This window comes from Vidua macroura, chromosome 1, assembly GCF_024509145.1.
Source record: "Vidua macroura isolate BioBank_ID:100142 chromosome 1, ASM2450914v1, whole genome shotgun sequence".
NCBI lineage: Eukaryota > Metazoa > Chordata > Aves > Passeriformes > Viduidae > Vidua > Vidua macroura.
In genome coordinates, this window is record NC_071571.1 from 29,223,869 (window position 1) to 29,345,764 (window position 121,896).

The 121,896-nt window shown below is 36.9% G+C and overlaps 1 protein-coding gene across 1 annotated transcript; it reads right to left on the reverse strand.

Moving 5' to 3' along the window:
• Window positions 1–11,456: 11,456 nt before the first annotated feature.
• On the reverse strand, window positions 11,457–116,942 carry CRPPA (CDP-L-ribitol pyrophosphorylase A). Its single transcript, XM_053999562.1, has 10 exons — window positions 116,764–116,942; window positions 110,293–110,572; window positions 92,374–92,523; window positions 78,357–78,461; window positions 70,766–70,811; window positions 64,199–64,296; window positions 60,225–60,314; window positions 59,408–59,500; window positions 55,042–55,170; window positions 11,457–13,913 (listed from the first exon to the last, which is right to left on the reverse strand). The coding sequence occupies exons 1-10, from the start codon at window positions 116,922–116,924 to the stop codon at window positions 13,809–13,811; spliced, it is 1,257 nt and encodes a 418-aa protein (XP_053855537.1). The 5' UTR covers window positions 116,925–116,942; the 3' UTR covers window positions 11,457–13,808.
• Window positions 116,943–121,896: the final 4,954 nt, after the last annotated feature.

Here is a 121,896-nt window from a genome sequence, read left to right on the forward strand (position 1 = left end):
AACTGGGCAACACTTAAGGAGCTTGGATTGTTCCAAAGAGGAGAAATTGGTCAGTAATCAATACCTCTCTCAAACTATTTTATATATTTTTAGGGAATGGATTGAACCTCTTTTCCTGAGGAGAAAATGCACAGTTATTCACTGTATCAATGTCCTTCTAAATTACCTCCCCACAAGGACTCTCCTGAGACTTTTCAGGACTGCACAACAAGCTGTTTGTTGGTATCTTCTCCTTCTTCTTCTATACCATGAAAAGGAATATATTGCAGAGGAATCACAAGTAACAGAAGCCAGGCTAATAGAAGAATCAAATTAACACAGTCATGCCAGGCCTGTGTTGCAGGTGAGATGGTAAGATTTGCAGAAGGCAGTGCTTGTAAGTGCAAGCCCAGAGCAATGAGCAGGACGCTGATTTTTGAGGGGGATAGTGTTTACAATCTTCAGAAGCAGCACCTTGTAAAGTATGGCTGGACCGCTAGGATACTGTGGGGGATATCTAGGTATGTTTTTTTCCTACTTCCATTTATTTTTCTCATTTATGCAACCATTAAATGAAATGCTACCCTTTTTGGCCTTTCACACAGACAGCTGAGATTCCTCAGTTGCTTTCAATATGTCCTTGTATTAGCGTGGAGACCCATTGCACTCCATGAGCAATTTGTTTACCTGATTCCAGGTGGTCAAAACTGCCAACTTCAGGGGAGCTTCACTGGACTGTCCGTGACTGGATGTACAAGGAAGAGTTGCAATTTCAACAGCTGTTTTCTCTTTCTATGAGTAGCATACAGAAAGAGATCATTAAACCATATGCTGCTTTGCAGTTGCATCTGGAGTGAGCTCCTGATCTGCAATGCGGACACTATGGATTTTAGTTGGGGTACCTGTGAACCAAAATTAGTCTTGTTAGTTTCTTATGCAACACCTAGCTAAATCCTTTAAAACAGCTGGATTGTCACAGTCTTCCATAGAAGACAGCCAGTGAGCTATTATGGAGAGGGGTCACATTTTAAGGAAAGGTGGGGGCAGAGGCAGCAGCAATTCTTGATGGTGTGCTGCTGTCAAGAAGTGCAATTGCACTATCTCACTGTCAAGGCTAGGGGTAAATCAAGACTCAGAAATTGTGTCTCTCAGCAAAATAGGAACAGCTCTCCCTGTCTATTACACATTGTTTGCTGTCACGTATAAGCCTCTAATGAAGGTTTATAAAGTACTTGGGGACCTTCCCATGCAAAATGTTACATATGAGCCACTGAAAATTAATTTTTATTGTGTACTTGTTTAAGATAATGCTAACAGTAACTAGTGGAAAACTTTGATCTCTGTCTCAAATAAATCAGAATAATTGGAAAGAGCTGACTGGATAAAATACGTGAAATTGAAAAAAGCCTGTCTGAAAAGTGTGATGTGCTCACAGATAGAGAAAAGGAATCTGTCATTTATTAGCACTTGTATTTAATCTAATGAGAAAGATCAAGAATACAGCAAGCTGATACAGACTGAATATTGTCTAATATTGCTAACAGTCAGCACTTAAGTTGGATCAAGTATGTAAAAAGGTCTGGTATGTACAGGATATTCAAACATCTTACATGTTTTGTCTTTAGACAATTATGACATTGAGCAAAGGAGTCCAATTACTTGGAACTATGAATCTTCTCTGAGCTGGGATGAAGCACTTACTAACTACACCTCTAGCACAAGTGCCTAAAATAAATGGATGCAACAAACAGTGCAAAAGAATAAAGAGATCGATGAAAACTGAGAATAGCACTGACTGGCCCTGGCTTAAACACTGGACCTATAAATTAACTGGCGTGCAGGTGCAATTCTGAACGTGCCTTTGTGCATGTGCACGTACTTTCAGTGTCTGCCAGACAGAGATCACAGGGAGCTATTGCAGCCCCCTCAAACCCTGCTTGGCTCTGGCAGTTGTTGAGGAGCTGGTAATTGCTTTCCCAAACTACATACCAGGTGCAGGTCCCTTGGCTCTAGATTGTCATTCACAAAACTGCTCTGGACCCACTTGGGAAGAGCCCAAAGCTCCTGCACACACTATCATAAAAGAAAGAGGGCAAGTGAGAACCAGAGGATAAGTACTTTGGTATGGAACAGATATCTATCTTCAGCCTTTGCTGATTCTATCCTTAGCCATTAATATGTGATTGCATGACATTATTTTTAAGACAATGAATTATCACAAATGTAATTTTAAAAAATTCTGTGCAGGATTTGCTGAACAATATACTTTGTTCTTGTAAACTTTAATACAGCTTAAGTTTGATGGAGGTACATGTGAGCCTGGGACTAACTGACTATATCAGAGGGCAGAGATTTTAGGCTGTCCTTCCTTAGCTGGAAATCCACAACCTGAACCTTGGCACATGCCAGGAAGCTGCCCTTTCCCCCGCACACGCACATCCACTTCATAATATCATAAAATACTTTGCATTCGCTAAACCCATCGCCCAACCTTTATCACATACAGCACCTAAATCACAGCTAACAGGGTTAAGCTGCCGAGGCGTTCGGTGGGTGCAGAGCTGTGCTCAGCGCGCCGGGCTCGGAGCGCCCGCGGGAGCGCCGGGAGCCGCGGCCGCTGCCGCCCGCTCCCCATTCCTGGTGTTCGACTCCCCCTGCAGGGCGAGCCCTCCGCTCCCCGCCTGCTTCGGCCGGGTCTGCCCGACCCCTGCAGTCACCCACCCCTCACCGCCGCGCTGATCACGGGTTTCCCGCTGAAAAGGCTGTCAAGACCTGTACGTTTATCGCAGGAGCAGCCTTAATCTCATCATCGCTTACTTTCTCTCCTCTTGCTCAGTATTTTAGGGTTTCAGTCCATTTCTTTGTGGCTCTCAGGTGCTTCCAGAGACGTTATTTTCTCCGTCCCTCCCTTCCTGGTACAGCCCCCTTCTCCTGCACTGCTGCCTCCAACACACCTCTCTGTCATCTCTCTCACCACCACTCTGTAGCAAAGCTGAGGGACACAGATGATTTTTTTGTCCCTCCATGAGGTCTGACATTTGAATATTGTCAACCTATATGAAAGCCAGAAAATGGCATTTTCTTTTTTTTTTTTCTTTTTCTCATTATTATGAGTAGTGAGAGAAAAAGGAAATTTTGAAACATCTGAGTATTTTCAATCAAAGTAAAACAGTTTGGCATCCAAGTGCAGCTTGTTTCAAATGCTTTGTTTTGTTTGGGTTTTTTTTGTATTAAACTACATTTCCCTATAATAGTGTATTGCCCCATGGGAGGAATATTCTGCTGTTTAATGCCACATCTTGCCAATGGACTAGTCTTCCTGGCTGAACATCTTTCACAAAGACTCCAGAGTTGTCCAGCTTCCTTCCTGTGCCTGCAGCTTGCTTCAGTGCCTCAGAAGAAGAAGAAGAAGATGGTTATCCCTCTAGCACTTGGCAGAGGATGGCTGCAAGATGGGGATGAGAGCCTGATCTGCTCTCCTCCAAAGCCAGCATAGAAATACAGAAATGCTAGGCCATGGCTTTGGTGAATTGATTGAAGCCTATGTGTTTTAAATGAGCTAAAAACCCTGACTTATTCTGATTTGGTTCCAGAGATCACTTCAACTTAGTAGGCAACATGTTTTATTCCCAAAAAATTCATTCAGGTGGAATATTTCCAAGTGTTGTCTCCTCCTCATCCTACCAAATGTCAGCCTCAGCCCAAGGCAGAGAGCAGTCAGCAGTGAGGAGGGATGTGGCGATGTTGGGATGTTTCCTGCTGAGAGTCCCTGGGGAGAGCGTGGTCCTGAGCTCAGTCACCGTCCCCAAGCCTGTTAGGGGCTGAGCCAGCATCTAGATTGGGCTGAGGGTGCAATGTACCTGCAGCAAAGGCTGTGCAGAGATCAGGAAGAAGGCTGTGCCTGGAAATGAATGCCAAAGAGCTGCCTGTCCCCAGCCCTCTCCTCAGGTCCCCCAGCCAGCCCCACCTCTGTTTGTGATGGCACAGCCTGGGCTGGCAGGGTTACACACACCTGGGCCAGCCCTGCTCCCCTAGTGCTGCACACACAAGTTGGAAGTCCAGTCCTCTATTAAATGCTTTCAAAAAATACCAGTTCTTAACAGCATAGTGCCAATGGCTCTGTCCAAGAAGGATTTCAGCTCAAGTCACGGTGTGATAAACAACATAAACAGGGATGAGCATTCGTAAATCTATTGCACAACATCAAATGAGTCAAATGAGAAACATGGCTGAGTAAATTTAATACACTGATAAATTCTGTGGTCCAAGGTTCTTGCCTATATTTCAGGCACATGAATAATACCACCTATTATCTCTAGAGCCACTGAAAAATGAATGCAGACAAAACAAGATTTCCATGGTTCAACTGGTTAATCAAGGCTTCCCTAATACACAGAACTGTTTTCGGCACTTGAGTATCATCTCAGCAGTAATAAATTTTACAAGACAGCTCCTTCAAGCATTTATGGTTTTCAATTTACAAAATACTTCATAAATATGAATTCACTGTAAGAAATGCTGCTGTGAAGTAGCCATTATTTATATTGCATAGAGAGAGAGGTGGAAGTATAGTGAAGTTTACCAACCTGCTCATTTTCCCTGAGCAGGACTAGCACCCAGGAAACCAGATTCCTTGGTCTTTATTGAAACATGGGACCATGTGCACATACTCACTTTCTTCTTTAATGGGGAGAAAAGAGGGCAGCAAGACACAGTGGGGGCCTAAGGGGTCTCTGTGATCTGGCATTGGCCTCACCATTCTGGGGCTTCGTGTTTCCTCAAGCAGTGCCTGGGTTCCTGGCCTTCCCCAGCTTCCTTACATCATCTGTGTCCAGCCTCACTTCTTGGGTGCTTAATTTTGGCTGTGGAATTCCTTGGAGAACAGTCACTGTTTCTAAAGTGGCTGGCACATTAACGTCTCAGTGAAGATCAGGAACCCAAAGTGATGCATTCAGAGTATAGCAATATGTTAGTTTCTTCAGAGGTACTTTCGTTAGACAAGTGTCTGAGTTAAAATTTTGTTTCTACTAATGAACACAGCAGTGACAGTGAGAGCCATAGCACAGAGAGCTTGCAGTAGTTATCCTTTTTTCAATCACATATATAAAATATACCTGTTTGGACCTGTTCTAGTATATAGTGGAAGCCGATGCCAGAATCAGTAACCAGCAGTCACTCTTGAAAATGTCATTGGTATGAAAATTAGATATCTTTGATGTTTTAAATAGCACACCACCTTCTCAGCATTTCTGACTTTTGCATATTTTAATTCCTTTAATCATGATTAATATTATTACTGCCATTGTTATTGTTATTAATTCTTTCACCTAATTATATAATACTTATTCTTTCCTCCTCAAGAGTCCTATTCTAGATACTTCAGGACTGACATTTGGCACCATTTCTTCTGACCATTTCTTCTTTCATCCAATGAAATTTTTATGCAGTCTTGCACATTTCTCTTCAAATGTAAATAGAAGGGCTATGGTGCACTATTTCACAATTTTGTATGTCCAAAAGCTAGACATGTCTTTGAAATTAGTTGAATGTAATCAATCAATTGAAATAAGACACTTTTTCTCACCTGCTTTTATAACTGTTTTGGGTAGGATGAATCACTTCAAATGATTCTATGCAAAAATATGATCAACACTTTCTGAAAGCGATGCTAAAAATGTTACATGCAATGATGAGACTCACAGTTGCTTTTAAGTGGTTCATACAGTCATCTCTACATAACTTCTACCTGACAGCAAATATGCATGAAACTCCAGACCTGAGTGGAGATGGATGCCTGCATGTAGAGAAACCAACAAAGATCTCACATAGGAGGGCACCTCTGTTTACTTCTGCACTCTCTGCTCTTTGTGTGCAAGAGGCACCACTGTGAAAGCACAGGATCATCCGCATTATGTAATGCTTGTAAAATATGAGTGGATAATAAAAGTCTCAACCTAGCCTACAGGCAACCCAAAAAAAATTCCAACAGTGGTTACAGTTTTACAGTTTTCCTTAACCCTAGGTACTGAATTCTGCAACCAGGAAAAACAGACTTTGACTGCACAGACACAAAACAGAGTTTTAACTGCAGAGGGCATGAAAGAGCTACTGAAGAGCAGAGTGCTTTACTTCCAAGGCATTATTACCTGCAACATAATTTTATACAAGTTTATTTTTTTTCCACACTGAATATCTACAAGATGGCATTTTTGTTCCAAAAGATCCTCTGAGGATCCATCTGAATTCTTTCTTTTGGAAAAATAGAAACATAATAAAGAACATAAATTATTAGATTCATTCTGAAAGATATTTGTTTGTGATAATCATGGACTAGAAATCATTCTGTTATCCTCACTGAATCTAGTGGCTGTCTCTCCTCACTGGGATTTCTTTCCCATTTTACTTCACACTCAAAACGGGTTTTTTAATTTGCATACAAGATTGGTAGTGTAGGCTGTGCTTATATTCACCTGTTTCCCACTTACTGCCATTATGCCCAGCCAATCATTAATGCTCATTTCAGTCATGGATCACATCTATCACAGTGTAGTACAGATAATATTTTCCAGGTTTTTTTCTGATGCTTCTAAGATTGGCTTCTAAGATTGCCTGGCTTAAGATTCAAAAAAATAAAAAATAAAAAATAATAAAAAAAAAATAAAAAAGGAAAAGGAAAAGACCTGAGATTTTCACTAAAGTACAAAATAGAATTAAAAAAAACCACTTGAATATTCGTAATTTGAACACAGAATTGTTCAAATGCCCATTTTGTCTGTAATTTAGGGTTTTCCAGAAAGCTGAAACAGATCTTACTCAGTATGTGTTTTGAGAGGAATGGAAAAGGTCTGCAAAAACCACTATCAAAAAGTCAGCCTGAGGCAGATACCTGTTGGCAGGAGCCGTCCCAGACGATAACAAATGCTTTGCCATTCTCCACCCACACACCCTCATTAGCATGAATCCCCATTTTTCCATTAGCCCACATGCTAAGGGTGTTTTCCAGCCTCCTCTTGAAGGCAGTTGCATCTTTGTTTTTTTCACTTTATAGCTGACACCATGCCCAGGGTTTTTTCATCCCATCTTAACACCTTAGGTTATCACTGATGGGAGGGAATCTGAAAAGACTGAGAGAAAAATACTGGCCCTTCCTCTGCCATCAGCAGTATTTGTTGATAGTTAACTTGGGGAAGATTTCGGAAAAAATATTGACAGACACCAGCAGAGGGTGCATTGCTGCCACTGTAATGACCATTCTTATGCTGCAAGTAACCATAGGTAACCATGGTGCAGCAAAGCTTTGGACAAATCCTGCACATTCAAAGGCTGTGGAGCTGCCTACACAAAGGTGCACAATCAGAAGCAGGATTAAAGAAAAAAGTTAGTGAAGCCAGTTGCTTTAAAGATTAAGAAAAAACCAAACAACCAAGGAGAAGTAATGTGTATTTTCTGCTGTGCACTCAAGGCATTTTGCAGGTTTTCTTGAAATATCTATCATAAAAGTACTTTGATCTGCTGTAAGCAGCCACTCCCAGAAGGGGTGAGAGACACCTCGTTTCCTTCCTTCCTTTTCTTATCCTGACCTACCAGTCTGGAATGCAGTTCACCTCTGAGCATTTTCAGATTTATCATTTTCAGAGAGGTTTGCATGTCACAACACACAACCAGGCGTACTTTGCTGCTTGCAAAGACTGCACATGACAGCCAAAGAGAGGAGCCACATCCAGCACGTGACCCTCCCACACTTCACCCATGGATATACCCTTGTATATGTATATACCCATGTATGTACGCCCTTGACTGCCAAGGGGGCACGACAGTGTTAGAATAGCAAATACTCATCTTGCCCTCAACATAGGCAGGACCTGAAAGTGCAAAGTTAAGAAAACACTGCCCCACAGTTGAGTCACTGTTTAGGCAAATCCGTGATTCTACTGCTGCAGCCCTACACGCCTCCAGCACATCCCTTTGCAGCAGGAATCACAGTGTACCTTCTCCCCCAAAGGCATCCCACCTGGTGACTCTGCTGAGAGTGAGCCACGTTTTGCAGGGTTACTTTCCAGACAGGTAACACTTTTTCATCTTCCTTGTCTGAATTTCTACACAGCAGCACAACCCTAAATGCTAGCATACAGAAGAGAGGGACAAAATACAGTGTCCAAAGGAGGCCAAGTCTTTTTCTAGTCCTGCACAAAATCATCCTTTTAGGCTTATTGTGCTGTCATTGGATTCAGAGTGAGTACTCAAAGAGAGATGTTAAATTCTGAACTGCCCTTCAAAAGTGTTCCTATAACCCCACGTACCACAGGCCTGTGGGTGCTTAAGCTGGAGTCACAACTAAATTCCAAAACATAGTGGGCATTAATGAAGAGCATAATGTTCCCTACCAAATGGCAAGGGAGTTGAGCACAGCATAAATACACACTTAAAACTGCAGCACAATAAAAAAAATGATGATGATGATGATAATAATAATAATAATAATAATAATAATAATAATAATAATAATATTGAGCCCCTAGCTTAACCAATATGGTTATGTGTGAGTTAGCTGAAGATGGCTGGAGGGAGGAGATGCCAGGCATTCTTGAGTGCACTGCACGGACATTTCAGTCCCACTGACTTCAGTGGGGCTTCAGTGAGGCCATGCCTCTGCTGTGGAAAGGAGCTGCTTAACACAGCATTGTGGGGTTCCTTGCTTTTTGTCTCTGAGCAACTCCTGGCAAAACCACTGGTTACTAAGTGGAAACATACTTTTTCCAGTCACCAGGACTTTAAGCCATACGTGGATTTGGCTTTTTTTTCTTTCGCTTTTTGTTGTTGCTGCCATTCTGATAGATTTGCAAATCTGGCTCCTTGACTAGGTGCTGACTTTACGAACCCCAGTTTGGCTACTGAAGCAGGGGAAGGGGGGGGGTCTGGCCTTGGGGTGGATTATTCCCCCTCTGTGGGATGGGATGGCTCTGCTTACAGCTTGACTCCAGCTAATAGGCGGCACTCAGTGTCAGCCCAGCAGCTGCCATGCAGGAGGTCTGTCCCTCCGGGCAGCTGCTGCTCATCTGCCGGCAGCTGGCAGCGGAAGTGACATCTGTTTTCAGTCCCAGCTGTGAGCAGCACAGAGGTGCCAAAGCCCAAACGCCTCAGTTCTCGATCCAGGAGCGAGGAAGGGTTTCTGATGCCAGACCACGGCCTGGCTTGCAAGGGAAAGGAGGGGGGGATCATCCCTTTCGACGATGGTGGGCTGGGAGGAATGGAAAAAGAGTGACAAATGTGGAGAGAAAGAATAAGCAACAGAAGTAGGGGAAGGGATGGGAAAAGAGCACAGGAGAAAACAGGAACGGCTGAAATGAAAAGGAAATGAAATTTGAAGTGACCAGTCTGAGGCACAAAAACAAAAGGAAGGAGGCAGAGCAATGAAAGAGATGCAGAACTAACAACAAACAACTCCCCAAGAGAGACGTTTATCTAAAATGGCTGCTGAAGAGAGAAATGCCTTATTGAACTGCCATCTGAAGTGCTCCTGACCCTGAAAAGCATTCCTGCCTGCAGCCCTTCTGCCATTCAAGGGGTCTCCCCTGCAGGTTTTGCCATCTGGTGGAGCTCTGGTATATTCTCTCTTGCCTCCTTGCTTCTCTATGCTATTTAAATTCACATCACTTTTTCCTTGTCCAAGTCTCTTGCTCTCTCATTTATCTTTGTAACTGTGTTATAATTCAGTGTTGTGGCATTTTAACTGAATTATAATTTTAGATTCTGTGACAGGAATAGGTGCAGGATGAAGGACAAGATCCATTTCAATCTAAATATTGAAAGCATACTTTAACTAACCTTGGAATAAATATATTAAGAAATGCCACTTTGCTCCCCAGGTTGGTGTATGCAAGAGAAGTGACTTTATTCTATCATGAAAAGTATTTTCACAGTTGGGAAATTGTTTCCTCAGCACAGGTGCTGAAATTATGTTTTTTAGATCTCTAAGCTAATTGAGTATTCCTGGAAGAAATAATGAAGGAAAATGAATATTTAACAAGTGCTTTACAGCCCTGTCAGTCAAAATCAACCTACACTGGGAAAAAATGCGGTGTCAGTGACTGCTTCCTTTACTTGGTGCTTGCCAGAAGCACAAGAAAAACTGAATTCTGGTAAACAACTGGGCTGGGAAATGGGCTGAGGGAGACAGATGTCATAAAAAATTACCAGTCTGAAGTTGAAAGTGCAGGCACTGGGGCACAAAGACTTGAACCCATTTTCACACTTAGCCTTTGGTATCTCACTGTAGGCACCCAGAGCAGGGCATTCGTCATCGAACTGTGTGCCTTTACAAATTATTCAAAATCAGGTGCAAAATTGGAGTGAGTTGGGCAGGAATAATCTTGCTCCAAACTCTGGCACACAGGAACACTGTTAACATAAGCTAATTCTTGAACCCCTAAACCTTCCTCAACAGCAATGAAGGGATTGTCTGCACATTGGTGAATGGTTGATAAGATGAACTAGAACTTTTCAGATCAAAGTTATGTATGAAGAGGTAGGAGATAGAAAATAAAAAAAATTTTTGCAGGTCTCTAAGTGAATGTGCTCTTCTTCAGAAATAAAAGCCAAACAAAAATGGAATGACCTACAGACAGGAAAAGTTGCCGTATCTTCAGAAATTTCCAAGCATTAATTGGAAACTTTATGTCTTTGGAAGCTTCTCTTTGGATGGCACATAGAACAGCACTGTGGAGATGATGAGACTTTGGTGTCACACGGAAATACAAATTTGAATACACCAAAGGCTCCATGGCATCCAGAAGATTTTTGTTCTGCAGCCTACATTAATTATTAAGATGAGCTCAACCAATGTTGACTCTATTATGCCACTTATTACAATGCGTAACGTCTCACTTTCTTTCTCCTTGCTTTTTGGTATTGTTTTGGGATGTTGGGGTTTTTTGTTTATAATTGCCACCATCTTCTATCTTTTTCATTTCTTTCTTCTTCAGAGAACCATCAAGCCTTTTTTTTTTTTTTTTTTGTCAAGCTAGACTGTCTGAAAAGCTAAAGAAAAAAGACTGAATAGAAAATCTTCTACCTAACTGATTAAAGATGAAGTGTACAGATTTCAGATTTTGCATGAAGTGGTTTAGTTTCAGTATACAAATCTAATTCACTCAACTTTGCATTTTTGAAAAGCAAAAACTTTGCATTTTTGAAAAGCATTTCTTGGGCCACATTTTGTATTCTCTTTTCTGATGAACACTACCCAAGGAATACTAATTAGAGTGCTTAAGGAGTAAGGTAAGCAAGGCTGGCAGAGTCTGAGCTTCTATTTACTTTCTGTTATCTCTGTCCAAATGTTCAAAGCAATATGGGTGGTGACTGATTCACTAGTTAAATTCAAAACAGCATGTGTGTACAAAAGGCTGCCAAGTTTTTCATGTATACTGCTATTTGTGAGAAGCTATGCACAGACAAAAAACAATCAACCAGTTTCTTAATTTCATTTTATATCTTTATTCCCATTGTAAGTACTAACAATCACCCAAAAAACCATTTAAATTTGGTTTGGATACACAATAGCATTAATCACAGTCTAGTTTCTTTCTTTTTTTTTTTTTTTAACTGCAGTTTTAGCATTTTGTGATCTGTTTTAGTAGTTCTGTTGTTGGTGTATTTGCTTCCAGCAAAATGGACTTTCAGTGTTGTAGATTATTTTAAAAGATTGCTAAAGATTAAAAAGCCATAATGCAATGATTAACAGTACATTAATAAAGCTTATTATCTTCCATTTAGGATTAGTACTAAGTATATTGGATAACCCAAAACCTACTTTTTCTTGTGTATTGTCTGTTCTCCTTTCAAAATAAATCTATAAACAACTTTAATATATTTTTTTATTACAGCACTTCATTGCGGTATCATTTTTAATTGGATTGAAATCCTCTTAGGAGAATGAGGTAAGTAAAACCACCCTAAAAAATAAAAGCTCTGTTTAAGCAAATGATGTTGCATGCAAACCAATGTTAATGCAGTATCACAATGTATAAATTAGAGTGGATAGAAAACATCAAGGATTTTCTAAATTCACCTTCTTAGTATTTGGGGGAAACACATCACAGATTGCATTTTAGTCTTCAAGCAAACAAGAATAACAAAATACAGTTAAAGAGACATCTTTCATTATGTCTTTTAAAAGCCTGTGGGACAAATTCCTTCATAAAATTTATTAATGTAAAAGCACATTCAGAAAACTTATTTGTGAGAGCTGTCCTGTTAAATTTTGAATACCAGTAATAAATTCTTTAGTTCTTCACTATTTGTGTGCTCTGCATATGGACAGACATGAATATATGTATGAATAAAATATGCCTATTATATAGCCATACACAGAGCTAATATGAATGCTTATGTTGTACAATGTCAGAAAAGGACAAATTATTAATCAAAGCAGAGAAAAGAAAGAAGCAAAGAAGAAAGGAGATGATACACAAGAACTTTGTTAATTATCTTTGCTAGAACTTTGTTAGTTATCTATTACTTGAGTGTAGAAGAAAATGTCTGCTTTGGATATAGAACCGTCAGCTAACAACTCTTTATTTTATAATGAAGGAAGTTTGGGACCAAGATCAGCTTCTAAAAGAGATTTAAACCAGAGATATAAATAGTCATGTGAAGGGAAAGAGGAAAGGGACCAAACAGGGAGCTTGTTATCCTAAGTTTTGTCTGAGCACCAGAGGGAGTGGAACATGGTGGAAGTAAGGGGAGGGATGCTGTTTTTAAAGGGAAGCTGCTGAAAACTGACAAACTGAATCAGGGATTCACTGGACACTTCTGGTGGGGATAATTCTCCAAGACCTTATTCCAGCCATATCAAGTATGTAAGACACTAACCTAGCCCCTTCACAAATTGCAGGAGAGATAAAATTCCTGGGTCTGATGCATAGGGAAAGACATGTTTTCAGGGACACTGCTTGTATTGCTCTTAGTGTTTGTGATACCTGGAGACACTCCACATAATAATCATTCACCATTTCATCTTCCTGTCCCAATGGTCCACACCTGACTATCTTTGAGTTCATAATGCTTGCTCTCCTTGCTACTATTTGCTACATACATCAACCAGCAAGAGATGAGAATTGTATTCTTATACATGAATTAACAGACTCTTCCTATTTCAGTGGAGCTACAGGAGCTCTGAATGATGGCACATGGGCACGGGAAGAAGTGTAGCACCAAGGAGGCTACAGCCAGAGCATACTGCATCTGGAGAACTGGGGGTTAGCACCTCGTTGTATCCATGTGTATCTTTTCTTTGATTTTGAATGATCTCTTCATTCCACAGAGAACAGGTACCTGACCTTTCCAACACTTCCTGCAATATGCATTTCTCTTTATGTCAGGAAAGCTACAGTCTGTAAGGAACTCTACATTCACTAATAGGTATTACAGCAGCAATTTTTAAATAATTTCACATAAAGTAGACGAGCTGTGTTTTAGGATTAATTTATCTGAAATAGAACTTAAGTCATGCAGTCCTAGAGACACACACATAGTTAAAGACAATTCTGTATGTATGCGTTGGTGTCCTCTGTGATCAGTACCTTGAAAAACATTTCAGTATCATTCCTCACAGTATATACCCAGTGTATCTCAGAATTATTTGTATTTCCTTTTATACTTTATACATAATATTAGACTTGTATTTTAAATATCAAAAATATGCTATTAAATGATCTTAATAATAAATGGCATAAATCCAGAGTTTTCAACAAAGAATAAAATGACTTAAGACCTTTGGTGAACAGATGATGAAAACTAACATTTCCAAAAGCTACACATGATTCATGGTCTTATGCTACCAACAGCTGGCCAATAAGCTCTGGGTTTCTGTCCTTTATCAATGCCATGATAAGAGCAGCAGCAGAATTTACTGTCTCCTGAAGCAGCAAAGGGTCCTGGAACAAAAAGAAAAGGATAAATGAGGGAGTAGGGAAAACAATGTATTTACAAAAGTGGAAAAAGTAAATATTTAAAATCAAATTTCAATTATGCCAAGTTACCATATGATTACTGAAGAAACAAAGCTCTTTATTAGAAGAAGAACTTCTAAAACTTTTATTTTAAGGAACCGCAATTTCATGGTAGTAACCATTTTCTCCAGTCTCCTTGATGCAAAACTGCTAGAATTCCATCTACTCAGAGACCACCAAAACACTTGATTCTGTCATTGGCTTCCTAACAGAATTTTAAAATCTAAACGGCAGTAAAAATTTTGGGGTTGAAAACATGGAACAAAATACAGGATTTAATTGACTGGCATAGTTAAAGACCTGCAACTTTAAGCACCTAAGGAGTCCCATCTGTAGTCTACCAACTACTTGAATTTACAAAGGCATTTAAGCACTGGGATTTCAATGGTTTAGGCTGATTTTTATATCAAATAACTTCAAAAAGTAGTCTGGTTTTGATAGGCAAGTATAGAAACCAACACAGGAAACGGCAATAAAATGAGACATTGATTCTATGTTTCTAATTGAGCACTCCAGCTCACATTTGAAAGATTCTTTTGTCTAATTACCAAATTTTCTTAATTTTATGGACTGCAAAAGGTTGGCCTCTTACTACCAGTAAGATTTCCATTTGTGCACTGGGAAAATAGCAATAGATGTAGTCAGGCATGAAGACATCCCTGGAGCAAGAAATAGGAGAGAACAATTTCTGTGAAGCAACAGAGAAAAAGAAAGGTCTACAAAACTCTAGGGTAGGGGGAATCTACAAAGAGAAATCAAGAGCTGTCCTCCATAGCTATGATGGATAAAACAATAGGTTTTATCCATTTTTTTCCATGATGGAAGCAAAAGATAAGGACTAGTATACAATGGAAGAGCTTATTGGACAGATCAAGGAAACTCATCATGAGGGTGCTATAACATAAGACTCACATCCGTGTAAAATGTGATACATATAGAGCTTCCTGCCTGGGGTAGGAGGATGGAGCAGTTTGATTTCGCATCTTTTCCCCTCTTTTTCTAAGATGCTGCACAAAGGAAGAATTTGTAGAGAACACAAGAACACTTAAGAAATCTGGACTAATGAACAAAGAAGAAACTGTTTCCACAATTTATACAAAAAAACACAATATCAAAACTTGTTTTTTAATATATAAGGCAACTGCTGAAGGGACCTGCCTATTCAGCTAGCAAAGAGGGGAACTGGAGACTGAGAAGTTGCAGTTGAAGGAAAAACTGAAAGGGAAAAGGTGTCCCTGGAACATTCTGGAACAATGTGGAAACAGGTCCAGAGGAGAGCCACAAAAAATGATGAGACGGCTGGAGCACCTCTCCTATGACGGGCTAAAAGGGTTGGGCTTGTTCTGCTTGGAGAAGGGAAGACCCTGGGGTGACCTTATGGCAGCCTTTCAGCACTTAAAATGGGCCTCCAAGAAAGATGGGGTGAGACCTTTTAGTAGGGTCTATAGGGGCATGGTTTAAACTAAAATAGAGTCAATTCAGACTAGGTATAGAGAAGAAAGTTTTTATTATGTGCAGGTGAAACAATAGAACAGTTTTCTTAGAGAGGTGGTGGATGTTCCATCCCTCGAGATATTCAAGGTCAAGTTGGTCAGGGCTCTGAGCCATCTGATCTGGTTGAAGATGCCCCTGCTTACTGCAGGGGGGCTTGAGTAGTCAACTAACCTCTAAAGGACCCTTCCAAACCAAATTATTCTATGATTCTATGATAATGTTCTTATTAGCTTTTTTACTTATGTAAATGAAATTAAACATGCCAGAGAGGTAACTGGATTGAATTAGAAATAGCTACTTTATAATTGTTTTTTTTATCATTTCTGAAAAAATGATGTTTGTATTTGCCTAGAATTTTGTCTTAAATATCATCAAATTAGTAAATTACAATTTGTAACCTCGCAAAAGATTACACTCCTTAGAAATTCATGTTATATATTCCAATACGCAGTAAAATTATTTGTTAGAGTTCTAAAAAACCGTGGTAGAATAAAAATGCTCATGACATGTGCCTTGCTTGAGTGACACCTTTTCAGTTAAACAAGGAGTGAGGAAGTCTACTGAGGTCCTGCTCCTTCAGAACCTTTTGTCATGGACTAAGGGTGCAAAGGCAAACTCGGAATTCACTGCTCTGGCTCAGCGGGGCATTCAGTCCCTCATTTCCCATGGGTATAAACTGCTGGATAAAGCACAAGGAGAGCGGAAGTCATGCACACACCCACTCAGATGGCAAACACTGCAGTTGCTTTCAAAATCGAGCAATGCAATTCTTGCTATTCAGCAATGCCAAATCTCCTTGTGCCCTTCATCACCTTTTGTTCAGTTTATCTCAAAAAGCACTTCACAATTACAGACACTGTCTTCCAAATGGGCTTCCAGCCATATCTGAAGTTGGCTGGAGGTGTATAGTATTTTTTTTCCATTTCACAAAAAGAAATAAAATACACCTGGCCCAGAATGCACTTAATGTTTCTCCCAATAAATCTTTCCACATCCTCTGTTGGTTACTGGATTCAGTATACATTCCTTTGCAGTAATAAATTATTCAAGTTTCTGAACATAATAGGAAGCAAGAGAAAGAAATTTAACTTTCACAGGAGAGATTGAAAGTGACACCATAAGATTCTTTTAGACTGAAAAAAGCCTTTTCTAAAGCTAAATCTAAGGCTTTAGTGCTAATTTCCATTTTCTGAACAAAAGACATATAAAGAATTATGAGTAATATTTGGAAGGCAAGCAATGTGTACAGAAACCTGCATGCAGAAGTGGTCTAAAAACCACTGAAACTGACTGCTGAATTAAAATTGGTTCAAAAACAGAAACATAGTAAGTAAGCAGCACAAATTAGAACTGCAAGCTTTACAGTTACTTCACTTCTAATAATCCAGTTATTAATACTATCATTATAACTCTTCAGGCCCCTATAACTATTGGCCCCTGTGTAGGATTGGTCACTGTAAGTCTGTTTTTTTGAAAATAACCAGACTGGTTTTCTTTAAGGGAATATATATAATCTCATTTAGGATAACAAATGTAATAGAAAATATATTCTTATTCTAAATTCAGTTCCAGTTGATGATTTAACTATCTCATGAAGTACATACTGAGGATTTCAATAAGGCAATCCTTTAAAGTATTTATCATAGGGTTATTAATTTTAGATTTGTGCTAATGGTCCTTCCCAGTAACATTATCCCATTCTGATTTGAGGGTCACCCATTCACTGAAGAGTGTCCAGCACCTGGGCCCAGGAGCCAGCCTCTGAGTGCAGGAGAAATCAGTGACACAGATGTCAAGTACGTGCTGACTTTAACTTGCTTTACTCTCACAGCCACAGTCTCACTGGAAGGAGGTAGTAAATAACACAAAGAACTGGACTCCTTCAGGAATTTCAGTTTGTCTATCCTGTATCTTTCTGAGATTCAAGACTCACTCTTATGATAGGAATCATTATCATAGTATCTGATGGTCACAGCCTGGGCATAATTTAAAACTTTTGTTGATCATCTCTAGTCATTATCACAACAACTGCCCCCCCCCAAAAAAAAAAGGCCACCCCCCAAAAAACCCACCCAAAAAAACCCAGAAAAAAATGCAGCAACTGAAAGGTAAGACATTGTTCAACGTATAGGCATAACAATGACTGATGAAACAGCTAAACTATATCTCAGGTCTTTCTCTCTTCAAAATCCTGCTAAGACTTTATTTTATTTTAGGCCATTACTCTGCCTGTAAGCAGTTATTTTCAATGTGATTTGAACACCAGAAGTTTTTCTAAAGAATATTAAAAAGAAATAAAATTACAGGATTCAACAACAACCCAGGAAAGGAAAAAACTCCTGTGGGTCTTTATTAATTTAAAGTTAAACAAATATGCGAACACTTCAAGTCCCCTGACTATACCCTTAAAATACCCATGGTTTTGACACTGCAATGTTATTTCTGGCAACAGTACCGATTACAGCTGATAGTGCCTACAGGGAAGCTTCAATAAGGATGCCAGGACAAACTTAATCTACCACACCTAACTCCGTTGCACATACAGGCCTCCAAACTTCTTTTATATTCAATGGCATAGCACTAAATCTTTCAAAAATCTCATTATTAGTTGCAGGAAGTCAAATAATCAAGCAGAACCACGTCTTCACATGTTTAATTGCCTGACATGTTTGCCTGTATTGTAACCACGATAAAACCCAGGATGTCAGAACAGGAGGATCAATACAAATCCTCCTGCAGCCACAAGAGCTCTCACACGTTCCTGCCCACCCACTGCTTAGCACTGCAAAGCCCAGGCACAGAACTTCATCCGGCACACCAGGCACTGAGTGCACAGCCCTGCACACACTGGACTGAGCAAACAGGAATAGTTCTTTCCCTCATTAATGAAATCCTTAAAAAAGACTGTGACCTCTGAAGAAGACTTGGAGGCAGTAATGACTTTAATGGATCAATAACTGAAGTTCCACATGATCAACTGGTGTGCCATGAACTCCCCCCAACCATTGTGGTATTCACTGTCTATTTATTTCATCCAGTTGATTTAAATGATTCTCCTGTAAAAAGAAAAGCCAACCTCCCCCAAACATTTCTTGGCCATTAATAAATAGAAATTTTTATTGTTCAAACAGATTATTAACTACATTTATAAGCTAAAACCAAAACTTTTACCACTTTATATTTATGTAGTTTGGAAAAGAAAGCATTCAGAAACACTGCCAATGTTATAAACCATAAATCCACATAACAGCTCTTTGATTCCAAAATAAAATATCTACTTTGTCTATTATTAAATAGTAAAAATATTCCAATGTTACCATATTGTGTGATGGCTGTAAGTCATACTCAGAATTTATTTGATATAGAGTTTCTGACTGTAGGGGTTCTCTGGTCTGCAGACTAAGACTGGCAATGGCTACAGTGACAGAGTTAAAGTTGTGTTTGGAATATGTAATCTGATATTTTACAAATGTGCATTTATTTAAGAAACTGTGAAGATATCTGAATACTTACTGACATTTCCCTTATGATTCATTTCCTTGCTTCAATCTGTTTAGGATTTACTTTTTTTCCCCAAATGAAACTTCATATATATGCATTTCAATTTACAGTTTAAGAATAGTTTGAAAAACACACCTACCCTTTTCAGCTCAAAAAGAGAAAGCCTCTGCAGGTATTACATCTGTTTTTTACTGCCAAAAGAATAAAACTGCTGTGTTCCATTATTTACACTCTGTCTTGCTCTAATATTATTTGACATTCCATTAAATAAAGTTTGGTTGTTTTTTTTTTTAATTAATAGAAGAGTATAGTCCTGATTTTATGGCTGACAGAAAGCCTGAAAACAGGATTTAAAGACACTGCTAAACTTAGGCAATGTCAGTATTAACATGGTTATGTTTGCACCGGGAACAAAAAGAGGGCCGAAGCATGTGCTGGCATGCCGGCATGCTCCTGCCCTTGCTGTTCCATTGTAAGCCTGCTCCCTGGCACAGTTTTGGCTCCTGACAGCTAACATGTTTCCAGACAATGGCTGGGCATGGTTCAAGGGACAGCACTGGCCAAGGAATGCTCCCAAGGGACAGGCTGAATGAGGCCACCCTCTTTTGGGAAGCGAGAATGTAGCCATATGGAGATGAGGCATGCTGTGCCTTTTAGCCCTAGGACAAGAGAACCATCCCTGGCCTGTTTTACTTACCAGTATGGATACAGCCTATATACCACTGGGAAGTGACACTTGAGCCTTTCTGTCCCTACCAGATGCATCAAGAATACATAGAACCACAATCAAATAGTGTCTCCCAGACTGAGGCACAAATTCCATGTTGCTACCACATAGGCATGGTCATTAAAAAAATAAAAACTAACTACTCTGTAGACACCTTTCCCACTAAAACAGAGGAGAGAGGGATGAACCACACTACAAGACAGTAACTGTGCTGTACTGCACATTCTTGCCACCTTAGAGAAAAAGGCTGGAGCCAACAGAAGGAATTCGTGCCCACTGCTCCTTTTCACAGTGTGGATATGGGTGCACACCAGGTGCATCAGGAGACATGGGCAGAAAAGTGCTGATACAGTCTCTGTTCTGGGAAGCATCTTGCAAAGGACTATGTTGGCAGTACAAGAGGAGCTGCTGCTAATTTAAAACTCCACAGAATGCTGCAATTTATACTAAGGCTATACCAGATCTCTCCAAAACTCGCCTGACATCACATACTGAGTGTTGTATTTGCTGTCAGAGAAACTGAGTGGAGAATCTAGCCTCCAAAACCTCAACACTTGAAACTTTCTTCTTCAATTAATACTTTCAATTGAAACAGTTGCTCTGAAGAGGGACTGAGGTTCTTCCAGAAATCAACGATCTAACATGGTTTGTTGTTTAATGAGGAATTCATCAGTAGATTCACAAAGAAGCATTTTTTCCCCCTCAAGATATGTACTGGCATGCATCTACACATTAAAGCAACCTCCATTTCTGTAATAGTACAAATTAATCTGAGGTCTCCTTTCTTCTTAAAATGCTTCCACATCACATTTTTAATCCATGTGCCAAAGGATCTATTGATAAGTGTCATCTCATACACTATATCAATGCAACAATTTATCTCAATAAGATAGCTATGCAGATCATTCTAAAAGATAAGGAAAGTATTTCTCTGAATATTTTTAGGTTTTCTTTCAAGTAATACATAAGTAATTAAGGTAGCACTTGAGTTCAGCTAAGTAGCTGGGTTCAAAATTACTGGAGCAGGTTCATAATTGAACCTCTGTACACACAGCCTTCCTTTCTGAACAAAGAAAATGCAATCAATTTTTCTTTAGTGGATACTCCTCAAAATATAAATAATCTTGAAATCTATATACTGAGGATGCAATGAGGACTGAAAAAAAGTGAGTGGCACTGGAAGAACCAAGCTGTCACTGTGCTTTTGTAGTTTAGCAGACCACTTAATTAGTGAACTCTGATAGAGCTGAATTAACTCCCTGCAGTTAAATGGGCATACATTCATAATAATCAAGCCAAATCTGGGTGACTTGTACATAAATACATGAAACTGTACTGTAACTCTCTCTCATATTTTTGATCAGCCATGCTTCTTATAGTTTATACAAAGAAAATGGAGAGCCATCAACATTTAAAATGACTGTGTGAATCTACTGAGAACAAACAAATATTTAAAATCTTCTGAAGTCTGTGAGGATTAAGTCTCTAGTGCTTTTGCTTTTATCTTTTCAGGTAAGATTCACAGATTTAAACCTGAAGGTAAACATTAGTCTTTTGTTAAAAAAAAAAAATCCAACAAAACAGCACAAACAAATAAACAAACAAAAACTCAAATAGGATTCCTTTCTCTAGTATGATAAGAATCGACAGATTCACCCTAGATCAGCAGGCTTAAAACAGCTCCATTATCTACATATTCTACAGCATGTAGGTGACCAGGGTTCAGTTCCCTCCTTCAGTTCTCCAAATCTTTTTTCCCCCCATAAATAACACTGTGTGCTTGATCATGCTGAATGATCAATAAAAATTCCTGGACCAAAAAAATTCTGTGAAAAGCTTGTTATGAAGAACACTTTCAGTACATTCAACCACTGCATCTTGGGCAAGAGTTTTCATTCAGCACTTAACCACTATCTGATTGAAGCTCTTTACAAGAGTGAGTGTGCTAGCAGTGACAGCACAATGCCTGTGAATCATCTTGCCCACTAAGTTGCTCCAAAAGCTACCTAATGCTTGACCTAGCAGCAGTTCTGCCCTCTGTGTGGGACTGGTACAAAAGTACTGGCAGAAATAAGCCATTTAACAGATGTGGTCACCTGCAAAACTATATTATGTGTTTGAGGTTTCTTAGAGGTGGTCTCTTAATACAGTATGTTACCAAATAATTCTATAGGATGAAATATATTCATGGTGATATATGTTACTGTGCCACCTACAGGCTGTGAGGTGCCACTCTGGTAACTTGCGAAAAACACCATCAGGGTTTTTAAGCAGAAGGAAAAAATTATTCTTGTCATCAGTACAGGAAAGCTGAAGTGCTCCAGAGGCACAGGAACTTTGCTTTCTGCTCTGACAAACCTGCTCTCTGCGACCTGTTGAAAATGTAAGGTTTGTCTGAAGTCGACTGAAGCTGTAGCAAGTCATTCCTCTGTTTTCAGAAAGCTGTGGATCAATCTGATAGCACTAACAAATTCAAGTGGAAGTGGGATTTAAGCCTTCCACACAGCAGCAGCATATAGAATCACAGAATATCCTCAGCTAAAAGGGTCATTGAAGGCCACAAGGATCATTGAAGTCCCAACTCCTGGGCCTGCACAGGACAGCCCCAAAAATCCCTCCATGGGCCTGAGAACATTTTCCAAACACATTTTGAACTCTGCCAGGCTGCTTGGTGCTGTGACCACTTCCCCGAGGAGCCTGTTCCAAGTTCCCAACCACCCTTTGGGTGAACCTTTTCCTGATATGCAACCTAAACCTGACACAACTTCATGCCATTTCCTTGAGTCCTGTCACCAGTCACCAGAGAGAAGAGACGAGTGCCTGCTCTTGCACTTGCCCTTGTGAAGAAGTTATAACAGCATTCCCCTCAGAGTGTTCATGTGGTGGCTTCGCTGCTGTCTCTTCCACTGTGAGAGTCTATCAATACTTCGATGGGCTGCAGCATGAAGTTTTGCAGCTAGCCAGGAATACAGAGCAGACCCACCACAGAAAAAATGAGTTAACAGGTGCTGGTCTTCTGCAAAACATAACACCCTGATCACACAAATCATTTACAGACCACTTCTCCAGGCACCAAGCAAAGACAGAGCAGCTACGTATCCATATGACTGCATTTGACATGTGGGGCTAGTAGCAGAGCAAAAGCAGTTCAGCACAGTTTAGCTGGTTTTCTCCTATTACAGAGAAATGCAACACTTTCAAGCCCTGTTTCACTTGATGACTGTTGTTTTAGCCCTAGCTGGCAATGAGAAGGAAGGCAAAAATGAGTATGTAGAGAAGACAGAGAGATGTGATAGGGGAGCAAGTCAGAGGGGGGATAAGGACAAAACACAGAGTTAAAAGTTTAAATACACAACTATCTCAACCCTGAAAATATGAAAAACAAACCACTGCTAAAGATCAGGTGAGATTGTATCAATATCCAAGGCTCTGTCTGACAAGTAAACTGTCATATACCGCAGGTGAAATCAATAATTTTAAAAAATCTTCAAATAAGCACAGAAGACCTTTCTACCTGGTGAAATCTGGGGTCATCAGTGTAACTGTATTGCAAAAGAAAAAAATAAATTACAAAAAATTCCCAAAACCTACCTAATGGGAACAGAGGAAACAATACAGCACTTCTGCAATAAACTTATAGCACAAGCAAAAAGTAGATATTTAGGGTATATTAAACCCAGTATATTTCAATATTAGAGTCTTTTCCTTTCTATACCATATTGCATTGACAACATAGATTGGTTGTGTCACTTTTCAAGAAAAAAAAAATGAACACAGCAGTTCACAAACATCTAAGTTGATAATACTGTACAAAACATTAAATGCTTTCACTATCACAGGTTACAGAACTTTGCATACAAATGTGCTGCAACAGTTTCATATACTTTGTGGCATACAATTTGTGATTGTGACTATCAATGTTATATAAAAAGACTTGACAACTTTTAATTAGCGACTAACAAAATTGTAAGGTTTGTGGAAAGAATGAGTGATGCATCTGAATCTCCTGAGGGATGCTAAAAATCAGTACAGAAGAAATGTGAGCATTTTTTTTCCTTTTTTCCAGTCTAAAGCACATTTTTCTTCCCTTCTATAAGTGCTAACTTTATATGTAATATTAAGCATAATAGACATCCAGATCTCCAAAATAAGAAGAGGCATGTGTCCATTCAGTCATTAAAATCTTCATTATAGAACTCCTACAGACTGTGAATAATCTGAAATACAAGAACACGGCTGCAGTAACTAATTGATTGGAAACATTCCTTCTGATTACAGATATTTTATTTGAGATGTCTCAGAGGAAAAACCATATGGCCTTCTAAAAAACAACAACAACACAACAAAAATTCTCCTTTGGGGAAAGAAGTAAACAAAACCCAAGAGATACTGAGGGACAAAGTATGCGTAGACATGTGCTGGGCTATTGTTCACATCCAGCCTTGTGGCTTCCAAACTTTTAGGACGATAAAATCAGTTCAGTGGGGTAAACGCCACATTCCAATGTTGGTAACAGAAATACAAACCAAAGTAATGACAGTATTACAAGCCTGGTTACTTTGCAGTTGCAGAGACTGAATTTCAACTTTAAACTCTGTATTTTCCTGCAGGAGATCTAGTATGCAATTGGTTTTAAACTGTTGTCTCAACATTTCAAAAGCAGCTTTAAAGTGACTCAAATGTCAGTGTTTTGGGCAGCAAGACACAGTGAAAGGGAGTGGCTGTTCAGAAGCTCATTGTTAAGCGTTTGATATCACAGATTTCCCTAATTTGATACTCTTAATTGAATCTAGCTAGTTACATACAAAGTGGCTCTCAAGTTGCATCATCTGATTATTCTGTGAGGAGGGACTGATTGTAGAATAAAGCATAAAAACTTTGTGTATAAGTTACACACTGAAATATAAAAACATCTTTTAATCACATCCACAGAATGTCCATTCTATAGCTTTCATCTTATAACTCAGATTCTACTTCTCTGACCACATGTCTGCAATGTTAAGGTGTAGTTTATGTGCATCTGTCCTTTCCTGTCTACAAGCGAGCTCTACACCCTGCTGGAATGCAAAAATATAAATTCCTTGCAATTCAAGACTTTCATGTAAAGCCAAGCTAGTTTACATTTAACAAAAGAACACAAACTAAATGAAAAAAAAACTCAAACAAATAAACCCCAACAACAGTGAAAAAAACCAAGACAGACTAATGAAAAAGCATCCAGAAATGAGACTAAAATATTAAAAGGACATAAGGTGACATCTCTCCTTGGAGAGTAAGAGGAGAGGAATCAGCAGGGGTAAAACAAGTTACAACAGAATTTAGTAATAAGATTTATTCCCTTTGTCTCTCACACCAATATTAGGTTTTAGCACATCAATTTTGCAGTAATTCTGATTGTTCTCAGCATTCTTTTGCACAAAACACAAACTTGTTCCAGCTACAAAGCAGTCTTCACACAATGAATGTAATAAGCAGAAAAGGAACTTAAATTTCTTGCAAGCATGAATAATTCCATGAGCAAAGTACCTCTAAGCACAGGTATGCTCAAATATGCTCAAAACTGCTGTGAATAGAGAAAGTGCATTGTTTTCCTTCAGGTATTTTGCCTATACAATGTTCACCTACTCACTTAAGACTGGACAGTTTATTTGACCAGCACTCTAGGACATGAACTGAATGAATCCCTACTCAGAAGGCACAAGGAAATAATAATAACAACTTCTGAAAATGTTGATCCAAACTCTCAGTTTCTCTATTCTTTATTTCTTTGTCATCCTTAGTCCACAGTCTAAAGTCAGTGCAAATAGAGCGTCTGTCCTTCATAAAGTTTTCAGCTAAGCAATGGTGGGAGCATATGAATTTTGAATAATTAATCCTAGAGGAAGGATGAGTCTTAAAATCTAGTGTGAGCAAAGATTCAGAAAGCAGCAGTGAACAGTCTGCACCTAATCAAACAGATGGGGCAGGAAAGTATAAAAACACACTAGGAAACCACTGTGGTGAAGTGCTCTGTTTTCACTGAGTAGCCAAGAGGAATGGCAAACACCCGACACTGTTTCTTCCCATGGAAGTGTGGATGGAAGTAAAGCCATTTGATCCCTACAACTCCCTAAGAGGAGGATGTAGCCAAGTGGGGTCAGACTCTTCTCCCAGGCAACCAGTAACAGGACAAAGAAGAAATGGCCTCAAGTTGCATCAGGGAGGTTCAGGCTGGAAATGAGGAAACAATTTTTAACAATAGTTGAGCATTGGAACAGGCTATTCAGGGAAGTTAGGTAGAGTCACCATCCTTGGAAGTATTCAAAAAATTTGTAGATGTGGCACTTAGCAATACAATTTAGTGGGCACTCTGGTATTCTATCAAAGGTCGGACTTAATAATCTTGGAGGTCTTCTCCAACCTTAATGCTGGCTGTGATGGCTGTTCTGAGTCTCACCCCCACCTGATCATCCCTCCACTGTTAAATCAAATGGAGGAATCTCTCCTGCCACTAGCTACTGATTAAACCATGGCATAGCTGGAGGGTAAATAGCCAGTTTCCAAAAAAAACCCTTGAGTGAAGCCCAGTGATAGGAAGGCAGAAAAGAGCACATAACTTGCCTTGAAGCAAAACCATGGCAAACAGATAAAGCAGTTAGTAGCATTCCTCAGGGTTCACCAGTAAATCCTTATCCTTATCCAATTCAAAATGTATAATCCCTATAGTTGTAAGGGGACAGATGTGCTTGCTTTTAGATTGTAGTTTTCTCTTAGGCTATGAGGGTCCAGCTACATCACAAAGATAGAGCTCACAGATGTTCTTTTACATAAAAATCAGAGTTTGCCAAGACAGACTTTTCTCTCTTTCTGCTAACAAGTATCAGCCCAGATCATGTAACACAATATCCTGTCTATATACAAACAAAAGCACTCAAAATGAAAATATATCCAAGTGGTAAAATTTGTAAAATAACAAAAGAAATTGTGCTTTTAGAAGAAAGGCTACTTTAAAGCTTTAAAAATAAACAGAAAGAAATAGAATAAAAAATAATAAAAAATTAATAAGTCCTGTTTTAGCAGATGGATTAATTTTACTCTATAATTAAGATATTTTATTAAAAATAAGGCACATTAAATATTTTATTAGCTATGAACACATCTGTTTTTATGAGATTAGCATTCAGTGTTATGCCTATTCTTCAGGTGTGTTGTATCTTGAGTTGCATAACAGAAGAGACTAAGAGACTACAGCCTTTAACACTTTCAATTAAAATGTTACCAAAGTTTCCTTTCAAAAAACCTAAAACCATCTTGTGCCTACTTGCAACTTAAAGTATGTCTGTGACTGGCTGCACAAGTTTGGCTCTCCCTAGTACCTTCTGTACCAGGCATTTAAGAAACTATCTACAGAAGTCTCCAAGGGCATGATTAAACATATGTAAGAGTTTATCACATCACTGAGTCTTCACTTTAAAATGTGGGTCATCCAAATCAATGCTATTTTCACAGTGATGAATGACATTATTATTTTTCATATGAAAATGGCTTCCCATTTTTCCAAAATAGTAAGGTAGAAGAGATGATATTGTAGACTCTCTTGTAGACTGCCTGCAGGTGAAATGGTTTTGATTTTCACCTTTCCCTATAAAAATTGAATATTCATCTAAATTACTGTTGTCAGTATTTAGTAGTGATACGAGAATTATGACAATCATGAGACTTGTATAATTCACTTGTAAATGTCTAAAGCATTTTAAAATATGCTAATTTTGAACAATATTTAAAACAAACTGAAGAATAATTTAGAGGGTTTAAAATTGTTGGATTATTCTCTGAATATAACAGTCAAAAATGAAAGCAAACAGAACACTAAGTAGCCTCCACTCTCATAGCAAAAACCTTGTTAGCATCTAACCATTACAGATCCTGGACGTAACACTGCTGAGGAATTTTAAACTGATTTTAAAAAGTCAATACTTTTTTTTTTTTTTAATAGAAACTGTTTAACAATAACAACATTTATGTTTAAGGGAAATGTAGTGGCTTCATTTTGTGGAGTTCTGGTCTTGGTATCCACAGTTACCATGGAAATAATACTCATGAAAAGGTCAGTTAGTCAAGTGGGAACACTGGATGGCACAGATATGAATCCCAGCACTCACCATGTGAGCTCAGTTATGAGAGCCTGCAAAGTTATTATGTCATAGATTTGTTTGGTAAAAAAGGAAAGGAATGTAGCTCTGTTTAAGCCTTATCCAGAATTAAAAACCAGTTCTGCTGTTAAAATAATTTAGGTGTTAATTCCAGCTAGAAAGCACAACTTTTACTTTTTCTCTTACTTTGACTCACTTTTTTTTTTTTTTCCTTCCAGCTTCAGTATTTGCTTCCAGATTCACAGCTGCATTTAGAAGTGCATGTATCTTTTTACATGGGCACTGATTTCACATTGTTCATCTCCTCAGCCTGTATCGATTAGATAAATGTGTGGTTTGGCTTTTCATGGACATGCTTTAAAAGTTTCCTCTGGACAAAAGAAGTAATCTCTGACTCCATTTCCACTAAATCCTCTCTTGATTCAATATCTCTTTTGTCTTCAACAAACTGTATTCCCTTGTGCCCGCTCTTGGCCTCAGCTTTTACCCTGTGTGTTCTGCTTCCATAAATCTGCTGCCTATTCAGTCAGCAGAATTATGTCTGCAGCAGTACAGATGTGCCACAGCTTCTTCTCTTGACACTCCAACTTGTCCTCAGTCACAATGCCCACTTCACTATAACTGCTAAGATTATCTTTCCATTACTTACTTGAAGCATACCTGGTAAGAACTTTAACTTTTGCTGCTTAAAACCCTTTTATATGCTCAAAGTGAGATACTATTCTCCCAGTCAAACAAATCTAACAGCAACATGTTCCCTTCAAGGTCCATTAGGAAAACACAGGCTGTCTTTTGCTTGAGGTTGTCTGCGGACATGTTCCAGTCCAAAGATGGGACTTAAAAATCCTTTCTAGGTTACTGTATTTTGATTATTTCCCGCTGGTTTCTGTATACCCTTTCCCATAACCAGATCAGACATTAGCAGAAAGGATTTCCTGAACTGTTTAGCCTAATCTTCACTTAAAAAATATTCTTGTGTCCATGCTTCAGTGATTTACTCTTCTTATAACACTGATGATGTAGCAACATTTTTACAGTATATAAGCTAGACAATATTATAGAAACATGTAGTATAAAAAACTGCCTGTCTTCCACTTCCCTGAATTTTTTTTTCAAATATTTGCTCTCTTATCAATATTCTGGACAATATAAGCAATGAGTTCCATAATCTACACTTTCAAGACACTTTTCTCGATTTTAGAGAAAATCATTAAGTCCAAACTCACTCCTGAAATCTTTTAAAGGTGCAATTCATATAGATGCCAAGAATATTATTCTTATTGAGAGTAAATTATCTGATTTATTCTTCCTTTTAATTTTTTCAATATACTTTTATAGGATTCTAATACTAGGATGGAAATTTGAAGTGTAAATTTTAATTTTTGTGTATTTCGTCATGACCAATCTCAAAGCTTTATGGATATACACTAGAATTAATTTGTTTGAACAAATTTAAAAATAAATGATGTTGTACAAAATGGCAGTAAATATCAGTTAGGGGCATTATAATTTTGCAATAACATTTAAAATTATTAATCAGAAAATCTCTAAACATCAAGCTAAATATCAGAAAAAACATATTTTAAAATTCAGAGAGTAATAAACTGTAATTATGACAAAAATCATCTTTGCCAAAACATTTCTAGATTCATTCCACCTCATTAGGATGCATTTAGAGAAGCAATAAATTTTAAAAGCATTGTATATGAATCCTTGTTTCTGCAACTACCATCATATTAAGTAAATAAATCACAGAATCATCAAGGTTGCAAGAGACCTTCAAGACCAACAAGTCCAACCATCAGCCCAGCAACACCAGAATCACCCCTAAGCCAAATCCCCCAAGTGCTACATCCGGACACCTCTTGAACACTTCCAGAGAGTGTGACTCCACCATCTCCCTGGGCAACTTATTCCAATGCCTGACTGCTCTTTCAGTGAAACATTTTCTTTTCTAATATTTAAATATATTGCAATTATATTCATATTCTGCAGTCAGTAAATAACAGGAGCTCTAAAGCCAAATCAGTAACTAGAAGAAATCCTTTATTGTACTTATTTGATAACGTTCTGAGAAAACTGCCATGGACCCCAGACAATTTTCTGTGTCCTTGTGTTGGCCACTGTGATGTTATATTCTGCGTTGACTTTGGTATGTGCTTAAAGGAACCAATAGTGTATTTACACAATAGTTAATACATAAACTGTAATAAGTTATGACAAGCATTGTATTTCAAGACAATTATAATTTGCCTCTAGTAGATTTATAAGGCATGGGACTAAATACCTATTGAGTTTTACCACCCAAGAAGTACTGTTTTGGACTGAAATGCCTGGATTATATTACTGATATAAAATGGAAAATAAACATCAAAATAAGGAAGCAAGCAATAGACTGATTTGTGAATGCTGTCATTGCATACCAGCTCCAGGACATTAATTTTATCAAGAAGACTGAAGCTATTTATAACAGCAATTGCAATCAGTTACTTTTCAGTTTCTTAAAGTCTTTGGCAAAGAGAAATACAGTTCAGATGAAAAGAACTAGAAAAGTCTGATAAGTAGCATTACAAAGCAGAACTATTGCATGATTATGAGATTCTGCCTGCACCCCGTGTTTACAGTGCATGCAATAATATGATCTGATTTGATAACATAGAATCTGAAAATATTTTTTTTAAGTTCAGATATACAGAATAGCGCTCATTCGTGACCAAACAGTCCAAATTCGAGAAGCTTAGTTGCATGCATTCTTTAAAAAAGACAGTCCATGAATCCTTGCATTTAAGTTAGGTAATTTAGACTGCTGTGTCACTTGCAATTGTACTTAAGGTTTGTAACTTGCAGAATCTTCTAAAGTTAATTTTGGAATCAGTTCCTTCTCTTGAAAGAGCTGCAAAAACTTTAAAATCATCACAAGTCACCAGAATAGATTAGTTAGCTACTGCCCAGGTTGCCAGTCCCACCTTATGCAGAGAGACACGTCCAAGATTCAACATCAACAGATCATCAAGACTTGGTTTAATTTATTTCATTGGATGAAACCACGTCCCAGCAGAGGCTGTTGGCAATAACAAACTCCCTCAGCCTTACAGTGGGTAGATATGTGCTTTCTGATATCACACATAACAAACACCATTTACTTCAGGTGCAATAACTGAGGATGGCTTCTGGCCAGTGCATTGCAAGGTTCTGATGGCATCCCAAGAACAGCAACTTTCTTGGAAAGGTGTGAAAATGTCTGATATGAATTGCTCATTTGTCACAATTATATCCACAGTGTACTTAATCTGGGATTCTAAATCTTATTGGTTTTAAGACATAGCATTATTGACAGTTATCTGTACCTCAGATATAGTTTAAATTATTCTTGATAAAACATGTAAAATGCATACTATAAAAAAATTTCAACTACATCTTCAAATGCCAGCTCTCAGAAGGAGAAATCAGCATGAACAATGTGTTCACCCAAAGTACATTTTGTTCACCATTTCTGCTACCTGTCTATTGTTTTCTCTCTTTGGCAAATTCTGCTTTTCAGCTGTGGCCTCAGACATCACATGAAAAGTAAAGAATGAAAACCAGAAGGTGGAACACTATTGTGAAGCTTAAATGAGCAAACTATAGAATTCCGTTACATAAATAAAAGTAAAAGCAGGAATCAGATTTCAAATACAATGTTAAAAAGGTGAGAAATCTGGCTTGTATATGAGTTTTTAAAATATCCTTCTATATAACATAAACAGTTCTGAGTGCTTACAGGGATGAAAGAGGGATGTAGCTACAAAAACTTCCTTTAAATTCGGACAGCCAGATTGACACAATCCACAAGAAAGTCAGAATTACGAAACTACGCAGTGGGAGAACAGCTTTTAACATAGCTAGTACAATTCACTGCTACATCAGATGAGAGAATTCAAAATTATATCAGAATTAGACACAGATTCACAGAAAAATTTCATTATTTTCAATAAATCTTGGACAGAAAAAGGGTGTGTGAGTTCAGAAATATAACCTTCAAAATCCAAGGATACCTGCAAGTCAAGTAGTTGATGTGTTTGGCACTATGCTCCTGATATATTCTGCTTTTAGAAGAGCCAAAATGCTAAAACACAAGCATTTGTGTTTTAGGTCGCTAAACCTAAAATCTACTAAAATTCTCTATATTAAGTTGTCTGACTTACTCTACTCTAACATTACCTGTAATAAAGTGGATGGCTAAATCAAGAAGCTTGTTCCCCTCACGCCCCTTCAAAGATATAAATGAGCCTCTCCTTTCCTACACAGTGATTCAGATCAGGAGCCTAACACCCACAATTTATTTAGATATCATAGCTGGATGTAATAATCAAATAATCCATAATATGAAAAAAAAAATATTTTCTCTTTTTAAGATTCCATAGAGATCTTTGTATTTGTTAGAAAATCTCAACTAGCAGAGAAAAATTCTTGTGTGGAAGAGGGGCATTTAAAAAACATCTATTCTAAAGGCAAACATACTCTGATATATATAAGCAGTAAAACACCGAACTAAATCCCACAGATTCTTATTTTTCATAAATGCTGCCCTTTGTCTGTTGTGATAGCTTATGAAATTATTACTTGAATAGTCACTGAAAATAAAAGCTATATATTGTAAAAAGTGTTGTTTCATCATAGAAATGTATGTAATTCTGTGCCTGCATTAGCTGTCAGTCATGAACTGAAAATTACAATAGAACTTGGTAGAATTAAATTCCTATAAATTATATCTAAGAGGAGGTTGGAGTTTGTTTAAATTGTACTTCAAAGCAGTTGCTATAGCTCCTTATTCAAACATCCTTGTAATTTTCTGCCTGCCTTTCTCTTGCAGGTTTATTTCCAATTTCCCATTTACTGAGTGTCTGTGTAAAAGTTCTAGAGGTTAAGTAACAGGTATATTCTTAAAAACCTGTGATTGTCTGTCGTCAATTTAATTAATTTGCTCAGAATCTTTGTATATAATGGAAACATAAGGAGATTCAGATTCCAGGCATCTTGATTCCATAGTTCAGTGTAGCAAAGAAGGTTCTACAATGCAAAGCATTAAGTTCAAATATACAGTGGTTTAGTTTACATTAAAAAATAAGAATTCTTAAAATAATGTATTTTTACAATTATACTGTGTTGTGTTATTTTTGCAACTTTTGTAAACTGTACGTAGAAGATTTTGAAACTGAAAACACTGATCTAGATATTTATATCTAGTAAGAATTCAGCAGAATTTGAAATATCCCAATATCAGGATGAAGACAAAACAAATTTAAAATCTTTAAAATGGAAGAAGTTTCCATTCTTCCTTGTGGTCAGCAAAAAGAGTAGCTCTGCACATTAGAAATCTCCATTTGCAGTATTTACTACACCTGTCCCCCAGTTTAAGGTAAACCAATTAAACATGAACATTTAAGGGTCCTAACACCTAACTGAGCATAATTGAGTTGAGAAGTTCCATAAGCTTCAGTGAGGGTCAACCTAATATCAATCTCATTTGCATTTGCTAAATGCCCAGATTTATTAAAAAAATGACAGAGCATATCAGAAAAATGAAATATGCCTGCCAGATACTGTTGCTTAATTCATGGAAAGTATACAGTGAAGCAACAGATAAGACACCTACTGTATGTAACTCACAGACACTGCCAGTTCACCTAAAAGTTCATTTTAACAAATGAACAAAGGAGGTCTAAAAATGTCCGCTGCATTATCTGTAACTGCATGAGATTATTGAGTCTATTCCCAAGCCATACCTATCACACCCACTGAGGCAAAGACAATTGCTAAAAAAAAAAATATTTTCTAGTTCAATCTGCTCAACCCCTGCTACCAATCAGTATTCAACAGTGCATGTCCAAGTTGCCTGAAGTCAAGTTTTCAAATTGGAAGCAAACACACTGGAGGAAAGAAACTCGACTCTTCCTGTGCCATACCGCGTTTCCCCATACTTTCAAGTTTGAATCATTTCTCAGGAAGTATTTTTCACATCCCTTGTGAAGTCCAGTTCAATCTGTGCCTTAGCTTTCCTGATCCCATCCTTACACATCCAAACGACATTCCTCTACACTGCCAAGGTTACTTGTCCTTGCTTCCACTGGCTATGTATTTCTTTCCTACTTGTCAGTTTAAAATCCTTGCTCAGATCTCAAGACATCCCTTCCAACCAGGAAAACATTCCTGACAGTGCTGTAATGGCATCAACCTGTAGGTATAACTGTCAACATTTACCAGCACATGAAGCAAAACTGGGGGCAAAACACCAATACAAAAGCACAATCTACTTTATTATCCTTCTTTCTAAGCAGCGCTGTTCTCAGCTATATAACACATCTCAACGCACCAGTGAAATCACTGCACACATATATCCTCACTGCTCTCTTAACATACCTCTTGGAATTATCTACTTCTTTTATAATTTTAGAATGTTATTTTGCATAGAGGTGTTTGCTCTTACATGTCATATCAAACACAGTCCTGCTTGCTTAAGTTGGAGCATGTGTTTCAGCAAAACATTCAATCAACAGCAACAAAGTTTAAATGGCATTTATGTAGAAGGTGCTTAACAATCACCTTATCTGCTTGTTACTAGGTTATTATTGATGCTGGCCTGTGTCTACAAGAGTGTGGCCAGCAGGACCATTCCATCCACCTGTACTGGTGAGACACTGGTGAGGCCAGTGGTGAGGTTCTGGGCCCCTCACTAAAAGACATTGAGGTGCTGAATTGTGTCCAGAGAACGGAGCTGGTGAAAGGTCTGGAGCACAGGTCCTATGAGGAGCAGCTGAGGATGTTCAGCCTGGAGAAAAGGAGGCTCTACAACTGCCTGAAAGGAGCTGTAGAGGTGGAGGTCAGCCTTTTCTCTCAGGCAACCAGTGACAGGATAAGAGGAAATGCTGTACCAAGGGAGGTTCAGGCTGGACATCACGAAGAATTTCTTCACAGGGAGGGTTGTCAGGCATTGGAAAAGGTTGCCCAGGGAGGTGGTGGAGTCACCATCCCTGAAAGTCTTCAAGAATCTGCTGGTTGTGGCACCTAGTCCCATGATCTAGTTGACAAGGTGGTGTTGGATCACAGGTTGGATTCAAGGATCTTGGAGGTCTTTTCCAAACTGAATGATTCTGTGACTATTCACAGGCAAGCCCTACAATTGTTCGTCAAACCAGCAAGTCACCAGCTGCCTTGTATATGTTGTGAGATAGAAATTTACACTTAAAAGGAAAACACATTCTGAACTCTGTGCATTAGAGTTGACAAGCAGACTGTATAAAACTGTACAAAGTTGCTATGTTAATACCAGCTGGCTTTAAATGTCCCTGCACACTGTGACAAAATGCTTTTTTGTTAAGTGCATTCCCACCACTTCAAATTTTAAAACGTTCTCTAGTTAATGACCAAAATACTACTGAGCAATAACAATGCTTATTATTTTCACACTTTTTTCATCTTCAGTCTATCAAAATAAATTGCCATGAATAAAGCAGACGATGAAGACTGTTCCTACAAATTCAAGATCCTCATGCACATAATTTTTTTGTAAATTGGGAATTGAACTTCACGAAGCATTTCCCATCACAGTTTGCTTTGCACTCAATTTTAGACACACAGTACCTTCACTATCTGCATTGTCTTCCTCATAACCAAGCACAATCCTGAATATCCACATTGCAACTCAGGTCTGTGTAGTCTGCTCATCTCTCTGTAAAAGCATATGAAAAGCACTGAAATGGAGCCACCAGCTCCACTTAGGATCATGCTGCTCTTGGGTAGACTGCAGAATGATTCAGATTACCACATATACCCAGTGGAGAGTGTTCACTGAACTTTGGGGTATGTCAGGAAGAATTTCTGATTATTAATATTTGAGAAATACTACCTGCTGGAGCCAGCCTGCTCAGAATAGTCTCGTCTGATGAGGGACATGAACAAAATAACACCTGGAAGTCTTTTATATCACCCACCCCTGTTAAAAAAAAAAAAAAAAAGCTATTGTCTGACTTGATGATTCACTGTTATAACTTTTCTAGTAACTGTCAACTTTCTGATGCCAATTATTTAAATATCAAAATAATATATTTGCCTGAAGCAATAAAAAGCAATAAAATAAGAGTTGGCAGTTATTACTTACATTATAAAAATCTTGATTCAAAGAGTTCATCCAATTAGTAAAAGAATAAATTGCATTGTGTACCTTTTAGCTAAAGTGTTTAATGCTGTTTTCATTTAGATTGTGTTTGTGTTCAAGTCCAATAACAGTGAGTGAGAGTGACAGGGATCCATTTTGTGGATCCTGCATCTGGCACAGGATCCCTTGGAAGAGTCACAGAACATCTGTTCAAGCACCAGATGCTCTTAAGGCAGACAGACAACTTGTATGAGGGGCATGGAGGGTAAAAGGTCAGTCAGATGGGTGTCTCACTGGGCTGGAAGAGGTCTCCTCCCAAGCACAGCCTCTATACCAGCTGCATCCAGGCTTTTTGGGTTTGACTTGAGCCAAACACCCATTCCAAACCACTTAAGTTCCCTACCAGTAGCTGAAAACATAGGAACTGAGTGGATACTTCTGGAGAGGGGTGGGAAAATAAGGGAAATGAACATAATTTAGAGTAAATAATAAAAGTAACAGGCAATTCTGTTACTGAAGGGAGTAAGGGACATGGACTATTTGATTATAAAAAGGATGCTGCTGCTGCATGTGAAAGGAAAAGAGAATTTCCTGTACTGAGAAGATAAAAGGAGAAGGGATGATTGCCTGGCAAGACAGCAATGCAAGCAGCTGTTGTAGGGAGAGGAGAGTTGCTGCTACTTTCCACTGCAGAAAGGACAGAAAACTGAAGCCCAGGTCAATATTTTAACCCAAAGAGCCCAGGAAAAGAGTATCTCCTGGAGTTTCCTAAATTCATCTGTCTTCACCAGGTAGACTAGCACAGTAAGAGCAGACCAATGCAATGATGCTGCTGAGGACCTTCTAATTACACAATATACATTTTGTGGATTTTTACTTCAGTCTAGTTCAAATCTGAGTCCCAGATCAAGTGTTTTCACTCCAGCAATTCCAAGGATAGTTATCCCACAAATCTTTGGTTTCCAAAGAGCAGATATATCAGATGGATACTCAGTGAAGCACTTCATCATCCTTTTGTCTGTCAGACATGGCAACACCTGGTGGCAGAAGCAATGACATGCATCTCCTTTATGAGCCTCATATATGGAGTCAGCCCTTTCTGTTCGTCTTTGTTTCTGCTTTGAGTCTTCCTGTCCTTAGTTACACTAAAGTGCCACCATAAAGCCATCAGGAGTTCCCTCCCTCTCCTACTCTTCCATCTGTAGTAGATACTCCATGAGAATACCCCAGATGAACAGACTTCATGGAGCCACTTGAGTCTGAGGAAAGAATGTTTTCTAGGAGTCTCTAGCACCACTGCTGCTTTGACTCTAGTCTGGTACCAGCTGGAGGCACCAGAATCTCTGGATGAGACTGCATCATCTGGGACACGGATAAAGCATACAGCATATGCAGAACTTCAAGATGCAGAGGCTTACAGTCAAAGCCTTCTGCTATGAGTTGGCATTGTGATTTCACCATGCTCATAATAAATTTCAGGTGTCTATAATTTTTTTTCAGTCACAGTAGGCAAAGATATAATCAAGACTGCTGGAGGCACTTTTCAAACCATATTTTTTGAAGGTGTATACAGAACTCTATATAGAGAACATCTTTCCTCACATGAAGCAGTATGATATGATCAAGTCTTGAACCTAGAGATGTTCACATTACTCATGAAAACTCTGGTGGAACTGGTACTGGCGGGACAGTGACCACTGACAGAGATGTCAACAGCAAAGACTATGAGGTTTTATTAGTCTATAGTATGAGCAGAGTATTTTAGTAGTATATTTCACATGGAGCAATACAATATAGTATGGTTCCACAGAGGTTCCCTTTGTTATACTAGTGCTACAACTTAACAAAAAACAAAAAACAAACAAACAAAAAAAGAGGCAAAACACCATTAACATACTTAATATTTATCAGCTATGCTAAGATACTACAACACTAATACCAGAGGATTACTTTGGGAAGATCCACCTGGGGCTGCTCCTTCTATACTGCTCAAGTATTGACACAGCCTGAAAACATTTTTAATCTGACAACCTAAAGCAGCAATGAATAACTAAAAGGCTTCTCCAAAGCCTGTTCTGGTAAATCACAGTATAAAACTAGAATTTTACAGTTAAAATGTCCAGAAAGTATCTACAAGTCTTATGGGAGAAGTTTCTTATTCTTGCAAGTTTAGCAAATCTGTGTATTTATTTTGGGGGTTAAATTTTACTTTGCAATTCCAAAGGAATAAAGGGCCCTGCCACTGCTTTATGTCACTTTTATAATCTTACTTTAAAATGCTATCATCACTAATAATAAACTTTCCATTGTCTTTCAAAGTGAAAGTTTTATTTTGCTAATGTTAATTTTTATAGCATTATCAACCAGTCTTCAAGAACAGTGGGGTTTTGGGTTTGTTTTTTTTTTTTCAATAGGATATACCAGCATCACTGCAGAGCTCAGTTAATTGACACTGAAATTATTTTTCCCTCAGCATCTCAGACAATAATTGGGTCTCTATTGAACATCTTCATCAGTCATTAAGGAAAGCTTTTTAACATGCATATGGAGGGAAATATGATGAGTAGTCTAGCATAATTTTTTTCATAATTGAGTAGTTGTTATGAATTCCATTTTTGTAAATAGAAACATAAAATGAGGAAATTTACACAACCTTCCTGTCCAAACTCTTGCTCCTGAGCTACCCACAATCATGATATTGAAAAACTGAAGTACCATTACTATGTCAACATGGACCATAACATTAACACAACCCTGCTTCTCACAAACCAGACATGCAGACAAACCCTCCATTCTCCTCGAACTCACAGGTTCCAGGCTTCTACCCAGCCTACTTTAAATTCAGCTTCCTTGAATATAATTAACTAAACCCCACATTGTTTATAAACATATATAAATACTAGAATGAGGTATCAAAATAAATTCTGAAATACTGCATAATTAATTTGCATGCCACTTATTTTAAAATAAGTGTTTTTCTTAAACACTATAATTGTGGACTATCAAAGCAATGAAATAAATCAAAATTTTACAAGGTAAAAAAACAGGCAAAACAAAACAGAAACCAAACCCCCACTATTCAGCCTTAAAGCTCAGAGTGAAGTAGAATCTTTTCTCTATTCCAAGCTTATGATGGAGAATTCCTCACCACTTTTTCTTTCTCTCAAATCTGATCCTGTATGTTCATTCCTCCCAGATCTTCTTACAAAAGATGACAGAGACACTGAGATCTGTATCTCCAGATCTGGCCAGACACAGCATTCCCTAGAATGTGTTCCCCCACACAGAGCATAGCATCAGTGGTCGTGTCATCAATCACAGATGCAGAGAAATGAATATAAATGTGCTTATTTCTAAACCTGATAGCTTGTTCATACTTGAAAAGAGATAAATCACTCCACAAGTATCTCATAAATAACGTTCACTTACAATGAAAGCATTAATAATTGCAATAGTATGTATGAAGATCTACGCAGAAGGCTATTCACCTATCACAGGGTGTGGAAAGAAAAAACTAATAGCATGAACAGTTCAAAAACTCTGAGACACAATGGACTTAAAAGACATAAAATGCTGTGGGGAGGAAAATGTGGAGTCACACAAGAAACTTGTGAAGTAAAGCTGTGAATCCATACGCATTCCACTCCTCCGCAGATACTGGCCTGGGGCTACTATACGTCTGAAAGAGGGTGTCTGTGTGGAGATTTACGAATTAACTGCACTTCATTTTCAAAAACTGCTATTCATCATCACATGGTGTTTTCAACAAGGGCAGTTGAGCTAAAATGCTTCAGCTGAAGCCACTAAGTATTTGCTAACTTGATACTGATGTCAATTCCAGGGTGGAGAAAAGCACAGAAATTAAGGATTGTGGTACTCCAATTTCACATGAATTTTGCAGAGAACACTATTTTCTGACTTTTACAACTCCTTGCTGCTACTTGAATTTTTGCTACAGCTCACTCTGCCTCTTTGCTTACACTAAAAACATTGCATCCTAGTTTCTTCTCTACCAAAAGATGCTGATAATCTCTAGAAAGTGAGAAAGATGGAATAGCAAGAACATGATCTGCATCACTGGTACTTTTATTTATATCTGACTGATTGAGCAAAAAAGAACAGTTTTGTAGTTGCTCCCACTTTAGCACTTTAGCCTTCTCTATGCCGTGATGAACAGATACTGTTCATCAATACAATACCTTGCCATGTTTCAATATAGGGCACATTTCTAACTCCTGGTAGTTTGTACTGCATTTGTAACATCCTGCATGGATGAGCATGTTTAGGAACGTATTGGTTTAAAATAAACATTAGAAACTTGAGTAATAAATATATAATCATCATCTGGATAAAGATGCCTAAAATCCTACTGCCTCTGACTATAATTATAGTAATAAAAGTATTGTTGACTGATGAAGAGATGTACTATTTATGCTGCAGGGATTGCAAAGCAGCACTTTTTTTATACTGAGTTAAAAATCCAGTCTGCATTATAAAACTTCATTGGTATATAAAATAATTACTCATTGGTACATAAAATAACTCACCTCTTGACTGCAGTGATTAATACTTCTGGCTTTCTCCTCCTGTATTATCTTTTTACTATGATCTATATTATTGCCATGATAATAAACACATCAATTCAAGACAATATTTGGTCTTTACTGGATAAAACATGTTTATGTAAAATGTATGCTCATTGTCCTAAATCACATCTTTAAGATATCTTCATATGTAGTGAAATATTGTCTCAGTAGATTAGAGCAAATATTTCCAAACATGCCTACAAAGCACAACCCTCAGAAACCTCTTATCTTATTTTAATATCATATCTTTAATCTTATTTTGCTCACTATATCCCTAGAGTGAATATTAAAAAGAAGACCTATTTTACAGTTGCCAAGTGGGGATACATCATCTGAACTGCAAATTTAAATTTAAATGCTTTAGATCTTCTAGAAAGATTAAAAACGTAAGTGGTATTTTCATCTATATTTATGAAGTACGTATTGATAGAGTTTCCAAATTCTGTCAGTAGGAGTGGAAGAGCCTTCCCTCATTCAGAGATGATGTGGTTTTTCCTGTTCTCAGTGGAAGAGTTGTGGACCATGGGCTACATTCAATTGAGCCAGCTTATAATTGATTTTACATTAGATGCCTTTTTGAGAAAATAGAGAGGAAATAAACAGTTCACTGTATCAGTTTTTAATTTTAAAATACAAAGGTTAACACAAGTGTCAGAACTCAAATAATTAAGGAATTTCTCTGCAGACTATTTCAGGATATTTTTGCATAAAGCATTTTAATAGCATATGATTATTCACTTTTCATCCCACAAGACCCATTGGGAACAGCACTAACAAGTGTGGCAAACTACCAAGACTGGTAAAATGATCATGGACTCCACTGTCTACTCCACCCATGCCATAAAAAGCCAAGTTCATTGCTGCTGCCCTGCTCCCAGTCTTTTTTATTTCTCTCTCCTGCCATGTTCCCTCCTGTCTTGCCTTTTTCCTCCCCCCTCCAATAAAATGTCTCTTTACCCCTTATTCTCTCTTCTTGACAAGAGGTACCCAAGCTGAGGGTAGTTAGGAATACATGAAAACCGTGTTGCAACTAAAACACATTGTACACCACCACCAAATAGAAGCAATGAGCTGCAGTGTGTTCCCTGGGGGAAAAAAAAAAAAAAAAAAAAGGGAAAAAATGCCAAAGCCTGTGTGAGGTCTGTTCAAAGTCTTTTGGAAAAGGGCAGCCATAAAGAAAGCTGAAACCCATGGACAATAATCCATGATGAACACAGAGGAATGTCTGCAAATTTCACAGCTGTAGCTTTCACTAGCATCAACAGTGTATGTACAAGAGAGAAGGTTTATAGAGCTGAATCACTTGGCTAAATCTGGATTAATCATCAAATCATATAATATCCTCAGTTGGAAGGGTCCAGACAAGGTTCACTGAGTCCAAATCACAGGACAACCCCCAAAATTACATCATGTGCTTGAAAGCATTGTCTCACAAGCAAAGAGTAAAAAATGTTCCTAATATTATGTTGGCTCTCCCTATCAGGATGCAGCTTACCTTCCTCAGCAAAGAAAAGTGGGAAAGAACAATTTAAAATTAAATTTAATTAATTTACTTAGCTTCCAATCCCACCTTGGCTTATTGCTCAGACTGGACAGAATCTCCAGTAGCAGGAACTCTATCAAGGATCCCTGTGAAGGGACAGAAGCTAGGACACTATAGTGGCTGCATAGAAGGAGGTGTTCATCAGATACATAAGAAAGTATACCTAATGCATATACAGCCAAGATATTGCTCACTTTTCACAAAGCATAATGTTAGGATAGGCTATAAGTATTTTTAAGTAAGTGAACAAATCACATAGCTCAAAACACACTGCATAGAGTAAACCCACCTTCATCTGCTAAGAAAACTATACAAATAATAACATTCCTTTCTTAACTAGAGAACCACCTCTATGCATAGCCGAGAGTTTTTCCAAATGTTACCAAAAAAAAGGCATTCTATTTTTAAGAGGAAAGCTTTTGTTCAGCTTTACATTCATCTTGTACTTAACATGATTACCAAATAAAGTCAAATCCTACAGATAACATGAATTTAGAGAAAACTCAGTTTATAAGGATATCAAGTTACAGTGCTTTCTAAAGCTTGTAGAAATAATAGTCATGCTGCTATGGATGATAAAATCACAGAAACAAGAAGAGCCATTGGACTAATGGCTAATACCACAGAAGTGTACTAGCTTAACCCAATACCAAAGTACACAATCATAGGATCCCAGCATGGTTTGGGTGGGAGGCACCTCCAGAGGTCATCCAATCCAACCCCCCTGCAATGAGTCAGGACGTCTTCAACTAGATCAGATTGCTCAGAGCCCTGTCCAACCTGACTGTGAACGATTCGGGGTTCTGGGCAACCTGTGCCAGTGTTTTATCACCCCCAATGAAAAAAACTTTTTTATTTAATCTAAAAAAACTCTCCTTCAGTTAAAAACCATTAAAGTTTCTAGTGCTTCTCTGTAATAACATCACTTTTGCCTGTACACTTGAATGTCTGCATTCTTTGGCTGTAAAACATCAGCAAGGAGACATAGTTGCTACATTATCAGGATACAGAGGGCTTTTTCTGCAAAACACTTGCCCTAGGATTAAAATTAAACTTGTTCCTGCACTTCAGTATGGAAACAATGTCAAGAGCCATGTGCAAAACCATTCCATTTCATACTAAACTGATGCTGCCTCAAATGATTTGGCAATGTTTTAGGGTGGACACAGAGTATGATTCCCATTTTTGCACAATTTGGTGCAAGCTTATGCTATACATTAGTACTCCAAGGTCCTCTGACCAATATTCCCATCCCAAGTGAATCTGATCCTTCACATCCTTAATTATACTGGCAAGTACTCTTTTAAACACAGCTGTACTGCTTCTAGCAAAATGGAATATTGATACAGAATCTTTGGGGAAAAAAAAGCCAAAGCCAATCCTTGATAGTTTCACCAATGCTTCACGGTTTTTAAGAAAAACTTCTTGTTTTAAAATAAGTTTCCCACTCTCTTTTTCTGTAAAGAAAAAGTTATCTTAGCTCTGCCCTGTTGTAGCACTTTAGCACATGTCAGTTTGTGGTGGTCTTTGATTTGAGGCAAGAATGAACATTATTTTCAAACGGCAACATGAAGGGGACGTTTTCAAAAGGCAACACATTCTTGACTTACAAAAAAAAAAAAAGAAGTGTTACTGTGATTTGAGTAGTTGCTTTTCAATAATAACCCTGAACATTTCTATACGTCTCTGTGTTCAAAAGGATGTTGCTCATGTCCCCCTTAACCAAGAATATGTAGGTGGTAATTAGGCATGGAGCCAGTGAGTCTCCAAGCAGTTTCTCTTAATGCTGTAATATCAATTAGTACTAAATATGCCCTTGTCAAATAGGAGAGAATGGCCTAATTCATACCGTAAAGAATTAGAAAAGAAAAAATATACAGAGTTAATTACATAACAATGTTTGCCAAGCAATGAATAGCTGAAAGAGATGGGTATATAAGACAAACACGTTTCAGATGAGCTTTATCAAGTCACGTAGGCAAGATTGATAAAGTTACTAAAACCAATACAGAAGGAAGGCAAAGAAAACAATGTCTGCTTAAAGGAATAATCTTGTATGTAGAATGAAGAAGTTGGATGATGATTTTTTCTGTCACTTAATTCCTATTTTTCTATACATGAAGAAAAAGCAACATTATTAGCCACTCGTTCAGCACTGACGTTGAAATCCATCTCTTTTAGAAACATACCAGTTTCAAGCTCTTACAGACATGGCTACAAGGAGTTGCTGGTGCATGAAACCACACTGGCCCTTCCACTAGAAACACAAACCCTGTTAACAACAAAAGCAGCAGTACAGCTGACAAAACAGCCAACCTACCTTTGCTATTGCTGTGACTGACACACAACCTGTCTATGAAAACTTTCAACGGCTGTTTTCTTACACCACTACATTTCATCCTCACTCTCACTCTTGGGATGAACTATTTCAGCAAAGACATTATATTGTTTAGGGTAGAAAGAGAGGATTTTTCCAATTCATGCCTGAAAAAAGTGATGCGGCAAGGTAACTTGTAGCAAAACTTCCATCAGTCAGATAAGGAGTTAAGGAAGATGAGGAAATCATCTCTGTTCACTAGGCCAACTATTCAGTAAGCTCTTGAAAGATCATAATTAACATTTGTTGGATGATTCTAGGCTGTAAAATGCAGTAAAATTTTCTCTATCATGAGGGGTAAAAACCTAAACAAACTGCAAACAAGCTTTAGTAGAATGTTAAAAAGCTAAGAGGCTACATCTATAGATAACTGTAACCTTGTCCAAAATTTCTATTTATTGCAAAATTTATGTAAAATCTAAAAAATCAACATGCCAATAAGAGCTACTAGTAAGTTAATCAACAAAATTTTACATCAACTGGATGTAGATGCATGGTTAGTAACAGCTAACTACTTAAAATTGGGTTTGGAGTAAACTTTAGGAAGTAGAATTTTGACATACAAACAAACATGATTAATGGAACTTCAGAGTGCAGTAAATCACCCCAAAACATTTTGAAGCTCTATAAACAAAGCAGATTCATCTTCTCTCCAAAAGATTTAGAAACAGTACATGCAGAAAACATATACTTGCATAAAAAATAACTCTTCACTTCAGAGGAAAAGGCACATGCTGTTCCTTTTGACACCATCACCTATTTTCGTTTATGAACTCTGTGAGCTCGTAAACATAGTTATGCCATAATTCCATGGAAGAATCTCTGTGCCTTGAACATAGCAAGAATAAAGCACATTTTGAGGACAAAAATCAAAAGCTTAACTATGGAACTGGTATCTGACCTAGTTAAAGGAAAGTTCTGAACCCATTTTACTTCATTTTGAATAATGAAAGACCTCACAGGAAAAACATCTGAAATTGCACAGTTCTGGGAGCAAGTGGCCATAAAAGTTGGTGTGTAGTGAGCCTTACAAAGCATACTTCATTATACTGCTGCTGTTTAAGTAGAAATCACACATTATCTCCATCTTTCCTACAATTTGCTACAATTTTGCCTACAAAATTCAACACCTGGTCTGCTCAATTTAAGCACAGAACACTCGAATTAAATAAACAAAGGAAAAACACTTGAGCTCATAGCTGCATAAGAATGGAAAGACTGAGTCAAGGAAAAAGTTGAAGGCAGAGGTTCTGCCAAAAATGTGCATTCATGCTGCTGCCAGTACCACACAGGTTGAATAAAAATCAAATGTAAACAATCCTCTTTTTTAAAAGATTCTGCTGGGTAGAAACTTCAAAGTGCGAAACAGTTATAAATCAAGGTGATTTATATAAGTACATTGCAAAGTAATGGGCCATGATGCTCAATAGAAAATATGACCTCTGACCTGGTGGGAAAGTACACTGTAAGGCTTGCAATATGGTTAAAATATTAGTTAGGAGGATGAATAAAAATTGGCTTAGGAAAGCAGCTCCTCAAAGAATGCTTTAAAATCAAATTTAATGAGTTCAGACTGAAAATGCTGGAAAATCTATAATGGTGACTTTTATTCAATCCAAGTATTTGGCTGGAAAATAACTTCCAGGATATACTTCACAACAAAGTAGTGATGAACATCACTACCCAGTGGAGGTTTCCTATGATCTTTCTATGACTTCTGTTAAGCCTCAATCCATGCATTTCCATGTCTTAAGAGAACAGTTTAATCTAACTTCAAACGCTCTGCATCTCATAGTCTTGAGATATGAACATATTTTCATATTCAGATGTTCCAAAACATATTTAGATGAAAGCCAGCTGAAATGTTTAGAAACTTAACTTTGGTGAGATGAAGTTGCCATGAGATTTGCTCCTGTTATCTTTGAATGTTAAAAAAACAAATAGCCCTCAGGAACCACAAGCCAGCACCAGAATGCATTGTGATTGTTCTGGCCTTATCACTAATGAAGAGAAGCACCAGGTTCCTAGCGGTATGCATCGTCTCTAGTTTAAAAATTGCCTTAGCAGGCACAACAGCCTGGTAATAATTTCCAATTTAAACCAAGAAAATTCTGAAAATATACAGGAACTATAGAAGAGAAAGGTGTAACTCTGTACCAGAAAATTTAACAAACAATTAAATACTCAATAGTAATAGCAGAGAGCAAGTTAAGATGACGATAAAGTCAACATGTCTTTGTTTTTAAGTTTGAATGTGCATTCTCACTGTATTTCTTCAAAGGAGTGGGTGATTGAATTTACTGGGATTTCCAAAACTTTCATCAAAATTCCTCCCTAAAGGTTTTTAAGAAAACTAAGGTTCCAGGGCATAAGACAGAAGACCTGCCAGGGATAAATCCTTCCCCAAAGGCTAAGTAGAGTGGGTAGGAGAAAATGCTTAGTCCTCAGAACAGAATCCACATTGTTCAGGTGGAATTTGTTATAGGATCTATGTTGTTCAACACATTCATAAAATAATTGGAAAAAATAGTAAGGAATAATATGAGTTTCCTTATATACTAAGCCCATTAGGGTAACGGCTGACTGGCATGGAACCCAGGAATGCAAAACAATTAATCTGTATTTCAGATTGTAAACTATGAGGTCTCAGCAGACCAGAAGCAAGCCCCAGTGCTTAGGACACTACTTTGCTCTCTTTCTTTGTTTTCCAGTCTATGTAGCTGTTCATTAGGGGACACAGTGGAGGCTAAAAGTTTACATGGCTCTCAGAAGACAAGAGCATGGAACAGAAACTCATCAGGGCTAATACTTCCACAGAAAACCTCTCTGGCTCAGGAAATACTTAAGTTAGCAATTACTGAGTGTAAGGAGAAAATTTAGGGGTGTCATATATGCCTGCCCTGACCTGATTCTCTCCTGGGGATTTCCTTACAGCTACTGTTGGACACAAGACAATGATCTAGATAAACTTCTGATCTGGTCCATTATGGCCATCTTTGATGCTGACATATTGCAGCATAATAAATCCTACTGCAGCGAAACCCAAACCTGGGATGTATCAGGACAGATATTTCCAGAGAAGATGGGTGACAAATCTGAAATAGGTCCAAGTGCACAAAGCAGCTACTAGGATAGACAGGGTATCACTGGGATCTGATGGCTGTGCACACTGGAGCATTTTTCATTCTTGACATTATTGGGCCTTTGCCATGTGTAATATCACATTTTTAAATACTTCAGCACTGGGTATGATCCATAATGGATGACTTTCACTGAACAATCGGACACAAGCAACAAATAAGACTTGGGGCTTAGCGTCTCAAATACATACAGAAACCCCAACCACAGGTCTTCCACCCTTCTAAAGAAATATCTCGAAGTTAGCCTGAGGCTGGATTACTTGACTCCTGCTAGTATATAGCAGGAGAGGATGAAAGAGGAAATTAATACTCCCAATTTAGATTTGATGGTTACTGCCTCTCTCTGCTGCACAAATTTTAGGAATTACCATACTGTAAGAGTCTGCAGAATAGTTACAGCCAGTAAAATGTACAGTTTGAAGGGAATTTTTGTGTTTAAATGGCTGAAGAAGTTGCTAAACCTTTCTGATCCAATATAGTGATGAAAATGTGCTACAACCTTTGCTTACTTTTGCTATAAAACTAAACTTTGCATTGAAACTGGAAAAAGTTATCTGAAGAATTTCAGCCATATTTTTGATTGAAAAAGTGCACTCAAAATATAAAAGCTCATTAGGAAACTAACACAACAGCAAGCTGTTAACATTTTCAAAATGCCTCTTAAGCTCACAGAACAATTTTAGAAAGCTTCTTTGTTACTGTTGTTTCATGTAATCAGAGCTAAGCCAGAAAAAAACAGAAGTATTCTGTACTATAGGTGTTTTCGTTACCTGCTAAATGAAGCCTCTGGGGGACAGCATGGAAGCCAAGTGAGAAGATTAATTTTGGATGTCCAACTTAGACAGTAAAAGAGTATAAATATTGCTTTAAGTGAAGAATTGCAGCACTAACAACTCAAAAGTGCAACTGCCCTTAAACAGATGCAATGGACTTCAGAGGTTTCTGTCAGGCAAGCTAGCAATGGAAAGAAAAGTTAAAAGCCATTTGTTTGCAAACAAAATTTTGTGTCAAGGTCCTTTCATCTTAAATGTTTATGTTTCCATTAAGAGATAAGAGGTCAACATCAAAGATTTAATAAGAAATAAAAATCAGAATAACTCATACTATCAGATTTGAAGATGAAACTCAGATTTGATACTCATAGTATTTGTTTTTGCAAATGGTTCCAATTCAATGTTTATTTCCTATTACAATAATGTATCCAGAATAATTAAAACCGACATACTTTTCTAAGTTCCTATATTGTATATCACATATTTTCCTTTTCACTTGAGAGTCTGGTAGTTCACCTTAAATCTACTTGCTCCCCAAACTTCTTCATACTAAGAAGCTATTTTTAGAGGAATATGTAGTATACAATTAAAATATCCACAAAAGAAACAACTGGCAACCTTTACTGAATAACACTGTCAGAATGGCTGAACTGAGGTAAAAGAGCAAGGATGTTTAAAGGCCATTTTATGAAGTCATGACTTTTAGGATATGTCTACATGCCTTAATCACTTTGGCTGACAAGTTGATGGAAGAACTCTGATTTCTCCAATTATAAGTTCAATAGCTGAAACAAGTCTAAAAAGGTCATGTGTAAAAGGCATAAAATATTAACCTCAGTTTTCTGTGCAGCTTGTTAAACTCCCAGAACTTCTAATAGCAGAGACAAATTGAGTAACTTTCTGACCTTTCTGTGATAAAAACCTACAGTTATTTAATGAAAGCCCTAAAGGTTACCAATTATTTTTCTTAAAAGCCCATCTTCCTCAGACTAGGAATTTAGTACTGCATTGAGAAATTAGTTTGTGGAAAGCTTCATTTGAGTGCTTTTAGAAGAGTTGCAAATCTGGAGGAAAATCCACTGTTTTGTTAGCTGTTTTGGCTAGAAGAAGAGGGAGACTTGAGCGAAAACAAGAGAACAACAGAGAAAGGTGTCAAGAGAAAAAGAGCAAGAAAATAAAAGAGCATGTATGCATGTATTCAAGAATAAACAATCCCAATAAAAGAATAACAATCCCAATTTTTTGATCAGTATTATCCAGTATCAAGCTTCAGGATATCTACTAAAAAGAGCAGCCAAGTAGCTGTTCTTCCCACAGTGTCACGCACCAGAGTGTTGCAAGCAAACATGAGGTTGCAAAGTTCTGTGTTTATGACCTTTCCTGAATCCAAGCCCAAATGTTCCCCAACATTTTGGTAAAATTACAACTAATACATTTCTTAATTGACTAATGTTCCAGAGACATGCTCTTTTTTAATTTCTTGACATCCTCTGAATGGTACAAAATAGATGCAAAAGGCTAGTTTGATCAAATAGATTTCAGTTCAAAATACAAAGCCATGTTTGTAAATATTTTGCATCGTGTCAGTTCTACTTATTGCAAAATATGCATTCATGACTGATTGCGGGTAGTACTAATAATTAAGGATAAAATGTGTAAAGCCTCCATAAATATCAATTTCTGGTTTTACTGGTGAATGACTGGCTATGAGTTTGTATTAAGAAAGCTACAGATTCTGATTTTTATGAGCCTATCCATATAGAAAGTTTCAGATTGATTTGGTTTTCCCCTTTGTCCTAAACTCTGTGGAAACAAGACCACACTGGCTCATCACATAATTTGCACAATTTTCCTTGATGAAAGAGTGAATAGTCCACAGGATCAGGAAATTTAAAAGTTCAACTTCTACCTCTTGAAAATACTAAATAGTAATTACTTGGCCTTAAGGATTTCTAGGAATAAATGTAAGTTTCCATATTCATTACAATCTATTATGTCATTGCAACTGAAATTTTAAAAAATGTCATTTTAAGACAATGAGGTCTCCAGGCAGCATCCCAATCATTTTAATCAGATTGCAATCATTTGACCAATTCTATGCTGATTATTAAGTGAATTGAGAAGCATGCTGGGGTCATGTAGAGCAGAAGCTATTTGTTTTTAATGAGTTTCCAAAGTTTTATTTTGTGATTTTATTTAATTTGCCCTCCAGGCTCATTATCTCACTACTGGTTGCCAAACCACCTTCTACTTTGTGGATTATCCCATTGAGGGGTGTGTTCCCTCTTTTGAGAAACATTGCCTTAATGTTTACCCATACTACTATTTTAAGGGATCTTTGATGAAAAAGAAATCATAAATGTTTACCTTTGGGGTTTACCGAGACAGACATAAAACACTTCTAGCACACTAAATATTTCTTGAGCCATCAACCACACTGCAGATGGGCCTCTTGTCTTCAAAAAATCTTTAAGGCTACAGTAAGTGTTCAGTATGTTTGCATAAGAAATCACCCACAGTTCAGGCTCCTTTTAGTTTCAAGTAGCTTCATAGCAATTATTCTATTGCATCATTTGTCTCTTTTTAGTGTAGGTACTGTGATTTTTCTGGTTGTCAGGGAATAGTTCCTTTATCTTAACCAAATAGAAGTTTCAGAGGTAAAAGTATTTGGGCCCACCGTACCCTAGGCAAGGCTTAGCACATATTTGCTGCTCTGGCACAACATTCTGCCAGTGCTTCTCTGAAGTAGAATTATTTTAAATTAATACACTTCTATAACCAAGATATATTAATGTTACTTTCTTTTTTTAAAGCTTTCATAGTGGTTTACTATGTCCATCCAAATGTGTTTTATTTTGGATGATTACTGTTCCTTTTTAATCCCTCCAAACAGTAACAAAGTCTTTACTGAAACTTACACACCAAGATTTTATTTCTGTAACCATTGCAAGCTGTTGAATTTGAACTCCCATGCTAGGAAATGCTTTTTATATTCTCTTTTGATTGTTTTATTGATTATTTTTTGTAATTCAGTCATAAGACTGTTATTACTATTAATATTAATATTTTTACAGGGAGAAGAGCAGTAAATAAAGAAATTTTTTTAACATTACTGCCGTGTTCAAGTATAACCCCATTAATTACCTAGCACATGTTTAAAGATAATAATGTGTGTGTGTGTGTGTGTGTGTGTGTGTGTGATCAATGCCCAATTTCAGTATTATTCCATTGCTCAGAACATAGAACAACAATGTGCAGCTGAGGTATCTTCCCAAATCTTGAGCCTCCAATGATATAAATCAGTAGTTTTGATATATATCCATCCCTGCATGGATGCAATGGTTTGACATTAGCTTTAACATTCTTTGGGTTTTTAGCAGTTCTTAAGTCTCCTTCTAAGTACAACTTTGTTTATTTAAGAATAGTTTGGCTTCTTTTTATAGGTTTTCCTCCTAATATTCAGAATTTGCTTTTCTCCATTACATCCTATTGACCTGATTATTAAAACAAAGATTCTAATATATAATACCTTGCCAGTCATCGCTATTTTCAAGATGAACTTTTCATTAAATTAAGGAGTTGGAATTTTACTAACATTTTCATCAACACTTGCCAGTAATATCATCCATAAAAAAATGGATCTTTCTCCTTATTTTTAATTCACCTTGCTTATCAGCTATTTCCTTCAAATTATCTGAAAAATGGTCAAAAACTAATTCCCTAAGTTCAGACTCAGATACTGAATACTCTTTGGCCCTTCACATTTTGAATGTGCAAATCACTTCTAACTTTGCAGAACTGTTTTAGAAAAAAAAAAAATCGTAAGTGCAGTTTAAATTAACTGTATTTTCAGGATGCAAACTAGAGATTTTATGAAGTGGATCTGTATATCAATATCAGTAATGTGGTATCCTATGCATGATGTTTATAAGACAAATAACTATTTGTGTACAAGGGACTTGTTATAGGCAAATGAAAGGTAAAAAGCAAGTCATTTACACAGCACATGAAAGCCTTTTCCTTTAATTCTCCTGATTAGTTATTTGATGTATCAAATAGTCATCTTGGTGTATCAAAAATACTTGATATCTTTTTCTAAATACCAAACAAAGACTGCATTTAAGAAGTGAAAATAAAGGCTCATACTTTTTCTTAGGACTTCACACTTCTTCAATACAATGAAAACATAACTCCATGGTTCTACAAGCATTTAATTTCCACTTCCAAAACATAAAAAATGGCATATTTTCAAAATTTATTTACTTAAACAAACTTGCTTTTCTAATGCAAAATCCAAAAGCCTGCCCCCATTTTCTTTAATATCAACGTATCCTTACATCCACTTAATCATATCAACCACTTAATCTACTTAATCTACTACTTAATCATATCTACATCAACCCTATTAAACATAACATAATTTCACCTGAACATTACCGTGGCCATGTCTCAAATTCCCTTTTTTTAAATTAGGAAATGTGTACCTATCAACTGTCTGTGTCTGGTAGTGAAGATATAAACCTGTCATCTAGAGGAAAGCTCCATGAAGTAACCTGTCATCACTCTTTCTCTGAAATAAACTATAGCTTTCTGGGACTTCTAGAAAGCATCTAGTGACAGAAGTTATTGCAATAATAGGCTATCCTGCATTAGCACAGGTGCTTTTTTGTGTTTCTACTTCTTCGGGACTTCCCATCATGCCTATATGAAATCCATTCCTCAAGCATGGAACTCATCTACAGGTTCATCTATTAATGGCTTATACTAGAAGTAAAATACCTTGGTGACTCTCAAATCATGCTTTGGACTTAAGATTAAAAAAAAAAAAAAAAAAGAAACTGTTTTAAAGATGTTTTTTCATGTAAAAAATTGCTTTTGTTCACAGTCTCTTAGTCCCACCCAGACCAACAATAAATTTGGGGCTATGTAATTTCTAGAGCCATACAATAAGTCTTTCTATAGGTCTTTACATTGAAGCAATTATGTTCTAGATAGATCTGCAATCAAAAGTAAATTTGATATGTATATCACATATATACAAATGATGTATACAACCTGTTCTTTTGTTATCGATCAAAGTAGACAGCAGGAGCTCAAGACTATATTCCTCTCTCTGTGAGCAGGGACATGTTTTAAAGCCATTTTAAAACAAGACAGCTAGAAATAGTTTACTTACTTTGTGAACTGTTTTACTCTATATACAAGACTTTCTGCATGCTAATAAGTGATGATTCTCCCTGCAATGATCTTACATAATGATTCTAGCTTTGTATTTTCAAATAATGGAGGCAGCAGTCTGCTGCAATCCTCTTATCACCACAGATCAAGAATTCCCACTCAGATCTCAACTGCTCTTATATGTGCCCATTAATATTAAAATGTCTTGTTGCCATGCACATCAAAATCCACTGAAGATTATAAAATATTTTTCTTTCTTCCTGTCAGCTTTACTAACTGTTGCTATCCACATATGTCTATTTGATTCACTTGCATATAAAATCATATACACACAATGAAGTCTAAACAGCAAAAACTGCAGTTAGACCTCAGCAATCTTTGAAGCATTACATTTTACCATGATACGGTGACTCTTAGAGCTATATTTCAATAGTTATTCAAATTATTTTTACCAAAAGAAGCCAGAATTCAGCCTGAAAAAATGGGGTTTGATAGCAGCAGAAAGAAAACTGAACAGTTGTATGTCCATCAGTGTTTTACAAACAAGAGATGAACTAATGACATATAATAGCAACGTTCATATTGTGTTAGCATTAAAAGTCTATAAAAGTCTATAATCTATATCAGCTTATGAGCTGATAGGTATTGATACTCACAGCTCTTAATAAAGCAATAGAATTTGATGGGGAAAATCAAGTGCCTTTGGTATACCAGAAAAAGATTTAAAACTAAAGCCACATTTAATCAATTATATATAAACTCAAACACATAATTAAAAAAAAAGGCAGTTAAAATTAATTAATAAAAAGCAGTTAAGATTACATTTATTCTTCTTTATTAAAATCTCTAGCATACTTCTTCCTTCACTGTTTGCTGAGTTAAAAAGCTGAAAAACTATATCTGCACTGGAGGCAAGGCAGCCTACTCTTCTGGTTGACAGAACATGTTTCCCAGGCAAATGGTTTATTTTTAAATAGCTTTTGTGAGTACAAAGTATGTTGGAGTGCTAACTCTTTTTGCCTCCAGCCGAGGCAATTTGCTGCTATTACAGACACTGTTTCAACACCTATATGCCATGCCCTTCCTGTCACCTGAGTACCAAACTCTGTTTTGATGAGGGACATAAAATACTGCAGAACCACTGATTGAATGTACTTTCACTACTTTTCTCTTTTTCTAATGCTGAAAAAAAGCAATTTCCTAAGCAGAAAAGCAAAAATGGTCCTGGTGTTTTCATGCATTTCTAAAAAATGTTTACCATTTATTCCTCTCTAATCAAAAAGCTTACATTTTTGTTCATAACTACAGGCTTGTCTGAATTTTGAACAAGAACAGGCAAGAATCTTCCCAAAAAATCCTTTTCATGTCATATTTATTTCCCTTTGATTTTGTTTTAAATGAAGATTCTATCATTAATCATATAAATTGCAAAAGAAGATAATTTGCACACGGAAAGATAATTACATACCTTATATTGGATAAGGAGACCATAAACTAAAATGTTTTTCTTTTTAGTTTCTCTTGCAAATTTCTTGATCATAGTTAGGTCTTCTATCCCAATGCTGAAAGAATTATTTTCTGGAATATCCAAGTGCACCTGCAAAAGAACAGATGAGGAAAAAACAAATCCACTTTTTCCATAGTGTGCCATTTTAGACTGATGGTTTTTAGTATCTCATTTTTATGTGTTAAGCACACATAAAAATAAAGACTCAAACAGACTTTTCTTAGACAACTTCTATTTACTACTGAATTCCACTACTTACACATTTAGGGACATGAAAAATATTTTTTTCAAAGCAGAAGAAACCAATATGCCAGAACATGTCACGCATCTTAAAAATATTCAATTGAATTTGAAAACAAACAACATTTTTTATAAGCTCTAGACTAACTTTCACAGAAGTTTTTTTTTGTTTGTTTGTGTTTTTTACTATAGAATACTATATTCTATAGTATATAGAATATAGTGTATGTATATAGTATACACTATATTCTATAGTATATATTCTATAGTATTCTATAGAATATTATATTCTATTCCTATATATAGGACTATAGAATACACGTGTCTTTCATAAGCATCTTGAAGGTTTTCAAGACAGAACTAAATTCTTTAAAGTTTAATTGGAAATTTACTATCCTTTCAGTATAGCATATTAGTTGCCTTAATAGGGTTAATCTCAAGATAATACTTCAAGTTTAAAAAGCAGAAACTACCTCAAAAGAAGGTAGGGATATGACTATCCTGAGCCCTTGGGCAGGGAAAGGCAGGTTTCATGCTGCACAAACATGGCAGGTCTCATGCTGCAGTCCATGGCAGGACCTGAACTGAGTTGAAGTGTTTGGACAACACTCTCAGGCACATGGTGTGATTTTTGAGGTGTCCTGTGCAGGGCCAGGAATTGGACTTGATGATTCTGATGGGTGCCTTCTAACCTGGCACATTCTACGATTTTCTGCATTCTCTCTTGGGTATCCTGTGCAGGGCCAAGAGTTGGACTCAATTATCATTGTGGGTCCCTTCCAATTCAGAATAGTCTGTACTTCTGTAACTGGTATTTCCAGGGAGGTATCAACTAGCTCAATTCTTTCCCAAGTCTTATATATTCCACATTTTAATCAATTTCCCTTACAAAACTTCTATTAGCTGTAAAAATCAAAATGAAGTATGATGATTTGTACATTAAAGGTTTCAGTGCCTATTAGTAGCAAAAATACCTTTATTCCTAAAAGGAAAATTATTTCAAGTTCTCTTTGTACTTTATGTTCCATTTATACTGACAGAAAATAGGTCCTCACTCATTTTCCCTTGCAACACTTTTTTAAAAAAAGCTGTTTATTGCCTAAATGCATACTTACCAGAAGGCAAGCTCTTGTCTTCTACTACACAAGCAGAGATTAATTTTCACACACACTCATTATTTTATTTTCTACCCAAAACAAGACTAAGGACTACTCATCTACAGCTATTTACAAGAAATTATAAAACATTATTTTGAGACAACTTAACCTAGCTCCCCTTTACCATTAACCTCTTTTACAGCTTTGAAAAGAGATTTTTCTCAAACTAACTTTGGTACTGAAATGCAAATAATTGCAACTACAGAGCTGAAGTACTAGCATTTCTTTCTTTCTAACCTTAAACAAAGCAACAACATAAAAATCAAATCCATTCCTACCATTTACAAACATGAAAATGTATTGGTCAAAAAAGCAATGTCAGTTTAAGAATATGATTTGTCAGGTTACAGCATACTTGAAGATACTGCCTTGATGCAAACAAATAATTGCCTCAAGTTTACCTCTGTGATGCCTATTTCTCCTGTAACATGAATCTTCCCTTTTGTTCAGATACAGTAATCCAATTGCTGCTTCAGCTTACAGATGCCATGAAACAATCCAATCAGGCACCAGGATAATGGATAGACTTTGAATCTCTGGCAACTGATAGGTGGGAATATGGAAAAAAGTCATTGTGTCCAGTGAAAGCTCATCCTTTTACTGGATCAATGCTCACTGGGCTGGTTAAACAGAGAGTCTGGCACAATAATAACACCTGTCATTTTTACAATTAAAGAAGATGACTACTGGAAGGGGAAAAAACCCCCTTTTTTTTCTTAATTATCATGTTATTATGAAAATTGCTTTTGTCATGAAATCAAAGAATGAACAAGAACTTTCCAATTACCCAAATCCAGTTGCATTAGAATGCTCCTAATTATGAGTTTAGAATGGAAGCAGTTAGCTGCTCTCTCCATTTATTCTTTCAAGTTTTACTTTTGAGAGCAGAAAAACATTTCCCTTATAGCTGGTGCCTAAGACCTCTGCATTTAAGTGTCATCATACTGCTTAAAATTCTAATTCAGATTTGTCTGAAAAATATTAATATGTCCTTTTACATTGAAAGAAAGTATTATAGGATTTTTCACAAACAATTCATTCAGTTAGTATGTTTAAAAAGTATATATATAGGAAAGAATAAAGTTGAGGAAAACCTCACTCATAAGCCTTAGAGAAGAGCACACTCAACAATGAATTTAATTAAAGACTGCTGAAGGAAGTTTCTGTCCCCCATACCATCTGTAATGAGTTTTAGAGATCAGAAGTTTAAAGGACTTCAATACTTCCCAGTGATTAATACGAGACAATGATTTGTTAAGCTAATTCTTTTCACTTAAAACATACCTTCCAGATCTTCTTTTCTTCCTTTCTCATATTTCTAAAAGACAGTGTGGTACATCCACCAGATGCCCAAGTGCAATTAGGCAACATAATTTTAACAAATGCATTTCTATCAGTGTTTTAAATATTAGCATCTTTTTCTACCTAGTTATGAGATTTTCTTCCACTGTCTAATTCTTGGAAATTTCAAGTAGTTGTCAGAAACAACTGATAGATCTGGAATAGAGGGATTAAATGTATTATTTTCTCCTACAGCTATTTTAAAAGGAGTCCACCTAAATAATTTGTGCATGCTTCAGGCCGTTCAAGCAAATACACTTTCATTAAAAATCGTTCTGGGTTCTACAATGACTTCAAGACCTAGTATCTCAGGGGCAAAACCCAAGTTTCAAGGGGAGATTGTGTAAGAATTACTTGCCCTTCTATTTCTTAGGAGATACCAAGACCAGAATATTTATAGCTTCAACTATTAAACCAAAGTTTTCACATTCCTAGCATCGCACTCAAAAAAGTATTCAATTGGAAGTCCAGATTGGAAAGTGCTACCAATTGGGCAAAATAAGCAAGCTTTTGACACCTTAGCATTTGTTAGTTGATAAACAATTACAACTTTATCTTCACACTCAAAATTCAACACAGACAGAAATGGTTTTTTTTATATTCTATAAAGGACTAATGAAAACATCTTCAGTCGAAAAAAGGGTATTTTGCACTTCCAGTGGCCTTGTAAATGACCAACAGAATTGGAGGCATGTGGCTGCTCTCATTATGAAAGGTAGAAGTAATTTATCTTTGAAAATTCAGTAAAATAAAGTTTTACCCTGAAGTTCCCCAGAAACAGGGTCAAGAAAAAAAGGTGGTCTAGAAACAAAGTGCTAAACATTGATGTTCATAGAATCACAGTAACTCACTCCATGAGAACAGCATATAGTAGGTGAAGATATAATAGGTTAGGCTGTACAGAAGGATCTGGACAGGCGGATACATGGGCTGAGGCCAAGGGTATAAAGCTTGAGAGGGCAAAGTGCCAGGTCCTGAACTTGGGTCACAACAACCATATCCAGCACCACAGGCTGGGGCAGAGTGGCTGGAAAGGTGCCCAGTGGAAAAGGACCTGGGGCTGCTGGTTGGCAGTGGCTGAGCAGGAGCCAGTGTGCACTCAGGTGGCCAAGCAGGCCAATGGTGTCCTGGCCTGTTTTAAAAACAGCGCAGCCATCGAGACCACACACACATAGCAAAAAGTAAAGATAAAAGTAAAGTAATTCTGTTTCAACTGAGCATTCAAGCATAGCTCATGCTTTGCAGCATCCCCAGCAGAGATAGAGCACAACTGCAAGGCAGGAGTTAGCGGTTCAGTACAACCAGCCTGCCATAATGAGCCTTTCACAGAAATATATAACTAATAAACTGTCATTTTCTAGTGTCAGTTTGTTTCCTGACAGCATGCAGTACATTTGTTGAAGTGAAAATTAGTTTCTTTGGAGACCAATTTACAGTTTGAATTTACAATTTTATTCTGAGTTAGCAGCAGTGTAAACCTAGTCTAACTTAAAAAATATTTATATTACATATTATTTATATTTATATTAAATAATAATTTAAAATAATTAATGAGATGCTTTCTACGGTAACTTACAGGAGTTACCTACCAAAATAAGGACAACCGGACATAAGAGAGGAATATTTGATTTTTCCAACATATTCACTAGTTCCTGGGTTTCTTGAATGGCCCACCTTTCATCCTAAATAAAAATAAATGTTGAGAATTACTGAAAACAACATTTATTTCATAAAAATGGAAATTTGAAGAACTGTTGTTTACCAAAAAAAGGAAGATATATCATTTTTTTTGTTTGGGGGGGTTGATTAGCTGATTGTTTTTAATATACTTTTATGGTATTTTCTGGTAAAGTTATAGATGCTTGAAAAAGAATGATATTAATAATACTAATAGCCCTTTATATACATATATATAAAAACAAACAAACAAGATTAAGGGTCTTGATTGGTCTCGGATATGGTTCATCTAAAACCAACCTTTGCCCATACATGGACCCAAATACAGATCACATGGCATGCACATGTCCAGAATGGGAAACACTAATTTAGACTACAGCAATGAATGCACAGTTAGATGACTTCACGTATCATAGGTCTCTCCTTAAAATAATTCACTTCAATACAACAGTTAAGAAAGGTATTTTTAAACTACTTCAGATTTTATCCCTCTTGTTCAAGAATTCATGGCTGGTTAACAACAGAGTGACAAAAGTGTGGAACCAGAGGAGAATGGACAGACCAGTATCTCAAAGGTTGAGTTTGGTGCACATCAGAAACACCAAACATCAGAATGGACACAGTACGTGAGGACAAAAATAACGAACTTATTACTCAAATACTTAACTATTATTTACCATTACTAGTAAGTTAAAGTGTAAAATAAAAGCACAAATCCTCACTACTTACATTTACACAAACAAAATTGTAGCACTGTCCTGAAATGATGTTTTGTAGACAGCTATCATTCTTGCTTAGAGACATTGAAATAGCTTCAACCTGATTAGACAAAAAAAGAAAAAAGTCAAAAATTCTAATTCAGCCTTAAGTATCTGCTAAAGCTTCCACCACTGTAGCAGAGGTTGATTTAAATTTAAATGATTTAAAACTGGCAATTATTATTTCTGCTACAAAAACTGAAAATTGCTCAAAATTTTGGGGCACTCAAAGGTGAAGCATGGAGCCCTACATATGTTGAAGTATACTGCTCAGGGTAGGCATTCCAGAAATAAGTCCTGGAAACATCAGACATGAGCGCTGCTGCCTGGGTTAGGATTTTCAACTGTTTTGAGAGATAAAAACACTGTCCATAAAATGAGCTAATGATTTTAGACCTCTAATTCTGAGAAAACCTCTACAATACTCACATATATACATTTTGTCTTCATGAAGTATAAAATAAAATAAGTATGCATAAAAGACCAGGTGCACTGGTATTCCAGGATTCTGCCCAGAACAAGAGTACAAGACTCATGTAGAGTTTCTCCTTGAAATAATTTCCTCAACAAGTATTTTAAAGTACTTTCTTAGGCACAGACATACGTATTTTGCAACCTTTAACACAAGCTAAGTAACTATCTTATCTCAGTTAAAATAAAAAGTAGATTCTACTACATAATCAGCTTCGATATTGCCTTAAGTAAAACAGTAAACCAGATAGTAGATGGTGAATCTGTTCCCTAAGAGAAGATAACACTTTGAAGCAAATAAAAAAATCTTGAAATTCAGGAGAAAAAAATCTTCATGTTGCTTCTATTAAATCAACAAATCCCATTGTTCCACAGTACAACTGAGCTTTATTTCTTCCCAAAACACATGTTAAGTATCATAGCAAGCAACAGAAGTAATACACTGCTGTGCTCCCATAAAATGCCACTTAATCTCCAATCAAAAAAAAAGTGCCAAATACAACATGTAAAAGGGCTTTAGAGTGTTATTTAAAGCTGTATTTGTTAATTTTTGTAATAATCAGGGGCTAACTTGTTTGCAAAGGAAAGTGGTCTGAAACCAAGAAGTTGATAGTGATAGTCTAAAAATTTTAGAAACATTTTGGGGTCAAAATTTAATAGCATAGCCACAAATAGCTGACATTTAATATTTTAAGATTAAAAAAAAAAGTCACAGAAGGTATTAATTACTTAAAAATACTTGGAAAATGCAACACTCCAGGGCTCATCTGGCTTGAACCTCTGAAGATGCAAAAGCAGAAATCCCTGGTACCTTTACAACCTTGCACATACTTCGATGAACATGAGCCTACTGCAAGCCAGTGTCTTTTCAGAAGGCATTTGGAACATGATCCAAGAGAGAAGGCCTACTTTTATTCTTTGCTTTGAGGTAGTACAATATATGATGCTTAAGCACTGCTGAACATTTAAAAATTCCTTTAGTGTATCATTTGATTTAACTTCAACAATTTTATTAAGTAACACACTAGCATTTTTTGACCACCATATTATCCAGCAAAAATGAAATTGAAATTTTCTGTTGGAAAAGTAAGCACAACTGCCTAGGTAGAAGCTTCAATAAATCATCAATTAACTAAAATTAATTCTTATTCTATTTGCCATTTAATATCCTATGCAATAATACTTTTTTCAAATTATAATTAATATAAATCAATGTTTTCAACTACATTAGAGAGCAAAAATTACCTAAAAATACCACCTTGGTAAAAAGTGATTCTCACATAATGTTTCAGTGTTTAAATAAAAAGGAGTATATGGATTTGCTTAATTACTTCTGGTCCTAGTAAAAACTGATATTCTTTAATTTTTTTTAGTTACCAGATCCCCTTTACTGAATTTTCAACTTTATGCAACATCCACTTCCATAAAGTCAAAATCAAATACCAGAACATTTGGAACCTGCAAATTTATTTAAATTATATCAGAATTTAAAATCACAATTAACACCAATGCAGCAGATGGACAATATAATCATTAAGAAACTGGTGATTTTCTACTAGTGAAATGCTAGTTCTTTTTCTATTTGAAAGCAATCAAATATTTTTACATCCTACTCATGGATAATTATCCAGTCACAAAAATGACACACAACTTCAACCAGTTGATTCCATTTCATGTGACAGCAGCACTTTGTCACTAAAGAAATAGGAGTACACGTTTTCCAGTCACAGAAGAAAATACCTTCACTCCCATTTAGGTTTGTTTGCTTCAAAGAAAGGGCTAAACAACAAATTTAAGGAAAAACTCAAGTTACATCTTTCACGTCTTTAACAAAACATTCATTCATTAGTCATACTGTTTAAAGTAACACTGACTAAAGTACTATTAAAGTACTTCATAAGAAACAGCTGTAGCCTTAAAAATTTTTAGAAATTATTTTCTTTATCTTATTAGTTCAATTTTTAGGTCTTTTTTCCCCCTGCTATTAATATTATCATGTTATTAGAGTATTTCTCAGAAATCCTTCTAAGAAAATTTCTTTTTAATTATTCTTTAAGGACATATGTAGAAATTAACAAATATCCCACAAATAAATATGGTTGCTACTGAAAACTGGAATGTCAAAAGTATCTAAAATGTTAAAATACTGGTACCAGATAATATGTACTCAACAGAATGATTCCCACTTGGTCACTTATTTAGATCAATTACCTTCCAATTATCCCTTTGAAAAGGCCCAGCTTTCAATGCAGTACATCTACTTTGCTTAAAATAATTATTTTGCACAAAATCAAATCTCTCTCGCAAAAGGTACTGTGCTTCATTGGAGAACAAATAGGCTTGTGCATATATTCTTCCTAAGGCTAGAAATTCTGTATATTGGTAAGCTTAAAAATTAACTCAGAGATTTTATTGTTTAAAAGCATAGGGATAAGTGATGTACTACTACTAACAGCAGCAGAGTTCACACAGAGATAAAAAAGAGATGTAGCAATGCATGTGGTGTCAGTGAAATGGAGACCCCATCAAGTCTGCTAATTTTTTTTGCATTTAGATGTAGACAATTAATAGATAAAAAGTATGATTCCACGCTAAATACAGTTCTTTCCAAACAAAAACTTTCAGTTCAATGTCAAATGACATTTCCAGATATGAGACAGCAATACAGGTTGATAGGGAAACATATCCTTCTAATAATTAACACACCATGCAGAAGATCGACAGACATGAATAAAGCCATTGCAGAAGTAACATTATGCAAATCAGAAAACCTGTATTTTTGAACAGTTATTCCCTGTCTGTTTCTCTGGGCAACAGGAACATGTGATATCATCACATAAGATATAATTAAGAATCACCCCAACACCAGTATCAAATGTTAATCACCTTTGGGAAAATGGAAATATGATAGCTCTATTAGAAAGAATAATGAAAAAGGAAAAGATAGTTAAATGTCAGTAGAACATTCCATCAATACCCTAAAGCAAAGGCTCCTATGAGCATTCACTGTGAGGGAAATGTACCCCTATTGCTCCACAGAAAGGCTCATTAATTCAATTTTGCACTCACAGCTCTGCAGGAAAACAACCTACTCTTTAATTGGTTCATACGCCAAGTCAGACTTCAAAGTAACAAAAGCATTTCCTCTGTAACATATTTGTAACAATTTGGGCTTACTGAATTAATAAAATCTAACGAAAATTGCCTCACTGTTGTCTGGATTCAATTTCTCCTCTAATCTAATATGGACATTTTAAGTGTATCTTTAAGATCCCCCTCTACAGCACAACTGGGAAGAAGATGCTTCTTTCTTGGTAACTTCCACACCTGATGTTAATCCCTTGTGATAAATACTGCAGTGACATAGGAAGTCTCAGTTTCTGTTTTCACATTATTTAGACCATTTCTTAGGAGTAGTGGCAACCAGAAACATTAAATTAATCAGACAGTTGAGAGCCATAGAGTTCCACTTACTTTTATTTGGCTTTTCAGCGATTCAGGAAGGAGAAAACCTACTTGTGCAAGAGTTTCCTTCACATTGGTGATAACACAAATGTGTTGTGATAGGTTGTCTGTGACCAAGAAAAAAACCTTAGATTTCATGCAATAATAAATCAATCCAAATTACTAATCTGCTAAACATTATCTTCAATCCACATATTGTTGCTTCTTGAGATAATATTTTCAACAGCTGTAAATTTAAAGGCTACAAAGTATGATTAATGTAACTACACAATTTATATAATATACATCTCGAAATTCAAATTATATTTTATATCATTTTGTACAACATGAAATCATTACATATGGTCTGTCCCCAAAGCCCATTTAAATTTATTAACAGATATTTGTTCAGGTCCACATTGACACTAGATGACAATCAAGAAAACTTCTTGAAAATTTCATCCCTCTTATCACTTCAACAGATAACTAAATGCATTGTCAGTAATAGTGAGTAAATAAAGGGGGGAAAAAAAAAAAAAACAGGAAATACTAAAAACTTGCCAAAAAAATTATTAATGATACTGCTTAAGGAGACAGCAGATGTAACTGTTCACGTCAATAACAAAGAAGTTGCAAAGTTGTGACAAAGATCTTGGCCTGGGCACTTCCTAGATCTTTTACTAGGGGCAAAATACAGTATTTTGTTGCTATCACGAACAACAGTTTCAAGTTATTGCCTGATCTGGCAATCTGGAAATACTGGCTTCCACAAAGCCAGTATTTCAGAAAATTAGTAATTTCTCTTGTTACTGACTTCAGATTTTAGATTCAGTGAACATTTTCCTTTTTTTAAGCCAATCAATAGAAATTCAAGTCTGAAATTCTCAAGTCTATTTCAGGCCTTTATCCTTTAGATGCTGAATTAACACACAGAACAAAACACAAGATTTCCAAGCCATTCCATAAGCAACTAGAAATTTCATACATGTAAAGTCTAATTATTTTTAAAGCAGACTTCAATGAAACTCCAGAGACAGAAATATACCAAACACCACCACAAAATAAATTAGGAGTGAAAGACAAGAAAAATTACAAAAATATGGGCTAACTGGTCTTCAAACAAGTCTGGATATAAACAATATGTATTTGTTGCATATGGAAAGTTATTTCTATAATTACATACCACACAATAAGTTCAATCAAATGCATAACCTCAGTAGTGCAGAAACACCTCACTTTCTATTGTAAACTCACAGACTTCTTTATAAAAATAAAGACCTGATATTTAATTTTAAAGCTGCTGTAGAGTTAACATTATTGGAAAGTGACTTGTGATTTTTAAGCAATTTTCTGTGACCAGGAAAAGTGATTTAACCACTAAGAATTCCAAAAGATAATTAGAATGATTTTTTCAATCATGGATATTTACTATGTCCAATATTTATAATGTGACAACAAAAATACTGGTGGCAACTGAGTTTGTATTAAGTTAGCAAGAAGAGGAGGGAGGAAGAAAGGGAGAGAACAATAAACATCTGCTTATAAACCATCACAACCAGATGGAAGTGAGAATTAAAAAAATGCATGGCCAGTTCTCACAGGATTAGAAATCAGAGGATACCACAACTGTGGGAGAAATTATCTTCCCATAGATTCACTGGGCAAAAAAAATATACTGAACATACATCACAGTTGGCTTCTACTTAATAGAGAATAACTTTACAATCTGAAAAATGGGAAACCATATTGAATTAATTTCTTATCAGCAGAAAGAAACTAATGGGTAGATTGAAATCAGAGCAAGAGCCACTTGAATTTAGTACTGTACACAAAGTGCAGATACAAAATTGATATACATAATAAACCAGACTAGCATATCAGATTTCAAGAACTCAGACTCTATTGAACTAAGTAATTTAATGAAGAAGGTCAGATTGGAGCTATTACAAAAATTCACATGTGGAAGAAGGCTGTGGAATCCAAAAAGGCACCATAACTTAGGCTCAAACAGTTCTTTTTAAAAAGATGTCTGTAATCAACAGCAAGTGTCAGAAGTATTCTCGCAAAAGACTGCTCAAAGGCTGCAGCTATAAAAACCCATCTCACTACTCTCTCCAGCCCTCTTAGATCTCTAATTTCCTGTAATATAAACGAGAAAGGAGAGGCAATTACAAAAAAGCAACTAAGATTTGCAGGCTGAGTTTAATAAAGAAGAGAGAAAAAACAATGAAGTGCGGATAACTATTTTTTATCCAGAGAAGAAACAAAATGTTACAAGGGGAAAGTATGTTAATAAAGTAGGAGAACCTTAAAGTAATGATAATACACACATTGAAAAGATGCTGCATGCTTTTAAATGATCAAGGAAATGAGTAAAGGAAGTCTGGGAAATCATCTTTTATAAAGTCATCATAGTAAAGCAACAGCTGTGTTCTAGTTGAGGTTGGAAACTCAACTGCCCTTTAAATCCAAACTATTTCAAGTTGTCAAAAAAGATCCGTATGTTAATTTAGACTGCACCTTTGTTGCATTGTAGGAAGGAAGACTGAGTGGAGCTTTTCTCCCCAAGACTGCCTGTGTCCCACTTCTGCTACGATGATGGAGCTCTGTCACTCAGTGTAGTCACGCTGAACCCAGCTTCCTTCCAGCTGTACCTGATAATGGAGTAGCGTTCCCTATTTTCATTTGATCCCTTCCAACACTTTGCACATACACTCAGAGTATATTTTTTGCATTAAATAAAATATAGTAAATTTTGCACTATCAAATTTAAAACTTAAATTTCCCTATCAGGAGTCCTCTTCATTAAAGCTAAATTTAATGCAAGGTTTCAGAATTTATTCAATTAAACCTATTTTTTACTACATCAGAAAACCTAATTTTCAATTTTTTCACACCCTCCTTTGATATGCTGAAAGCATATATGCTGAAAGCTTTAGATCACATTATTATGCAGCAACACCTGCCACAGTCTTTATCCTGGGATCATACTCAATTATAAATTAAAATGTGTTCATGTTTATGGAACTACCATAGTTAGATGATGTATTAAGTGTACTCTAATGGAAGACTTAGAAGTTTACTTGAAGAGCATGCCACAAACAAGCAGCAATTAAAATAATACTTTGTTTGAATAAAGATAATAAATATCATATCCTAGAGAATTAATACCATAAGAAAAAAATGTATCTGAATGGCAAATTGGTTTTAGCCTACAGACATAATTTTTTTTCTCTTAATTGCACATATATGTGTGTACATACACTTGTTTTTGGAAACATGCTTGTACTACACCATTCTTAGTCAGCTATTACAATTCCTATTATTTTGGAAGCACATCGTAATCATCGAAATGCTTTTGAAGTTTGCATGAGTTCCAAGTAGTAAATTAATTCATCAGAAATCCATTTGCACTTTCTACATAGCAATGGCTTGACTGGTCTGGAAATTCAGTATAGTTTCCTCTGACATCTTTAGAAACATCTGTGTTATGAGATGCTATTACTGTAAACCTAAGAAAAATTAAATAAATACTGCCAAGCATTCATTCATGTTCAACAGAATAGTTGAAATTGTTATTTGAATAATATAGGTAACCAAAAATATCTAACAATCTTTTTTTGTTGTTTACTCATTCCCCATGTCTCTGTAGCCACAAAAACTATAAATCAAACTTGACACTGACCCTACCAATATTAGTACAGAGGAAAGAAAGGAACACTTTGTCGTTCGCAAGAAAAGGGGGCTGTTTTCACCTGACAGTAACTATTCCAAGGAGTATTCCCCACCTGCCAGCCTATTTCTTTGGCTCAGACCTGAGAACAGCCATTTGTTCATGAGCATGCTCATGAAAATGCAGCCTACCTCACATAAGATCTCTGTTCTTTGCTAAACAAGGCTTATCTCAATTTTTATTTTTATAAAAAGTCACATGGTTTCTTCACAGAACATAAGTCATAACATGTAGCTCCCAACAGCCATAAATAGATTGAAGGCATTAAAATATTTTTCTCATCACTTGCAAAAATCATCATTTTATTTATATCAACAGATACTTCTTTAGCCAAATGTGAGGGCAAATTATCCAGTCTGCAAATGCATGCTCTTATGAAAAAGTAATTTATAAAGTAAGGCCCTTGAGAAAAGAAAAATGAGAAGGAGGAGGACAGAGAGTTAAACTGTAAGTTACAAACTTCTGAGAAGCACCATTTAAAGTTTACATGTTGGAACTAGAGTTCAAAGTTATCTACCTTGAGGGCAGTAATCCTAATGGAATTTTTTTAGGATGTTTTGTATTAGCCTGATCTTAACAACATTTCTAGATGAGTCACCCTTATTGTAAGACAGTGTTTTCTTACTTCAAGACTATTAAAAATAGGTGTGTACCACCTTGTCTGCACACTCTACAAGTTAATACCTGCTTAACTAAAGAAAAGCATTAAATTGGCTTTTTATAAAAGTTATAAAATATTTGAGGAAGTCAGGAAACTAAAAAGAAATGTTTTAAGAAAACAGTCTCACAAGAAAAATAACTCATTAGTCTATTTACAACAGTGAAATGTTTCTTTGTGTTGACTTAAATAAGAATGATATACATGCATATAAATATCTAAGGTAAAACAAATGCATGCAGGGATGTATGTTTTTCTTACTTCCACCTGATTAAAGTTTAGCAAGGGAGAATTTGTTGAATTCCTGAAGAAAACCAAAAGGTTTGATCACTAATAAACTGCAGATGACATAAAATTTGGAATTGTAGTCAGAAAATTAAATGTGTACACTCAGAAGTCCTTCATCACTACTGAATTCATCCAGAGATAAAATGTATATCCAGCACAGTAAATGAGTAACTTAATAATAAACAAATCAGCTGTGAAGACTGAAACAGCAGTGGGGAGCAGTGTGAGGCCAGAGCCCTTAGTACCCAGCACCCTCCCAACCCATGCATTCAGCTTCTAGGACATCTCTAGTGGACCTTGACAGCATGCAAGGTGGCATTTAGAGAGCTGGTATCTTGCAACTCTACTTGACAGTCACGTAGGACTTTCCCCTGAAGCACTCTACATGGCACAAGAAGTGATAAGCAAGACCACATCACTTACAAGAGCATGTAGTGATAGGGCAAGTGGGAATGACTTCAAACTAAGATTAGATTAGATTCAGATTAGATATTAGGAAGAAATTCTTTACTGTGAGGGTGGTGAGGCACTGGAACAGGTTGATCAGAGATGTGGATGACCCATTCCTGGAAGTGTTCAAGGCCAAGTTGAATGGGGCTCTGAGCAACCCAATCTAGTGAAAGGTGCTCCTGCTGATGGCCATGGGCTTGGAACTAGATGGTCTTTAAGGTCCTTTCCAACCCAGGCCATTCTATGATTCCACGATTCTACAATATAGCACCATGTAGTGTGTTCTGAACTCTCAAGAAAAGCAGACACTGTGATATAGTCAATTACCCAGCTTCTAGGAAAGGCCTAACTGAGCATGCCTAGGCTTGTAGGATGGTTGCCATTCTCTAAGGTGACCTGTCTTTGAAGGTTTCCCAGAACTACAGCACAATACAGCAGAACACAGCTAATAAGATTTCTTCTGTAAAACTACAACCATAAGCCAAAATTATGCCATACAGGGGTACAACAGGATGATGCTCCAAAGGACAAAAATATATTCTCCCCCTAAATATGTTTTAAGTGTGGAATGAACTGTGCATTAATCATCTGCCTAGTATTAATTTACATGGTTCAACTGTCCACTACCAAAATAATTCATGCTATAGCCACCTGAAGGTCTGAGATTTTACGCCTTTTGAAGGGCACAAAATAGATAAGGCACAACTTTCAAACTGCTATCTTGGAGGACTAACAGCGCCGACTCAAAACCCCATTAAAGATAATTAATGATGTAAGATAACTCTGTTATGCAGTGGCCTAATTTGCTATGAAGCATTCATTATACTATTCATTATACTTGCATAATGAGCAAAGAACACGTACAGCTTCTGCTTCCTGAACTCATGCAATGCAGCAAGAAGGAAATCTAAACTTCAACAATCTTAAAGTACAGATTTTCATAGAGACCACCTTAATAAGACTACTGTGGTAACTGAAGCAGATATATTGCACGCTGCCACAGCAAAGGGACATTACACAAGTAAAGGGATTCGCCTGATTGACTACCATGAAGGTCTTCATTTTTACTTTAAACTACACAAGCTTTTTATTATAAGCAATAGCTGAAAAAGTTTGTACTGGCTTTAAGGAAAAAAAATGTGGTGACGTTATATATATATTTGCATATATATGTGTGCATGTATACATATACAAAGAAAAAAAATGTTTATTCTTTATAAGGCCCTTCAAAATTAATCTCTATTTGACTGTAATATACATAGTTTTTTAAAAAGTTCTGTATTCTGAGAGAAGTAAATAAAGATAAATATGCTAATAAAAGATTCCAGTAAACAAGCTAAAACAACTTGCCTAAGCATATTTTATCCATTATATAACTTTTCTTAAAGACATTTCAAACTATCACACACAAAATCCTTAATTAGAATGAGGAACATGCAAGCTGACAGTCACAAGGACAAACACGTACCCTTAATGATTGATTCAGCTGCATACAGATCCCGCTTGTAGGTCACCTAAAGGACAGACAAGGCTCATGAGATTTAACACAGCAGGAAGGAATGTAAAACCAATAAAACAATGCCCTGAAGCCAATTCTTTACATTTTAAACACCATAAACAAGTGATATTGTCAATTTCTTAATTCTGGTAAAATATCACGAGCAATTTATGAGAACAGAGGTTGCAGAAACTACTGGAGACTTGAGAAAACACCTTTTCCAAACACTTAGATCTGCTTAGAACTCATTTGAAATCTAGAAGTATTTTCAATCCTTTGAAAAATCATGAAAACATGATAATGCCTCTATTTTTTTCACTCTACTGCAAATAGATTAATTTTTAACAGGACTTGGGAACATAAAATTGACAGCCAGTGAGAAACCTTATTATTGCTTTTACTAATATAGGTGCAATTTTTCAGTAGTACAATACCATTACAATTAATGAGAGTCCAATTAACCAGTGGGAGCCAGTGAGACTACAAGTAAACAGTGTGAGCTTTCAGAGAATAAATAAACATCAAATTCTTCTTGAAGATATTAATTAGATTAAGTTAGATGAACAATAAGATGCTGAATATTTACTTGGTACTTGCAAAACAAAATAACAGAAAATTAAAGTCAGCATCTACCCAGGATATTAACAGTCTTTACTAGCAATGTCTTCACAATGACAAGTAGTGACTTGAAATGACATGAGTCTTAAATATTTGCATTTGTTTTTACCGTAAATTCATTTTATGCTAGATAAAATTTTACTGGACTTTCTGAATTTCTTTTCTCTTGAGTCTGAAGAAATTTTTTCTTTCATTTTGAAATGAACTGAACAGAAGTCCAAAAGCTTTAGTGCTGCAAGGTAAATCTTACAGTAGGACACCACTAACAGTATCAGCATCTTAGTCTCCATATAAGTGATTCCTTATTTTAACATAAGTATTCCTGTAACCGTTTTCCTTTCAATCTCCTAAATTAAGCTCTGTATTATCGTCAGACACAGATGAATAACATCTCATGATTTTCCCAATGCATTATATTCTTTTTAAATGAAAAACTAACTTCCTTCCCTACAGTTTATCCTGCAGGAGAAGCAGCCAGAGAATTAATCTACACTGATAAATCTTTGGAGTCTGACTTTACAGTATACAGACATTTACATTTCTACTTATTGTTGGGAAGAATCAGTATTGAAATTAGATTTAGGGATAGAGTGAGCAATTGAGTGACTGATTTTGCTGCAAAGTTTCTTTCTATTCACCAGATTCTAGAGGGCCTTTATATTGAACTTTCATTAAAGTGTTACAGATTATAATCTCAAAACCTTGCAAGAAACAAGACTAAAGTCTGTTGGAAATGGTCTCACACCCTAATATTTACAGTCCCTTTGAGGTGCAAAAGTATTTTTAAACAGTCTGATCTAAAAAAATGGTAGGTGCAGTCTTCAAGAAAACAACACAGGAGAATAAAAATTTAAGAATAGACCTTTAAAAAAATCTCTACTGAAATTCTGAGACAGACATCAGTAAATGATTTGTTTTCTAGAGAAATAAATCAACGAAGACCATTTTACATGCTTCATTTGTAATTCTTTGATAATTTTTGATCCTATAATATAATTTCAGATACAAGCTCATATAAGTTTTGTGAAAATTGCTAAGTTCACAGAAAAATCCTTCCAGATACCATCTGCAACAATCACATACCAGTCAAGGAGGGAGAGTTTCTCTACACCTCTTTCAATTTGACTAAGGTGCTAAATTTAATTCCATGAATGTTCCCTATTTATAACAGTTGCACAGAGCTTGAGCCCAAATTTGTCCATTGCATTCTAGAGGCATTTGTAATACCAGAACATCCCTTTTCTAATTTCATGCTCCTGTTTCTCTACCTATGGCTGACGTACGATGTCGTAGTATAAGAGGGGAAAAACGTCATTAAACTGAAATGCAGTACATTTGTGTATGTGTGTGATCATATCCTTGTTGTATTTGAGGGTAAAGAGTTGTATTTTTGCATTTAATGTACATTTTTGTAAGTCTGAACTATTCATCAAACTAAATCAGTTTGAAGAAGACATTTAAACATCATGTGGAAGTCATTTTGGGGAATAACTTCTAAAACACATCTTCCTAGGTAGTGAAAACTAGTAGTCTGACAATTAATAAAAAAATGCACACAGGAAAACAAACTCATCTGATGATTTTTGAGGCTTTATTAGAAGCACAATAGAATGTTTATTATACAGAAAAGTAGAGATGCTTAATAAGTAAGACCCAAACACAGTTTAAACTTCCTATCCTCTGTGATGCCTACACCACATTCAAAGTCACTGTCATCCAAGAACAATCCACGAAATATGACCTATACTTCATTTGTTTTTAAAATCAGTTCTTCATATTTGGCTGCAGTGAAAAGCATATTCTTCCTTCAAAATATTTTCTAAATAATCCTTATAAATAGGTTACTTTTGATCAATTATATTTTTATTTACGGATCCTTAAATCTTTGTCTGCAAACTTTATCAGACAATTGTTAAATACCTTAGAGACAATAACAGTTTCTGCAGAAACTGGTGAGAATTATCTTTTGAAATATATCAATTATCTAATTTTTCATCTATTTAATAAGAACTAGTACAATTAGAGTCATCCTATTTTTAATTAAGATGTCATGTAGTAACAAGTCAAACTTCTGCCAGTGGTATGTTATATCAGCATTACCATCTTTATCAGCCAAGATTATAGTCTTGTAATAAAGTCTGAAGTCAATTTCACAAAATAAGTAAATACCATGTTGGCTGACATTAATTACTTTAATCCCATGACTGTTTATTGATCAAGTTTTGCCTGTAGCAGTGCACCCTTTTGTTTTGTTGATCAATATCAAACTCACAGGCTTACAATTACTCAAATTCTCATTTTTTCATGTGAAAATATTAATTTTCATTTTGTCTGCTTGAACATCCAGTGATCCAAGATTTTCAGGATGCTATTGCTACAATCCAGAATATCACTAGGCCAAATATTAAAACTCAACACAAATACCTCATATTCACAAAACATGAAAACATGACCTGCTTATAGCAAAGGCAGAACAGTCCTACTTATTAAACATCTCTACTTTTCTGTATAATAAACAATCTATTGTGACCTTAATAAAGCCTCAAAAATCAGCAGACTAGTTTGTTTTTCTGTGTTCCTTTTTTTGTTAATTGTCAGACTACTAGTTTTCACTACCTAGGAAGATGTGTTTTAGAAGTTATTCCCCAAAATTATTTCCATGTGATGTTTAAAAGTCTTCTTCAAACTGATTTAGTTTGATGGATGGTTCAAACTTACAAAAATGTACATTAAATGCAAAATTACAACTCTTTACCCTCAAATACAACAAGGATATGATCACACACATACACAAATGTACGGCATTTCAGTTTAATGAAGTTTTTCCCCTCTTATACTACGACATCGTACAGAGCTCCTTTGTATGTCATAGTTTTGTAGGATTACAAAATAATCTGTTGCTTTTTAAAAATAGTGAGAAATTTTCACTCTGTCAATATTGTCTATAAATCTGTCTCAATTTTTAAAAAGTTATTATACTGATTTATTTATCTCCAATACACACACAATCACACACATTGTTAGTTAATTTTTAGACTATTTAGAATATTTAAAGTAATTTTACTTCCAAGGTATCAAACACAGAGAAACTGAAAATGTGGTGTTGATAGAGACTATGTTTCTTTTTTTTGCCATCCTTATCCAAAATATCTTATAAATAGCTATATAATAACTATCTTTAAAAGAAAACTTATGAATATTTATAACACTAAAGTAATATTAATTACTTTTTGTTTTCACTACAAAAATTATTTTAATTTTGTAATTTGTTCCCAGAAAATAAAAAAAATTATCTCCTGCTTCAGCTCCAACAATGACTTTGAAATGTTCCCCTTCCTAATGTACAAGTGCTCAGGTAGAATAATTAGTGTTAATTCAAGAAGATAATATATAAACACACACAACATTTTCCCACAGCTTTGAGTCATTTAATGTTATGTAGGTTGTGTACCTCATGCATAAACTGACTTCTTACAAATATCTGATCTGCTCCTTAAAGATTCAAGGTCCACATAGGATGAAACTGGTTTATTAATACTCAAACTATTAATTGACTGCAGTCCTTCTGCTATGCATCCTCTGAAACATCAACTGAGCAATGATTATTTATTTCAGTTCTTATTTATCTGGATGGAATATCTCTTTGCCTTGTGTTGAAAATATAAGACTGGAGCCATTGAGAGAATATTAGTCCTTGGCATATGAAATTTCATTTAGCTCAGCATTAAAAACCTAGCAGAAAATAATAACAATATATTACAAATTATGGTATTATGACAGCTAAGGAAAGAAAATTGTGTTTCTGAGAGCTGATTGGTAACAACAATAGTTCCAAATCATTTTGTAAGCAAGCACCACTTGAGAAAACTGGTAGTCTTCTGCACATCATGAAACTGCAGAGAGAGCACGACTGTTCTTTAATGGTACTGCTCCAAGTCACCTGCCAAACACCTTTGTACAGAGTGACCAACACCAGGTGCTATTCAAGAAGAGCTGTATTGCTCTGTAGGCTCTAAACTGAAATTAGTATTTCCTGCAGAAACAATGTAATATTTTACAGACCTTGTCATTTTTATGCCTTCCACTTTTAATGTCTTTTCAAGCCACAGAAGACATCAACAGCTTTTAGCTACAAAATTAGACAGGGCACAGGATGTGAGAAGGTATTTCAATGGCCTGGCACCAGCATCTTTGTGTTTATGTAAAATATTCACTGCTCTGCACTGCCTGCAGCACAGTGTCTGCACATAAATGGGTGCTCTTGCTACTGTCACACTCTGCACAACACTGTCAACACTGAGACTGTGCTGGGTTGACCTTGGATAGAAACCAGGTGCCCACCAAAACTGCTCTGTCATTCCCCTCTTCAAGTGGATAGGGGAGAGAAAATATAACAAAAGTCTCATGGGTCAAGGATATGAGAGGGAGGGAGAGATCATACAAACCAGACTCAACTCAGGGAAATTAGTTTAATTTATTACCAATCAAATCAGAGTAGGATAACGAGAAATAAAACCAGATATTAAAACTTCTTCACACCACCCCTCCCTTTTTCCCAGTCTCAACTCGATTCCCAATTTTCCCCACCTCCTCCCCTCCACTGGCACTTGGGGATGGGAAATGGGGGTTGCAGTCAGTTTATCACACAATGTCTCTGCTGCTCTTTCCTCCATAGGGAGAGGACTTCCCTTCCCACATGTTATCATTTTCCAAATGTTTATAGGCCTCTTTAAAGTCCAGTGCTACTGCAGTGGGTCCCACATGCTACAAAGCTAACAGCATCAGGATTTTGTTTCATAAACAGTGTTGGAGTGAGACTGACAACAAGTCCCTTTTAGAACAGAGATGTGCACAAGTTCAAGTCCAAATGAAACTGGGGACTGGTTACTAGTGCTATTCCTTGGGGCCTGATACTGGGGACAATACTAATATCTTTATTAACAACCTGAAAAAGGGGAAATACCCTCAGAAAACTAGTAGATGATAAGAAATTAACAAGTATTCATTCAATATGGTCAAGGGTCCAACAGTAACTTAGAAGAATCCCGAAAGACTGAAGAGAAACTTTGTAGTCTATAACAAACATAAATACAGAATCCTGCATCTGGGACAGAACTACCCTGGGCAGCAGCAGCCCATGTTGATGCTAAAATAGAGAAAACAGCTTTAGAGAAGGACCTTCTGGACAAGCTGAGCATGAGTCAGCAGTGGGGAGCAGTGGAGAAAAGGAATCCAATAGTATCAGTACGGAAGTTGTGCTTATTATAGGTAATATAGGGATTATTCCCCTGTATTTGGCCCTTCAGAGAACACTCCACAGTATTGTTTTTAGCTTTGGGCTCCCCAGTATAACACAAAGAGGAACAGGAGGAAGCCAGTAGAGGGCTGCCAAGATATTGTGAGAGAACTTGGCTTGCTCAGCCCAAATTACAGAAAATGGAAGTTGGGGAAGGGTTAATTAATGGCCATAGTGAAGAATAAATTGGACTTTTCTTGCAGAGCTTTCTGTTGCCCTTTCTTCTTTTCCCAGTGAAAGAGGGAGTAAGGGAAATGTTGATGAAATATTCTGAAAAAAGTCCCCATACAAGGTGATATTCATTAGAATTGTCTTCCCCAGAGAGCCTGTGAAATCTCCCTTCTTGGAGATATTCAAAATGTAGCTGGACAAGGCCCTGCACTGCCTAATATAACTAACCTGGTCCCACTTTCAGCAAGGTGTAGGGCCAGATGACATCTATCTATTTCATTCAGACTCATTATTCTGTCAGTCTAAGATACATTCTAAGCTACAATACTGCTGGACATCAGTATTATCTGCAGATAACAAAGAACCAGGTGAACACTATAATGAGCTAAATGAGCATTAGTGGTGTATTTTGCTACCCTTCACATAAGTACCATGCTTTGCAATGCAGACAATGAAACCATCCCAAAAATTGTGTTATGTAAATATGCATGATATAATCTGTCCCTCAGAAGACTAAATAGGAAAACAGACCATATGCTGTTTCAGAAAGATTATATGTCCCCATCAAGATATCAAAAGAAGTTCTGTATGCAACCAATGCACAAGTAAATTTTGCTGTTAAATTGCACAGGAAACTTGCACTGCAGATTCAGGAAATTGCCTTTGCTTTTTATGAAAGATTTGAAGATTTATGGTTATACTATTAGAAATAATGTCTCATTGGAGGAAATTTACTGTCAATGACAGATGCAGTGATTTGAGCTGCTTCCAGCTCCTTCAGTGTGGTAATGAATAAAATAAAATAAAATATAAAAAACTTTTCAATTGCTTGACACAACAGCTACTAAAAATGAATAATGTCCCACCATCCAAATCAACGATACGCAATACTTTGAAGTAGAAGGGACATATGCTTTGGTATCTGTACACACAGCTGCTTTGTCATTCATCAGGAATCTACCAGATTACCAGACAAGTTAAATGATGTTTAAAAAAAAATTAAAGATTTTTTGAAGAGGTCTTAAATATTACAGTGTTACTGAATGTAATGAACTACTCTAAAAATCAAATTGTTGATAGCCAGGTATTTGGCATGAGAAAAAAAAAAAAAGGAAAAGTGGAGGGAAAGAGACAAACGATATAGAAATAGCAGGGAAAAGCTCATATTATAAAAGAAAATTCTTCATTTTGGAGATTACAGATTTATAGTTTTACAGATTCTCAGGACATTCAAATACCTAGATGTTTTTCCTATTTACAGGAAAATGCTGTCTTCATTGATTATCTCAAGTAACACCTGCCCAAGTCTCTCTACAATAATGAGCTCTAAAAAGAGCTCAGACAAAACCAATTCTGAAAAATGAAATAGAAAAGCCTAAATTGCAATTGAAAACACATCTGAATTTTTATGGTAATATGCAAATGTTATTAATTTTAGATTATATATATAGAACTAGATATTATTATTGTCTTTACCTTCCAGAGGTCAGCTGTTCCTTCAACAAGTTTGGCATTTGTTTTACAGTATTTCAGAGCCAGATGCAAACATTCAGTTCCATAATCCAGGTCATAGTCTGTACACTGTAGAAATTAAAAAAGAAAAAAATATCCTAAATTAGTCTTAGATACTTCTAAGCAATAACACATTTTCTTTCATTAATGAAACCTTACATCTCAATAGTCCTATCCATAGTAATACATCTGTATTAGGCACACAGGTTCAGCATGGATCAGAAATAAAACCGTTCCAAGAAGCTTATGCCAAATTGTGGCTATTCAGCAAAGTCCTACAGAAGTAAATAAACACATTATAAGAACAGATTAATTCAGTTAGATGCTGCAAGTATCTTGCTAAACCTTTACATTGTTAAATAAATGAATGAGACGTTAGCTGTATAAAAAAATTCTTGATGGAGTTGAGAGATGCCTCACCCATAGACACCACTGACCTTCCAGTGGCAAACTTTCAGAGCACGGAAACAATTTAATAGATGTAGAAATATGACTCTTCAAATGCTGTTTTGGTTATTGCAGCATCAAAAAAGGGATGGTAGGAACTAAGAACTTCTGTATTCTTTATGTGATTTCCCTCCATCTTTTTCTCCAGTTATCTGCATAGAAAATAGCAGTTCCATGCTGCTTCATGATCCTTACAGATAAAAAAAAAAAAAAACAAACCCACACACCAAACAAAGGTTTATCTACCTTTTAGTCATCTAGAAAAGATATTAATCTCTTAGCACACCCTTCCCAAGCAGTTTGGCTTCCTATTGATACTGATTATAAGAACCTCGTTAATGAAAAACTGAGTAGGGAGAAGAATCTTCTGAGCCAAAACACAGGCAGAAAAGCAGGAACTGGGAGCTCTCCAGTCAGGACTACCTCAAGATGAATTAGCCTAAGATAAGAAAGTTCTACTCTATTTTCATATTGCTAAATTACCAGTCCATCCAGAAACACAAATTCCATGTAACAAGGATAACTTAAGATAGCATCTTTTATTAAAAAATTTAGGAATTTGAGAAGATCCCAGGCTGGCTAGCACACTGTCCACTCTCTATTTCAGAGTGAATTGTCAACAATAAGTAAGAAAGAAAAAGGCAATAATATTTTCTTACTTTCCCAGAATGCTCCCTTTGCCTCATATAAAGCCATTATTCTGGTTTCAGAAATCCCTATAATAAAAAGTCCCTGAGGGACACACTGAACCAGAAGTGACTGCCTTAACAGCACTCAGTGAATTACAGGAAAACTAAATTTACCCAATTATTTTTTGAATAGCAGCATTTTTTAGCAACTACAGCAGGGAGTATCTCATTCATCACTCTTTTCATCACATGCTCTGTTATTCTGACAGAAAAACCACCTTCTCAACCCTTCAAAATACTCAACCGCATTTCTTCTCACATCTTTCCACAGATAAAGAGATCAATATCTATTCATGGGTGGAAACTACTTCAAAACTTTAATCAACCATTTTGCCCTCCATTTATCTATACTTCCCTATGAATTTTATCATAATATCCTTCTACAAACCTGCTCATTTCGCCCTCATCTCTACTATGCAGAAAAAAATATGCACACCTCCACTTCCTGTTTTAAATTGTTTATGAACAAAATAATTGCAGAGGTCTCAGCACAGACCATCATGAAACTCCAACTGCAGAGGTCTCAGTACAGACCATCATGAAACTCCAGTGGTGATTTACTGCAATGAAAACTGGTCAGGCACTTGACCTTGTTTCTTATCTTCTAACAAATAATCTGCTCTGGTAAGTCCTTTCTCTTATCCCAAATCTTTAAGTTTCTTTCCAGTGTCTTCAGTAAAAGCTTTTGTGAAATATCTTATTAATGCACTTAGGTTGTTATCACCTCAATCAACCTCAAACAAGATTCCAGTGAAGTCCTTAAAGAATGGAAATTAGCTCTGCAATACATAAGCTTTCCTTTACAAACAATTCCCCTATGTCAAATTTAATCATGTGTCTACAAAATCACGTTTCAAAGATACTGTACTCTGTAATTTCCAGTGCCCTCCAGGATTCAAGAAATCAAAATTGTCAAGCATGTAAAAATTTCAGTGGATTAAAGAACCAAAAGAGAGTACTGCAATACAACCTGCCATTTTTTTAATTAACTTCCTGAAGTTTATTAAAACAGATGAAGAAAATTTTTAGTTTCTATTCCTGTTTTATAATGTATCAGTGAAATTCAAGGGATTCATTGGCATTACACATCTGAATTGCAATGCTCATACACACAGACATCCTAGAAAAAAACATAGCTATCACTTTTATGTTATTTAAATCAGTGAATTCTGTCATTTTAGTTTGACAGACAACTTAGAAAAGTACTTTAAATGTTATTGTTCTTTACAGTTTTTTAGCTTGAGTTACAAAACAAAATGGACACAAGAACATAGAGTAACTTAAAAAGGAAAGGATTTCAAAAAAACACTTTGGAACATTTTTATATTAAGCAGAAATTTAAACAAACAGGATACAAAAAAGGGCAATAAAGAAGATAAAGGAATAGGGAACTCTATCTCAAAAATACATAAAAATGCAGTGAGCCCTCACGTAAAGAAGTACAGAGATAAAGTGCCAGTAAAAACAGAAATGGCCTAGTAACTTTCAATTCCAAATATTTATTACCAAATGTTTCCTTCTTTCATTTTGTTTTACAGGAAAATTTTCTGGTAGAACACAAACAATTTTCCACTAATGTGAATAACATACAGATGGAAAACACCCATATATTTTTATTTTTGCTTCAGAATGGAAGAGAAAAATCCAGAAATAAAGTTAGCTGTGAAAGAATTTACTTTAAAATATAACATTTTAAAATATATGGGTAATTGATGCAACTAGGAAAAGACTAAGCAATTCCAACATTTTAGCAAGGTATTAATTACAGAAAATTAGTAGGGAGTGGAGAAGTTCCATAAATGGGCTAAGGCATCTTGAGAGTATTGCTTGCTTCAAGGGATGAAATATGACACAAAGCAAAGTAATAATTAAAAACATATTTCACTAACACTTGTATATCATGACATTTACCACTCTAATTATCTGTAATTGTTTCAACCTAAACATATTGTCACAGTGTACTGTTCTCCAAGTCTGATACACTGATGTCAGAGGAGAACAATGAAATGAAGTAGCAGCACAAGGCCAGCTTTTTATATACCATCTCATGCTAAACACCTTCACATGTGAAATTTTAAATCCATATTTAAAAGGCAGAATTCTAAAGCTTCTATATTGCCCTAAGTAATTCAGTTAACAAATTAAGCATTATTAGAGAGCACCTATAAAAAAAAGTCCTGCATCAGGCACAGCATCGCCAGCCAGTCAAGGGCAGGGATTGTCCTGTTCTGCTCTGCACTGGGGCAGCCTCACCTCGAGTGCTGGAGGCAGCATTAGGGCGTCTCAATAGAAAAAAGACACAAAACTCTTAAGGAGTGTCCAAAGGAGGGCAACAAAGACGCTGAAGGGCCTTGAGAGGGAGTCATATGAGGAGTGGCTGAAGTCACTTGTCTGTTGAGCCTGGAGAAGAGGAGTCTGAGGGGAGATCTCATTGCAAGTACAACTTCCTTACATGAGGAAGCAGAGGGGCAGACACTGATCTCTTCTTTGTGGTGATCAGTGACAAGACCCAAAGGAATGGCCTGAAGCTCTATCAGTGGAGGTTTACATTGGACAGTAGGAAGTGGTTCTTCATCCAGAGGGAAGGAGCAGGGTCCCCAAGGAAGTGATCCAGCACCAAGCCTGGCAGAGTTCAAGAAACATTTGGACACTGCTTTTAGGTGGTGGGACTACTGGGAATGTCCTCTGCAGGGCCAGGAGTTGGATTCAGTGATCCTTATAGTCCCTTCCAACTCAGGATATTCTATGATTCTACAAGAATTCCAGAATATTTGTGAAGAAAATTCTTAGTGACCCAGGTATACAACCATTCTCAATCTAAGTCTTCTATATGTAATTCAGTGTACATCTAGATTCAATTAACAATACAAAAATGTGTTTAAAACTCTTATTCTTTCTAGAACCCCTTTATTACTGAAAGCCTTTTTAACATAAGTTTGACAATGTACAGTTAACTGAACTTGACACGCACACATAGCTTTGTGAAACAATAGACATAGTTTAAGTTTCAGACCACAAATTTGAAATTATGGAAACAGCTGGAAATATTGGCACAGAACATATCCACAAAAGAAAGAAAACATAATAGTTTAGCTATTTAAATGACACAGAAGGAAATATGTTACTTAAAAATGCTTTTATATTTTTGAATATTCAAAGGCATTCTAATACATAGTTTTGTGGACACTTTTTTGTGGGTAGCTTTTTGTTTATTTTCCAAGAGTGGATGTTTGAATAAAGCGCTACAAGTGGAACAAGATACAGACTTTAGCATTTCACAAAGTCTTCTTCCTCTTCCCCCCCCAAATTTGTTTGAACACATTTTGAAAAATACTACTACTTCCTAAAATGCAAGGCGTAACAATAGAATAAGAGGTTAGAGAAAAGAGCAGCTATGCAGCCTGTGTCTCTCTGGTATTTACTAATAGTCCATATGCTTACTTCTTTCCAATAAAATACTTTGAACACTAATTTACTGTATCTTTATATGGGAATTGGCAACCCTACAACAGAACCATCAAAGACTAAAAAAAAAGGTTCAATACAGGACTGTTATTTGCTTATATTTTCATCATTCCTTAGCTCATAATGACACAAAACAATATCCTTTTATGCATGAACTGAAAGAAAATTTTCAGATATGCTCCTTTACACAGGTATCTTTAAAGCCTGTGTAGAGCCAACATTTACACTTCTGTAACCCTTGACTGTGTAATCTTTAGCACTTTTTCCACTGTCAACAGCATCTCCATCTTATCCTCCCATGTAAATCCATTCACTAACAATATCAGAACACTTGCACTTAAAATGCATAACTAATCAACAATAGCAGAGCTTTAGGATTTTTCCAGATCCTGGCAAATCAAGTTTCCACTGCTGAAGTGCCAGAGTACATCATGAACATTCAGCATCAGGAACATTTTACTGAGTTAAGAAAAGAAGTAGGCACAAGCTCTCACTGAACCTGAATTGGCCTATTTTTATCATATTTCATAAAGATATTTTTTGCCACGCACATTACCACTGAAACCAAAAAAATGCTGAATCCAACAGTGGATTTGCAGCAAGCACTCAGCCTACATCAATAAGCCACAGCTAAATGAGAGACAGCAAAAGCAGCAAACAGAAGGAGGAAACATGAATGAGGAAACACTGAGATCAACATAAAACCAGATTACCTCATCTCTGAAACTATTTTTACTGTAGTTAATTATTAAAACTGTTGGGACAAACGTCCAGATGCAGTAGTAGTGAAGAGAACAAAGACACAGCAATTTACTCCCTAACAGAATTTTGCAAACCTGTTTTTATACAGACCTGTATCTATATCCCAAAACCAGTAACTGCAAGTGCCTTTTCCATACATGTCATGATTTCCTGGCAATCTGCCATTAGACCCCAAACACTTCCTGATTGCTCATTGCAATATTCTGGTACTTATGTTGCTTCCAAGTACACTAAATACATACACTCATATTTTAGTTGCAACATGAAGAAATAAGAAAATTGCAATAATCTATGTGACAAGAGTAGTAGTCAAAACACTCTGTTAGGACTCATTGTTTACACTTTTTAAATTATCTTGCAAATTGGAAAAATACTTGGGAAAGAATTATTTGGACAAGACAAAGGAAAAATCTTGCCCTAATGCAGAAAATACAGAATATTTAGATTATTCTAAGAATATTTGAAGAAATGATTGTTCACATTTTTCCAATAAAGAGATTTCTAAATACATCACGTTATAAAATTAAGAAACCAACAGATAATTTAATCAAGGTTGGAAGCAAAGGTGATCCAAATTCAGGCCAAGCTAAAATGCATTTTTAAATTTTAATTTTTTTTAAGATTATTCACTCTTGTAACAATTTACTTCAGAAAAATCACTTCTTGAATTATGCAAGATCATAAATGGTCCTTTTCATTGCCTTTCAATATAACAAACTGTCAATAACAAGAGATTAAAACCTCTAGCTTCACTACTTTGTCTTCTTTGTTACTATCTCAGAACAAGCAGCAGATGACAATTTAGGTGTGTGGTCTCCCATACAAGGGGTACCAGAATCTTCACTCAGTATTCAGCATTTTCTGAGCCTGTGCCAAACAGGTGATTCTCATGGATACAGGACACTTACCAGGGTAAATCCAGTAACACAATAGTATTCTCATAATCCAATCTAACTTCCAACTTGAATATTTGCATTGTGGCTCCTTAACAAACACCTTCCAAATTATATCTGAAGACAAAATGCCTTTTCACTGCTATAGAGATGCCAAATTTCACCCATGGAGTAGAAGCTTTGCACCACTGCAGCAAATAGTTCCAAGAGCTAATATGTGAATTTGCAAAGTTCTTTGAGATCCTACAGGATGAGGAGTAACATAAAATGGAAGTAATTATCCCATTAGCAAAAACTCTTTTTTTTTTTCTTGTGTAAGGCATTAGAATCTCTCCAAACATTCTTGTGGCAGAATTTAATTAGGGCAAGGTGGGGATTCAGACAATATTCTGGCTCTACCATTGCGCCAAAGAACTAATCAAGTACAGAGCTATCTAAACTAGCATAGTTTCCTCCAGACCACCAATCTAGCTTCACTTTTTGAATAAAAGGAAGCATTACTAACAAAATTTCTCTTAGCACATTTACCCTGAAAAGTATTCTTTAGAATTGGGTAGGCTTTAAGGATAGGAAAAATTATTTATTCCTCCCTGCTCCTCAGGGCAAAGTTGCCAGGGTAAAAAGATGCCAGATGAAATAACATATCTCTTTGGAAAATATCTCAGAGCTACAACCTGCAGAATATACAAATTAGGATATTCATTTAGGTGAGGTTGGCAGCACTGTAGTTAAACAACAGTCTGCATGCATTAGCCTGACAATGAATGGAGAAAGGCAGAACCTCTGCAAAACTGCCTTATTAAAAAATTAGCGCCGTAGCAATTTTGCATCAAAACAAGAAAAAATTACCAGCTTTTGGCCTGCATTAAATGGAACAGAACTCAGGTTCTACTGAAGTTCCAAATAAATATTTTTTTTTAAATGTGACTAAAATAAGTCATAAAATCAAAGCTGAAATGGACCGCAACAATGAAAGGTGCTGTTAATAATGTGAAATTTCTCATGTAAGAAGAAATAGGTTATCTTCTAACATTTAGGAGTACACAGATTTCATTGTCAAACCATCATATCTAAAATCCTAATGACTATGAAAAATCAGAAAGGCTTCCTTTTGTTAGATTATTTCATATGCTTAGATTGTACATTGAAAAAGTCACAGATATTTGCCATCTTTATACAAGTAGTACACCAATAATTAAAACTAGGGCTGGGAATTTCAAAAAACTATTTAGCTGAGTATCCAGCTTACTTGGACCAACCAAGTAGGCAGTTATACTAAAACTGTAATTACCTGTTATATAGGCAGATGGAAGGATGCTGCCTTTAGGACTCCATACAAAGAAGAGCATTGGTTTGTAGTACTATCTTCATACAAATCATACAATAAGATTAGTATTAGTCTAGCCAGCTCTTGCCTAATTCACAATTCACTTATTGATTCAGTATTTCAAAATACCTTTAATGAGAAGGAAGAATACCTATAGACACATGTACAATAACATTGCGACATGGCATATATTTATAAGACCTGAACATATAAGTATAAACTACAAAAATAAAGTGAGTTACCAGAGCCTGGGGATGTGGAAAAGGAAGTGGATGAACACACAGAGCATACAGAAACTGCAAAATCCATTTGAATAAGAATTAGGTTAAATGATCATCCTTACAACACAACACACTTAATAAAAGATTCCTGAAGCTTTTTTTAAAAAAGACAAAGGCCAAGAAACAACTCAGTACAACTTATAATAAACCATATATATTTTATGCACTATTAGTCATATGTTTCAAACAATGGTGATCTCTTTTTCAGTGCTTTTACACTACAAAAATGAACAGCTCTGACCCATACCACTAACTCAGGATGGAATAGAATCAGACAAAAATTTATCCCCAGCTGAATGCTTACAGAAGATAAAATATTAAGTTGGTCAACCTTGGTGACAACCTACATGCCTTGATATACACAAAGTTTCATGTTTGGTGAACGTTAAAAATAAAGATTGAGGTGCCTTGAAGATTCAGATATCTTTAGTCTTGGCAAGGGGATGAGCAGTGGTTTTTTCAGGATTCCAGCACTAGAATTAAATACCCAAATTCTGTCTCACTTATATCTTGATCCTTCAGTCCTTTTTCTGAATCTGACCCTTTCTCCCAAAGTTGCCAAGGTTTTAGTCAACAATTTGTCTACTATCGTTCATCTAATCGCTTGTTGCTCATGGCAATAATAATTTGACAGACATTGATGCTTTTAACAAAGAACGAAGCCACAGCAAAATCCCCAAATCAGTCTAGACATTTTGCCTCGAAGGACTTTGCCTGACCTATGCCAAAATATTGTTAAACTGCTACAGCTGACTGCACTTCCCTGCTACAGAGGATACTAAAATGCTTCACACATGTTTGAAAAAGAATCCCAGTAATTTTGTGCCCTTTCAAAAAGTACTTCAGAAGTTTACAAAATCCACATGGAATACACTCCCTATCATTTACATACAGAAAAAACAATACTTTGAGCAAATACTTTTAAAATGGCCTTAACAATCGCCAACTTCCTTTCTTAGTCTGGCAAGATCTTCCCTGAAGAAGATTCCCCATTTTTAGGGTTTGTTAGAGGAGAACCATTTTAGGATTTCCTTTTCTTCTCCTAATGACCAGGTTGGACAGTTCACAGACTATCTCTTCCCCATCTCCACCCAATCTGTGGACATCTTGCAATGATTTTTTTGGGGAGTGGAAGAACATCTGCCTCCCAGAATTCAGCATCAAAGTATGTGAATGATTCTCTCTGACACACTATTGTTTTGTATCTTGTCATTACTATGTTTATATACAGCTGTTCTCTCCTATGCAGGCAGATGTTGTAATGGCCCATAAGTAAATGCAATTGCTTAATATTCAGAGTGGTTAATGTTGGCTATGAAAAGATACACTAATTTAGTGTAGTCCCAAAAAGTACCAATCTCTACATATTTTCTTCACAGATTAGACAGAATCCCTAAGATCACACTGATCTGTGTGGATAGCTGTAAGGAGTTTACAGACATGAATCAGAGAAATGTCTCTAAACATGTTGAAGCTCATTCTCCTTAAATGAGTATTCCTACTTCCTGTTCCTATTTTTTTTACATCAGCTTCATTGTTCTGATTAGCTAAATATAAACTTCCATGCTCTGCATAAAGTCTACTATCAACAGATGATTAAACTAACCATATATGTAATACAAACACCCCACCTTCCCCAGAAAGTGTGTCATTCTTGCAATAAATTTCCACAGATACAGCAGATCTTGAGGAAATTGTAAGATAATGTATAAATGATCAGGAGGAAAAAAAAAAGTGCATTTTTAAAATAAGATTATTAAAAAGCTATCCCTTAATTTTGAATTGGTGATCAGACTTTGCCATAACACTCACATATGAAGGATTCCTCCAGAATAGCATTCTAACATTCTAATTTTTCAGCTGTTTGTAGCTATTCCCTCTCACAAGGTTCTTGGCTTCCCTGGACTGATGGCAATGGTGAGCAACTCTCTGGTATTCCCCACATTCATGCTGACAGCCCCTTAACCATTGTATCATCTTACCAGGGCTGTTTGTTCACATATCTGACATAGAAGCTGGTCAGAATCTCCTACTACCACTCCTCTTCTCCTTCCATTTTTGGTTGTTTCTCTTCCAGATCATGAAAGAGTAAAGCTTTTTAAATGATCCTGTTACCTTTCTTGCTTTAGCAGATATATTTCAAGTGCTCAATGCTTTGAGTATTTCTGCCTTTATATATTGTGGTTGCATTACTTTGTACAGAACACATGACAGGACACAACAAGATGCTTTGTGTTAAAGACAAAAAAACCCCATTGAGATCTTTGTGCATTTCACAATATGTCAAAAACTAGTATTACAAAAGCAGTCTCAGCTTACTCAGATTAAAGGAAAATTGTAGTCTACCTGACTTCCTGATACTCTTATTGTTTTAAAAGGTACTGCTCCAGGGAACACTTGACTTCTGGTAAGTGAAGTCTTTCCCCCACTCACCTCCTCCCAGGCTTGCAGGATCATACTCCACATTTGTCCCTTTTTAAATTAAGAAGTGGAACAGAAACATGAAACTACCTTAAGCAAAAATGAACAAATCTGGTCTGAGGAATGCTATATTTGCTTTATATGCAATTTATATGCTTTATATTCTATCTTTGGAAAGGATGGATTTTCAATTAACACTTAAACTTTCCTGATTTTCCTTGGGATTGATAAAAATAGAAAAGAAACAGGTATTTTTAAAGATCAAGAATTTGTTATTAACATAATAAAATAAAAATAATTTTTAAAAATTCAATTGGCTGATTTTGTCCCAGATAGTTCAGAATTGAAGTAAATAATGGATTCTGCCATTTTTTACAACTTTTCCAGAGGTTTTACTAGTTATTAGAGAGTTGTATCTTTGGTTTTAAATTTTTTAATTTTTCCATTTACTGTGGTTCATTACACTGTGCAGGAAAAGAGAGCTCACAAATTAGGACATACTAGAACTATGAGTAGTGATGCAACATCACATTTATCCCCTTAACAAATTTATACGTCCTTTTACCTAAAATCCCAAGGAAAACCCCTGGCTAACATAAAGCCTCCCACCAGCAAGACCCTGATGCAATAAATACAGTTCTTTCTCCCCTTGCAGTTGCTTGCATTGGTCACTTGTCTACCCTGAGCCAGATACACATTGTACAAATAAAATCTGTAACTTTTATAAATTTTATAAATCTTAGAAAATGCATAAATTTGAAAGTTAACAGTAATGAAGTCAGAAGTCTTGACATCATAACAGTTAAATCAGAAAGTAATATATATCTGAATAAAGATCTGTTTGGAATACATGTTTTAGGCAACAGGGAAGATGTAAGACCAAAAACTAAATTAAACGCATCACAATGAAATGCAGATGAACAATCTGGCTGAATTCCTCAAAATCTGTCCTGGATTTTTGGCGCCAAATGTAAAGGGGATTCCCTGTAGTACACATATATTTTAAGATACTATTGTAAATCAATCTTTGATATTTGTATATAAAATTAATTAGAGGAGATTCAACAGGGCATGTTTTTTTTTCCCAAAGCATTACTATCCTTTTTTTTATTTAATCTAGAAATGGAAAATGTTTTCTAAGGAAATTACTTAATTTGGTAAAGATCATAGAAATACATTTTTTCATATATTAATAATGTTAATACCTTACTCTGTTCTAGTTCTAGATAAATCTAAAACAGCAATCAAAGGAGAAGGACCTCTAGTCTGCTCTTCCCAGATTGCTACCAGACAAAAAGAGACAAAAAAGAAAAAGACTGCTGATAGCAAGCCTGTAAGGGTCAGATAAACTTACCCTTAACTGAATTTCACAACTTTGTGGTAAATATATTTAGAGATCTTACATTCACAAACACATCTGGAAGTCAACACTCTAAACCTATCTACTCACATCCGATGGTGCATTTACATAGAGATGGAGTTTGAAAGCAGTATTCCACATTACCCACTGTGGAACTGAAAAGCCTGTGTTACTCGAAGCACTAATTCAAATGGATGGTTTCTTTCCAAGGAATGCATGTTTGACTGTTGTTTTTCCCCACACTGTTGTTCCATAAAGGTCACAACTGTATAAAATACACAGGCATGGGATCATGATCCCAGGCAGAGTCAGCCAAAACAAATTCCATTCCCAGCTTCATGAATGACTTGCAACATGAGTAACAAAATTCTTTTCTCTTCTTTGTCCATCTGTACAATGGTACTTACCTTCACCAGGCAATGGGAATTGATTATGGATATGTTAATATTTAGAAAGCATCATAAGCTGCATCCATTCCTACAAAAATCTGTCCTACAGTAGCTTGACTAGGTTTTTCAGGACAACGATTATCTGTCTTTTTTTATTTGTTTGTACAGTTCCCAGAACAATAGGGTCTTAATCCTTGACTTGGACAGCTAGACACCATTGAAACATAAATTATTAGGAAACAATATGAGTTGAGAGATTTTAGCAAAGTGTTATACTTCCCAAGGGTCCAGGCACAGAGCATTAAAATGACCAGAATTTAGCCAAAGCAAAGGAAACTGGGGACAAGAAACCATAGCCTTGGTTGCTTCTAACAACTTTGGTGGCTTGCTCTTGAAAGAGCAGGGATACAAAAAAGAAGACTGATGGAATGCATATGTGAGAAAAAAACTCTATTCAGACGAGCATAGGAACTGCAAATATAGTTGTCTTTTGAGTGAGGCATTTAGGACAAGAGCTGTTTATGTATTTGCCAGCTCTACTGTATTTCCAAATTATAAGCAAACACAGTAGAAAAAGTACGAGGTTGTTTGGGGGGTTGAGGGGAAGGTGGTTGCAAGAAACAGCACATAAACATGAAATTTGCCAAAAGAGACACACATCAAAAAGGGTTGTATAACCAACAGTAACAGTTGTCTCTTGAGATGTGTTCTTATGAACATAGAGGATACATTTCTTATGAGTATACCCACTACATTCAAGGCAGAATGTCAGAAGTATCAGCTCTGTGTCATACACTAAGAACAACCCCCGGCCTCCTATCAGAAGCAAAAAGGTTGAAGCTAGTCCAATCACTTGAGTTGCTCTTCATTTTGGATAGTCCTTCATCTTCAGCATTTAATATCTTCAAGTATCAAGCATAAAATATATGACACAGAATTTGTGCCAACATTTCTAAGGAGAACAATTACTGAACAATTAAGTAATAGCTCTTCATTGCCTGTCCTCACATTATTCTGTTGTTAGTGACTTCTAAGCTTTGTACTCTCTGAAAGTGAGTATCAGAAACTTGGGCTTGTTTAGAATTGAAAGACTGATGGGAAGCATGACTGTCAGCATGAACATGAAAACTAATTCCTTCCAAGTGACAAATGAAGAAATGCTCTGCTTCCAGTCAGTCTGGAAGATACCTGGACAGGCAATTTCCACAAGGTGATGAATGAAAAGGAAGTAGTGCTGAGACGAAAGGCTGGAATCTTTCCAGTAAACTGTGAATGCAGGGTGGGGCAAAGGAAAGCAGTCTTCAGGGCAAATTAAGGCAAAAGAGTCAGTGTTTAATAAATGACCCACAATTTTAACTTTCCTGAATAAAGTTAATTTCAAAGCGATATATTAGGAAAAAATGAAAAATTACAACAGAGACGAGTAAACATTCTTTTCAGCCACTAATCAAAGTATGTATAATACACATGCAACAAGAAACAGAATAAACATTTAACTAGATGTAGCAAGTTAAATTATCTCAGTATTTTAGAACAGCCTGTATCCCACTAAATTACTATAAAATGTCATTATTACACTGTGCATCCAAAACTCTATGATACCCTCAGTCAACAATACATACTTTATACAGACACCTAACTTGAAACATATAAACGCATTCATTTAAGTAATTTATTTAATGCACAATAAAAAAAAGCAAAATTATCTTTCCAGCCATTTTGACCTATCACCCCCTCTCGTATTTAAAAGTTAATGAATCAAAAAATTGAATAAATTAGAATGATAAGCCTTTTTTAAAAGACTCAGAAGTATTATGCATACAGTTTGATGTAATCTGAAACAGGTGCTGAAGCTCTATTCTTGAAAGAAAAGAAATAAAGTTATCTTTTTTTTCTTTTTAACTGAAGTAAATGGAAAAAAGGTCTTAGAAAGTTTTAATATCTTACCTGTTGGTATGCTTCATAGATTATATCAAACAAGAAAGCCTGAGGCATTTCACTCGCTCTGTACCTGGCACGTTCCAGTGAGTGGTCCAAGCAGCCATCAGCAGCAGAGGCAATAACAGTAGAAACTAAAGGACGAATTGCTCCTGCTGCCTGTGGAACAAGACATAACGAGAGACCTAAACATTATCAATATTATTTTATATCACAAAGCTTTAGTCAAAAAATCTTGAAAATTATTTTTTTTTCCTTTATCTTTTCTATTCTTCATAATCCGTAAATCATACTACTTAGCCTGTACGAGACTTTCAAGATTAATGGAGCAATGGAAGATTGTATAAGAACACTTCAATGGACAATTTAGCAAAAAAAAGAAAGAAATCTTAAGTCCTTCATAAACATCTACTGCAAATACATGTACGGATCTAAGATGTTCATTCTTCAGACTTTCTTCTTTATACATTGTAGGCTGTTTCTGTGAGGACAGGTCTAGACCTATTCAGATAGCAAACAGCAGCAGACACATTGGAGAAGTCTTGACAATCCACAACACCGTTTGCTCTCCCAGATCTCAATTTGATCTAAACAGATTTGAATGGATCAGAACTAAGCTACAAGGAAAGTTTCAGAAAATTGAGCTTGTTCCTCTGTGTTGAATTCACCCTGTGAAATACTGAGTAACCACACTTACCAGTGAAATCAGAGGGAACACAGCAGATGCATCTGAAAGTACTCAATATCCAGCAACACTGCTGCAGAACAGATATTTAAATGCCTATATTTCAGTTTTAGTTTTGCTTAGGTTTGAAACCAATTAAACATATACCTTTGGTTTTTTCATCAATATATAGCATTAAAGATCTGTGGCATCTTTGAAACAGAACTCTCCTATGTAGCTTTAGGCATTTTGATAGCAGAAAGTTACCCACACTTCATCAGTAACTTATCAAACGCTCACATGCATTGGATGCAGCTTAAGACAATTGGGACGACAGTGGTCCATACAATATTGAAGAAAAGAATGCAGTGGCAGAACACTGCTTACCAAGTCATAGGGCAAAAAAGCACGCTCTCCATCAATGCTAACCACTGAGAAAAGCATCTTCACAATATACTGCTTATTATGAATTTTTAAGATGAATTAAAAAAGAATAATTGATGCTGTTTGAAAATATGTGGAACTATCCAATATCTTAAAACAGTATACCTAGAAAATCATTCCCAGTGTTGAATTCTGACACTTTTTTACTGCAGACACAGATTTTCTGAGGTTTAGTGAATTTGGATACAGAAAAAAATACATGGAAAGAGATACCTATACAAAAACCACATGGAGCAAAACACTATCATCCAAAGGCAAAATGTGATACAGAAAGGTCAGTAAAAAGCATGCTATCACAAAAGAACTGTCTGTAAAGAATCTCAAGAAGTCATCTAGGCCACCTTTCTGTCCTAGCCAGGATGAATTTTATTTCTGTAATAGAAAAGACAAACTGAGAAAACTAAACACCATTATAATTTTAGTAATATGTCAGTGTATTAAATGAGGTGTAAATTTAACAGATGTACTTAGAGCAAAAGCTGTGCATAGCAGAAGTAGAGGGACTAAATTATCTGCAACTTGTCCCCTCTCTATTTCCTATGATTCAAGGACATGGATTATTACATCTATATCCCAGCTGCTGGGCATTTGGACTATGTTATTTTGCTCTGCTGTCATATTTTAATTGGTCTCTCACACACACACACACACAATTATAAAATTAGAAGGTCATGGGAAAAGAGAGAGAGCAGCATGCTACCCACAGTTTTTCTGTAATTAGCTATATATTTGAATTTTTTTTTAAACAGTTACCATTCCAGAAAGCCATTTAGCAAAAGAGGGTTCCTTAGGCTGATCCAATATTTTATTACAGTTTTTAACAATCCTGTCATGTTACATATTCAGCATAAAACAGGCTGAAAGAATACAATGTGACTTGCGTAACCAAATCTCACAAGTGAAACATGCACTCTGAGGAACAAAAAACCAAACTGCAATTCTAAATAAAATTGAATACTCAGAATTATGTTCTTAAACGAACTCTGAAACACATTGTTTTCTTGCCATCTGGTTTATTGCACAATAAAAAATTATGAATATCTGTATTGGTATCTTTGTGACAATGCTGAACCACAACTCCTGCTCTGCTGAGGCCTAGCTCTTCCAAACAATTCAGAATGACCTAATTTCTACTAAATCCAAATGCAATATTTTTTTTAAAACTCTGCAATTAACTTCTCAAGTAATTGAAAGCCTCACAGCACTTAACATTTAACAAGTGCATTTTTCAAACAACTACAGTTTTATTTTATAATACCCCATAACTGAGTCCAGTGTGGCAGGGTGAGTTTTCCCCTTTTCTTCCTGCCACTTCAATAGGAAATCACAAGTTGGGCACAGTAAGATTTTTTTCTGCAGCAGGTCCACTCAAACAATACCTGACACTGATTGAGAACATGAAATCTAATACAAAGAATAAGATTCATGGATGACTTCTGATCATGCAAAGGAGAGAAATTCTATGTATGCAGAAACAGGATAATAAGCAGTCATTTGATTTAAAAAGAAAGCTCCAACTTTTACTCCACCAAAGGACAACTCAGTTCATGACTGAAAGCATAATGGAGAACTCTGGTACTTTTTAAAGCCAAGAAGTTTCAACTGCTCAGAAAACCTTCATATGATAAAGAGCTGCAGTCCAAAACCCCAAAAGCTGAGCTTGAGCATACTTGCTAAGGTGCAGCACTGAGTCAAAACCTTAAAATCCTGAGACAAAATACAGAAACTGATTCTGTTTTCCTCACTACTGGCTCACTTTCCACAGGACCTTTCTCTGTCTCACAAACACACACAGGCTCTCTCAACCTGATGTGACCCAACACAGAGCTGCATTTACCACCTCAGTGACACAAGAACTACATTAATTCCTAAGGTCACTTTCAGACTGTGTGAAATTGGGCCAAGCAAGGGAAAATACTGGCCTGTGGCCCTACACTGTTTTCATAAGGCTCAAGAGAGCTGAACAAACACAGGAAACTTTGTGTCTGCAGTACTGCTGGCAACATCCCTGAGCTGGTATATGCCAACAGAGCTGCCAAACCCATGCTGGCTTACACAGATCTCACCACACGTGCTTCTGCTTCCAAAACTGGCTCATTGTATCTTCATTCATGTTCTAGGTATAACATTTGGCATGTGAAATCAAAAGAACTGAGCAGTGAGTTTTGTCTTATATACAGGCCAAAGAGGGGCATGCTTTTAAGATGTATGGCTCATTCTGCAGTACTTGTTTCTAGTTAGCACAAACCTCCTCCCTACTCTGAAAAGCACAAAACCTTTCTGAATTCCACCTAGCAGCCTTGCAATGAACCGGATGGAAATTTAGGAATTTAAGACAGGGCTACAGACTACATTTTTTCATTCAGAGACTTAAATATTAGGGCACAGTAGGGACAATAATACAATAAAGGCAGTATTGTAGCAAAAGGGACTTTTGTCCCTGATAATTGTGAGGTGATAATTGTGAGGTCCCTGATAATTAAGTGAAGAACACAATCATTCGGCTCGTCCACATCGATTCAGTTACAACAGCAAACATTTTAATCTTTGCAAGGGATTTCCCTGTTGGTTTTTGCAGTTATAAATCAGTAAAAAAAATTTATTTCCATATTAGTAAAAGAGAGTATATACTGAGTTTCAGGTATTTGAATTTTATTTGTTCTAATTTGAGAAGCATTGACTTGCTCTTTATGTCAGGAATGCACAAGTATTTGGCCCATCTCTCAGGCAAGGTTCAGACATGAACATAAAAAGTAATAAAACAAAGAAAACCTATCCTCATTTAAAATTATAAGTACTTGCTAATGTCACTGTAGTTCTAAAAATCTTTTTTGCACTTTGAATTACCATAGCACAAAATTCAAATCCTGTGAGTCTAAAGCAAGTGCCTGGGTCTTATACTGACATTTCCCTACTCAAGAGTACTTGTCTTCCAATTTCTAAAAATTTTAAGCCAGACCTCAAGTAGGTTTGCTTTCAAAATCATACAGAAAATGCATCATATGCTCTTCCTGAATGTGAAGTGGATACTCAACAGATAGTTAAACTGAATTTCTTTAAATGTCCACTTTACAGCCTTCAAGCCATCCTACTTCAAACACATTCAAGCGCTAACCTTGGCATGTCCAGGAAATGCATTTCTTTACCCCATTTTTGCATATTTTGTTAAATAAATCTGTTAAAGTATCCAAATATGAATGACCAAGCTCTTAAAACACTGCTTCATAGCATAACAGACATTGAAACAAATACCACTAACTGGTTATTTTTCTTTTGCAGACAAAATATTTGAAGAAAAAGCAACCTTCTAATCTATGACTTCCTTAAAACAATGCTAAAATGTCCTAAGAATGCAGAATTCTATCAAATTCAGGGGAAGTGACAGACTCACGTCCCTCAGAAGCAAGCTCATCTATTGATCTGGTGAAACTTAACCCGCTTCCAGATGCTTTTAGAAACAAGAGGTGTCTTTTATGACCCATTTTAAACTGCACAAATCAAAAATATTTACAAAAAGGTTCTAAACCTTGTATTCATTTTTTTGCATAACTGCCTATACCACAACATGCATTCAAGAATTAAAGATTCAGTGGTGACTGAAAAAAGGTAAAGAATGAAGGATGAATGAGGAAGGTCAGTTTATCAAAGCACCACAAGTGTTTCCAGTGGATCCAAAGTATACTAACCCAGCTTTTCGCTAAACAGTAACATATTGTTCTCAGTTTATCATACTTCCACTCTAACAAGATGTTGTTTAGATGTGTGTATTCAGTGAATCCATAACCAGGGTGAGCTTTAAGATCAGACAACATAATCAGTTCAAGGACTGCTGAATCCCAAAAGTATTAATGACATCTTTTATTACAAAATGAAATATGAATTTTTAGATCACAGAAGCTGACACAAAACATAACAACCTGGCTAACATAATGCAGTATAGCTTACTTTTACTGAATATTCATAAATAATTAAAACCTTCATTTTATTTCTAGTAAGGTAATATTAGGTAGTAAAATCGAAACAAAACCCATTAAAATTTTCATAAGGATTAGGGAGGGAGATGGAGCTTTTATCACAAGCAACAAATTATCCGGCTTACAGATATCCAAAACACAGTGCAGTATTTACTGCACCGTTGGGAGACCAACACTCCCCACCTACAGCACAGCACACCAAGAACAAGTTACCAAAGAGCCAAAAGCTCCAAAAGAGCATGAAAACCAACACACATTACTGATTTGGTCATTTTGGGTAGCCAGTGCTGAAACAGAACAATGGCAAATTGCTGCAAATCTCAACAAATTGAATGACATGGACTAGGAAGAAAAAAAAAAGTTGTAGTGGCACAAAATCCTTACAAAAATGTCAGAAGTACAATTCCTTTTGTTTTAGAATAGTGTGGTAACAAGTTCAGACAACCACAGATCCTCCAGGCTGGCCTACTAAAACAAAAATATGCTATGTCTTTGGCATACTTACCTTGTCCCCAGTAAGCCCCAAGTACTAATGAAGACCCATAAAGTCCACTCACACAGCCAGTCTGGAACCCTCAACTTCAAGAGAGTGGGAATGACAGCTTACAACTTTACAGAGCCTAGTCATAAATGAGCAAAGCCTTACATCTCTCTAACATGACTTCTTTTCACTTTTTAATTGCACCAACAATACTTTTCTTCTCCATTCACAGCTTCTGTCTCCCCTGAAATTCATTTTCCCTATGCTATTTTCTCATTTGTCTAATAGCATTAAGTAAGTGTATATTTTATGTTTTATTTCTTTAGTATTTTAATCATCCCAACTAACAATTCAATGTTATAATATTATTTAGGAATAGGCCTGATATGAGACATAGAAAAAACAAGCCTTTGAGTGCTAAGTTTGAAACAATGTTCCTATTCTTAAGCTTTTACATGTTTTCTCAATATTCATATCTATTCATATCTATCAATTTTAATTCTTTATTCAGACTTGTTTTCAACTCTGACAAGCAAAACGGAACTGAAGCAAGACTCACAAATAATTTAGCCACCCTGCCTTAGAAAAAATAAACTTGGCTTGCATATATACACTGAAAATAGAAGTACATTAGAAATACACTTTCATAATTTCAAACTAACTAACTTCTTTGAAACTGTATGCTGGAGATAGTGGGGCTTGTCACACTTAATAGGAGAACTATATCCATCTTGGAACACCATTAAAGTCAGTTTTATAACTGTGAACTTGGTAAACATACAAGCAATTTTATCTTGCTTTTCCATGAAGACGAAGATTGCATTAGGACAATGGTGAACTATGTAACAATAACAATCAATGTTAATTTAGACAAGCTAGGTATCTAACAGTTTACAAATATGTCCTGGAATGGTTTTTGTTGGGTGAAAGACTATTTATAAGTTTCCAAACATTACCATCTCATAAGGATTTCAGTCTAAATTAGGTCTGGCTATGAACCAGATAAAGAAGCTCAGAATAACTATGATTAATTTCTTCTCATTTTTTTCCCATCAAACTGTTTCCACATGTTACTACAGGGAGATTATTCTTTTACACAGATCAAACTACTTTCCAGGAAGGGCATTCACAGCCATCAACAGTATGAAAAAAAATACAGAAATAAACACAGTATCTCTGATACATGGAACAGGTAGAAACCTGCACTTCTATTCAGACATTTGCGTTCAAGCTAATTGTATCTACAGTAATCAACATACTTCAGACACACTCAGTAATTACCATTTAAGTTAGAAGAATTGTCTCTACTGAAAGATTTCCTAATTCAAATTTATCAAACAGAATCTTCAAAGCAAAATAAAGCAAAATTCAAAAAGTTAATTATAAGATTAAAATATTTCACATATTTAAGAGGATGTTCTTTTCAGATTCCTTCTATATCTATTAAAACAAAGGCATATAACCTTTTTTGTAAAATAAAGCAATCAGAGAATTACTTCTAATAAACATTTACAGTATGGCATTAAAATACCATATTTTAACCTTATCTTCTTATGTTTATTTTTCCCCTTTTCATTTTCTGTATTTTGTATCCAGCTCTTTTTTTTTTTTTCTATAACCAAAATTCTTAATCTATGAGAGGTTTTATGATTCCAGTGCAGAGATGTAAGATTTTGGGTATTTCCTCTTCCAATTTATAGAAATCCCAGCAAAACAACTCTATTTCAAGGGACAAGATTGAGGCAGAAACAGTTGTGGCACAAACCATACGCCACCACACCTATACAGAAGTGCAGTTGAAAACAACTATTCAACTACGCGAGCAAAGTTTTCCAAACTTAGGTGTGAATGCTTGTTCAAGCCCAAACTAGCCAAGCTTCCAAACTGAACTAATACAAGCCTGCACATAGTCCTCAGAGTTCATAACCTCATTCTGCACCCAGAACCCACCTACTTTCTGGATAGCAAGGCAAAGCAGCAACTTTGTTGCGTGGTTTCAACTCAAATCAGTCACCATCTGCCCCCATAACTCATTCTGTAAATGTCATGTCCAAAAGACCCCCCCACCCCCAAACCAGCTGCACACTTCTCTTGAAGGACCACATACAGCATGGAGTCAGTCAGGACTACAGGACAAGCAAGATGACTCAGTAAAGAACAGCACACCACAATAAAGGTAGAAGTGCTCATTAGCATGCAGAAACATAAATTTGAGTCCAGGGCATAGCATACTTTCATTCACACTCACACCCAGACTCTCCCACATAGCATAGACATAACTTATGTGACTGTGCTGTGGAGGCCAGGATTCCTCTGCCTATTCCTTCTACTGACAATCAAGCACAGTCTGCAACCTGGGCTGTGTATCCATTAGAAATTAAGTCTGAAGAAAAAGGATTATCTTATTTCTGCAAGGCTATCCTCTTTAACAAAAAGAATAATTTTTAAATTACCTTATTTTGAATTTTGTTGGGGAAAAGAAAAAAACCAAAAGACGAAATTCATAATACTTATGGCTATGGCATGTTTGATTCTCATTAGTGAGCACTTGAATTTCTTTTATGTAGGCAGCATCACCAGCCAGTGCAATTTCAGCTATCTTGACACATTTGCACTGGCAGCTTTTAATTGCCCAAGGACAGAACTGGTTGAAATGTTAAACAAGCCTAGTCTTACACAGTTATTAAACCTAATCATCAGCCAGACAAAAAGAAGGTTAATTAGAACACATGTAAGGAGTTTTGAACACTAGGAAAAAAAGGCTTGTATGCTAAACTTCACCAAATTTCCTTAAAGTCTGTTTACCCAGCTGGCTAGAAGCAACAGTCAAACTCACTAAAATTGGGCACATGTTAATCTTAAACCAACACCAGGAAGGAAGAAGTTATAATTGTGTTTATTCCTAGCTGAAAGAGAGGGGATGTTTAATCAGAAATTTAATATACACTTTGATCCAATGTTAATGAGCTGACACTATGTTGTACATTGAAATGACTTCAAAGACATAGGATGCCTTAAACAAATGTAATGTATATTTATTACACTGTTTAGAAAAAGAAAACATTTCTTCTAATGAGGTCACCTTTATCAGAATATGCTATCTGAGTAACTGGGGATAGCACATGTACATCAAGACATGTCAGAGCCGCAGTTAGCTAAAGCAAACTAAGGAAGATAACAGCAACTGTTGCTCAAAAATTAAGATCACACATGCTCTTTTTTACTTTATATAATTTCTGTTCTTTTGTATTTAAAGCATTTACTTCTAAGCATCAGTAAATATTGTTTTGACCTGATCAATCACATGCTAAATTCTAAAAGTTATTCATTCTGTGGAACAAATAAGATTTCTCAGAGAAAATAGAAAAGATTCCCCTCGAAAAGACAGAATAGGAATACATAAATGAAAAAAAATATATAGATGTTTAAAGTAGAGGAAAGAAGCGGAACTAGATGTATCACAGGCTGCAATTTTTCAACACACAGCATTGAAAACAAACTCCAAAATGTACCATAAGTGGAAAAGAAGCAAAACCAAGTACATATGCTCTCAGGAAAAGGGACGAGTGCTAGTGCAAACAACGACACAGCATTTATGTGAACATTTGATTTCATATCAAAATTGGATTTTTTTAAAAAACAGACTGAAAGTAAGTCATAAGAATATAATTTATGTTGTTCTTGTATCATGAACTACTAGCATAAATTTTTAAAACAATGAAGCATAAATTACAAAAGTTCACAGGATTAAACCAATATTTACACTTTTAATGTGTCATACAAATTACATAGCATTTCTTCTACTGCATTCTTTATCTGTGCATCCCTTGTGAGAATTCAAGAATGGTCAAGAAAGCAAGTGTTTTCCATAGATACAATAGTACAGTACATTACAGAAAATATTTTTTGTCATATTATTAGCTAAAAAAGGTCTTACTACTTAGTCAACATATTTAACCTATTTTTTGTCACAGTGCAATAACTGGAAATGTTTAACAAGATTTTTTTTCTTCTAGATACATTTTTAAAAAATATTTTAAAGTTTTGTATAGAGCTTGTCTAGTACTACTAACAATCTATATTAAGTATATGATACACACCACACATGGCATCCCTCACCTAAAGAGCAGCACATGCTGGTGCAGAGTCTCAAGACTTTCTTACAACCTATTTATTTTTTTCAGTTGTCAGCAATAGTTGCAAATTATACACAATTACAATGGATTCTATAACATGTATAATTCAGTCTAAGCAATTCAAATATTCTAAAGCAAATCATGTGGCCAGTAACCCCCCATCAGTTTTCAATATTTTTGAAGCATTTTAAATCATACTTACAGCTTTACATTTTGGCATTCATTCAACATAACTGACAATAAGATGAGCTACCAGCACTTTCTTGTTCTAACTCGTGCTATACTGCAAATCTAGGTGGCAAAATTTAAACAAAACATCTGCTCTAAAAATTAATGCAACACAAACCAAATAATTTTTGCCACTAAAATTAACAAGACTGTTTATTTTGACTGCATAGCATTACCTTGCATTAACAAGTAACAAAGCACAACTTACAGTCAGCAAGACATCTTTCATACCCCAAATACTGATTTACATTGCAAAAAGCAATCAGCGAGCATGCATTCTGCCACAAAAGATTTTGCATATTACAGTAAATCAATATAAGGACGAGTTAGCACTTGTATTCAGTGGAGCAGAAATCTTGATGCAACTGCCACAGGAGTTGAAATTGTTTTTAGGGGGCTTATACTTTAAGAAGAATATTTTACCTCAAGACAGCATGCATCATTACAAAATCAACATCATGATGTGAAGGCTACTGATCCACTGCTCATCATTTAACACATGATTTCCATCATTTTATAAAGAAGAAAAAAAGTCTCAATGTGTTGTAGGAAGACTCTTGCACAATTTAATCAACCAAATGCAAAACTGCAATGTTTAATTAATATCTCTTTTCCCACGCATACAGTCCTGAGCAACCAAACCCCACGGGCACTAGAGTTTGTGGTCACACAGTGCCCTAAGCAGCTCTGCACACGCTTATCAAATGTCTTTGCCTCATGAACTTGCTCAGCTGCTTCTCTCAGAACTGCTTGTGCCTCTCCTTGCAGCAAACCTTGGACTCAAGTTTCTTTCCTTTACAGTCCATTAAATTCAAAATTTCAGGACACCTCTTTATACGGGCTTCATCTAACACTTTCTGTTATCAAGGGCTTTTATAATATGCATCACTACACCTTACCATGTCAGTTTGGCTCAAATAGTGACTTTAATACATGTATGTGTGGATTTGATAACTCACTAATTCTCTCCTACATGCTCCAGGGCTCCTCGGGGCAGTTTTCGTTCTTTCTGTACTACAGCCCACTTACTTCTTGGAAACAGGAGGATAAGCACAGAACCAGTCCAGCAAACTATTACAGCATATTAAACAGGCCAAGTTGGCTTTCAGAAGCTTCACCTAACCTGCAGGGCTGGTGTTGTCTTTGCCATAACCACTCAGATTAAAAACTCAGCCAAAATGCAGCTGGGAATATTTCTGCTTCAAAACTCAGAAAATCTTTCTTTTCAATGCAATATTTGGTGAAAAGGAGTAAAATTTACATGTCTAGTCTTTAGTCAGAGAGTTATGACTAAGAACCTCTTCCACATCTTGGCATGTAGGAGTTGCTAGAATGATCCAAGGCCTTTATTCAGCTTCTCACACAAGCTGGACAAGATAAGGTTTCCCTTATTTTAAGGAACTATTCTTTAAACCTTTTATCTGCTGCAGGAAGGAGAAATCTGAGTACTAAACAGACTTATCTTTGCTAAATTCTGCTTCATTTCCCAAATGTAATATTGTTTTCTCAGATAAAGCATATAGATTTTAACTAGCCTCAAATAAACAGCAGTACTATATATGTTGTTTCTCTAAATTCAAAGGGGGTACATTTTATAGACATTACATAAAAATTACCCAAACAACCACTTAAGTACAGGAAACTATGTTCAGAATTTATTTTCGGAATAAACTAACCCTTTCTCAAAAAAAAAAAAAAAGATGGAAGGAAGGAAGGAAGGAAGGAAGGAAGGAAGGAAGGAAGGAAGGAAGGAAGGAAGGAAGGAAGGAAGGAAGGAAGGAAGGAAGGAAGGAAGGAAGGAAGGAAGGAAGGAAGGAAGGAAGGAAGGAAGGAAGGAAGGAAGGAAGGAAGTTGCGGAAGGAAGTTGCGGAAGGAAGTTGCGGAAGGAAGTTGCGGAAGGAAGTTGCGGAAGGAAGTTGCGGAAGGAAGTTGCGGAAGGAAGTTGCGGAAGGAAGTTGCGGAAGGAAGTTGCGGAAGGAAGGAAGTTGCGGAAGGAAGGAAGGAAGGAAGTTGCGGAAGGAAGGAAGGAAGGAAGTTGCGGAAGTTGCGGAAGGAAGTTGCGGAAGGAAGTTGCGGAAGGAAGTTGCGGAAGGAAGGAAGTTGCGGAAGGAAGTTGCGGAAGGAAGTTGCGGAAGGAAGGAAGTTGCGGAAGGAAGGAAGTTGCGGAAGGAAGGAAGGAAGTTGCGGAAGGAAGGAAGGAAGGAAGTTGCGGAAGGAAGTTGTGGAAGGAAGTTGCGGAAGGAAGTTGCGGAAGGAAGGAAGTTGCGGAAGGAAGGAAGTTGCGGAAGGAAGGAAGTTGCGGAAGGAAGGAAGTTGCGGAAGGAAGGAAGTTGCGGAAGGAAGGAAGTTGCGGAAGGAAGTTGCAGAAGGAAGTTGCAGAAGGAAGTTGCGGAAGTTGCGGAAGTTGCGGAAGTTGCGGAAGTTGCGGAAGGAAGGAAGGAAGGAAGGAAGGAAGGAAGGAAGGAAGGACTGTAGACTTCCAGAAACTAAAAACTGGTGGATTAAGCACCTTTCAAAAATACTAGTTGTGGGTTCTATTAGTACAACACACAAATGATGCCAAGAGAAAGGGAGATTGTAATTTGAGTTTCTGTCTATGATTTATGTATTTCAGTTGGGTGAGTTGCATCTTCACAATAAATATGATGAATCACCTAAAGCACTTAAATTGAGACTGGGAAATGACAGAGCTGTTTTTCCCCTACCAATGTCCCCCCACCATCAAACATTGCATCTTGTTAGGACTAAGACTACAAGTATTTACTAACAATGCATTAGTTCTCCATTCAACGTGGAAAACAATTAACAACTTGGCTGAGAAGGTTTTAATTTCTACACGACCAAAAATGCCATAAGCTATGGAAACATCACTATGCTTTCAATAGTTATCCATTAAAAAGGAAAAATGCATTATATTCCTGTTTTTTCTACAACAGTAAAACCACACTTCATTGCTTCACACATTCAGGGCTGCTAAGGAGCTCCTAATCTTTACAATAATGCAGAATCATAAAATAGTTTGGGTTGCACGAGACGTTTAAGGGTCATGTAGTCCAACCCTGCTGCAATGAGCACAGATGTCTCAAACTCTGAGTGAGATCAGGTTGCTCAGCCTTGTTCAACTGGACCGTGACTGTTTCAAGGGATGGGGCATCCATCATTTCTTCAGGAAAACGCTTTCTGTGTTTCACCACCCCCACTGTAAAAAAATATTTGTCTCTATCTAGTCTGAATCTACTATTTTTTAGTTTAAAATCATTACCACTTGTCCTATTTCAACTGCCTCTGCTAAAAAGTTTTTTGCCATCTTTCATATAAACCCTTTCAAATACTGAGAGGCCACAATAAAATCTCTCTGGAGCTCTCTTGTCCAGGCTAATTGACCCTAACTCCCTCAGTCTTTCATCGCAGAAGATGTTGAATCCATCTGATCATTTCTGTGGCCCTCTACTGGACCTGCTCCAATAGGTCCACATCATTCTTGTGCTGAGGGCCCTAGTGCCAGATGCAGTACTCCAGGTGAGTTCCCATGAAAGCTGAGTAGAGGGACATAAATACCTCCCGGAACCTGCTGGCTGCAACTCTCCTGGCCCAGAACACAGTTGGCTTTCTGGCTGTAAGTGTATACTGTCAGCTCATGACCAGCTTTTCATCTACAAGTACCCACTTTTCTGAAATGCCCTCTCAACCCTTTCATTCCCCAGCCTTTACTGATACAGGAGCTTGCACCTGCCATGTTGAACCTCAGTGTTCACACAGGACCACTGCTTGAGCTTGTCCAGGTTCCTGTGCATGGCATCCACCCCTCAGGCATATCAACCACACCACTCACCTTGGTGTCATCTATATATTTGCTCAGGGTGCATCTAATCCCAATGTGCCTGTGTCAATTATGAAGATAATACAGAGTACTGGTCCCAGTATGGATCCCTGAGGGACACCACTTGTCTCTGATCTCCAGCTGGACATTGAGGTGTTAATCATTACCCTCTCAATGCAGCCATCCAACCAATTCCTCCTCCACTGAACAGTCCACCCATCAAATCCTTCCTCCAACTTAGAGAGGAGATTGTGGCTGACTGTCAAAGGCCTTAGGGAAGACCAGAGAGGCGACATCCATAGCTCTTCCTTGTGCCACTGATGTAGTCACTCCATCATAGAAGGCCACTAGGTTGGTTGAGCAGGACTTGCCCTTGGTAAAGCCATAATGGTGCTCTCTAATCCCCTCCCTGTCTTCCATATGCCCTAGTAGGCTACGAGCATGTAGGTCCTAAAATGTTATTTTATTCTTAAATTGATGAGTAACATCCCTACAATTCATTAATAATTATTTTTACACTGACAATAGTCACTCTCCTAAAGTACAAAACTCATTCCATTCATGTCAAGTATATGTCATCAGTTCTTGATTCTGTTTTTGCACAGGGTTCTGACAGGACAGGAGTGAGAGTCCTGTAAAGTACCAAGCATACAATGAAAGCAGAACTTCTGAGAACACAGGCAGAGGATAACTTCAGATGACCCAGTGTATAAATATGAATTAAAAACAATCTTGTCACTGATGCAGCATTTGCAGCTGGCTAAAATCAGTCTTTGAACATAACAAAGAGGACAAAGACCATGTGTAAAATAGTCTATATATGGCAAAACCATAGGAGACAAGAAAACAAAAAGATCCAAGAGCAAAAGTGCAAAGAAAGGTCAGAGGGGGCAGAACCACTCCAGCATTCTGTCCCCATTCAAGTACACCACACCAGATCATCTTATTTATGCACCCAAATCTTCCTTTACTGTCAGTGAAGAAAAAGAGGTGGTTTTTGGTTTGCCGCCCACCAAGTTTTGCTAATGTAACTCAGCAACCATAGATAGAAAAATCAGTGGATGAAACAGGATCCACAGGGGTCCATGTTTTCTGCTCCAGCCTTCTGCTACAGTAAGAGTGATAATGACAGCACAAGAAGAACAGACTGAGCACAACATGTAGTGTTTTCTGTCTGGGGTATTACTTTGACCGACTGCCTCTGAGTAGGAGTCCACGAGACTGGGTAGTACTGTACAGCTGTATTGGCATGTAAGCTTTGTTCAGGTCCTTGCTAAAGCTCAGAATAAAGTAATGATGTTAGCTTCCAGAAACCAGCTTTTAAGAATGCCATTTTGACTTAGTCCTTTCAACATAAAATACTGTACTTTCAAATCTAGTTTATGTTAACTAGAGAAAAAAAAAAAAAGTCTTTGGATGTGCCTACTTCTTGTAAACTCTCAGTAGCAGAACTGACAAGTTCCCCCCCCACCTTCCCGATTTCTTTTTCATGCAAGCATTTTTCATTTTAGTTATGTTGTTTAAAATGCAATGCTGGCAATGAGATATTGCTAGAGGCTTTGGACTGATGCCTTCCAAAGCCTCCACTTTTCCCAGCTTTTACTGGCTGCAAAGAATTTGTTTCTAGAAACATATAATTTTAATTGCAAAATTACCCCAAAAACATAAATGGAATTTAATTGGTTACAAAGTAATATTTTGACATAATCAAGGAGTTGTTTGGGGGGTTTAAGGTATAATTTATTAGTTCTGGTTAAGGTACACATTTTTATTCCCACAGGCAAATAACAAACTGATTAGTAAGTGTAATAAAGCAGTTTATTTGTCTGACAATTGGCAGCTAGAAGTGAATAACTTACTTGATCAATTGCCATTTTCGACAACATTAAAGCTTCTCATAATTATGTTATCTATATGGTATGCAGACATATAACAATACAGCATTACCCTTATTAACACAAGTCATTTAATATGACGTTTCTGCCAGGTTTTGTACCTTTCTACATAATGCAAGAGGAAGTAATTACTTTTTGTACTGAAAGATTGAAGAACTGACATCCTTTTAGATATGCAAAGAATTTGACCATAGGAAGAACTAAACATGATAACTGCTCTCGATCAATTTTTTCTGATATTCAAAACCATGCATACCAGTTTTGAGAAAGTCACAGCTTTCCATTTAGTTCTTCAGAATTCTGTAGTTCTCAATTGGAAATAGCCACCTGTCTCTGGGAAGATGGTTTTCCAATTTGTTATATAAAATTAAATTCTTCTCATGTTCCTTAATTTAATTACTTTGTCATGTATTATCATAGCACCTAGCTTTTCGAGACTTCGAGCACACATCTCTCTGATGGCCCAGCCTTGCTGAAGCCAGTGGATCTCAGCCAACACAGAAAGCCACCACACACATTTCAGACAAATGTTATGCAATGGAATAGACTATTATATATGTACACAATCACCTTTCTGAGATCAAATGATACTTCAGCGATCCAGGTTAGGAAATCTTTACCTGTCAGAAGTTCAGATGAACTAGAATACACTGACTTGAGAAAGTCCACGGAGACTGCCTTGGTTCCCCCTACTTTTTTACTTTAAATACATTACATTCAATTAAAAAGAAAACCAGGAGAAAATATTATACTAAAATCACAAAACTTTCAAGAAAAATTGAACAAGTTAAATTCAAATGAGATATACCTTACCATGCAAAGACAACACAAACACATTCAGAAAAGTTATTCTCATTTCAACCCAAAATCAGTACAATTAACTCCATTCTTGTATCACTCTCAAAGAATCACATTTAAAACTAATTTTCAAAGAGGATTTATTTGAAAGTCTTTGCAAGAGAATCAATTTTGAAATGCTATTTTGTGCTGTATGAGAAAGAACTTTAAAAATATTTTTGACCTAACAGAGTTTAAGTTTCAATAACTGGAAATCTATGCTCTAGATCACTAGAAAACTATAGTGCAGTTTCTCTTTTATTGCCATTTCTTATTAAGCCTATCTAAAAAACTACAGGCCTACTAAGAAGAGGCTCAATATATTAGATTTGCAACATAATGTTCTGAGAGACTTGATATAATTTGATTTTCATAATGATGCTTAAGGCACCAATAATAAATATTTTAACAAGCTATATATTCCCCTATGAAGGCATAGCAGCACTAAGGAAACACCATGGTTCGTTCTTTGGACTCATTATTCCACTGTCAAAATTGTGAACCACTTGTTAATTATCTTTTACCACATTTTCTGGAGAAGACAACCAGTGGTACATTTTCCTAGTTTTCTAGTACCCAAACAATCTGCTGTCACTAATTACTTCTACCTCAAACCATGTCCTTGAAGCAGGGAAGCATTATGCATGTCATTAATGGAGAATTCAAGAACAAATTAAAGATAGCAAACTTTGCAAACAAGCCTGTGGCTAAGTCATGTCTTCTTACATCTCTGACTTAGGCAGTTCATCTAACAGTTCCTCCTGTTGCTAGTCCATGCATCTCCTATCTCCTTGCATAACACAACTTCTTACCAATTCTTCCCCTTCATATATCACTTACTTTCTCAGATTTTTTTTTTGTTTCTGTGAGTAATCTCAGTCCTCAGATGCAGTGTTAAACAGGAGAATATCCAACCTACAGCTGGAGGCTTCCCATTTACCCTGTTTTCCAGCAGTCTGCAATGCTTCTTGGTTCTAGAACACTTCACCATTAATACAGAGACAGCTCTTTTGCTGCTTATTCAGGATTTGCAGATAAGTTTGAGATGAAAGCACAAAGTCTGCAAGTCAGCCAATGCAGAACACACACTTTGGCTATTATTAGTAAACAGATCTGCTCTAGCATTAGGTGATAATTCTGCATGGAAAAAGAGGTAAACTATCTTTACATCTACCTTTCAACTAACAAATTGCTGATTGACTCAATGGCTTACTGACAGTCTCCATGGCAACAATTATTCCCTGTATCAAATAATACCTGCAGCATTTAAAAATGTCAACTTCCCCCACCTAACCTCTCTGCATAATAGAGAATCTGGATCTGTTCTACTTTAAAAAAAATTCATCACACATTAATAAAATCACTAGAAAATTCCTGATTTATCAATCATGATTTTAAGCTGTACAGTATAAAGCACATTACAGAGTTCCATTGCTATATAGTACATACCCCATGTTCTTTAGCAGCCATAACCACTTTTGAAACAATATCTTCTTCAACAAAAGGCCTCACTGCATCATGGATAATCACTACTTCTGGCTTCTGGACCAAATGGCTGGAAAACTCATTCTCTGCAAACACTTTCAGTCCATTGAATATCGACCGGTGACGAGTTATTCCACCTTCTACTACTGTAACTCTTTTGTGGCCATATTTTTCAATTATAGTCTTCATTGTTTCAATATTTTCAGGAGAGACCACCACAATAATGTCAGATATCCAACTTATCCTAGAAAAATCAGTACAAAACCAGAGAAAGTAGACATGAATGACTAAATGAAGTGGAGATATATGAAAAAAAGAAATTCAAAACAATAAAAAAATCAAGATGGCTAAATAAAGCACTTTTCGATATAATCAAGTCCATGTTTTTGTACTCCACTCCTTAAGGGAGAGCTATTACAGAAGATTTATACCAATGACACTGGAGTTCTGGGAAGGGACTTGCTTCCAACAACCACTTTGCAGAGGGGCACATTCTGGTAACTCTTCAAAAGCCTTGAAAACATTTCTTACTAGAGCACCATTCCTAACTTCAAACAGAACTTCTAAATCAAACAGGGACAGTTTGCTAATCAGTTTCTAACAAACTGGTAAATTCTGTGGCCTGGAATACTCCATGTTCCAGTGAAGCACATGGTGTAGAAGGGAATAAAGACAATCAAGAAAAAGTCTGAAACAAAGATCACCATCAAGACAGGCATCAGCAGTAATTGACTGAATGGTAATGAATGAAAACTGTAACACTTTAATATTGACAAGAAACATTATACTGGTAGTTTGAAAAAAATACATATTTATAAACACAAAGGTTTCTGCTGTAGGAAGCTATAAAAACATAAAAACATAGCTGTGCTAGTTAATAATACCATATCAAAATACATTTTTAGAGAGCTCCAAGATTTTACTATTGGTATCAGTCTTGCTCTAGAACTGAGGGGTTGTGTGGGGGGAAGTGAATGACACACAGACCATTATTGAAGCTAGGTTGAAATCATACTTCTGTCAAAGTATCTAGGAATACAAATTCTAGTCATATGTGGCATACTGTATTTCAAAACAACAGAAATACCATAATTCAAATCCATTGAAGTTACCTATTTTCTAAATACCTATGTAGAGAACATAAAAAAGTAATTGTGTTCCCTTTCTGTGTTTCCACAGATGGCAGAAGAGCATTTTAGCATGTCAGACAAGAAACTCACAGATGAGCAATGATTAAAAAATAATTACTATGTTAAAATTACCCATGTGTAGCTTACACACCTAACTAGGGAGAGAGAGAGACAAGTGCAATACACTGTCTCAACTAAAACTAGTAAAGCTACTGGAACTAATATTGCAGATACAAGAAGAATGAAGATACTAAGAACTAAATATTTGCAGTTAGAAAATTAAGAGTATGAAATTCACAGTTCAGAACTACACAGGCTCAAGATACTGATTTCTACAATGACACATGAGAAGGCATTGCCTGGGAACTATACTTACTTCAAAAGCAAAATTAATATGTGTTACAAATCAGTTGCCTAGAACTACGTGAAACAACAGAGTATCTTCCACCTTATTAATGGGGGTGGGGGGTTCTAATTAATAATACTCCATGGAAAACTATTTCAAGGAATCATCAAATAACTTTTTAAAATAAAATAAAGTGCTATTATAATTTTTCAAAAGAAAAATACTTGTCCTTATCTTCATTTTACTATTAGCAAAGGCAGAAAATACAGCCAAACCAACATATTCTCAGCATTCTTTAAGCATTAAAGTTGCTCAAATGTAAAATCTGAAGTCATGTGGCTTCAAGTTTCATTTCAACTTGTCACTCACCACAGGTCCATCAAAAGGTTTAAAAAACTCTCATATGATTTCTGGCATACTCTTATATTTAACTACAAAACGTAGCACTTCTGTATGACTTCAATTTGGAACTAGAGCAAACTAACTGGATTCGTCTCAGTTCCTTTAAATACTGAGAGTCAGTCATTTAAGAAAGCAAAATTCAGAAAGAGCTGTTTCACACTAAATGGGAACAAGAGCTCTGCATTTCAATTTGCAGAGAGACAGTAGCCTCACACAGTACTCAGAAACTGGACAATCTGCACAGTCACTGTGACTGTGCCAGAAGAGCACTGACATTGCCCTTTCTAGAGTCAAAGGAAACAGATTATGAGGCAACTGAGTAGTACACAGCATCTTCTGAGAAGCGGAGAGGAGAACACAAGTACTGGCCAGCCTGTGATAAATCTCTGTACAGAGGGGGTGGAATGGCTCAAGGCCTCCAGTGGTACAATACACCAAAAAGTGACAGGATGCGGTCACAGCTCCACCCTGTGTCTGCATAAACACATTTGTAAACTTGAGTATGTCCTCCTTAAACTCATTCTGGAGCCATGTTCTATAATTAGAGCTGGGATTTAGGGATGCAACATATTCATATAAGAGCATAAAGGTATCCCCTAGATTGATTACATACAGAACAGCTATGGGTTTGTCTCACTAAAACTCATGAAAAGTACTAATCCAGTAAAGTATGTTACAAATTTTAATGAATGAGAGCTGTGCACTACACAGGTTGCTAGCTCTTCTGAAGATCTGCTTATGGAAATGTTGCGAAATGTTTTAAAGAAGTAGAAAGAAGTAGTATACACTCAATCTGGCAATAAATGAATCTTTTTTTTCCTCCCTTAATTTGTCACATCGTTTCCTTCAGAAAGATTTCATAATAAATTAATAATCTACTCAGGACTGCGTAGATTCCAGTTTCTGGATTTTCCAGTCTACTGCTCAAATCCAGTTTAAAAACACCATTTCAATTTCATAACTGTAATATTGGATCAAGCTTCAGAAAGAATCAGCATGACACATGAAAAAGATCACAATGCTGTGCCCCCAGTGTTCTTTAACAACACACAATTCTAATGCTTCCATACAACACAGGCTGTGGTTCCAAAGTGGAAAATCAAGTCTGACCAAATGCCCAGTTACAATCACTTTACAACTGCCTTGGGAGGACCTCAATACTAGCAGAAAGCAAACAATGAGACAGAAAGGACTATATGTTTCTTTCCTGCAGCTATCCTCCTCATCATCACCTACATATAGACTTGCTGCCTAGTGAAATATGGTATTTTTCCAGTAAATTTCAAACAGAAGTGCAAACACTTACAGTAGCTGAGCTAGAACTGAAAGTAGGGGAGCTCATTAACTCTGCAACAGATTAAGCTGCTCCTTCAAAACACAGGCTGCAGAGGAAATGAAACAAGCCCACTTTGAAACTGTATCACCTAAATGGCATGCTGAGGTACATATGTGACCCAGATTTAACCCTCCACCACTTGACTCACACAGAAACCAGTGCTGAAATCTGATATAAGGCTCAAATACCCACACTCAATCTCTTGCAATTCTTACTCTGCCACTAAAAAACTATTCAATATAACCTACTGAGACCAGCAAAACAAGGCCAGAACCAGGCAGTCGCTGCTGAGATGGCTGTAGCAGTGTTAGATAGGATCTTTCACCATCACAGAGTTTCAGAGGCACAAGATAAATCATTACATTACTTTTGCTAACCTTATTAAAAATCAAATGAGAAAAAGAAGCATCAAGAACAAAATCCATTTGCTGAATGCAAGTATAACTTCCTTTTGCTCCATAAAAGCTTTGTTATTAATTTATTGATATATGAAAATATATTGATTTATTGATATATGAAAAATATATTAATACAAATATATTCTTACAGTACAATATATATACTATATATACTCTTACAGTACAAAAATGGTAGCAGGAAGCTTTTATGTTATATGGTATATTAAGATAGTTTGGAGGATCTCATGTACAGAAACCACTCAAATAAAATGCTCCTTATGAGTCATACATGGTAAAAAAGATACCTCCATGAAATTTGCTGTAACTATAGGTTATTTCAAAACAAAAAGCTAATGACAACTGGACAAAAAGAAGTATCAGAGTAGATCCATTTAACAAAACTGTAATTGTGTGACCTATAGAGCCAGTGAATATGCATCAGTCAATGGAGAAAAATACTTAGTACATAACTGTCTCATCTGCCCGTTTTTCCACATTGATATTTAAGAGTCTCACTACTTTCTGCTGAACAGCATAAAAATCTTCTACTGATCTTTAAAAATCAAAGCAGCTGCACATTCTTGAACTGCTCATGCATTTTTGTCTATACATTGTTACCTCTTTTCTAGATTTAAAAAAGCTACAAAATAGTCTCACCAGCCCAGATGTCCAGTTCAACAGAACTTGTTATAGGCTAATGAGTCAATGACCCATTCAGTTACATCAGGTAAACAACAGACATAAGATAAAGCATCAGGCTGAACACAAAATCTGCCATTTCTGGGTAGATTATGTGATAAACTGCAGTTCCTCAATATTACATGCTCACGCTTACATAGGCACAAAGTAAGAACAAGGTACATCCTTCACAGTTTCAGAGCCAGAAGTAAAAGTGTTGAGATGAAAATGAAAGCCATCCCAAGCTTTGGAGTACATCCATTCCCAGCTCTTCACATACATCTATATCAATCAACATTTCAATTCAGAAGACATGGCAGGAAGCTCTGCCTGACAGAGCACTGGCAGAGGTTATTGAGCTCCTAAGCAAAAGCACCAAGTTGTTACTCTCACAACCAACTTGGCAGAACTGCACAACAAGAAATCAACCTAATTTTTTGCATCTTTAGGACAAATATAATACTGCTGCTCAAAGTACAGCTATTTTCTCAGTGCTTACTGACAGTAAAAATAAAGATTTGTTTTTTTTTTTTAAGATGCCTAACATTTCCTTCCCAAACCTCACTCTGTTCTCTTTTCCAGGTCTCCAATACACTGAGTGAGGATATAATTCATCGCTGTAGATTCCCATGACATTTTGGCAGAAATCATAGCTGTGGCAAGCTTTGGATTGGACACTTTGCTTACTGATGTGCTTAGCTTTGCAACTGGCTGCTGTTGAAAATTAAATAAAGAAAACAAGTATTTCTTTCATAAAGTAACAAGTGACCTGACGGAAGCCTCCCCGGGTGGGAATGGAAAAAGAGCCCAAATTTTGAAGTTGTACAAGTTTCCATGTGTTAAAAACTTTGGGAGATGGTGGCAATTTTATTTCTTTCACTAATCTCCACTCCTCCCCATTTATTCTCTCTAAAAATATAAAGATTTGTTTTCCTACAGGTTACTGCAACACATCCAGAATTCCCCTTGACACTCTGCTCCAACCTGCGGTGTTTCAAGTGACACTAGATACAAGACTTACATAATGCTAACATTTGACAATAATACATTAACTGTCAGTCACATGCCTAGAACTCAACAGCCTTACAGAAAGGAAAAACCTGGCTGCTAAGAAATCCCATTACTTTAATCCTTTGCTCCAACATAGAATCATAGAATGTTAAGGGTTGGAAGGCACCCTAAAGATCATGTAGCCTGAATCTCCCTGCCATGGGCAGGGATACTTCCCAGCAGACCAGATTGCTCAAGGCCTTATCCAACCTAGCCTTGAATGCTACCTGGGTTGGGGCACCCACAACCTCCTGGGGAAACCTGTTCCAGCTCCTCATCACCCTAACAGTAAAGAATTTCTTCCTAACACCTAACCTAAATTTCTCATCTTTCAATTTGTACCCGTTATTCCTTGAGGTATTACTACAACATAAACTTGGGAAAGTTACACTTGCACCTTCACACTACATAAACCATCAGCTTCTAGTTCAGCAACTATAACTTAAACATTTTTCCTTCAAATTTCCTGGTGATGCAAGGTGTTTTACCATGGGCAATAGTGAACCATAATGCAGTCCTGTACATCAGTGAGTTCATTCATCCCATCATGAGGAGTGGATCATTTTTCAAAGCCTTTGGACATTATAAAGACCATCTCCAGTGGCAGAATAGATCTCTTTTCAGGGCTGATGGAAAGTCCTATGACTGTCTCCAACAGCTACGGTGGCGTCACAGCTCACCAAAGCAGCCACTGCAGCTACACAAACCCTCGAGCTTCGAGGCTGAGTGGCCTCGAACAGATGATCTCCAAGAGCCAAGGAAGGCGGCACGGCCTCGAAGCATGGACAGGGCTGGGAAAGGAAGGCAGAGAGCCAACCGGGATGGCGGCGCTAGAGCCAGGCTGGGGTGGGGGAAGCGCCCAGGTCCCGCCGGAGACTTCTTCCCAGGGGAGGGGGCCCAGACACACCTCGTTCCCTTCCCGGTGTGAACGGGGGGGGAGGGACGGAGAGTCACCGCAACGCAAACTAGACACGCCCTAGTGCCAGGGCCCGAGGCGAGGGCAGCGGGGGCTGCCTGCGGCTCTCCGGGGACCGGCGAGGGCCGGCAGGAGCCCGCGGGGCGCGGTCGGAAGCCGAGCGGCGCCGGGCTCGTTACCTCTCCATGGCCCGCACCGCGTAGCTGACGAGCGGCCTCCCCTGCACGGCGCAGAACTGCTTGGGGGTGGCACCGCCCAGGCGCTCCCCGCTCCCGCCCGCCGGCAGCACGGCCGACACCGACACGCCGCCGGGCGCGGCGCCACAGCTGCTGGGCTCCATCTACGCCGGGCCCGGCGGCGGCTCCGCTCCGCGCCCCCCGCGGCAGGAACAGCGCAACCGCCCGCCCGCCTGTTTTATTCGCCCACGACGTCCGCGATCCAAAGAATCCAGCGCCCGCCCGCTCGCCTGTCCCCGGCGCACACCGGGCCCTACCGCTCGCCCCCCCGCGCTACCCGAGCCCCCGCAGGAGCTCCCCCGGGCCCCGGCAGCCCCGCGGGAACGCTCGGACCGCGGCGAGGGAGCGCCCGGGCAGCGCGGCACGGCGGCGGGGGGCAGGCAGAGATACTGCTCGGGCACGGCGGCCATGGGCCCTTTAAATGCCCGGCACGCGGGTGCTCGGGGCGGGGCCGCGCTGAGGGGCGGGGGAGCCGCGGCCCGCCCTGTCCCGCCGGGCGCTGGGGCGGCCGCGGAGCGGGCCCGGGGGGTCTGTCTCAGTGAGGAGGCGAACACAGCGCCAGTGGCGCCGAGGGAAAAGCAGACGGAGCCCTGGGCCTTCGCGAGAGCCCAAGAGGCTGGCTGGGAACACCTGCTGAAATGTGGTGATTGTTTGCCTTCATTCTAGGAGGGGGAGATTGGGATAGGATCATATTGGAATTGTTAAGGTTGGAATACCTCTTAAGTCATCGAGTCCAATCGTTAACCCAGCATGACCGTATTCACTGTTTAACTACATTTCCCAAGTAGTACACATCCATACACCTTTGGAACACTTCCAGGGATCGCAGCTCCACTGCTTCCCTGAGCATCCTGTTTTAATGTCAGCCCTTTCCATTAAGAGTTTTTTCTTAATATCCAACACAAACCTCCCCTGGTGCAACTTGAGGCAAATTCCTTTTCTATCCCGTGCTACCTGGGAGAAGAGGTCCACCTGAGAAGAATTTCCACCTGAGTCCAGCCTTCTTTCAGGCAGTGTAGAGAGTGACGGGGCCTCCCCTGAGCCTCATTTTCTCCAAGCTAAGCAGCCCCAGCTCTCTCAGCCACTCCTCACAGGACTTGTGGTCCAGACCCTTCCCCAGCCTCTTTGCCCTTCTCGGGACTCAGTCCAGCACCTCAATGTCTTTTTTGAAGTCAGGGGTCCAAAACTGGACACAGCACTCTAGATGTGGCCTCACCACTGCCAAGGATAGCAAGACTACCACGCACTATTTCTGATACAAGCCAACATGCCATTGGCCTTCTTGGCCACCTGGCTCATGTTCAGCCACTATGAACCAGCACCCACAGGTAAAACTCAGTGGTAGTAAATTCACTGCAAGGATCTGAGATGTTCCAGCTTATCTCATGATACTACTGTAAGCAGTGATGGCTCAGACATGTTTGGAAAATTCCCAAGGCACAGCCTGGTGATCACCTGTCAAGATCTTAGTGAGGTGGCAGGTGTCAGGGCAAGCCAGGAAGCTGAGCCAGTGGGTGCGGGTCAAGGTCAGGGAGGCATCAGACCAGGAGCAGACATAGGAAGCCAACAGTAAAGACTGCTTAAAAGTAGCTCCCAAAGCTAAACAAGGAAAGCAGGGTTGAGAAGAGGGTTGCTTCTAGCTTTTTCATAACAATTTTTACTAGTGGAAGAGTTGTGTTTGTACTTGACAAGTTGGAGTCACTAACTCAGTCATCCAAGCTTGAAGATGGGGGTGCTCAGGGCCCTGGCCCTTGCCTCTTTGGCGCTATTTTTAGGAAAAATACAGTGTCTTATATGCAGGCTATCCTAAAATGACCAAAATCTTTAGAGTCTGCAAAATTTTGTTACATATTTGAGAAGATAGCTTATTTACAGCTTTTCAGGTTTCTCTTAGTTGTGTTAAGAGGAACCTAAGAAAAACACATATAGAGACCTTTCTGAGGAGTAAGCATGAAAGTTTATGTGCCAGCTGGGCTGCTTTGCCAGTGCCAGCTGTAGACTGGAGTAAAATGATCATACAGACCTGCAGAAGCATCGTAAGTAGGAGTCATACAGTAGGACTGAAGTGATCCCTCCTAGCAAAGGCAAGACTCCACAGGTGTTCTTGATATCTATAGTAGCAGGAAAGTCATGCACAGCACGGACACTTTACATGCAGAGGTGTCAAGCTTTTGGAATGGAGACTTTTCACCAGAGAAGGAATTAGCTAGAAACTGAATTGCCTTCCTCCCAACAACTGCCTTCAGGACAGTTTAGCATGTGGGATTTAAAAAAAAAAAATCCATTGGCTCAGCAATTATATTAAATTGTTTATGTTCTTTTTTAGCAGGTCTTTTCTTGGAAAGTATTTTATTACCTAATTCCTGACTGGTGACATATTTGTCTGTTGTCTCTTGATGTCATAAATGTGTCTATTGTCTCTTTTCAGTACTTCCAAGTTTGTACTGTGAGTCAGCATGTCTTCATTATTATTAGATGCCCAAAAATAATTTTTGTTCTTAAGCTAGGCACCTCTAATATCCACGATCATCTTAGATTCTGATTTTTTCTTGCAGCAGTTCTATACAAATGTATTAATGACAGCTTATTCTGCAGCATTCCCATTTTTCTGTTTTTTTCAGTGTAACACATTCTGAATTCCAGTCTCAGGTCTTCATGCATTCATTCACAAATACCACACTTCTTGTTTGCCTTTCTATAATGAACAAAATAAGTTCTTTTTAGTTCCGTGGCTAATCACACTGTACATGAGTTCTGAGGATAGGTAAGTAAGACATTCCCAACACCATAACAGCCTTCAGAACTATTTTCCCCTTCCTTCTTGACATTGTGGTTTTGTATGTCTTCACCTACACCCTCAATCTGTTGTGCCCAGTACCTTCTTTCTTGTCCAGACAGTGTTTCCCCACTTAATCTCATTCATTATTATTAACTTCTTCTGTGAAGGAACATGTGCCAATTTTTTGTTCTGTTCTTACTGTGAAGTCCATTTCCCTTACTATGCTAGGGATATTACACTTGATCAATCCAGAATAAATAATATTTGATGGATGGACTTGGGTGGATGCAGACTTCAGTGTCATCATATCTGTTGTATATCATGGTGAGATTTTACAATCCAGCCAAAAAGCACTTTGAAGCTGCTTTTGGCTGCACTTGAACATGAAATGTTCCAGAAGTTCTCATGCTTTCCATAGTCCCTATGGAGTGAAAAATTTTTGGCTTGTGTTGATAGCCCCTGGTAATTTTTCCGGAAGCCCATCAGATTCTTGGCATCTTGGTTATACTGAACTTGTTACTGCTATTTCTCCTTTTTTTTTCTGTTTTCTTAGACAATGATATGGAAGGAAGAGCATATTTCACATTCTTATATATTTATATTATGTTTTACCATGAGTTAAGAGAACTGGGATTTGGGGGTTTATATTTTTTTAATATTCATTTGTTAATAACATGCAGTGAAGCACTTTGTGAATGCAGCTAAACTTTGTGCATGCATGATTTATCTTCAGTTCCATTCCATTATACATTTTGTGCTTAATCAATATAATATTTTAGTTGCTGTGCATATATATGCATGCTCATACATAAACATTGGAAGTGGGTAAAATGTAAAGTCACACATATTGGAAGAGCAATTTTGCACAGTTATTTTCTGGATAAAAAGGGACAGAGGCAGCATTTACCTCAAAGCAAGTAAAAGCAGGCTAATCTATCATTTCTGTGCAGGGGTATAACATCTGAAACCACAGTTGTAGTTTGCAATTATGCAGTAAATATGCCAATCATATGTTTGAAAAGAAAAGTGAGGTTTTTTTCCTTTTTTTTTATTGAAGAAAGAAGATATGTACAAATTGGAATCAAATTACAGTTGTGAAATGCACCTGACAATTTGACTGCTGGGGGAAAAAAATCATCTGTTTCTATGACTGAAACCCATAATAGGGTTTTTAGAGAACATTAAGTTATGGGAGTGGTAGATATAATTCTGAAAGTCTTTTGTGGAAAGATTAGTGAAAGAATAAAATTCCTTAATTTAAAATTGCAGTTGAGTCTTCTGTAGATGGGGGATAGCTGAGAATTTGTCCTTTTTTCAAAACTCTTGAAGCATTTTATTTTTAGTGCAGGCAAAATAAGACGAATTTGCCTTTTCCTGACAAGCATCAAGGTTCACTAGTGTTTTAAAGGGAAATGCATGCAATTGAAGAATATTTTGCAAGTTAAAGTAAATTGTAAAAACAAAATTACAAAAACCCCACAATATACTGTGGAGGTACAAGATCTCTAAAAGACAAAATAAAGATAAAAATATTACAAATCTGAGGGCCCTTCTTGAAGTTAACATGGTATCTGTAGCATTCCGAGCAGTTGTGCAGGCTTTTAACCAGAACCTTGTGTTTGCAGGATTGTATTTCACTGATTTTATCCAGATATACAAATTTTTACTTCAGTGGTGGCAAGCCATAAAATGAACATCCAGAGCTGTAAGGAAGGAAGTGGAATGCCAGTTCCCTTTAGACAGTTTTTGTGTTCAAGAAGGATAAGCAGTCTTGGCTCTCCTGAAGTCACCAATAATTGTCTCAAATCATAGAAGTCACTGTTTACAGAAATAGACACAGGTTCCTTGCCTATCTAAAGAGATTAGGAAGACCCCCAAAGGATAGAATTTCAGTTTTTATCTTGCATGTCTGTTGCTATTTGTAGCACTTTGCACAAGACATCTTAAGTTTCAGGGAAAGCATGCTTATTTTTTTTTCCAGATATTTTATTTCAGTTCTGATTGATCACTAGAAAAAATAATCTTGTGCCAATTTTATTTTATGCTCTTCACAATTTTCCAGTTGTTGCCTGAGTCTGAGGGCTGATCAGCCCTCCACATGGTCCTTTGAGACTGACTTACATCTTCGCTATTTAAATCTTTGTCGCACAGCAGCTGCCTTGAAATATTTGCTCTGTGGTGACAGTGGTTTCCAAGTCAATATAGTGTCATAGGGAACATAGGGCTTGAGGCAGTATAATAGAAGGGGCAATGTTGAAAAGAGCAAAAATATTTTCTTTCCAAAGAATATTTAGCAC

Excerpts from the sequence above, each read along its gene's own strand:
- CRPPA (XM_053999562.1), bottom strand. The coding sequence starts at position 116,924 with ATGGAGCCCAGCAGCTGTGGCGCCGCGCCCGGCGGCGTGTCGGTGTCG. Across the intron at positions 92,524-110,292 it reads TGGCTGCTAAAGAACATGGG|GCAGCAGGAGCAATTCGTCC; the intron begins GTATGTACTATA and ends CTTGTTCCACAG. Across the intron at positions 55,171-59,407 it reads GTCCGGTTGTCCTTATTTTG|GTGCACTTGGATATTCCAGA; the intron begins GTAGGTAACTCC and ends GTTCTTTTGCAG.